General features: G+C 40.6%; 5 protein-coding genes and 1 pseudogene across 6 annotated transcripts; 5 read left to right on the top strand and 1 right to left on the bottom strand.

The window, feature by feature from the left end:
- The first annotated feature begins 3,008 nt into the window (after nt 1-3,008).
- LOC121396185 (B-cell differentiation antigen CD72-like) lies at nt 3,009-22,066 on the top strand. Its single transcript, XM_041570773.1, has 7 exons — nt 3,009-3,218; nt 7,128-7,238; nt 8,933-9,022; nt 9,708-10,031; nt 14,196-14,341; nt 16,729-16,832; nt 21,168-22,066. Exons 1-7 carry the CDS (start codon nt 3,149-3,151, stop codon nt 21,370-21,372), a joined length of 1,050 nt encoding a protein of 349 aa, XP_041426707.1. The 5' UTR covers nt 3,009-3,148; the 3' UTR covers nt 21,373-22,066.
- Nucleotides 22,067-28,608: 6,542 nt separating this feature from the next.
- On the top strand, nt 28,609-43,078 carry LOC121396186 (B-cell differentiation antigen CD72-like). Its single transcript, XM_041570803.1, has 7 exons — nt 28,609-28,756; nt 32,003-32,128; nt 32,584-32,673; nt 33,717-34,010; nt 38,480-38,625; nt 40,527-40,627; nt 42,811-43,078. The coding sequence occupies exons 1-7, from the start codon at nt 28,687-28,689 to the stop codon at nt 42,977-42,979; spliced, it is 996 nt and encodes a 331-aa protein (XP_041426737.1). The 5' UTR covers nt 28,609-28,686; the 3' UTR covers nt 42,980-43,078.
- An 8,710-nt stretch (nt 43,079-51,788) lies between these two features.
- On the top strand, nt 51,789-60,635 carry LOC108695977 (B-cell differentiation antigen CD72). Its single transcript, XM_018224937.2, has 7 exons — nt 51,789-51,871; nt 53,529-53,654; nt 55,761-55,850; nt 55,976-56,320; nt 57,172-57,317; nt 59,081-59,154; nt 59,663-60,635. The coding sequence occupies exons 1-7, from the start codon at nt 51,802-51,804 to the stop codon at nt 59,838-59,840; spliced, it is 1,029 nt and encodes a 342-aa protein (XP_018080426.1). The 5' UTR covers nt 51,789-51,801; the 3' UTR covers nt 59,841-60,635.
- Nucleotides 60,636-68,344: 7,709 nt separating this feature from the next.
- On the top strand, nt 68,345-69,969 carry LOC108719132 (annotated as a pseudogene).
- Nucleotides 69,970-75,371: 5,402 nt separating this feature from the next.
- Nucleotides 75,372-91,178, bottom strand: LOC108719122. 2 transcript variants are annotated; one of them, XM_041570739.1, is made up of 8 exons: nt 90,998-91,178; nt 87,147-87,308; nt 85,041-85,103; nt 80,979-81,237; nt 79,400-79,509; nt 78,983-79,029; nt 77,038-77,133; nt 75,372-75,627 (listed from the first exon to the last, which is right to left on the bottom strand). In XM_041570739.1, the coding sequence occupies exons 1-8, from the start codon at nt 91,035-91,037 to the stop codon at nt 75,511-75,513; spliced, it is 894 nt and encodes a 297-aa protein (XP_041426673.1). In that variant the 5' UTR covers nt 91,038-91,178; the 3' UTR covers nt 75,372-75,510. The 2 variants fall into 2 exon arrangements, with proteins under 2 accessions (XP_041426673.1, XP_018123257.1); XM_018267768.2 differs by lacking the exon at nt 85,041-85,103 and having other exon boundaries at nt 90,998-91,165.
- Nucleotides 91,179-138,571: 47,393 nt separating this feature from the next.
- On the top strand, nt 138,572-140,472 carry LOC121396166 (E3 ubiquitin/ISG15 ligase TRIM25-like). Its single transcript, XM_041570730.1, has one exon. It carries the CDS (start codon nt 138,676-138,678, stop codon nt 140,254-140,256), a length of 1,581 nt encoding a protein of 526 aa, XP_041426664.1. The 5' UTR covers nt 138,572-138,675; the 3' UTR covers nt 140,257-140,472.
- Nucleotides 140,473-142,595: the final 2,123 nt, after the last annotated feature.

Raw genomic sequence — 142,595 nt, 5'->3', positions numbered from 1 at the left:
GGGGAGACTGAATGTTGGTTGTTGCACCCAGCTGTGTACATGCTCTTCTTTACCTTTTATTGTTGGGACCTACAGGATAAATTTGATTTTGAGTGGGATAATTTGGGGCTAGGGGCTTGCTTTCTGAAAAATACACGATTGCCTATTTTGTCTCTTCTCTATTTTCAGAACCATCTCCAGGAACATCTCAGGTACCATCTCCAGTACCATGGACCAAGGAGAACGCCTGCATTGTTTTTGGTCTGACAGTCGTTTTCCTTGTTTTCTTTATTGTGATCATACGACTGACACTGAGCTGTAAGAATCACTTCTCCATTGTAAGCTTGTGAGATCCACAACAGATAGTTTTTCACTTTAAGGCAGTTTATTTACACACAGGGGGATCATTTTAGGACACAAAACACAAATCATAAAAATAAACTCCTGCCCACTGGGCGCTACCCACATATGATGAGTTCTCTCACTAAACTGGGCCCCTTTTGGACTACTTATAAGAAAACACATAAGTTGGGGTCCCCCCTGAACAAACAATACTTCCTTTTTAGGGATTGCTCAGCCTCCTGGCTTTTCTCAATCACTTTAGACTCTCATCACTAGGTTTCAGCTCCCTCTGCTTCTTGCAGTTCCAGGCAGCACCCCAGCCCCTCCGGGAGTTCCTCACATAGACAGGTCACCTTTATTTCTGTGTCCTCCTCAGATGGACCTCCCTAAACCTCTCGCTACAAGTAAATACCTTCCTGTGGAGAGTGAGCTCCAATATGTCAACTGGACCACTGGAATGGATTATCTGGCTTGTCTGTCCCTTCCACAATACTCCAGCTTTCAAGATCTGGCAACTAAAGTCTTTGCACAGAGAAACCATTCTATGCGTATTAACACCTTTTCTGATGCCTACATCACCTATTGGGGAAAAAATAAAGGCAAAACACACGTTTTTTCACATTTCCTTGGTTCCTTGGTACACTATATATATATATATAATCTGTGTCGGATATAGAATGTGCGTAATGAAAGTCATAATTGTAAGAATTTTGTACAAGATCAATGCAATGTTGATAATGAGACAGATAAAGACAAATAAAGATAACGTTTAATGGTGAATGTTCCCGGCACATTGCACTTTATAAAGTTCTCCTTAAAGGTTGTGTTTTGCTAAAAGCGTTTTCACAAAAGTATATGTATATAATAAAAATGTAAAAAAAATAAATAAATAAATTCAGATTGTCAGTGAACTTCTGTTCTTCAGACAGTAATGAGTGTGTGAGGCTTATCCTTTGAGTCTAGATAACTGATAAACAATGAACAATGCTAAGGTTCAGATTTGTGAGGACACTGATGGGATTTACAAAAGTCATTGCACTCACAGATACTTCCATGCACCAATGTGTCCGATTGTTCTCATGAATTACACAGAAGTGCGTGAAGAGAATCAAAGAATTATTGTCTGGCTCGGGAGTCCCAGAGTCCAAACAGAGGGTACTACTGACTGACACCAAGCGAATCAGATGTTAATTGTTGTTATTAATAACATACTTCTTCTTTCTTTTATTTCCTATTTTCTCTGATACAGAGGAAAGTTACAAAACTTCAAAAAAGTTGCTCGGATTAAGTTCATGTCACTGGGACCAGTTGGGATCAGTCGTAGTTTGACTCAAAGGGCCGTATTCTAACAAGGTTCTACTTACTGGGTCTGTAACAGCAGCACATACATCCAATAAACACACACACCCCTAATTTAGATTTTATAATATAAATCATTCCAAGAAGGTACTGGGAGCTGTACAGTCTAGGTCCATATTCCATTATAAGCAAGGACCTTGTTTTTTTGTTTTAATAATATCCTATGCACCTTCATTCGTCTTCATTGATTACTCAGCAAGTCCAGTTGTTTTTAGATTGACCTATACTAGATATACTATGCGCTTGTTAGAAGACAGGGAAACTCCATTCAGATTGAGCACAAGCATTCCAAAAAGATTTTGGTTAGTAAATCTAATTTAAAAAAAACACAAAACTATATGAATTTGTTTCCCAAAACACCTAATATGAAAAGAGATTGAATGGTTACTTCTCCTTTAATATTAAACTTTTATCTTTCAGATCACAATGGACTCAAAAAAAGGAAGTCCCTGCGTAGAATTATTGTGCCACAAGCCTTAAAGCCTCATGTGGGGCCCACGGGGATGTAAAGGGGTCACTGATGTTTCTAAAAAGGCCTTGACATTTGACTCAGAACTGAGAAATACTGAAACTATTCCATGAAAAGCCAAAAGCTGAGAACCCCAAAAACATCCCATTCCACAACCAGTATCTCTGGGAGGGAAACAGACTGTAACTTTTTAGTATGAACTGGAAAATCCTAAAAATCTAGTTGAATAAATAATAAATGAGTTGGAGAAATGTAAACCTCTAGCCATTTTCTCCCACTGAAAACAGCTGCCCCATCATCATTGAGGTGCCCCCATCCCTAGCAAAGAGCCTGTAGCCAAAATCAGCCCAGTTCTCCAAAAACCCAAAACCTCCCTACACCAAGGGGCAGATTTTTCAAGGGTCGAATTTCGACCCTCTAAGTAAAATCCTTCGAATTGGAATATCGAATTCAAAGGATTTACAGCTAATACTTCGATCAAACGATCGGATAAAAATCGTTCGATCGAACGATAAAATTGTTTGAATCGGACAATTCGAACAATTTTAAGCGATCGATCAAAGGATTTTTATTCGACCACAAAAAACTTAGAAAAGTGCTGGGGAAGGTCCCCATAGGCTAACATTGTGATGAAATATGAAGTCAAAGTTTTTTTTAAAGAGACAGTACTTCGACTATCGAATGGTCGTATAGTCGAACGATTTTTGACCTGGGCACCTGTACAGACGACCAATGAGAAACTACAGGGAGCGTTACTCACAATGTGACACTCGGGTTCCCATCACAATGTAACAAGTGTTTTTTTGGGGTTTTGCCTGATTGACTCCACCTGCCGGGGGGTTTCCTCTTCTTCTTCTGATAGTTACTAAAATCACGAGTTTATTAATTCCTTCCTCTTCTGTTATATGTTACACACTCACATCACTAAATCTAACACTCACATCACTCAGTGTAACACTTTTATCACTAGGAGCTGACACTCACACTCACTGCTCAGGAATGAATGAAGCCGTCACTTACGCTGACCTGCAGTTTGGGAACTTACCCCTGAAGGAATGTCAGAAAGCAGGTGAGTGGCTCATAGATGTGTGTGTGTGAGAGAGAGAGAGAGAGAGAGAGAGAGAGAGAGAGAGAGAGAGAGAGAGAGAGAGAGATATGGTCTGTCCCACAATGCTTTGCTCCAATATGGAGAGGAGACAACAATAAAAATTGTGACGTCAGTAAATGAAAACTAGGAGGAAAGTTTATGAAGTTACCAGTGAAGGAATAAGTAGGAGAGGAACTGATGGAGGGTACTGGGGGGCTCATTTTTGGGGTGATACTTTAGATCTTAGACTGGGGCTGACCCAGAGGTACCCGTGTGCTGGTGCCAGAGAGGATACATTGTTGGGTAAGAGATTCTAGTCTACACGTGGTTTCTGTCACTGCTGCTATATGGGAGTTGTACAACCACAAAAAAAAATGAAGACCAATTGCAAATTAGAACACTCCTACCAGCATCATCCATGAAGTGCACTAATAATATGAGATACCAGCTGCAGTGTCAGTATATTTGGATAATTAACCCATAATTATGTTTATTATATTATATATATATATATTATTTCTGAAATGAAATCCACATGAGGGAATGCAGTGTGTGTGTGTTTGGGGGGGGGGGTAAATGGAATAAAAGAGAAATCCCCTGTATAAACCCTGGGTTAGTACCAACCAATCCACTGGCTCCAGCCACTGACACATTACATAGAAAGGCTCGGGGAAGTGCCAGAATGAGAAATAGGGTTCCCACCTTTTCCAGCAACTAAACCCAAACAAAGGGGGTGGGGCTGTGATGTTGGGATGGGCGTGATGATGACAGAGGGGGCACAATGATGTCAGTGGAGTTATGATGTCAGGGGTGGGGTTATTGCACCAACTGGCTGGATTTATGTCCAGTTTTCTCAATGTTCTAAACTGGACAGAAAGTTTTAAAAGGACAGTCCTCAAAAAAAAATCAAAAACAGGACTGTCCAGTTTAAAACTGCATGGGTGGCCACCCTGTCTCTTATCTATATTCTGCCTGATGAGTAAGCCCAATCATTTAATTAAAGGTATACAGAAATCAGTTATACAGAAAGCTCTGAAATTCAACAATAATATTTCAGAAAAAGATCTTCCTATTTTTGATTGATTTTCTTTTTTTTTGTCTCTGTAATTTATTATCTGCACGTGATAAGCCACATTGAGGTGAATATCTTATTCTTTATTTCCTGCCACATATTTATTGACATTGGAAACAAACATCACAGGTGATGTTGCTCATAGCAACCAATGAGATCTTTGCTTTTGTTTTCTAACATGTAGGTGACTGTTCAAACCTAATTGCTGAGGGTAACATCACCAGTGTCCAATGTTAATAAATAAGTCACTTAGAGTAGTTTGGAACCAGGGGGTGACCTATTGGGCCAATGGGGTGACCTGAGATCACCGGGGAAGTATCTGAAAGTGATTAGTAATTAAATAGTAAGTAATACCACCAAATGATGATTTATAAATTATAAAAGGTAATGTAGGGAATTAGAGAAATCTTTCTCCTGTTTTTCTGTCTGTGACATCATCCAGCCCAGTTACAGGCTGGAGAGCCATCTGATTGGCATCCTTGGGAGAGAGGGAGTGCCTGACTTTGGAGCATTTTGTACAGGGTCTCTGACAGAGTTTAACAGGGGTTGTGTGGTGAAAGATCCAGCCAGAACCAAGTCTTATGAGACTGTCCAAGCTGTTGCATCTGTGGAAGTACAGAGAGAGCCCATCCTGTTCCCTGCCAAGCTGCTAGAGACTCAGAAGGAGAAAGGTGCCACTGGTGAGATTGATCCTGCTGCAGAGCTGCCTGTAATCTCAAAGTGTGATGGAGAGCACCCCGGTGAGTGAGCCATCCAAGGGCGGATACTGGCAAGGATACAAGCGTGGGGCCCCAATTTGAAGACAGGTCATGTGCATTTGCTAAGTTCCAAAGGGAAAGGTACTTTTGGGAAAGGTTGCGCTACCTGGGGTATAAGAGCTCTGGGGAAGGACATTCTATTCAAACTGAATTAACCCCTTCCAGAGGATTGAGACTTTGCTAATAAAAAGGACTGTGTTGGAGAAACAGTCATGTCTCTAATAGTGAGTTAGGTAGGTCCCGCATGTCCCCAGTGCAGGAGTGCATTGTGTATTAGATTGCCCGAGTTCTGTCACTACTGTTTATATAAAGTTTATATCTGTTTATTTGCAAACTGTGTGTTTTATTTGTCCTAGTGGAAGTTTCCTGAGGTGTGTTCCTCAGTGTTCCTTAGGTGGAGGCACTGCATTGTAAATCCCAGTTCCCATCGAATTGGCTACTTTGACCTTCGACTACGACTTCGCCATCGAATTTTAAATATTTTATTTTGAAATTTGTCATAGGGCTAGACATATTGTCAGTTTCCCATGTGCCCCCAGTCATGTGACTTGTGCTCTGATAAACTTCAGTCACTCTTTCCTGCTGTACTGCAAGTTGGAGTGACATCACCCTTCCCAGCAGCCTAACAACAGAACAAAAGGCATGTCACCAAATAAGGATTAATTTGCACTGCTAAAGGTGCTCCCTAGTGTTTTCCTGCTTGGGTGCTGTTCTCATGTCTACCACTAGGTCGCATCAACTAGATTGTGGTATGAAACAGTGGGAGGAGAAGAAACAATAAGGGGCAGAATTATCAAAGGTCAAGGTGAATTTTTGAATGAAAAAAATTTGAATTCAGAGCTATTTTTTGTGTACTTCGACTAGGGAATAGTCCAAATTCGATTCAAATTTGAAAAAAAAATGAAAATTCGAATATCGAAACTTATCATCTACTTATCATTCGACTTATTTTCGGTTGGTCTTTTTGAATTGGAATTTTGAAGTTTTTTTCAATTCGAAATTCGACCCTTGATAAATATGCCCCTAACTGTCTGAAAGCAGTTCCATTCTGAAGTGCTAGCTCCTTCTCAAAGCTCAGAAACAGGCACAAAGCATTGAGATTGCTCCTCCACACCAATATTACAGCTAAAAAATACATTTGTTGCTTCAAGAATAAATGTTTAAATGGTAGAGTGAATTATTTGCAATGTAAACAGTGTCATTTAGAAATAAAAAGTAAAACATAAAAATCATGACAGAATCCATTTAAACGAATTATTCTGATTTTTAAAAATGATTTCCCTTTTCTCTGTAATTATAAAACAGAAACCTGTATTTGATGGCAAGTGCGTGAAAACAACCCTATTGAGTTTAATTAAAGGGGAACTATCACAAAAATGAAAATTTAATATAAGCTTCATCATACTAAAATAAGAAACGTTCTAAATACAATCAATTAAATATTCTGTATTGTTTCTGAAATAATCAAGTTTATGTTCACTATTCCTCTCTCAGCATCTGTTTCTCTTCATTCTGTCTTCATGCAGCAGTTGGGTGTCAGTTATTCATTGACAGTTAGATCCAATATATCTTATAGGGGGGCTCCTTTTGCCTAGAAGATGTATTAGAGCTCACTCTATTAAACTCACCAGACATCATGTCTCTCTACATGCAGGATTTGTGCAAACATTAGTAGAAGATGTATTAGAGCTCACTCTATTAAACTCACCAGACATCATGTCTCTCTACATGCAGGATTTCTACAAAAGGCAGTAGAAGATGAATTAGAGCTCACTCTATTAAAATCATCAGACATCATGTCTCTCTACATGCAGGATTTCTACAAAAGGCAGTAGAAGATGTATTAGAGCTCACTCTATTAAAATCATCAGACATCATGTCTCTCTACATGCAGGATTTCTACAAAAGGCAGTAGAAGATGTATTAGAGCTCACTCTATTAAACTCACAAGACATCGTGTCTCTCTACATGCAGAATTTGTGCAAAAGGCAGTTATTTTGTTACATTTTGTTTGTACTGGAATCAGTTATAATATTCATTATTTATCCATTATTTAAAAAGTCTTCAAAGATGATGAAGAGGAGGATCCAGGGGCAACATATGAGAATGTGGAAAGTCTAAATGGCCCCATAAGGAAAGTGGATAATTCAGCCCCAGAACAAGTCTATACAGGTAAAATGAGTATTGTGGCCTGTTGTGTTTTTTATGGACAAGCACATCTTATAGAGATTATACATATACTTATATAATTCTAACAAAGTTACAGATTACTATTATTTAGACTTATTGGAAACACGTTAACATGATATTTTTTTATTTGTTTTATACATTGTAAAGCTCAAACTGCTCAATATGCATAACTAGTAGTGTGCCCAAAAGTTACATATAAACAAACGTGAATATCTACATAAGGAATGCAAAGCCCTGATACATCTTTAATCCTTACAAGGCCAGTGTCAATTAAGGGTTTATTTATTAAAACTTTTTCTGGTGGGGCTTTTTGAAAAACGATTTTTTTTGTGGAAAAAAAACCTAGAATTTTTTAAAGATTTATTATAACCCAGAGGCTGCTAAAAGTCCAAATTGACTCTACCTCAAACCTGCCGAGGTCCTATATAAGTCAATGGCAGAGGTCCCATTTCCAATTTGAAGATATTGCAGTCGCTGCCGTGTTTCATACGATAATCGGAAAAAATCTATTCGGGGCGTCTATTCGAATTGAGGCTCAGATTTTTCTCAATCCGGAATTTTTTTTCGAGTTAAATTATTAATAAATAAGGTAAATTGTGGATGGTAATTTGGTTGAGTTTGATTTATTGAAATAATGAGAAAAATGTGAGTTTTCATAAATAACCACCTTAATTAGTGATGGGCGAATTTATTCTCCAGGCACGAATTCGCGGCGAATTTGCGTGTTTCGCCACCAGCGAATAAATTCACTAAACGCCCGCGAAAATTCGCGGCAAAAATTCCCCGGCGTCAAAAAATTTTTCCGAAAAAACGGACGCCGGCGCCAAAAACGGGCGCCAGCATCAAAAACTGGTGCCGGCGTCGAAAAAACGGTCGCCGGCGTAAAAAACGAGACGCCGTTTTGCGAATTTCGCGAATTTTTCGGCAAATCGAAACGGCGCAAATTCGCCCATCACTAACCTTAATGCCTATTTAGAGAGACCACTGTTTAGAAACCCCCATAGCCCATAAGAAGGCACATATTCAGCTATAGTTCCATTGATAGCGGAGAAATCAGTTCCCTTTTCACCCCAGAGCCCACCCTCATTGGAATTAAGGCTTAACCCTACAATTAATACTACAAGCCTCCCAGGGTCCAGCCACACATTTTGGGGACCGTTGCTATAGGTTGAACATTCATCTAATCTGCTGTCCTATTATATTCTGTAACAAAATATGTATCACCCCCAAAGTTAGCAGGGCAATACGTTTTCCACAGCTCAGGGCATAGACAAACATAATAATGATTGAAAGAATGAGAAGGAAAATGAAGACGTGAGAGGGAAGGACAGATGGAAATTATGACAATAAATGATAGTCAATGGGGCTCATTTATCAACACTGGGCAAATTTGGCCATGGGCAGTTACCCATATTAACCAATCAGTGATTAGCTTTTTAAAGCCAGCTGCAACTAGAACAATGAATGCAACAGTTTGGTTGCCATGGGTTACTGCCCATGGGCAAATTTGCCCAGTGTTGATAAATAACCCCAATAAGTCATTTAATACAGCACTATGGGGTTAATGACTCCTGTAATATTTGCCACAGATACCAGGATAGGACAATTCATTTCAGTATCTTTCTACATCTGGGAATGACAGAACATTCATTATTGACTTTTAAATTCCCACACAGGACTCCAGTCACAGCCAAGTAAACTTCTACTCCTGCTCGTCCTCCTGTTCCTCGGATCCTTCTCTGCCATGGTTGGAATTATCATTAAATGTGAGTGCTGAACTTCATTGGCCAGTTAATAAATGGGCAAGAATAAGTCAATTTGTAAGTAGCTGCATGTCTGTATCAAACATTTATTGCAGAGAAGTGCTATATTAAAGGGGAAGTTCAGCTTTAAATTAGTTTTCACTATGTTGTTGATAGAAATATTCTAAACAACTATTCAGTTGGTCTTCATTATTGAGTTTGTGTGGTAAGGACAGGGTCTCATTGCATCTTCTGCAGACAGTAAGGACATGACTGACCTGCGTCCCCTGATGCTGTACCTTGAGAGGAGCTTTCTTGATAATGATTTCCAGATAATGAATCCCATACCTGTACATATATAGTTCTTTAAAAGTTGCTTTAAAAGAATGTAATAAATGCATCCATTTCTCAATGGAAATTAGGGTTTCAACCTTCCATCTTCTTCTGATCTGGCAGTTGACATCATGAGGGTAGAATAATGAGGTTTAGGGGAGGGAGGACATTTAGGGCCACAATAATGAAGTCAGCTGTTAGGGAAATGATGTGGCAGTGGGGATTGGCCCAAATCCATGACTACAGGCCCCCTTGGGACTGCTTAATGAGACTGTAGGAAGGGTTAGTGGGAGTGAGGCCAAGCTTATGCTCCTAATGCAAATGGATTGTGATGGTTTTGGCCAGTGAGGCTTTCAGCTCTACTTGTCTTCTCCAGATCTCCAGGTCTCCAGAGAGTTAGAGGAAATATCCAGATCTCACCTAGAACTGAACAGCAGCCTCTCCTGGGAAATTCAGAGCAAAGAGGAGACACTAACCCTCACCCACATGAGACTCTCCAACTTACGAACTGAGTTCAACCAACTGGTACAGGACCTGAATAACCTGAATGGATCCCTGCAGCTCTGCGACGGAACAGAAAGGACCACCAGAGAGGACTTGCACCGGATACAAGACCTGCATAGCAAAACAATGGAGGAGAAGGAAACCATGCAAAACAAATTGAACAAAATAGAGGGGCAGCTTCGAGATTCAGATACAGGTAATTTTCATTTTTAGCAGGAATGTGCTGAATCCAGGCCAAATCACAGCACTTTGGGTTAGGTCTAATGCTGTTTGTACAGGATAACACTTTGGGGCTGATTTACTGCAATTTTAAATTCCATGATGATTCCAGAAAGGTTATTTATCAAAATCCAAAAATGTCTCATTATTTTCTGAAATCTACTTCGACCAAATTTGCACAGGTTATCTCTCTTTTTTATCAATACATTTTTCTCAAAAATATCCTGTGCAGGAAAACCATGAAATCTTCGTGCACGAAACCCAGCGCAGATCAGGATTTCATTGGGACTTCTGCCATTGACTTATATACAACCTCGGCATGTCTGAGATTTTTGGATTCTGACTTTTTCCATTCTCTGGGTATAATAAATCCCGAAAAATTCGAATTTTTTGAGTTTTTGGCGTTTGGACTTTAATAAATAAGCCCCTTACAGTTTTGACTTTTCAAGACTGAGATTTCAAGATTCATCAAAAGGAAACAAAATCTCCAAAATATAAAAGAAATTAAATGGCAGCTATAAAATGATGGTCAAGCTGTTTTAGGGGCCGATTCATCAAGGGTCGAATATCGAGGGTTAATTAACCCTCAATATTCGACTAGGAACTAAAATCCTTTGACTTCGAATATCGAAGTTGAAGGATTTAGCGCAGATAGTACGATCGTGCGATCAAAGGATTATTCCTTTGATCGAACGATTAAATCCTTCGAATCGAACGATTCGAAGGATTTAAATCCAACGATCGAAGGAATATCCTTCGATCAAAAAAACGTAGGAAAGCCTATGGGGACCTTCCCCATAGACTAACATTGACTTCGGTAGCTTTTAGATGGCGAACTAGGGGGTCGAAGTTTTTTTTAAAGAGACAGTACTTCGACTATCGAATGGTCGAATAGTCGAACGATTTTTACTTCGAATCCTTCGATAGTCGTAGTCGAAGGTCGAAGTAGCCCATTCGATGGTCGAAGTAGCCCAAAAAAACTTCGAAATTCGAAGCTTTTTACCTTCGAATCCTTCACTCGAAGTTAATGAATCAGCCCCTAAGTGTTTGATTTTTTTTAAAATGTGAGATTTTACAGGCTCATTGAGAATGAATGGAATAATGCACAAATGTTTGTGAATCAGCTTCTTAGGGCCCAGTTTATTAACATTCATACCGTAGATTGGATTCAGCTGAATGTTCTCCTGTTTGCACACAACACAAAAACACACAACACAAAAACACACAACATGAAAGTCCACTGCCTAAAACCTGGAAACCTTTTCATTATTACAAAAAATACTGCTTGAGGCAAAAATCCAATGGATTCACCCCAACTCACCCTATGATGTTCAGTAAATTCGCACTTTAACTGACTTTAAAATGCTGGAAAACCGAATTCGATAATTTGTCCATAGATGATAATTATTTTTGTTTTTTTTATACTAACTGTCAGTCTCTTGTAGGAGATTCAGAGTTTAGCCATAACCATAAATTACAACTTTAATGCATCTCCAATATTAATGCACCAAAATCAAAATACCCAAAACAAGGACATTTCAATTCGGCCACACAGCTGTCACTGACACAACATGAGTATATTTACGGAGGCAGGGGAGATCGTTTCCTTTTATTTGAGGAATTCTAATATCAAATATAAAGGATAGAGGTAGAATTAAATGTGACCCTATGGCTGGGGGAGAGTCCTGTTTTTTTTGTAGAAGCAAAAGATTATTTATGCACTTAGGTAACCACATCTCACTGCTTAATAGTCCCCAAGGGATTATGAGGTTACAGGTGTCCACCAAATATTTAGCAATGGAATTGAAAGACATTCTCCAGGGTCAATGATGGTTCACACTGCTCCACCAAATGGATCACAATAATTTATAAGGGTACTGAAGCTAAACAAACTTCATTCTGTAAATTCAGAGTAACACAGACCAATTACTGTAATTAAAAGCATTATAATACAGAATTATGACAATATTCTTATAAAAGGTGTTTCATTATAATTGACACACAACTTTCTGCCTTCTGTATCCTTATTAGAATAATACAAGTAATCTTAAAGCTGTATAATGCACTCAGCCTGCAGCCTTGTGCCTTTATATGGTCACAGAACAACCCCTCAGTGACTTCTAATATCCTTATCATTTACAGTAGGGGGTACATTATCCCTTATAATACATGAGTGATACTCAGAGTTCCCTGTATAACTCAGCCTGCAGCCTTGTGCCTTTATATGGTCACAGAACAACCCCTCAGTGACTTCTAATATCCTTATCATTTACAGTAGGGGGTACATTATCCCTTATAATACATGAGTGATACTCAGAGTTCCCTGTATAACTCAGCCTGCAGCCTTGTGCCTTTATATGGTCACAGAACAACCCCTCAGTGACTTCTAATATCCTTATCATTTACAGTAGGGGGTACATTATCCCTTATAATACATGAGTGATACTCAGAGTTCCCTGTATAACTCAGCCTGCAGCCTTGTGCCTTTATATGGTCACAGAACAACCCATCAGTGACTTCTAATATCCTTATAATTTACAGTAGGGGGTACATTATCCCTTATAATACATGAGTGATACTCAGAGTTCCCAGTATAACTCAACCTGCAGCCTTGTGTCTTTATATGGTCACAGAACAACCCCTCAGTGACTTCTAATATCCTTATCATTTACAGTAGGGGGTACATTATCCCTTATAATACATGAGTGATACTCAGAGTTCCCTGTATAACTCAGCCTGCAGCCTTGTGTCTTTATATGGTCACAGAACAACCCCTCAGTGACTTCTAATATCCTTATCATTTACAGTAGGGGGTACATTATCCCTTATAATACATGAGTGATACTCAGAGTTCCCTGTATAACTCAGCCTGCAGCCTTGTGTCTTTATATGGTCACAGAACAACCCCTCAGTGACTTCTAATATCCTTATCATTTACAGTAGGGGGTACATTATCCCTTATAATACATGAGTGATACTCAGAGTTCCCTGTATAACTCAGCCTGCAGCCTTGTGCCTTTATATGGTCACAGAACAACCCCTCGGTGACTTCTAATATCCTTATCATTTACAGTAGGGGGTACATTATCCCTTATAATACATGAGTGATACTCAGAGTTCCCTGTATAACTCAGCCTGCAGCCTTGTGCCTTTATATGGTCACAGAGTTCCCTGTAAAACTCAGCCTGTAACCCATTATTCAGAAATCTTAATTAATCTTCCATAGACTCCATAATAAAATTATTACAATTTTTACAATGTATTTCCTTTTTTCCTGTAATAATAAAACAGTACATTGTATTTAATCACAACTAAGATAAAAGAAATCCTTATTAGAGTTAAAATAATCCTATTGGGTTGTTTAGGTTTATTTACTGTTTAAATGATTTTTAAGTAGACATATGGTATTGGGATCCTAATTATGGAAAGGATCCCTTATCCAGAAAACCCCAGGTCCCAAGCATTCTGGGTAACAGGTCTCAAGCCTGAATTAACATTGTAAGAATTTGTGCTTATCTATGTTTAAACAATTTCCATTAAGGCTTCCTCTGCCTCATTTACACTTATTAGTAGGGTCTAATCTTCACTGTGGATTCTGGACTCTTACCCACTCAGACATTCTGTATCTCCACCTCAGGAGTAGTCACCAGGCAACAGAGTCTCATCACATGATTTCACCAAAGTTTGTTTAGGATGTAACACAATACATTGACTTCTTGGATATCTACCTCATGACCAAGGCATAACACCCTCCCAATGGCTCTCCCCTTTGTGGCTCTCCTTGGTGGAGCCTCTGGCTGATTTACTAACTAACATCTAACTACTATCTCTTACTCCTAGATTGAGCTTTTATAGGGTCTAGCCCTCTTATTATCTAGTACTAAAATCTCTTTAGGTCTTGTAGTTGTTTTGAGACAGTAGAAAGACTAAATCCATACGCCTCTACATATATAACTTGTAATTCTCTGACTCCCAGTGCAAGGAGAACTAATCAGCTTGGAGGATGAAATGAAAGCAGTTGCTACCTATTCAATTGCACCCAATACTTTTAGATATTAAGAGAAATCAACAAAAATTTTTATAATTGATCAAGGTTCAGGTTCAATCTATGAAAGTGCACTGACGGTTCCTTGTCTTACAGAATATTGCCCCCCAGAATGGATTCGCTTTGGGATGAGATGTTTGTTCTTCTCCGAAATGGAAGAAACTTGGGAAAATAGCAAATTAAACTGCGAGGAAGAGAAGTCCACTCTCCTGATCCTCAGAGATAATGATAATGAACTGACAGTAAGTACAGGCTGCTTTAGGTTCAGATATAAAATAGCTTTGGTACCATTATCACAATACAGTTTTTAAGCCACAACAAAACAGTACCCAAAGCCTGGGAGGTAGGGTTGCCACCCAGCCGGTATTTTACCGGCATAGCCGGTAAAACACCTGCCAAGGCCAGGGCCGGTATTACAAATTTACCAGTAATGTAGTTGCCAGTAATTTGTAATACCCTTAAGAAAAGCCCTTGGCCTTCGGTGGAAATGTATCTTTTCTTCATCTTCTGGGCATCGCGCAATGTGGCCCGCCCCTTTTTGCGGCATGATCGATCAGCTCCGCCCCTATGTGAGGCACAATCCCTCTGCTACCACTGGCTGGTAAGTTTTTTTTTAAAAGGTGGCAACCCTACTGGGAGGGTCAAGTCATACCTCCCAACTGTGCCGTTTTAAGAGGGACAGTCCCTCTTTTGACAGCTCAACCCGCAGTCCCTCGTTTTTTACTGGAAAGTCCCATTTTTCTCTGCACTGAACTGCCAGAAAAAGATACAGTCTCTAAATTAATTGGCTTTTGCTAGAGAGCCCAGAACAGCCACAAGGTGCAGACAATTTCAAGATAAGCAAATAAGTAATTGTAACAATATAAGATAACAGGTCCCTTAGGAGAAGTGAGACTCACAGCTTAAAGGGCAATTCACCTTCATTAGCAAAACAGTAATAACTGAAAAAAAACAACACAGAAATATGTTCAAACTTTGATAACCGGCCAAATTTTGTAAAATGAACATGGTAATTAGGGGGTGTGGCCACAAAAATGAGCGTGGTCACAACAATTTTGTCCCTCTTTTTGTTTCCAAAATGTTGAGAGGTGTGGTCAAGTCAATGTGGCCACCATTACCCCCTAAAGTAATGGCCCAGTTTCCCGTGTACATTTCCCCTTTCTATGAACGCTATTCTCTGCACTGAATCAGACTCAAACACACCTGGGCCCCCAACTAGCTACACCCAAGGATTTCACTACATCCTTGACTCAACCACAAGCAAATATCTACCAGGTTAGCCTTTATATCAGAACACCACTCATTAATAATAAAAGTCAATTCACAGGTTTATTTAAATATTCACAAGATATTTTCAAGGTGAACAGCACTATTCAGACATTACTATGAAATCCACTTTACCAACCCATTATGTGACAGCATTTCTCTTCAAATAAAGGAAAGAATAAGAACAATTGCACAATCACAGCTTTTACATTGTGGGTTTCCTGCACATATACAGGTATAAGGTGTATTCATAATATTGGGATTCTTTAATTACAAATTATAACTTGTGAATGATACTGTATGTTTTCTTAGCATAGAATTTAGTGTGAGCTGAGCATGATGGGAGATGTAGTCCCATTGATGGGAAATAAAGGGCTAAAGGATAAGTAAACCTTGAGGGGGCTATTCTAAGCACTTTTGCAACGTACACTCGTTATTTATTTTGTTTTGATTCCAAGATATTAAGGGATACATGTGCTGTTAATATGAATGAATTGTGTTACAACAGCGCCACCTGCTGGTCAGTTTCCCACCAGTCTGACCAGCAAGTAGTCAAGGAAGTTGTCAGGAGAAAGAAAGAGGCTGATGTTCTTCTGCTTAGGAAAGATGTGAGAAAGGTTTCTAATTTTATTCCTAAACAGAAGAACATCAGTCTCTTTCTTCCTCCTGACATTGTACAGTGGATTTCATAGTAATGTCTGAATAGTTCTGTTCACCCTGAATATATCTTGTGGATATTTAAATAAACTTGGGAATGGACTTTTATTATAAATGAGATGACATAAAAGAGCGCTAACCTGGTAAATGGCACATTGTATAGTTTGAGTTTGTATATAGAATATATTGAACTCATTAGTGATGAGCAAATCTGTGAAACTGTGGAAAAAAACATGAAATGGTGAAGAAAATTGAAAAACGCATTGAAGTTAATGGGCGTTTTTACGAATGACTTTTTTTTACGCATGCAATCATTTTCTTACTCAAAATGCTTTAAAGTCAATGGTTGTTTTTTTCATATGGATACTTTTGCGTCCAAATTCATCAAAGTCAATGGGCGTTTTTTCTTGGCGAATTCTTCCGCTACGAATTTTCTCCAGAGTTTTGCAAAAAAAATAACACTGTGATATTCGGAGTTTCACATCGAATTCATGTCTGGTGAATAAATCCGCTCATCACTAGAACTCATTAGTATCACTGGGGAGTGTTGTAGTTCATCTAGAACACACTGATTAATTGTATAAACTGTATAAGATTAGGGCAAATTGGGTAAAAATTATAAATCACATATAAATCAGTACCCCTGTACCCCCTTCTGATGACAGTCTGCAATTTTTATATTTCAATATTTGTTTTGATATTTCAGAAGTTTATATCCAACAAACAGCCAGATTACTGGGTTGGAAATGCAGTGGAATGGGACCAAAAGGAAAAGAAATTTCAATGGAAAACATCAAATACCTCTCCAGAGTAAGTTTTATGAATATCTGATTAGGACTCACACAATTACATAGTAACTTAGGTTAAAAAAAACACGTCCATCAAGTTCAATCTTTTGTATCTATGTAAAACATCCCACTGTTGGTTGATCCAGATAAGAGTAAAAAAAAACTATGAAACCTCTGTATTCTGCTTCCCTGGATCAACTTGTACTATGAGCTGCTTCCATATCCCTCTATTCCCTCACTTGCTAAACACCTGCTTAGTCGCTCTTCTCTGTACTTTCTCTATTTCATTACTGTCCATTATATATTTATATATATTGATCATATCCCCTTATATATTTATATATATTGATCATATCCCCTTATATATTTATATATAGTGATCATATCCCCTTATATATTTATATATAGTGATCATATCCCCCTTATATATTTATATATAGTGATCATATCCCCTTATATATTTATATATAGTGATCATATCCCCTTATATATTTATATATAGTGATCATATCCCCTTATATATTTATATATAGTGATCATATCCCCCTTATATATTTATATATAGTGATGATATCCCCTTATATATTTATATATAGTGATCATATCCCCTTATATATTTATATATAGTGATCATATCCCCTTATATATTATATATAGTGATCATATCCCCTTATATATTTATATATAGCGATCATATCCCCTTATATATTTATATATAGTGATCATATCCCCATTATATATTTATATATAGCGATCATATCCCCTTATATATTTATATATAGTGATCATTTCCCCTTATATATTTATATATAGTGATCATATCCCTTATATATTTATATATAGTGATCATATCCCCTTATATATTTATATATAGTGATCATATCCCCTTATATATTTATATATATCGATCATATCCCCTTATATATTTATATATATCGATCATATCCCCTTATATATTTATATATAGCGATCATATCCCCTTATATATTTATATATAATGATCATATCCCCTTATATATTTATATATAGTGATCATATCCCCTTATATATTTATATATATTGATCATATCCCCTTATATATTTATATATAGTGATCATATCCCTTTATATATTTATATATAGTGATCATATCCCCTTATATATTTATATATAGTGATCATATCCCCTTATATATTTATATATATAGTGATCATATCCCCTTATATATTTATATATAGTGATCATATCCCCTTATATATTTATATATAGTGATCATATCCCCTTATATGTGTATATATAGTGATCATATCCCCCTTATATATTTATATATATCGATCATATCCCCCTTATATATTTTATATATAGCCCCCTTATATATTTATATATAGTGATCATATCCCCTTATATATTTATATATAGTGATCATATCCCCTTATATATTTATATATAGTGATCATATCCCCTTATATATGTATATATAGTGATCATGTCCCCCTTATATATTTATATATATAGTGATCATATCCCCTTATATATTTATATATAGTGATCATATCCCCTTATATTTATATATAGTGATCATATCCCCCTTATATATTTATATATAGTGATCATATCCCCTTATATATTTATATATAGTGATCATATCCCCCTTATATATTTATATATAGTGATCATATCCCCTTATATATTTATATATAGTGATCATATCCCCTTATATATTTATATATAGTGATCATATCCCCTTATATATTTATATATAGTGATCATATCCCCTTATATATTTATATATAGTGATCATATCCCCTTATATATTTATATATATCGATCATATCCCCTTATATATTTATATATATCGATCATATCCCTTATATATTTATAGTATAGCGATCATATCCCCTTATATATTTATATATAGTGATCATATCCCCTTATATATGTATATATAGTGATCATATCCCCTTATATATGTTATATATATAGTTGATCATATCCCCCTTATATATTTATATATATAGTGATCATATCCCCTTATATATTATATTAGTGATCATATCCCCTTATATATTTATATATAGTGATCATATCCCCTTATATATTTTATATATAGTGATCATATCCCCTTATATATTTATATATAGTGATCATATCCCCTTATATATTTATAATAGTGATCATATCCCCTTATATATTTATATATAGTGATCATATCCCCTTATATATTATATATAGTGATCATATCCCCTTATATATTTATATATAGTGATCATATCCCCTTATATATTTATATATAGTGATCATATCCCCTTATATATTTATATATAGTGATCATATCCCCTTATATATTTATATATAGTGATCATATCCCCCTTATATATTTATATATAGTGATCATATCCCCTTATATATTATATATAGTGATCATATCCCCTTATATATTTATAATAGTGATCATATCCCCTTATATATTTATATATAGTGATCATATCCCCTTATATATTTATATATAGTGATCATATCCCCCTTATATATTTATATATAGTGATCATATCCCCTTATATATTTATATATAGTGATCATATCCCCTTATATATTTATATATAGTGATCATATCCCCTTAATATATTTATATATAGTGATCATATCCCCTTATATATTATATATAGTGATCATATCCCCTTATATATTATATAAGTGATCATATCCCCTTATATATTTATATATAGTGATCATATCCCCCTTATATATTTATATATAGTGATCATATCCCCTTATATATTTATATATATCGATCATATCCCCTTATATATTTATATATCGATCATATCCCCTTATATATTTATATATAGCGATCATATCCCCTTATATATTTATATATAGTGATCATATCCCCTTATATATTTATATATAGTGATCATATCCCCTTATATATTTATATATAGTGATCATATCCCCTTATATATTTATATATAGTGATCATATCCCCTTATATATTTATATATATTTGATCATATCCCCTTATATATTTATATATATCGATCATATCCCCTTATATATTTATATATAGCGATCATATCCCCTTATATATTTATATATAGTGATCATATCCCCCTTATATATGTATATATAGTGATCATATCCCCCTTATATATTTATATATATAGTGATCATATCCCCTTATATATTTATATATAGTGATCATATCCCCTTATATATTTATATATAGTGATCATATCCCCTTATATATTTATATATAGTGATCATATCCCCTTATATATTTATATATAGTGATCATATCCCCTTATATATTTATATATAGTGATCATATCCCCTTATATTTATATAGTGATCATATCCCCCTTATATATTTATATATAGTGATCATATCCCCTTATATATTTATATATAGTGATCATATCTCCTTATATATTTATATATAGTGATCATATCCCCTTATATATTTATATATAGTGATCATATCCCCCTTATATATTTATATATAGTGATCATATCCCCTTATATATTTATATAGTGATCATATCCCCTTATATATTTATATAGTGATCATATCCCCTTATATATTTATATATAGTGATCATATCCCCTTATATATTTATAAATAGTGATCATATCCCCCTTATATATTTATATATAGTGATCATATCCCCTTATATATTTATATATAGTGATCATATCCCCCTTATATATTTATATATAGTGATCATATCCCCCTTATATATTTATATATAGTGATCATATCCCCTTATAATATCCTTATATTTTACAATAGGGGGTACTTTATTCACTATATAATACTGTTACACACACACACAGCTGATTCCTCAGATTGATAGGAACCCCAATACTGTGTCTGTGTGATATTAAAGGGGAAATATCCCTCCTCCCCTGTGTGACATGAGCTCAGTCAGTTGGGGGGTATGTAGAGTAATGTGAGTAATCATGTATATATGCATGTTTTCTACATACCCCCAACTGACTGAGCTCATGTCACACAGGGGAGGAGGGATATTTCCCCTTTAATATCACACAGACACAGTATTGGGGTTCCTATGAATCTGAGGAATCAGCTGTGTGTGTAACAATAATATATGTATATTTATATCTTTCTCCCCTTTTCTACATACCACGCAACTGACTGAGGTCCTGTCACACAGGGGAGGGATATTTCCCCTTTAAGCCCTTAATTTTCTTTAGTACAGACATTGGTAGAGCTGCCTGGTGCCCACAATGCTAAATGCCTGCCGGAGCTGTGGCACATGCGGGTACCTATATATAATATGACTTCTCATATAGTTACTTTAATTGCCTCTATATCACATTCAGTACCTGCCTGACGCTTATCCCAATTCATTTACAGGTGCTGGAACTATTGTGTAAAAATCAGCAAGATCAATACACAATTTCATTATAAAATGCATAAAAGTTACCGTCACAAATGGATCTGTGAGAAAAAGCTGGTTCTGTTGGACACTGTGAAGGATTTGAATTACAAGTTTAAATACTATTTTAACTTCTCTGGTGACAATGAAAAGTTTAGGTGTGAGAAACTGCGGGAGTATTAGAAGTAGAGACATATGACTGAGCTGACAGACGTCACATATATATTTGCTGTATATACTGTAATGAAATAAAGTGATAGAAATACACTGATACCAACACAAGAACATTCACATTTCTGATTCTATATTGTACAAGGGATCCCCCCATTCTATAATAATTAGTGGTCTCAGTCGGTGTAGGAAGCGATAATTAGCTGTGTAACCCAACAGATTTGTTATATTATTGTTCCCTGGTTAGACCTTATGTTCTTCCCTGTTAGATTCCACTTAAGGGCTCATCCCCCGTCATGTTCTGATTGGTCCAATTCATTTACAATTTATGTTAATTTTCTATTGTAGTGGTTTCAATATTTTAGACTGCTAATGCCTGTATTGACTTAGCATAGTGATGAGCGAATTTGTCCCATTTCGCTTTGCAGCGAAATTCACTAATTTCCTGCAAAATTCGCGAAGCGGACAAAAAATTAGCAAAACATGAATTTTGGCGTCGGAACTGTCCCGGTGTCAAAAAATAAAGGCAAATTGATTGATCAAAATTGATGCAAATTTATTCATCGACGCCAAAACGCGGAAATTCACTGCAAATTCACGCCTGCCGAATAGATTCGCCCATCACTACTTAGCAAGTCTGTCTGTCAGAGAATAAGCAACCCGAGAGTTAAATGAGTTGTTCACCTTTAAATTAACTGAGAGAAATATTCTGAGACAATTTGCAATTGGTTTTCATTTTTTTTTATTATTATTTGTGGTTTTTGAGTTATTTAGCTTTTTATTTAGCAGCTCTCCAGTTTGTAGTTTAATCAATCTGGTTGATAGGGTCCAAATCCCCCTAGCAACTATGCACTGATATGAATAAGAGACTGGAATATAAATAGGAGAGGCCTGAATAGAAAGATGAGGAATAAAAAGTAGCAATGACAATATATTTGTAGCCTTACAGAGCATTTATTTTTTAGATGGGGTCAGTGACCCCTGTTTGAAAGCTGGAAAGTGTCAGAAGAAGAAGGAAAATAATTCACAAAGTATAAGAATAGCTTGGATAGGCATCCAGTCCTGGTCAGATCGCGCACCAATTGGTATACATATAGATACTTACAGGCAAAAAAGCCATTTAAATTGAAGATTAAGGAGTATTTGCAATTTAATCAGACAGCAGAGATAAATCCCCAATCACTATGGTTAGCACATAAAGCCACCCTTAGAGGAGACTTAATTATCAGATGTGATACGTAAACAAAGGGATATTAAGAGAACTGACCGAGAACAAAAAATACAATCAGCAGCAACTGCCTATTACTCCAACCCTACCAACGCACTCTACTCCGAAATTATAAAAGGGAACTAAGTCATCTACTAATGTATAAAACAGAATATAGATTGAAATTACTTCAACAATTTTATTATACCAACAGTAATAAGGCGACGAGACTCCTAGCTACCCAACTTAAAGTAAGACAAGCCAAGTCCAGAATAAGCCATTTAATGGACCATAATATTAAAATCACTGACCCCAAACACATAGCTGACCACTTTGCACAGTACTATACCTCCCTCTATAACTTATCTACGAATACAACAGAAGTAAAACCATCACAAGATCACATAGAGAACTACTTAAACTCTTGTAACTTAAAGAACAAAAAGAAGAGCTAAATGCCCCAATTACCATCTCAGAAGTATTCCAAGCAATCAAGATCCTAAAAATGGGAAAGGCACCAGGGCCGGATGGCTTCACAAATGCTTATTATAAGACATACAAAGACCTACTTGCCCCACATTTAGTAAAGCTTTTCAGAAACATAATTGACAGTTGATCGGCAGGCACACATTTCAACGATACCTAAACCTGGCAAATCACCAGATCTCTGCCAGAATTATAGGCCTATATCACTGCTTAACTCTGACTTAAAACTTTATTCCAAGATATTAGCGTTACGACTTAACAAGATATTGCCCTCCCTCATTAGCACAGATCAGGTAGGTTTTATACAGGGACGCCAAGCAGCAGATAATACTAGGAAACTTCACAATCTATTATACATTATAAAGCAAAATAAAATACCAACAGTTTTGCTGTCTTTGGATGCGGAGAAGGCGTTTGACAGGATTCATTGGGGTTATATGGAAACTGCATTGCGCAAATTCAATTTAGGACCCACATTCCTTAAGGCAAATTCAATGTTGTACACCTCCCCTACAGCTAAGGTTTGCGCATCTGGGATCCTGTCCGACGCCTTCCCCATCAGTAATGGAACTAGGCAGGGGTGCCCCATCTCCCCATTCATTTTTGCACTTCTTGTGGAACCCTTGGCATGTAAAATTAAGTTGAATCAAGACATAACAGGTATCCCTACAAATATAGGCCCTCAAGTAATAAGCCTTTTCGCTCACGACATAATTTTGTCGCTGACGCATTTACACATAGCTATCCCTAACTTATTAAAGGAATTAGACACCTTATACAAGGCATCATGGTACAAGATCAACTCGAGCAAAACACAGGCGCTTGTTATAAGACCAACAATTAGCACTCCTGCATAGTAACAGGCACAATTGAATTTGTTTATATAGGGTGGTAGGAGGTCCCGTATCTCTGCCAAAGTTTTACAACAACCCTCGAGTAATGGAGGTTTGGGATTACCCAACCTGATGCAATACTATAAGGCCTCTCTTTTAGAGACTGCAGTAAGAATGCATAGTCCCCCTGGATGCAAACAATGGCTGGACATTGAGAATGGCACCCTCTCCAATTTATCCGTTTCCCAATTGCTATGGTTGCCAGCTAAGCACAGACCTCGAAATTTAAGTTTACTGCCTACTACTAAATTTATAATTTTTCAGTGGGATTCCCTACACAAAAACACCAAACATGCCATTGTTGAATGTGAAATTTTTGGTACAGGATCTGGATTTGCAAGACTGGGTGCAAAAAGGCATCTTGGTAGTTTCTGATTTGTATTTGATAAATACCTATCGACAATTCGCAGAATTACAGGAAAAATACCAACTATTACAAATATCTCAGACTCACACATTTTCTGAGCATGGCCTCATCAACTTATAAAACCTTACGTCAGAAGACCAGGATTGAATACCTGTGTAAAATTGGGGGTCAGGCCAAAGGAGTTCTGTCAGACTGCTACAAGTTCCTACTTACACTACCACCAGACCATAAACATCCACATATGATTAAACGGGAGCAAGAACTCAATATAGAACTATCCCCTAACCCTCGTCGGTGCTACTAGGTGCACCAACCATATTGAAGCTTATAAAAAGCTGCTTTACAGATGGCACCTTACACCAGTAAAATCAAACAAAATAACGGAGACATACTCTTCTTTGTGCCGGAGGGGATGTGGGCATCAAGGAACATTATTGCACTTGTGGTGGTCCTGTCCATCGGTAGTGGATCTATGGAATGAAGTTTTCACCCTGATCTACATCATGGGGTCCCACACACACCGGATGCAGCTTTGTTGTTAAACCTGCCGGACACAGTCACAAAATTTAAGAAGAAATTTTTGTTTCACATCTTCAATGCGACAACACTTATGATTGATAAAAACTGGAAAACTACTGGTCTAATGGACTTTCAACAAATTTTAATAGCAGTCGATTACAGAGCAAACATGGAGTTGATGGCAGTCAGAAACAAACACAATTACTCGAAATTTGACAAAATATGGTCTTTCCGACACCCGGCCCCACTGTCCCTGAAGTGTTGAGTAAAATTGAGTTGAACTAAATCATAATGTATAATAGGCCGACATACCTGGTGACCTAGTTGATCTAATTGACCTAGTTCACCTAGTTAAACTAGTTGGTCTGCTTGACCTACCTTGACCAATTCTTTCAGTTGTCGCTCTATTTTTAGACACTAATTATACTGTCTTTAAAGGTATTGATTGTACATGTGATATTGCTATATTTTAAGACATTGTGTAATGTGACAAAAAGATTGTAATGTGACATGAATGCCTTTATTTTGTATGGAGATACAACTTGAAATAAAGAGAAGTTTTTTTAAAAAAACTATAAGAATAAATGAAGACCAATTGAAAGGTTGCTTAGAATTGGCCATTCTATAACCTATTAAAAGTTAACTTAAAGGTGAACCAGCCCTTTAACTGATTAGAGAGACAGTGCATAGACAATTAGAGTCTGAACTGTTGAGCTGAAAGGCTGAAATCTAAAACTGCTAATATATTTGAAACCACTAAAAATGGAAAAATAAATGTAAACTGCAAAAGTGCTTAGAGGAGCACCCAGAGTAAGGGGGTTATTTACTAAGCTCCAAATGCCCGAAATTCCCTGAAATCTGAAAAATTCATGATTTTTTTTATAAAATCAGACCTTTACAAAAATCACAAATTTTTCGTGATTTATTAAACACAGAGGGTTAAAAAACCCGAATATAAAACCACGGCATCTCAAACCTGTCGAGGTTGCATAAAAGTCAATGGGAATAGTCCCATTGATTTTTGGTTGTGTCTGGGGTTTCGGGCAATTTCGTAATGTTTTCAGAGCTGTCGGATAAAAATTATGAAAAACTCCGAGATTTCTGAGAAAATTCATGAAAAAATCGTTAAAATCAGAGCTTTTCCCGCAAAGGTAATTTTCGGGAAAATGTAATAATAAATAAGTGTTAAAAACCCAAGCGGGTTTGATCAGAGTTTGTATCACCTGATATTGAGATAAATAACCCCCTAAGTGTGCGTGAATTAATTTTTTGGGGTTTTACATACCCTTTAAGTTAAGGACAGGCAGACTGGAGAATTATTATTATTATTATTATTTGTATAGTGTTCTGGTCATGCAAACAGCAAGTCATATCAGTTGATCTGGTCACTCCTAAACCTCCCAAAAATAAAAATGTAAAGATGGATGAAAAGATCTGCCATGTGAAAATGATTGACTACCCCCATTTTATGGCCACACCCCCCTAATTACCACATCCATTTTACAACATTTGTCAGGTTATGGAAAGTCTGAACACATTTCTGGGGGTTTAGGTACATGTTTTATGTTACAGTTGTATCTCAATGCAGGTGCCCAGTATTCTTTACATCCCAGGTGCATGACTTTACATTTATCAACATTGAATCTCATTTGCCACTTAGCTGCCCAGATTGCCAGTTAGTCAAGATCCTGTTGCAAGTGCCACATCCTGGATGGAATTAATTGGGCTGATAGTTTTGTGTCATCTGCAAACACTGATACATTACTTACAATCCCCTCCCCTAAGTCATTAATGAACAAGTTAAATAAAAGTGGCCCCAATACCGAGCCCTGAGGGACCCCACTAAGAACCTTACTCCAAGTAGAGAATGTCCCATTAACAACCACCCTCTGTACCCGATCCTGTAGCCAGTTTCCTATCCATGTGCAAACGACTTCATTAAGCCCAACAGACCTTAGTTTAGAAAACAGTTGTTTGTGGGGCACAGTATCAAACGCTTTGGCAAAATCCAAATAGATCTACTGCCCCCACTGTCCAGCATCTTACTTACCTCATCATAAAAAGCAATTACATTTGTCTGACATGATCTGTCAATTAATTTTTATTAAAGCTTTATGAATCATATCCTGAGTCAGACACTGACTTGATTGAGCTGAGCCATTAGTGTGGCTATAAAGTGAGCCTGGGAACTCACACTCCTCTATTTGCCTTTTCTGTATCTGTTACAACCTTACTCGTACCGTTATTAATGGAGCAACACTCTCAACAAGCATCTTGAATATACTTTAAATACTTTTTGGGGTTAGTCTTAGCCTCAGCCGCAATGCACTCCGCATTTCATATCTTTGCCTTCCGAATTGCTCATTTACAACATTAATTTTATATTAAAAACATTTTTAAATTAAAAACATTTATATTCATTAAATGCAGCTTCTGTCCCAACAGACTTTTAGTTATCAAGTGCCTTTCTCTTCTTCCCAATTAACTACTTTACTTCTGTATTAAGCCACATAGGATGATTCTTAGAGCTTTTACGTTTACTTCTGAAGGGAATAAATTGAGAACAGTAATGATTTATTATAATTTTAAATGACAACCATTTCTGTTCTGTGTTTTAAGCTGAAAACCTAATGCCCCAATCAATACTCTGTAGGGCAGCCCTCAAGGCACTAAAATTAGCTTTTTCCGAAATTCATGGTTTTTGTTGCCCCAGTATATATTTGTTTTTGCACCAGACATTAAATGATATAACATTATGGTCACTATTACCCAGGGGTTCAATGACTTGCACATTTGCTATAAGTTCTGGCTCATTAGAGATCACTAGATCCACAATAGCATTTTTCTGGTTGGCTCCTCAACAACCTGTGCCATAAAATTGTCATGTAACAGTTTATAAACTTGTTCCCATTAACTGATCTGGCAGTACTGTTGCTCCAGTCAATATCTGGCTAATTAAAATCCCCCATTATCATTACTTTACCCAAACTAGCAGCCTTTTCTATTTGCATCAGGAGCTTTGTCTCTTCCTCGTCACTTACATTAGGGGGTCTATAGCGACTCCTACAATTAATTTGCTGGACTCTTTACAATTGGTGAAGAACTCCACCCATAAGACTTCTGCCCCCTCGTTTTCTAACATAACCTCCTCCTTTATATGAGCTTTTAAATCCTGCCTAACATACAGACATACCCCTCCTCCTTTTCTATTGCCTCTGTCCCTTCTAAACAAAGTATAGCCACTGATATTAACTGCCCAGTCATGTGACTCATTCAGCCATGTTTCAGCCAATCACATCATATTTTCCCTCCAGCACCAATCTCTCAGCCACACATTACTCTCCCGACACTCCCGCTGTCTCCTTAGTGTCGTCCCCAAGGTCTCTTGGGTGAACTGAGACTCACATCTTAAAGGGCAATTTCACCTTCATTAGTAAAACTAAACTTCCCAGAAATACAGAAAAAAAATTTCATATCCCAATTTAAAGTTTGTAAAATGTATGTGGTATTTAAAATAAAATAATCTTCTGTGACCCCTCTACAAAAAGACCTGCCCCCACCCCAGTCTCTGGGCACCTGTAGAGACGACCAATGAGAAACTATAGGGAACGTTACTCACAATGTGACACTCGGGTTCCCATCACAATGTTACAAGTGAGATTTTTGGGGTTTTGCCTGACTGACTCCATCTGCCGGGGGGTTTCCTCTTCTTCTTCTGATAGTTACTAAAAATCACGAGTTTATGAATTCCTTCCTCTTCTGTTATATGTTACACACTCACATCACTAAATCTAATATTCACATCACTCAGTGTAACACTTTTATCACTAGGAGCTGACACTCACTGCTCAGGAATGAATGAAGCCGTCACTTACGCCGACCTGCAGTTTGGGAACTTACCCCTGAAGGAATGTCAGAAAGCAGGTGAGTGGCTGTAGATCATAGACTGGGGCTGACCCAGAGGTACCGTGTGCTGGTGCCAGAGAGGATACATTTTGGGGTTGTGTTTCTAGGGTATATGTGGTGCCTGTCACAGTTGATAAGAAAAAAAATAAAGAGCAATTGCAAACAATCCTGTGGTAATCATCCATGAAGTGCACTAATAATATGAGATACCAGCTGTAGTGTCAGTATATTGGTTATTTGGATAATTAACTCATAATTATGTTTATTATGTTATAAATGTTTCTGAAATGAAATCCACACGAGGGAATGCAGTGTGTGTTTGTGTAAATGGAATAAATGGAATTTATAAACCGAGGGTTAGTACCAACCAATCTGCACAATACATAGCAATGCAAAGCTCAGAGAAGTGTGAGAGTGAGAAACCTTCCCCTAGAGATGTGATACTCACCACATTGTCTGCTTAGCTGGGGTATGGGGGGGAACTATTACTGTAACAGCAGAAGGGACCCCCAAATATAAGCAGATAAAGTTTCCATCTCATATTATGAATGAAAGGGTCACTATACGCTCATTTTTATGTTGTATTCTCCAATGGAAATGCTTGTTTTATCCTCAGTTCTATGAACATGAAACAGCTGGGAAACTGACAATATCAAACAAGGGAAAGTTGTGCTCACCACTAATTTTTAAAACCATTAGGCGGGGGTGCAATGAGGCTGTGACCACAAAATACATATAGTCAAATACAACCCATTATCAATATATTTAAGACAGAGACATTTTGTGCTACTGCTACTGAAAAATGCCTTACCCTTTAAACAACACAGGGATTGTTTGTCCATATATTGCAATATATTTAAGCTGAACAACTACGTCACACTCATCCCATATCTGGCCAGTCCTATGCTCAATTTTCATCTGATTCATTAAGAATTCTATTGCTTCATTATACATTTTACAATGTATAATATATTGATAATGGGTTGAGTGCAGAGGACTCTTGTATTTGTCTATATGTATTTTGTGGTCACAGCCTCATTGCCCCCCCGCCTAATGGTTTTAAAAACTAGTGGTGAGCACAACTTTCCCTTGTTTGTTATAGTTATACAGGAGCAGTGACCAGCTCCATGTTGTAGCTCCCACCCTTCCCAGCTATATTCAGGTGATCCCACTGGTGTCTAATAAAAGGGCAGCCAAGTTTGGGAGTTTTACTTTGAAAGCAGCAAGTGAGTTGCAGGTAAAACTTAGTCCCTGTGTAAAATGTATAATGAAGCAATAGAATTCTTAATGAATCAGATACAATTTGAGAGTAGGACTGGCCAGATATGGGATGACTTTGACGTAGTTGTTCAGCTTAAATATATTGTAATATATGGACAAACAATCCCTGTTTTCTTTAAAGGGTAAGGCATTTTTCAGTAGCAGTAGCACAAAATGTCGCTGTCTTAAATATATTGATAATGGGTTGAGTGCAGAGGACTCTTGTATTTGATGAAACTGACAATATGTCTAGCCCCATGTCAGATTTCAAAATTAAATATAAAAAAATCTGTTTGCTCTTTTGAGAAATGGATTTCAGTGCAGAATTCTGCTATTAACTGATTCATTTTGAAAATGACAGTATCCCTTTAATGCGGCAATTATAAGTATATATGGACAATGCATTTCTTGGCTGCTCATGGACTAGGGGTCGATGGACTAGATGCCTCCACCATTGTGCCCCAGGGCAAGTGCCTCTAATCTCTGCTCTAGTTCCTGCCCAGGATCAAAGTGATCGCCCAGGACTGACTAAGTTAATTTACCAAATACACAGTACGTCATTGCCTTATGGGAACATGGGGCAGATTTATCAACTGTCAAATGAGAGGTCACTGCTTTACAATTCCACCACTTTATATTCATTCCTACGTGATTTTTAGAGGCATATTATAATGAATTCTAACTTTCACCTATTGATAAATACACCTCTGAAAATCCCATAGGAATGAATATAAAGTGGTGGAATCTTACTGTGGAATTTTACACTTTGATAAATCTGAGCCATAGTGCATAGACTATCACTACCCACCAGCAAGTTAATGTAGGAAATCAGATTCTGCCTAAATTCCATTCACAACCACCAGTAACTGAGCCTTAGCTGCCTCTGCCTGTGGCATCGCCCAGTCTGGTTACAGGCAGGGGAGCAATCTGATTAACTAGGAGCTTGCTGAGAACCCTGGGGTAGATCTGGGAAAAGAGGAGGATCCAGAAAAAAACAGGACTGATCCCACTATGGAGACTGGTGCTGCAGGGCTGCCTGGGAACCCAAATATTGGCATGGTAAAAATGTGGAGCCCCTGTGTGAGGACAGGTCTTAGTGTACCTGCTACTGGGAGCAACCACTTTATTCAAAGGGAAAGGTATGTAGGGGCAGGTAACACTACCTGGGGTAATATAAAGAGCTCTGGGGGAAGAGACACATTACATTGAACTGAACTGTGCAATTATTAATTCCATCCAGAGTAAAGTGTGCGCCTGTGATATTTTAAGGCAGTGATCCCCAACCAGTGGCTCATGGGTAACTTGTTACTTCCCAATTCCTTGGATGTTGCTCCTAGTGGCCTCAAATCAGGTGCTTATTTTTCAGCTCCAGGCGTGGAGGTAAGTTTTAGTTCAATAAAAACCATTTGTACTGCTACTTCAGTAGCTGCCAGTCCTCATAGGGGCTACCAATAGCCAATCACTGCCCTTATTTTGTACCCCCAGGAACATTTTTCATGCTTGTGCTACTCCCCAACAAAGAGGTTGGGCACCCCTGTTCTAAGAGTTGTGTTAGTGAGTCAGTCAGAGTGTATTTCTGCCACATACATTTCCACATCTCCCCACGGCCATTCTTTTACATAACATGTTTTTTCTACTCACACACATGATATATAGATACACTGAGGGGGTCGCTGGGGCAGCAGAGATCTTAGTGGATCATTTATAGGAGCACCGTGCAGGGTTTGGTGTAAAACCAGTGACACCTCTCCTGTGTCCATCTTTTCAACAAACTTTATATTAGTTGTAATTGCTGAAATATTCTCTAATTATGGAAAACTCTATCAGTGTTTATTCATTGTGATCTCAGGGGTGTCACTGGGGTGTTGTACCTCTAGTACAAATGTGGGGTGCACGTCAGGGTGGGTGACATCTACCTGATTATTCCCCTAATAGATACATATTGTATACAACATAACTTCAGCATTACTGTATATATTCATTTTTAATTTCTTATTTCAAAAGTCTTCAAAGGTGATGAAGAGGAGGATCCAGGGGCAACATATGAGAATGTGGAAAGTCTAAATGGCCCCATAAGGAAAGTGGATAATTTAGTCCCAGGCTACAGAGGCCGAGCACAAGACTCTGGAGGTAAAATGTTATGAGTTGTTACTGGTTAATGGACAGACAATGGAAATAGTGAGAGATGATAATACAGGAACATTCAGTATTCAACAACTGGGTGGGGAAAGCATTAAACAACCTGTCCCTAATTACTCCATTTACATGGACATTTTTAAATATTAAGGTCATACGATAAAACAATGTCCGTCAGATGGAGAAGCAGCAGCAGTAGAAGAGAAGTACAATAGAGAATTGGGAGGAATGTGGGGATTGTACAAAGCAGAAGTTGGAAACAATAGGGACATTAATCTGCCCCAGGTACAAGTTACAGAACAATATGGGGTGCTGGTAAATGAGAGTGAGTGACCCCTGTATTATTATTATTATTAGCTATCATGGGAGGGGGATTTTAGTGATGCCACAATCGTAATTATTATGAGTAATTATCAGTATTCATTAATTGTTCTTTAATTCCCACACAGGACTCCAGACACAGGCAAATAAACTCTTACTCCTGCTCATCCTCCTGTGCTTTGGATTTTTCTCTGCTATGATTGGAATTATCATTAAATGTAAGTGCTGAACTTCATTGGCCAGTTAGTAACGAGGCAGGAATAAGCCAGTGTGTAATTTCATATTTATATCAAGCTTGAATGGCAAGATCGTATTATTTATGGGCAGCACCATTTAAAAATGAAAAAGTTTATTTCAATAAAATCATTTGTACATCACCTCCTTTTCTCTCACCTCAAAACAGAACCACTTAGTGTCAATTAAACATATTACATTAATACTAAATGTTCAATTCATTAAACCTTAATTTCATCTGGTCAAGTTTTCAAAGGGGAAAACTCAAATTATTAGAGATTTATTATACGACAAAGCTGCTAAAGGTCTAAATCTGAAAATACTCCAGCTAAAACCTGTCGAGGTCATGTAGAAGTCAATGGCAGATGTCCCCTTTACAATTTGAAGATATTGTGATCTGCTCGTGGATGGAAGTTTGGTCGACTTTGTTTCAATAAAGAAAATGAGATAAATTTGAGTTTTAGTAAATAACCCCTTAATGTAAGGATACATCATATTCATTTACAATATATAAGTTTAATTTATTTGTTACAATTTCATATATAGTTACAGTGTTGGATTGGGGGGTCCGGGCCCACTGAAACTGCCAGCGGGGAGGTCAGTTAGTCTCTAAATGGGCCGTGGGGATTGGCTCTGGGCCGTTGGAGAGAAGGGGCAGAGGGAGGTTTCGGCAGGTGTGGTGGGGGCCCGGCAGGAGGTGCGGGCCCCTAATGTGGCAGCTCCAGTGGGCCCGGACCCCCCCCAGTCCAACAATTTAAGTATGTGTCAGTAAATATGAAACCATAACAGATAAAATAAGCTTATACAGTGTAAATGGATATGATGTGTCTTTACATTTAGGGGGTTATTTATTAAGCTCCGAATACCGAAAATCCAAAAAATTCGGATTTTTCAGACCTTAAAAAAAATCCGAATTTTTCGGGATTTGTTAAAGTCCGATGGTATAAAAACTCTGAATCTGAAAAGCCGGTATCTCAAAGTTCTCTGGGTCCTGTATTAGTCAATTAGCTCTACTTGTCTTCTCCAGATCTTCAGGTCTCTAGAGAGTTAGAGGAAACATCCAGATCTCACATTGAACTGAACAGCAGCCTCTCCTGGGAAATTCAGAGCAAAGAGGAGACACTAACCCTCACCCACATGAGACTCTCCAACTTACGAACTGAGTTCAACCAACTGGTACAGCTCTGCAATGGAACCGAAAGGACCACCAGAGAGGACATGCACCGGATACAAGACCTGCATAGCAAAACAATGGAGGAGAAGAAAACAATGGAAAAGAACCTCACAAACATGGAAGCACTGCTCCGAAATGTCAGTATGGGTAGGTTTCATTTTTAACTCGAGGTTCTGAATTCACCATTAACCACACTTTCTGCAGGGTTTAGATATGGCCAATGCCTTACTGTTCAGCCAGCCACTTTCTATTCACAATCATAGGTCAGATCTCAGTGATTCGTTTTGTCTCTCTCTGTCTTTTTTAGTGTTTTTAGTCGACCTCAGTTTCTGTTACTACAATAATTTACAAAGCCACATCTGCCTTAAAGTATAGCTCTTTGTACATTGAAGAAATGGTTAAAGTGTTTCAGAAAGGTTTAGGGTTGGAATGTGGAGTAATCATTAGCCATGCTGTTAGTTACAGTTGGGGGGTTCTACCACAACTGATGTCTGGGGAGACGAGATATCGGGAGCAAGAAAGACACAGTCAAAGTGACAGTTTAAACTTGCTCCAGCTTTATTGTCCCCACACTGGGTTTATATAGTCTTACACAAGCATATGATATTTCAAACATGAACATTTATGGTGTTTGAAACATGGACATATACTGTGACAGAAGTGTAACCAGGAATAGCCTGTTATAATGGTCTATAGATAAAATAACCTTGTGCTTTTCCTAGCTTCTTCTTTTCATTGTAACAGTGCAGCTGTCAGGTTAACCAGTTACAAATATATATATATAACAAATATAACAAAACAAAACATTTATGGCATTTGTATTGGGAAAGTCTGCTTTTAAATTAAACATTTAGTCATATTCTACAAATGCCATGAATTTGTTAGACCACAACATCCACAGCTATTCTAGATCAGACCAAATGTAACTCATCAGATACAGTTCCTACATGATTGTCTTGTGTGCAATACATATTTACAGTGAAGAAAAGGTCCTCAAAAAAAGGGAAAATACTTGACGTCGCACCGTCCAAGATTTGTGAAAACAAGACTATCATGTGTGGGAAAAAAGGGGAAAACACAGCTCAGTTTCCCATTAACCGATACTAAAGGACACATTTATTCTATAGGACTGAGAGGTCTGATGTAAGACTGTGTGGGGTCAAGGATTAATTGCTATATACATTGAGTATCCAGAATATCGTATACCAGGTCATTATACATCAAAGAAGTTTAATTGTTTTTAATTTAATGAATTTTGCCCTTATGAGTTACTTTATAACAGAGCTATTAAATGTTACGTTTGTGGATTGAGAACTGCCTATTACAGATCTGACAGTTTTGGCACTAATAGCACTTTATCATTTTCTTATCTCACTGAATTTTTTACTGACCAATTAATTTTTGTTCACAATGAAAAAAGGATAAAAAAGAACATCAATTTACAACAATAACCTCTTTGGTTTTTTTTAATTAGATTACATTTTTTAACAAGTCACAATGAATTTCACACAACAATGAATTGATCACTCTACTGTTTTCCCCTTTTTTCCCCCACACTTGATAATCTTGTTTTCACCAATCTTGGATGGTGCGACGTCAAGTACTCTTCTTGGTAGTTCCTTTCTTTTAGGATCTTTTCTTCAATTGATTATACAGAGTTGTCAGCACATCCATAAAAGGTTCGACTTATTAACCACTGAGATGTCTTGTTAGGAGGTGCGGATACACACAAACAAATCTATATATTTACAGTGACTTCCAGAATAAACTTAAAGGGCTTAGTTACTCCACCAGCCCCAGCATGGGAAAGTCTCTTGACAATACCCCAGTATAGACCGTACATTGCCCTACATGATTAGAGAACCTCCTTCCCACTGAGCTTCACCTGTTCCTCCCAGTTTGACAATTTCTTACAATCATGGTGCCTGAACACATTCATTGATGAACTGTAAAGAAAAAAGATGGAATAAAAAAAATCTGTTTTTTTTTACCTGCAAAACAGATTTGGGTGTTTTCCCCAATGAAACAGATTCCATGGCAACATTCTACAAAATTTGCCACTGGTGAAACTGAAAATATAAAAGCTTTTGACCCCCACATATCCTACCTACTTGGTGAAACAGAGACGCCTGGCCCACACAGGTGGAGCTCCAGCCGCCTCCCAACAGTATATCCAGTGGCACACAAGTCTAATTAAACACCTTAAGTGTTTATTGCAGAGTGCAGAGTTTCAGGGCGGACCCCTTTGTCTAGCCTATGGAAAATAGAAATGGTGAGCATAAATAAGACAAGCAGTAGTCCAATTAAACATATTAAAAATCATCCACCAATTAGTGAGGTGCAACATTCACAAGGGAGACACCCTTAATTGGGCGCTTAATCATGTTAAACATCCAATAAAAAAACTTTCAGTGTAAACATTTATCAGTGTAAATATTGTCCATCTTCCATCAGGATTCCTTTCATCTCGTAAGATGTCAACAAGATAATATGTGACTAAAGTCCAAAAAATTTAAAAAAAAATTACAAAAAGTGCCATTAACCAATCCAAAAGTTAATACAAAAATTAAATATACTGAAAAGCATACAAACTGTATAACATACACTAGATCAAAGATTTAAATAGTAAATAACATCTTACCTACAAGAGGAGAGTAGAAGCATGTGATAACTATACAAAGAATATACGCGAGGAGAAGGAATGGCGGAGCTCACCCGCACACACAGTGTCTCACCTAATCCGTCGCTGCTATTGCGGGATCTCGGTCACTAGATCCAATGTTTAAACTGCATAAACATTTCTCTTTCCCACTCTCAGCGCTGACAGACTTCTCACCGGGAGACCGTGTGTATAAATCAGAAGCGGCTTTATTGAAGCAATACACAGTGGTGATACACAGGGGTTCTACCACCACTGTGTATTGCTTTAATAAAGCCGCTTCTGATTTATACACACGGTCTCCCGGTGAGAAGTCTGTCAGCGCTGAGAGTGGGAAAGAGAAATGTTTGTGCATGTGATAACTATCCCTGATTAAATAGTAGAACATTGGGCATTCATCTGATTGACAAAGGGGTCCGCCCTGAAACATTGCACTGCACTCTGCAACAAACACTTAGGGGCAAATTCACTAAGATTCGTAGTTGCGCCAGGCGTAACTTCGCCGCACTTCACCACACTTTGCCAGGCGTAGTTTCACCAGCGCTCCGCAAATTCACTAAAATCCGAAGTTGCGCTCAGGGGTAGCGTAAGGTTGCGAAGTTGCGCAAGCGTTGATTCGCTAAGCGAATCGAAGTTACGCTAGCGATGGTTAATTTGCATACGGCGCCAAATTCAAATTTCAATGGAGGAATATGTAGCAACACTACAAGAGCCTGGGAAACCTTCAAAACATCACATAAAATTTTTTTTTTTGCCCTACACATGTGCCCACTGTATAGTTAAGTTGCCATGAGTTAGGAAATATAGGGGGGAAGGAGGGGAGCCCCAAAAAATTTTTCGATCTTTTTCAGCCTATCAACCATAATATAGAAAAAACGCCAGCGTTTTTGAACTTTGAACTTTTTTTGAAGCAATCCCTATCTACTCTATTGCGATTCGCCTGGTCTGAGGTGGCGAAGGAAGTCTGGCGTAAAAGGTAGCGTTCAGTACACTGCGCGCGTTAGTGAATTTGTGTAGTTACGTCGCTAGCGAAAATTCGCCAGGCATAAGGGTGCGAAGTAACACTAGCGAATTTACACCAGCGTTCGTTAGTGAATTTGCGAAGTAACGAAAATGACCAACGTTAGCGAATTGACACTAGCGTTAGGCGCATAGTGAATTTGCCCCTTAAGGTGTTTCAGGTGTGCCACTGGAATTTTTGCTTGAGCAACTAAAAATATGGCCACAAAGCTGTACTGGCAAAACTTTGCTCACCCTATTAATTAGCATTTCATAGTTATTAGTCCCAACATTTCATCCAGGATACTCAATGTTATTGGCCCCAGTGTGTCACTGAACATTGACTCCAGACCAGTTATGACATCAATGATCCTTTACCCTCTAATGCAGAAGGAGATGTCAGATGAGCACTAGGGGGATGATGATAACAATTGTTAAGATAATAAACATATAAGCCAAAAAAATAGCTCATCCATGTCCATGTGCCTCTTACAGGTAGGTCCCCTCACAGATATATGGGTGAGTGTGGTTTTTGGCTTCTATGTTTATCTTTGAACAGAAGTTAAATGAAAGTGTCTCAACCCATTTCCTGCTCTCTGTTACATCAGTTAAGCTATAAACTTAATTATGTAGGACATGTATCTGCTAATTCCAGACTTGTGTGAGGAAATACAGTGTTCATATTGGAGGTATGAGGTTTGCTTGTAAGCAGGGAACTTGCACTTTTCTAAAAGAATATCTTATGAGGAATAAAATGGCTCCTCTATGTGCAATATTTAATTTGTACTTCTCTGCCTCCCAGTGAAAGGAGGGGTAATTAGTTTTGAGGGGATCATCAAATGAAATGAGAAACAGCAAGGGTCCTATTGGCAGTCTCACCCTGTTAGGTACTAAGCCACAATCTGCTGTTAAAGATTCATGCTCATTCTATGAAAGTAAATTGTTTTGTGTCTTACAGAATATTGTCCCCCAGAATGGATTCGCTTTGGTATGAGATGTTTGTTCTTCTCTGAAAAGGAAGACAATTGGGGGAATAGCAAATTAAACTGTGAGGAGAATATGTCCACTCTACTAATCCTCAGAAATAATGATAATGGACTGATGGTATGTACAAAGCAGTTCTAAAGCCACAGTGTCTACAGCTAAATATAGATTAAACCAATATGTACACCCTTAAACACACAGACTCATTTCCATTGTAAGTGGCCACTTTTCATGAATTCTATTATCAACACTGAATCAGGCTTGGTCCCCTCTTTGCTGATGGTCACAATTATTGCTCCAACAGTCTCATTGACATTCTGGACCACATGTGCCTTTAATTTTACCCTTGAGATGTCACCAGTGTCGGACTGTCCCACCAGGATACCAGGAAAACTCCCGATGGGCCCAGGTGTCAGTGGCCCTCCTGCTTCTAACCATTTGGCCAATTTCATGATCATTACTTATTTCTTTATGGGAAAAATGCTTAATGGAAAACTATACCCCCAAAATAAATACTTAAGCAACAGATAGTTTACATCATATAAAGTGGCATATTAAAGCATCTTACCAAACTGGTCTATATATTTAAGTAAATATTGTCCTTTTACATCTCTTGCCTTGAACCCCCATTTCATGATGGTCTGTGTGCTGCCTCAGAGATCACCTGACCAGAAATACTGCAGCTCTAACTGTAACAGGAAGAGATCAGCTGACCAGAAATACTGCAGCTCTAACTGTAACAGAAAGAGATCAGCTGACCAGAAATACTACAGCTCTAACTGTAACAGGAAGAGATCACCTGACCAGAAATACTGCAGCTCTAACTGTAACAGGAAGAAGTGTTGAAGCAAAAGACAGAACTTTGTCTGTTAATTGGCTCATGTGACCTAACAAGTATGGTTTGTTGGTTTGTTTGTATGCACCATGAATCATACGATCCCAGGTGGGCCCTTATTTGTTAAAATGGCAATTTTCTATTTATGATTACCCAATGGCACATACTACTAGAAAAGTATATTATTATAAAAATGGATTATTTACATGAAGCAGGTTTTACATATGAGCTGTTTTATGCAATATCTTTTTATAGAGACCTACATTGTTTGGGGGGGTATAGTTTTCCTTTAATAAAGGAAGAATATAGTAAGTAGATATAAAAATTAGAATAAAGAGGTTGAGTGAGAAGAGGAGGAATAATAGTTTGGAAAGTTGGCCCATGGTCTAAGGTTTTCTGGTGGGCCCCTGCCATCCCAGTCTGACAGTACGATTCGAATTCGGACCTATTCGATCGAAAACTGACCTATCCGAGCAAAAAAACTTCGACTTAATTTTGGTTGGTCTTTTTTGAATTCGAATTTCGAGGTTTTTTTCAATTTGAAATTCGACCCTTGATAAATCTGCCCCTAAGGGGCAGATTTATCAAGTGTCGAATTTAGAATTTTCTAATTTGAAATTTTCAAGTTTTTTTATGGCCAAAAAAAAAAAATCCAATTTGATTTTTGAGATTTATCATAGACTGGCCCTTTAAGAATTTAAATTCTATTTGCCACCTAAAACCTGCCAACTTGCTGTTTTAGCCTATGGAAGACATCCTGGGATCTATTTGGAGTTATTTGCAGCCTTCCTGACATTCCAGTTTTTTTCTAAGAAAAAATTCAAATCGAATTTGAAGAACTTGAATCGTATTCGATTCGAGTTTTCAGGTCCATAGTGTTCAAAGAAATTCGATTGGTCAAATCTTAGATTTCATGGGAGTTTATAACTCAAATTCAACCCTTGATAAATCTGCCTCTATCTATATGTCACAGACAGAACCAAACAACCAATGAAATTCAACCAGCAATAAAATGTAACAACATATTACTACATTGCCCCTCTATGCCCACAGTTACTATGCTCCCTTTCCCTGCAACTCACCTGCCTGGGTGGGATCTCCAGCTCATTGACTAGCCCAGGTGGACAGCCACTTACTTCTATTACCAAGAAAGAGATATTGCTAATTAAAAACATATATTTTTCAGGAGTTCATATCCGGAAAACGGGTAGAATACTGGGTTGGAAATGAAATTGAATATACCAGAAAAAACGGATATATATGGAAAACATCAAATGCAATTCCATGGTAAGGTTTAAGCATATTTGTGCTGCATTTATCTTTCTACTGCCTGATTTATTTCACTGGGGAACCCTATTTCTTATAATCACAAATGAAAGGAGAAGCTCATAAACTTGTGTGGGCAAAAGCCCTGTGGCATTTATCATGGCAAAGAAAGTAGAAGAGCAAACTAGTATCAAGCAATGTAGTTGGGCCATAAGGGTGAACCAGCAGGAAACAAGGTAGAAAGAAAAATCTTACCATTTGATTCATGAATGAATTGCAAGAATGTACAGAAACCAGAATACCTTCTTAATTAACAGTAAATTAGCTATGGGTGAAATGCATGTCTGCCATGACGTTGGTATTGGTATAAACAAGAAATCTAATCTGTAATTGTTGTACCTGCACACTGCTGGATTTGAACCCTAAACTACACCTCACCTTACCTCTAGGTCACAAAAGGTTCATACATCCCTGATGTGTCTACTCTCTGCATTTACTCTCTGTAAAATTCTAATGTAAAAGCGTATATCTACAGCCAAACAGGTTTAATGAGTAGAAAATGAACAAATAACTTCTTGTTTAGGGAAATATAATAATATATAATATTATATACAGTATATACATGACTGTGAAATACACCTATTACCAGCTTTCTAACTGCAAGGAAAGTGCATAAAGTAGGTAAAATCAGCTATGTTTTTTAACTTTGCACCTTGCTCTGCATTATAATGAACTGCCAAATTCTCTGTTTTCCAAAATAAAGTATAAAGACCATGAATATAGTGCTACGTGCATTCAGCAGTGCTGTATTCATGAGTGCACGCTCCCTTGCTTGGCCCATAACTGAAGTGTCAATGAGACCTGCAAGTTAGGGAGCAGTGGCAGGTCCCAATAGGCCCAATGGCAAACAATTAAGTTCACCCACTGAACCTACGCTCTGCACCTCCAGCTATAGATTCACCTAAAAAGGTGGCAAAGTTCATGGTGCATTAATTTTCTCTTCATTACTGCAGTGTTAATTGTTTGGGAATTTAGTGGGCACTCTCAAGGAAACACTCCAAGCCAAGCTTGTAAAATCCAAGTGTAAACATAAAGCTCAGCCTTATAATCAGTTTAATGAATGTGTGGGTCATGTGACTATACCTTCAGTTCCCACTTGTTGATTTCAAAACAGTATACAAAAAAACACAAGAATTGTTGGAGTAATGCTGAACTTATAATACTGACAAAATATATTCCAAGAAGAAAATGTACATTAAAAGTAACTCACCTGTTCATTGGAGGGCCCAGGCCAGTGCACGTTTTGTCAGTACTACATATAAGTGTTCATAGCTGGGATTTACTCCACATGTTCCCCCCTGTGCAATAGCTGAATAACAAACTGTCAAGTTGTATTTTTGTCATGTTATCATAAGTCAGGGAGGGAATGGTTTGTTGCAGATAATCCTTCATTAGCATATTTTGTTCCAGTTGGCTTCTGCATGTGGGACAAATGCCATATACTCAATAATATCATTCACTCTTAAATGTATCAATGTACATACATAGACACCACCCCTAGCTCCCATCATATTCTGTTTCCGTACCCCACTGTCCATCATTAACACCTCCCTACACACCATCAAGGTGCTGTAATATCAGGTACAACTTAGCCTTGAATATAAACCTTAACAAAGGCATCACACTAATATCACAACCCATTAAATTAAATTCTCTGGGTCTGTTCACCCTAAACAAAAACAAGATGCTGTGGGTGTAAGTGGTGCACAATTTGTTTCATAGGGTGAAGACATGGGTGTGTGTGGCGCTTAAATAACCTCTGTCCTTCTGTACATCTGTGTGTTGCTTTTCTGAAAAGATGGATAATGGGTTACTCTTACAAATATTATTCTGGCATAATAGATACACTAATATTGAGATAGAAATATCACAACTTATTGCATCCTTAGAGCACCAAGAGACAGGGTTTCCCACTCTAGTCCGTTCTGCTTCCCCTATTATCCTTCCTTATATTTTTTAAGATAATATTGGCTTATATGTTATAGATTTTTGTATTCCTTCAGTTGTCAGACATATATTTTAGTCCATGATTTAAGTTAGTACAAACAGCCCAGTGCCACCTCTCTTGTCTGTTCTGTAGCACACGTTGGTGCTTGTGTCTCACATTCAGAACCCAACTGATACTGATGTATATTTATTTTCAGGTGCTGGAGAGAAAATTGTGCTAAAATCAGCAGCGGGGACAAACAATCTGAAAATAAATATAACAAACTTAGATGGATCTGTGAGAAAAAGCTGGTTCTGTTAGATGTTGCCTACAGTTTACAATACTTTGTCTATATATCCGGTGAAAATAACAAATTTCAGTGCTAGAACCTTTGACACCATAATTAGTGACACATGGAAGGGTCGGTGGAAAAAAATGGATATATATATATATATATATATATATATATATATATATATATATAGACAAATACAAGAGTCCTCTGCACTCAACCCATTATCAATATATTTAAGACAGAGACATTTTGTGCTACTGCTACTGAAAAATGCCTTACCCTTTAAACAAAACAGGGATTGTTTGTCCATATATTACAATATATTTAAGCTGAACAACTACGTCACACTCATCCCATATCTGGCCAGTCCTACGCTTAATTTTCATCTGATTCATTAAGAATTCTATGGTTTAATTATACATTTTACAAAGGGACTAGGTATTACCTGCAACTTACTTGCTGCTTTCAAAGTAAAACTCCCAAACTTGGCTGCCCTTTTATTAGACACCAGTGGGATCACCTGACTATAGTTGGAGGGGGTGGAGCTACAACATGGAGCTGGTCACTGCTCCTGTATAACTATAACAAACAAGGGAAAGTTGTGCTCACCACTATTTTTTAAAACCATTAGGCGGGGGTGCAATGAGGCTGTGACCACAAAATACATATAGTCAACTACAAGATTCCTCTGCACTCAACCCATTATCAATATATTTAAGACAGAGACATTTTGTGCTACTGCTACTGAAAAATGCCTTACCCTTTAAACAACACAGGGATTGTTTGTCCATATATTGCAATATATTTAAGCTGTCTTATATGTATTTTGTGGTCACAGCCTCATTGCACCCCCGCCTAATGGTTTTAAAAACTAGTGGTGAGCACAACTTTCCCTTGTTTGTTATAAATATATATATATAGTTAGATAAAGTGACATATTCCTTAAAAACTTGCAGTTTTGCTGTGTGATACCAACATGAGAACGTTAATATTTTTTATTTTACATTATCACCTGTTCCTATGGGGCTCAGTCGGGACTTTCTATTTAAGATTTAAACAGTCACCTCATTTCTGTATCTTCTACACCCGGGATAGAAAACAACCCCCGGAACCCATTAACTTGCACTCAGTGCTGAAAAATGACCAAAAGAACATCACAGCTCATCTCTTCATACAGATCTTCCCTAATGGTCACAGTTTTTACCTTTCCACTAGAGACATGGATCATGTCATAAATCTCTTCCAGCTAATTCAAATACGCCAATTCTTGGGAGGGGAGAGGGATTGGAGTGTCCCAAAGTTACTTAGATATTTGGCTTACTAACAGACTGGTGGTTTAATAAGTATTTAGACTGGAAGCTCTTTAGGGCAGAGTCCTCTTTACCTCTTGTATATGTTATTGGCTCTTCTGTATGTAAATCTGTATGTTCAACTTATATCCATTTATTGTACAGTTCTGTGGAATATGTTGGCACTTTATAAATACATGTTAATAATAATAATAATAATAATAATAATAATAATAATAATAATAATAATAATAATAATAATAATAAAGCAACAATTAGAAAAGTATCTTTTATTGTCTGTTATTTTAAACTGAGGGTTGTTTATTTAATTGTTGTGGTTTCATTTCATCCAAGGTGTTAATCTCCCAGGAGCTAAATAATAAAGTTTAGTTTAGTAGACTAGAAGGCTTACAGCAAGTTCGCATGAAGCTGCATTCATTTGCATTAAGATTTCCCTCAGTTTGAGGTAGGTGGAGTTTCATTTGGATGTGGGTGGGGCATCAGTTGAAGTGGGTGGGGTTTAATTAGTTGCACCTGAACAGACTGTATAAATTGAATCCCTGGGACTCCAGTGTAGAAAGCAGCTCTGCGAGTCCAAGAAATCAGTAGCTATGAAGGGGAGTATCTCTGGCAATGGCTGTGATAAACTGCTTGGCTAGCAGGGGGTTAAATGATAATGCTGTGATAGTTCAGGTGAAACAGTCAGACCAGCACAGGAACTTTATACATTTATTAGAACATGACAGGTAACACAGCCCTGCTCCACACTCCAAAACAGGAACAGGAAATTAATCATAAAGTAATGGCAAAACAGCAGGAATGCCCTTAACCAAAATGTCCACAAGTCCAGTCTCTCAGGAGACTTGTGTGCACCTATCAGATACCTCCGTTCACCCTCAAGGGCTGTTTGGACTAGGGTTGCCACCTGGCTGGTATTTTACAGGCCTGGCCGCTAAAAATGATGGCTGAAAAAAGATAAAGGAAGGATGGTATTTTTTCCAGAAAAGGTGGAAACCCTAGTTCGGACTGGGTGAAGTGTTGGCAGCCGGTAATTCCTGTGAGGGTGCTACGGGTACTTGAAAGTCCATTGTAGAAAAAGGAGGAGGTATGGGAGACACACTCTTATCTGGATGATCCACATGAACATAAATGTGGCAGTTACCAATTTGCACAACACAAGTCAGGGGACCCCATCTATGGGGCAAATTTACTTACCTCAGTAGATCCGCCAGCGTTGTCTTCGCCGCACTGTGCCGAACTTCGCCAGGCGTAGATTCGTCAGGACATCGGAAATTCACGAAGATCCGAAGTTCCACACAAGTTACCGGTCGTATCCAAAGTTGCGCTAGCGAAGTTACGATGATCGGTCCGAAGTTGCGCTAGCGAAGGCTAATTTGCATACAGCTCCAAATTTGAATTTCCATGGACGTGTATGCAGCAGCGCAAACAGAACACTACACAAGCGCAGGGAAACTTAGTAAAAGTTTATTTAGGTGTTCTAATGCCCTACACATGTGCCCACAGTATAGTTAAGGTGCCACAAATGTAGGGGGGAAGGTGGGCACCCAAAATTTTTTTTCGATCTTTTTCAGTCTATCACCCAAAAAAACCCCTGCCCTATTCCAGGTAGGAATTCCCTTTTTACCTTCTGATCCTACCAGTCCGGCATACGTCCTATGCCCCTCTGGCCTACTCCAGATAGGAATTTCTTTGCCCCCCCTTTAGGATGTCCGTGACTCCTAACACTGCTGCCCTCGCTGGCAAAGCCTTGGCTCCTAAGCCGCTATCTCCTCGTTGGGGTCTTGACTGCCCATTCTAGTGATCATCTAACTATCTGAAGTACCAAGTACTTACACAACACTATCTATTTCCAGCTGTGTCCATCATCCACCCATGAATGTAGTTTCCCTTTGTATACCTTCCTCAATTAACAATCCCTTAAACATTTACAGTGCATGTGCTGTTCTTACCTTTGTGCATGTGCCTTTCCCTTGGAACCTCATGAAACCTCCTTGACTTACTTGTTTGACACCACTGCCAACTTGTAGCGATTTCTGCACATTACAGCTTCAAATAACCATTTAACATTTTCAATCATTTAAACATTTTACATCATTCAAACATTCACTTAACACATACAATATACACATATTCAGCACACAACCAAATCACCCTGTTACACTCGACACCTTTTAAATCAAGCAGGTCCTCGTGCACACAACCAATCACACATTAAGAAGAAAACCAATCAAAATTTGCAGTGCTAAAATAACAGTTTTTTTTAACAAAATTTAAGGCCATTAAAAGTTTGATTGAGGTAGTAACTTTTATAAGAAAATACACACACATAACCATAACTAGAGGTATTACCACGATTACCCAATGTCCCCTTCCTGAGGTCAATAACTGAACTCCAAACCCACTATGGAACAGTCACAGTGATGGGTCAGCCAGAAAGAAAAAGAATCAGTCCCAGACACCAACAGATTCAGATCATGTGGGCAAACCAGTTTTTGGTGTGCTCAAATGAGATATAATAGCGTGGATGCGGCTTCTCCGCGCTTCCCCCATCTTCCAAGGGCACATCGACACTAAGGTGCCGCTCTGGGGCCCGCCTGGTAACGCTGCGCACATGATGCCACAGTATTGTATGCCCTTGCCACCACAAGGGTACAGCATCTTCTTACTTTTGTTTAGCCTCCTTCCTGGTGGTGCTATCCGGGTGCACCAGGCTATATTCGTCCAGCTTGAAGGATGACAAAATGTCCTGCCGGACCCACCTTTCCAGGTTGTTCTCTACTTCTGTATAAGCATACTCGGGCGCGTAGGGCATATAGAAGCCCCACCACTTACTGACCTCAAGGTTCATTTTCTTTTGCACACGTGAAACCGCACAAAACTCCTTTTGCAGGGCCTTCCCAGGCAATACCCAGAAGGTACTTTCATCGTTCCCCATTAAGGTATGGGGTGAACGTTAGACACTCTCCCGTGAGCTTGCACTAATGGTTAATACGCTCACCAGGGGCGAACGGCACCTCCCCGGTTCCGGCACCACTTCGGTGGACTCCACTACTGTGGGTATAACTGCAACAGGAGTACTGGGTTCCAGTTCCGACTCCTGGTAATCCGCCTCCCAGTCCTCCTCCCAGGGGTTCTTCGCCAATGAGGCGAGTTGAGGCTGTCGCCTCAGGCAGCAGCACCCCACTAGGTACCAAGGGCGGCAAAAATGCTGCTCCTGGTATTTTAAGAGCGAATTTCCAGGGGGGGGGGCAGCAGCAACTGCTGCTGCCTCAGGCAGTGGAGGGGCCAGGATCGCCCCTGCCTCCTCCCATGGGGCCCCTTCCGACACCCCCTCGCTTTGAGGTTCCAACCAGGAGTCTTCTTGAGCAATTACCTCTTGCTCCACCGGAGGCATGGGAACACTAGCCGCAGGACGGGAATTAGTTGTACGCCATGGCTTATGGCTTGTCCTCAGTGCCTTGTGACCCACATCTCACGACAGTATCACTTTGTCACTAGTGACGGTAGCGCAACGGACCTCCCACCCGGTTAGGTGCCGATCAACCTCCTTCACAGCGTCAGATAGTTGAGTATTGATGTAGACAGGGCCTGTAAAGTAGTCCCAGGAACACACGGGACAATGCCCGGAAGCCTGCACCACAGGCCTTATCCCCGCAGTTGCTGCACATAGGCACCATCAAGGTAAAGCCTTGTCGATCAAGTTTTTGTGCGAAAATCCCGGTCCACACAAACCGACGGCCGGTATCTGCCTGGCACCAGACGTCGCCGCACACACGTCCTTCCTGCTGCATCAGTTACAGGCAGCCAAACCAGGAAACAGCGTTAAACAGAGTGTATTAATAGAAGCTTTTTCAATAATGGCTCATGGTAATACTCCGATTAAACCCAATAGCTCATCGCAATACTTTGATAAAGAACTGTATAAAAATATAACACAAAGAACTGTTCTACTATTGAACCCAATGTCGTATGTTGAGCCCAATATAGTGTAAAAAGACAGTTTTATGAATTATAATTGTGTATAACAAAGCTTTGCATCATAGTATACAAGGCGGCCTTATAATCTATAATTCTGTATAATGAAGCTTTGTGCAAGAGAAATCTTGGGAAATAACAACTCAATGACCTAATACTTGTTCATTATTCTCATATGTTTTATGATTTCTGCAGCCCTTATCAGACTTTCCTTTATTGTAGCTGGGGGCACAATATGCTATTCAGCTACAGTTAGCTAAGATAAGATCTCTGCTTCGGATGTGCTTGTTGGGAGTCTGGCCAGATCCTGTTGAGCGCATAAGAAGCAACATCTGTTATTAACCAAATCATTGTATCTTCTTACTAAATTACTATATGAGCTCATTGTTTGCTAAGCCTATATAAACTGGGGGTCTCCATTCGGTCAGTTGAGATTCGCCTGTGGGGATAACGTGTGCCCGCGCAGGGTCTTCTGGAGACTGTTTGAGCCTTGATTTGAGGACTGTTCAGGGATCTCCCAGTTGTACAGGCAGAAAGGGGGGCTTGCATACTGTGCTCACTCGGTAATGTATATCTTCTAAATTCTATGTATGTAATAAACCTTTGCTTATACGTAGCTGGTGTGTTTCAATTACTTCCGGCCTGTTCTGATTACGATTTGTCTCACGCCTTGTACTTCGACTTCGAGTCTCTCGCTAACAGTCGTGCCCCTCTGTCTATCCAGAACCTCTAGCCTTGCACCTCTCGTTTAAGTCCTGGTGGCATCCAAGTAGCTGAGGGCTCCTCCCGAGGCCAAAGGCGGTCACACTACAGGTGAAGCACGAGCCGAGACCAGGGTGCTTGCCATTTGTTCTGGTGTTGACCGTTACAAATAAGGTGGAAAATCCTTGCAGATTCGGTTGGAGTAGTTTTCAGAAAATTATGAGAAATTTTTGGATTTAAATAAATAACCCTCTAAATTTGACCCCTGACCTGCCCAGAATCCCAGGGGATACTTACCTTTTTTCTCTTCCCTGAACCCCCTCTAGGCACCCATGACATCATAGCTGCACCCCTTTCATGTCATGGACTGTCCACTGGCCAGTAAATTCCTTTTAAAAAGGTGGCAACCCTAAAGAAAGTTCTGTGTTACTCATTTATTTAATGAAACTGTTGGGGTTATGTAATAAAGGGTCTTAAGTAGTGATGAGCAAATTTTTTTCACCAGCCAAACCCTAATTCACCACAGAAAAATTTGCAGAGAAAAAATGTCTATAAGAAAAAACACCATTGACTTCAATGCATTTGGACAAAAAGGTCGACATAAGAAAAAACACATGTTTTTATGCTACAATAAAGAGCAATAAAGAGCTACATTCCCTAGAGGAGATGTGTGTGTGTGAGTCCTACCAGAGGGCTATGGTTTGCTTTCCCTCACAGTTGGGGGTCAACACTCTGTGGATAGCAGGAATCCCAACTGGCTACACAACATTAAACACATAGAGCAAAGGTTATCAGTTACACAACATTTGGTGCAACAGTGCAGGAGGTGCTACTGGAATACAGTTAAGCATTGGCATAATAGTACAGACGTCTATCTCCAAGATAAATCAGTTGTTTTGTCACAGAGTCTCCCTGAGATATACAATAAAATAAAGACCTAACAGTGTGTCAGGGAGATGGAGCTCTCCTTAGAGCAAAAAAAAATCGAATGCTTCAAAACTCTGAAAGTTTAATAGATTTGGCATACTCATTATTTTCTGAAAATCACAGAGGGGTCCTGTCTGCACCCCAGAATATTATATTCTCATGGACCAGGACCTGAACAAAAGTTACAGTTTTGTGCCATAAATCAACTGATCCCTCTGGGTTGGAACTCTACGTGCACAACAGGAGCTTACAAAGGTGCAGAGATACAAACAAAGAAGTACAAAGATACTACAAAAATATTTCAAGGCTTCTCATAGATTCCATGAGACTTAGAGGCAATATAATTTATCATCCCAATCATCAATTCCTCCAGATGCCTTGTCCTTGACCTTCTGCACAAAGACTCTTGCTATCCGGTCGTGCCCCTTCGCCAGCCAGAACACCTCGCCTTGTACCCCTCGTTAAGTCCAGGTGGCACCCAATTAAGCTGAGTGCTCCTCCTGAAGCCCAAAGGTGGTCACACTACTGGTGATGCCGAGCCGAGACCAGGGTCCTTGGCACTTGTTCTGGTATTGGGTGCCGGCCGTGACACATGTCCAGCAAAACTGAGAGACAAAGGAGGCCTATGGAATTAGCAGAAAGATGATCATTGGCTTGTTAGGGCTGTGTCAGACAGAAGAAGAATGTATTGGGTCTAATGGGGAGGTGGATGATGGAGTGGGGCAGTAAATGTGTAGGTGCAGTTCCAGTCATTCTGAAGTGGGGAGACTGTTATTAATGCTGGCTGTTTAAGCAGATATAGTACTACTCACTACATGCTTTGTACATCCCTAGGTAGGCTTACTTAATAGCAGTACCAATTTTGTCAAGGTTTGGATCTCCATTTTTTTGCATTTTTTGCATTTTTGGCTTTATTTGATATTTTTAATTTTTATGTTTTCCTACAAGGACAGGCTGAAAGAAGCAGTCTCCTTGACTCTGGACAATTGGACAATTGAACACTATGAAATAATGAACTCACAGTGAAAGTAACGGAAATTCCAGAATTTTGGGTAACACTGTAATTTCCACACTGTCACTTTAAGAGGGGGAGGTGGTTGATCTGGTCTCAGGAAGGTATTTATTCCCACAACGCTTTGTATGTTGTTTACACTTGATAAAGGGCTCCACCCGAAACATGTAGTGTGCCTGCACTGCTGAATAAAACACATTGCAGTTGAAAATTACTGCCTGGAGCTGTATTGATTCTATATTTTTCCTTGAATTATGCACATGGGGTGTAACACAGACACCTACTGAATCTTACAGCAATTAAGTGAAGAAATTGGAGGCTGAATCATACCTACTTTATTGAGACGGGAGACTGGCCAACAAATAGAAAGGGATTTAGGATTAAAAGAGAGGTTTGTGTTAGGGGAGATTTGATGACAGAGCTTTAATAGAGATGGAAATGTGTCATTAACCAGATATAGAGGTGGAAAAGGAGGAATGAAATAAGAGGAACCAGGATGAAGAGAACAAGTGATAACATTGTTTGTGAAACAGCTACACCAGCCCAGTAATCCTCTATGTCATAGATTGTGGCTCTTAGACCTTATTCTGCTTTAAACCGTTGAACACATTAGTAAAAGAGTCACAAAGGCATATTTATGGCCTCTGCCCAACAGATCAATATACTTCATTGTACACATTTACCAACACAGAAGAGTGAATTCTGATTTAATAAAGGATGAATTCTCTGAATATCAAATATCAATTGCCCCTATTTAACAGCTCAGTATCACACTCCCACATATTGTCTAATAATAACAATGTGACAGTTACTGTGATGATGCCTGACTGAGCCCATCTGCTCTGGGTTTCCCCAAAATTATTGTTTGCCTGATATTTCATTATTATGATGATGTGGGCTGAAATGTTTCCTTCCTCTTCTGTAACTCACTCAGTGTAACTCAGTGTAACACTTTTATCACTAGGAGCTGACACTCACTGCTCAGGAATGAATGAAGCCGTCACTTACGCTGACCTGCAGTTTGGGAACTTACCCCTGAAGGAATGTCAAAAAGCAGGTAAGGGGGATGATACACTGTAACACAAAGCTTTGCTCCATCCTAGAGAGGAGACAGAGATATGAATTGTGACGTCATTAAATGGATACAAGAAAGACTGACAGTGACTTGATAAATTAGTATCTGAGTACTAAATCCTCAAAGCATTTTATGTAATACTGTAGTAGTGACATTCTCCATAGAGTTTTATACTAATTGCTCATACCAACAGGGGGAGATTTGGGGTGAGTGCTTATTTGTGCCCTGGGTACCCCTGGAACTATAGCAGGGTGACACCCCAATGTTTCTATATATCTGTAACCTTGTTATGAGCTAAGGGGGCCCAGTCTGAAGGTCAGTTAGGGGGAGATTTGGGGTGAGTGTTTGTTTGTACCCTGGGTACCCCTGGAACTATAGCAGGGTGACTGTTACCCCAATGTTTCTATATATCTGTAACCTTGTTATGAGCTAAGGGGGTCCAGTCTGAAGGTCAGTTAGGGGGAGATTTGGGGTGAGTGCTTATTTGTACCCTGGGTACCCCTGGAACTATAGCAGGGTGACACCCCAATGTTTCTATATATCTGTAACCTTGTTATGAGCTAAGGGGGCCCAGTCTGAATTCAATTAGGGGGAGATTTGGGGTGAGATTTGAGCTAAGTTTATTATTTGTTTATTTGTGCCCTGGGTACCCATGATGTATAACAGTGATACAATAACCCATGATGTATAAATCAAGGGAAAGTTGTGCTCACCACTAGTTTTTAAAACCATTAGGAGGGGGTGCAATGAGGCTGTGACCACAAAATACATATTGACAAATACAAGAGTCCTCTGCACTCAACCCACTGTCTTAAATATATTGATAATGGGTTGAATGCAGAGGAATCTTGTATTTGTCAATATGTATTTTGTGGTCACAGCCTCATTGCACCCCCGCCTAATGGTTTTAAAAAATAGTGGTGAGCACAACTTTCCCTTGTTTGTTATAGTTATACAGGAGCAGTGACCAGCTCCATGTTGTAGCTCCCACCCCCTCCAACTATAGTCAGGTGATCCCACTGGTGTCTAATAAAAGGGCAGCCAAGTTTGGGAGTTTTACTTTGAAAGCAGCAAGTAAGTTGCAGGTAAAACTTAGTCCCTTTGTAAAATGTATAATGAAGCAATAGAATTCTTAATGAATCAGAGGAAAATTGAGCGTAGGACTGGCCAGATATGGGATGACTTTGACGTAGTTGTTCAGCTTAAATATATTGCAATATATGGACAAACAATCCCTGTTTTGTTTAAAGGGTAAGGCATTTTTCAGTAGCAGTAGCACAAAATGTCTCTGTCTTAAATATATTGATAATGGGTTGAGTGCAGAGGACTCTTGTAATTGTATATATATATTTATTTATCTCCTTCCTAGTTGCTAGGGCACATGTTGTCCTACCAAATTAAATTTTAATTGCAAATTGGAAGTACTAAATAAAGACAGGTAGAGTATTAGCTATAAAGCAGAACAGAAGTATAGTTTCTGTAATTCAATACTGTATGTGCCACTGTAACAGCTTAAATCATATTAATTTGCTATTTATTCTGATGTAACTCCAGGACTGTAACTAGTGGTTCTTCATTCATTTAAAGCAGTACAATGGGCTGTACAATAACCTATTCTTTATGCTGAATATTTTGATAGAAGCAGAAGACAATGAAGAGGAGGATGGGGCAATGTATGAGAATGTGAATCCAAACCTGAACATTCCCAGCAGGAGGGCAGAAAACTCAGCCCAGGGCAACAAAGGGCAAGTGGAAGTGACTGGAGGTAAAGTTGACTTTGTCCTTATTACTGCCCCACACTTTGTTCTATTTACTGAAGTCTCTGTGGGTTGGTTCTGTGGTATTTTGATACCAGTTGTGCTGTCACTATATTCCTAGGAAGAAGCTTTATATGACTTGTGTTTTATTCAAAGGGATCCTGTCATCGGAAAACATGTTTTTTTCAAAACACATCAGTTAATAGTGCTACTCCAGCAGAATTCTGCACTGAAATCCATTTCTCAAAACAGAAAACAGATTTTTTTATATTTAATTTTGAAATCTGACATGGGGCTAGACATATTGCCAGTTTCCCAGCTGCCCCTGGTCATGTGACTTGTGCCTGCACTTTAGGAGAGAAATGCTTTCTGGCAGGCTGCTGTTTTTCCTTCTCAATGTAACTGAATGTGTCTCAGTGGGACATGGGTTTTTACTATTAAGTCTTGTTCTTAGATCTACCAGGCAGCTGTTATCTTGTGTTAGGGAGCCGCTATCTGGTTACCTTCCCATTGTTCTGTTGTTTGGCTGCTGGGGGGGGGGGTGATATCACTCCAACTTGCAGTACAGCAGTAAAGAGTGATTGAAGTTTATCAGATTACAAGTCACATGACTGGGGGCAGCTGGGAAATTGACAATATGTCTAGCCCCAGAACTCATTATATAAGGACAGTCAGTGTAGGAAACCCATGTAGGGCAGAACTGTCAAGAGCCGAGGTTCAGCTTTTGTTGGAGAAGTTTTGGAAAACACTTTACTAAGTAGCCTGACCCCTCCCTATCTGGGGCCAGTGAAACAGGATGATGTGGGACAGGACAATGTATCGGAGACTCACAAGCATATTTGGTGCAGCCATATTTTGATAACATGAGTTAACCAAACTGACCTTGCTAACTTTTTTGATGCCAAGTAGAGTGCGCCGGGCCCCGCTGCAACCCAATCTTCAGAGGGGCCAAGCGCACTCTGATCCCCATCCTCCTGCCTCTGCCCACTCCCTGCCTGACCCGCCCACTGCCCACCCTGACTCCACCTACTCCCTGCACCGACCCCAAAACACTTCTCTGCTCTGTGCTGACTTGCAACCCTGCTGCAGGTAAGAGAGCTGCTGGGGAAGGGGGGGGTTCTTGTTGGTAGTGATGGGCGAATAAATTCGCCTGCCACAAATTTGCGGCGAATTTACGAGTTTCGCCGCCGGCAAATAAATTCGCTGGTGAAAATGTGCTGGTGTCAATTTCTGATTTTTTCGTAAAAACGTTCGAATTGCTCAATTTCTTTGTAGAAACTTTGAATTGCTCGATTTTTTTTGAAAACATTCAAATTTCTAGATTTTTTGTGAAAACTTTCGTATTGCTTGATTTTTTTGTGAAAACGTTCAAATTGCACGATTTTTAAAGTGAGAACATTTGAATTGCTCAATTTTTTCATGAAAACGTTCGATTTTCATAATTTTTTCGTGAACTTTCTGAATTTCACTATTTTTCGCATAATTCATCCATCACTACTTGTTAGCTATCTAGGAAACAGACCCAGGTATCAGAGTCTTGTAGGCATATTTGGTGCAGCCATATTTAGATAACATGAATCAACCAAATTGTCGTTCCTGACTGATTTGATGCCGTTCACCCAGTGGTGGGCCCCCCTGCAAAACAATCTTCAGAGGGGTCCAGCGCACTCCTATCCCCATCCTCCTGTCCACTTCCTGCCTCCCCCCACTCTCCGCCCTGACCCACCCACTTCCTGCCTCCCCCCACTCCCCCCCGACCCACCCACTCCTTTACGCCACACACTCCCGTCTCCATCCACTTCTCTGCTCCATGCCGACTTGCACTCGGATACCCCCCACAGGTAAGAGAGCCGTTGTGGAAGGGGGGTTTCTTATTAACTATAGAGGAAACTTACTCTATAGTTACACCACTGTGTTCACCCTAAAATAAACAGGGTACATAATCCATTATGACTTGAATGTATATGAATATGATTTATGTTTTCTTTATTCAGGAATTCCTGCGTTCTTTATTATAGTTGAACACACATTAGATACATTTTGCTTCTACTCTATAGAAAGAGACGTTCCAGCTGATAATGTCCATGTAACATTTCCATGTTATTCATAAATAGGTCCCCTAAAATCCACTTCTAGTCTGACTCTGATTCTCCTACTGTTCTGCCTCATTTCACTCGCCTCCATGATTGGCATGACCATTAAATGTAAGTACTCACATTAAATCAATTCATATAAAGGATTCAGTAGAAGGAAAGTTTTTGCAGTCGGATTATACTGATATTAGAGCCACAGTCTGGGCAATTATACAGATTACTCATTGTTTTTACAGATTTTGAAGTCTCCAGAGAATTACAGAAAATATCCACAATTCACACTGAACTCAACAGCAGCCTGTCCCAGGCAATTCAGGGCAAGGAAGAGGAGCTGACACTCACCCACAGGACCCTCACTACCACCCAACATGAGTTAAAGCAACTGGCAGAGAATCATATGATGCTTAGTAGAACTCTACAGCTCTGCCATGTGACTGAGCAACAGACAAAGGAGAAATTGACAGACATGGGAAGATTACACAGTGAAGCAATGGCAAAAAACCAACAAGTAATGGAGGAGAATCAAGAGATACAAAGAAACCTGGAACAAAAAGACAACGAGCTCAGGCTGCTGAATGAAGGTAACAAGTTCATAGTGTGGTTGTTTCTGGGTCACTATATCTCATTGCAGAGGCTTCATCTTGCAACTCACTCCTGAAAGTGTAAAGGTGAAAAGAGAAGAGAAAGAGAAAGAAGAAAAGAGAATAGAACTGGGAAGAACTGAACAAAACTGGTAAAGAAAGAGCATAAAGGAATAGGGATATAGTGAGAAAAAACCATTTAAAGCATATATAAACCTTTAAAATAAGTAAATGTAAAATAGATTAGGGGGCTATTCTAAGCACTTTTGCAATGTACATTCATTATTTATTTATTTTTAATTCCAAGATATTAAGGGATACATGTACTGTTAATATGAATGAATTTTGTAACAACAGCGCCACCTGCTGGTCAGTTTCCCACCAGTCTGACCAGCAAGTAGTCAAGGAAGTTGTCAGGAGAAAGAAAGAGGCTGATGTTCTTCTGCTTAGGAATAAAATTAGAAACCTTTCTCACATCTTTCCTAAGCAGAAGAACATCAGCCTCTTTCTTTCTCCTGACAACTTCCTTGACTACTTGCTGGTCAGACTGGTGGGAAACTGACCAGCAGGTGGCGCTGTTGGAACACAATTCATTCATATAAACAGTACATGTATCCCTTAATATCTTGGAATTAAATAAAAATAATGAATGTACATTGCAAAAGTGCCTAGAATAGCCCCCTCATCAGTTACTATTCAGCACTACAGTATAAGGCAATATTCTATTTTCTATATACAGATCTGCCTCTAGCTGGGGGTTTATTGCCGGTAGGTAAAAAATATTTAACTATATAAGTTAAATATATAAGGGAAATTATGGGGCAATCAATTCTGTCCTGTTTGTCTCCCAGAAATATGTCCTGAGAAGTGGATCCGCTTTGGCATGAGATGTTTGTATTTCTCTGAAGAAGAAACAAAGTGGGAGAAGAGCAGGGAGTTCTGTGAGAGTAAAATGGCTTCTCTCCTGCTTCTCAGAAATGACGACTACAAACTAAAGGTAACGTTTGCCTTCTAAGTATGAACAGCACAGAAATCTGTATATACAGTAAGGTCAGTTCAACCACAGTAATAATCCAACATAATATTGTCTGTATCAGTATCAGTACTGGGCACAACCACTACCTAAGCAAGTGACCATTAATTGAAGATGTAGGAGACAGATAAAATAGTTTATTCAGACAGTCCCTTGAAGGTTGGCCAACTGAGTGGACCCTAATATAAGTTTAGACAGCTAAGCAGGTCCTTAGCATCACTGGGAAATAGTTTCCCTTTCCTTGGTTAAAGTTTGCTCCTTGTAGGTCAGGAACTGGCCAGTGGGTGTCACTGTTCTATAGAATATAACTTATGTACATAACTGCTCTTAGTCTTTCCTTTCTGGAGTTTCCCCTGGGTGGATAGGTGAAAGTAGACTGAAACCAAGGTGTAGTAGCCAGTGTTATACTCTATCATAGATCACACTAGATGTAACAGAGAGGAGTAGGGCTAGCTAGATGAGTAGCCTGAGCTCCACCATTCAGTTTAGTAAAGTTGAGAATCCTGGGTGCACAAAGAAGGGACCAAGTGTCCAGACTTAGTGACTACTGTAGCTCCCTTAGGTTCCACTTGAGGAGAATCCTGAAAGCCGAGATGATATAATCCATTGCTAGATGACTGACACCCGAGAGGGAATTTGCATTGAATGCTTGAAGTTGTATTTGTGAGATAAGTCTAGCACTTGAATTCTGTTTCTCCTTCTTAATTCTCCAATTTCTACTATGTGGATTCATTAAATAAAGCCTTTATTGTTTAAGACCATGAACCATTGGCACCCAGTCTTACTCTCTATACCTGAAAGATGTAGTTCAGCAACACCCTGCTTCTGACATACAGTTTGCAAAGGCCCACACCTAGAATTAGAGTGACATGAATGGTAAAGCTTACTAGTCCCGGATAAGGTGAGCATCTCCATTTAACTATAGACTTACAAAAAGATATATTAAAGGGGCGGTTAAAGGAGAACTAAAGCATAACTGAAGTACTGTAGTAGGTAGAAATGTTGTACATGAAGTTTTGTGCTTCTGTACCAGCCCAAGGCAACCACAGCCATTTAGCAGTAAATATCTGTGTCTCCAAAGATGCCCCAGTAGCTCCCCATCTTCTTTTCTGCTGATTCACTGATTCACATGCTCTGTGCTGCTGTCACTTACTGAGCTTAGGGAGCCACTCACAATATACAGTACACATAGAATAGAAATGTCACAATATAAGGCTGATTAGTAATTAATACACATAATTACTACATGGCAGCACAGAAACCAGTGCAATTAGCATCAGAATTGAATAATCAGTAAACCTGTAGCATCAGCTTATATTACAGCCAGGGAAGCTCATTTTCTGCTGGATAATTAGTGACGAGCCCTAAGCTTAGCTTCTCAACAGCCAATCAGAGCCCACTGAGCATGTGAGTGTCACAGACACTTTCCAAGATGGTGACCCCCTGTGACAAGTTTGAAGTCCTGGATCATTGCTGCTATTGACAAGCTCAAACTTTAGCCTCGTGCAAGAAGTTCACTATAGAAAATGTGCCGTTTTTTGGATGTAGTTTTCCTTTAACTGTTAAGTTAACTTTTAGCGTGTTATAGAATTGCTGACTCTTTCAATTGGGGGTCATCGACCCCATCTAAAACCCAAATTCTCTGTGAGGCTGCTGCTTTATTGCTATTACTAGCTGTACAGTACAACGACCCCTCTTCCCTTCATTCTCTTCTGATTGTGTTTTAGGAATTTATAGCCGGGAGAAAGACTGATTATTGGATAGGAAATTCTCAATCAGATCCATCAATAGAGTTTCCAAGGTAAATTATGCTGATTTCTTTTTCTTACTGATCCCTGAAATGTCTGTTGTACATTTAGTGCTGTTTCTAGTTGGGGCGGGGGGAGGGGCAGGAGTGTAGAAATGAGCCGTATAATGTGCCATATCCATAGTCTGGGGGTCAGTATGATAATAAGGGTGGGTACACCCAATAGCATTCCCAGTATTGGCTCCTATTAATGTTATCATGGCAGAGACACAGTCATTTGGGTGCATATCAGTCACTCCTGATTACATTGCTGCCCCCCAAGAGCTTCCCCCCCCCAGAGCTTCCCCCCCCCAGTGCTCCCCCCTGCTCCGCTCATCACAGTCTTGTTAATTCCTTGTCTGTTGCCTGAGAACATGGAAGAACTTTCCTTATTGGAGCCTCTTTCTTCTCTTTCTCTGGGGCAATGTCTTGGGGGGGGGGGGTTACACTGCAACACAAAAAACATTTTGTAATCACAGAAGACATTTATACACTGCTTAATTAACTGTTAATTCACTTCCAGGTACTGTTGGAATAACTGTGCTAAATTCACCAATGAGGAGATACGATTTACTAATAAAGACCATTGGAACAGATGGATCTGTGAGAGAAAGCTGGTTCTGCTGGAGGTCACCAAAAAGTCCTACTATAATAATTACTGTTACTCCTCTGAAAAAAAGAATTTTCACTGCAAAAGCTGAGTGGGGACGTACAGACGGCCAGATTGACGGACAGCAGTGATGAGCGAATTTTTGCCAGCCATGGATTATTCTGCAAAATTCCACTTTTGACCATCATAGAAATTGTTTTTCAAACTGTTGCAAAAATTCACCATGGAAAAATTTGCCAACAACAAAATAGTTATCAAGACAAAAATGTTGTAAGAGACAAAAAAGTTGCCATAGAGAACAAACGCCCATTGCCTTTAAGGCATTTGCAGTTGTAAACATTTTTGACGCCCATTGACTTCATCTTTCAGCGGTGGGACAGATTTCATCATCATTAATGGACAGACAGATTTTGTAGATAAAATATAAAATGAGCTTCTCTATAAAATAGTAGAGTAGAGACCTAGAGGTTTAGAGAGGTTTGACTCAGGCAGTTTCCCTTATATTTAGACATTTCAGCTCCTTAGTGAGCCCTGGGTGAATGTTATCAGTAATCTGATATTGGTTATTGTTGCCCAGTAGGGGGCAGTGTGTAAAAGTATAAAAGGGAAAGGAAAAATGGGCCCAGGGCTCTTATCCTGGATGCCACCTTGTGGGGAGGTGGGTACAGGACAGGGTTTTATTTAGTGGCAGAAGTTTGAGTAATAGTCGCTGTAGGAGAGAAAGTTAGAGGCAGTGAATTTAGTGAGCAGCTTTGTGGCTCCAACAAGGAGAGTAAGTTGGACACATCTCCCAACCTTGGCCGTTTTTCACAGGACAGTCCCGATTTTGACAGCTCAACCCGTAGTCCTGGGTTGTCAGTAGGGATGCACCGAATCCAGGATTCGGTTCGGGATTCGGCCAGGATTCGGCCTTTTTCAGCAGGATTCGGATTCGGCCGAATCCTTCTGCCCAGCCGAACCGAATCCGAATCCTAATTTATTTTGTCAGAAAACAAGGAAGTAAAAAATGTTTTCCCCTTCCCACCCCTAATTTGCATATGCAAAGTAGGGTTCGGATTTGGTTGCGGTATTCGGCCGAATCTTTCACGAAGGATTCGTTGGTTCGGCCGAATCCAAAAAAGTGGATTCGGTGCATCCCTAGTTGTTAGTGAAATGTCCAGACTTTCTCTTTAACCTCCTACACTGATGCCAAAAAAAGATACAAAGTTTCTAACTTAATTGGCTTTTGGCAGAGAGCGCAAAATACGTGACAGGTTCACTTCGATACAGTTGTAACAATTTAAGATAAGCAAAGAAACAATTGTAACTAATAAGACAAGCAGGTCTCTTGGGGAAACTGTGACTTGCAGCTTAAAGGGAAATTCACCTTCATTAGCAAAACTGTAATAACACATAAAACCTGACCCTAAATTGTCGGAAATGTCTTCAGACTGTCCATAACCTCCCAAATTTTGTAAAATGGATGTGATATTTAAGGGTGTGGCCATAAAAGGTCAAAAAATGATTGTTGTCCCTCTTTCTATTTTGCAAATGTTAGGCGGTATGGTTGGGGTTAGCACCTTTGTAGTGATCGAGCCCCCAGACAGTGGGTGAGCTGGGGGGAGTCACAAGACTGGCTGCACTACCTCCTAAGAGGGACTGAAAGGATTTCCACTGAATTCCTTGAATGTATCTGAAGATTTGCTGCCTGAGTGCTGTGAAATAGATCTACTGCTATTGTTCATTAAACAAGTTCACTTTTTGAATTCAACTGCAATTCATTCCAACCTTCTTGGGTCGGGTCCAAAAATAACCAGTGATCTACAGGCCTGAGGAGTGGCAACGTAATATTTGACTTCACTGGGAGTTGCAGGGAGTTGCCCATAGCCTAAGGATGCCCGGGAGTACAACAAGATGGCAGAGCTGTAACATGAGTAGGGTGGTACCAGGGGGTGTAAGTGAGACAAGGGGGTATATTTATCAAAGAGTGAAGTTAATAGTGATGTTCCGCCACTAGAGTGAAATTCCGCAGCTCTCCATTCATTTCTATGGGATTTTTATAGGCGTATTTATCAAAGAGTGAACTTTCACTTTCACCCATTAATAAATACGCCTTTCAAAATCCTATAGAAATGAATTGAGAGCTGCGGAATTTCACTCTAGTGGCGGAACATCACTATTAACTTCACTCTTTGATAAATATACCCCATAGTGTCTATAGTCAGCCAAGGGGGTGTCAGTAACATTTTACATTAGTCCAACAGGGAGTCCTTAGATTAATTCTCCAATGTGTCAGGGAAAGGAATTGCAACAATAATGAGTGTCACATAGAGTCATCATCATCATCATCATCAATCATTTATTTATTTATTTATTTAGAGTTACTGGGACAGGACAGAGGAAGAGAATAACCAGGGAAAGGTCAAAGCTGCACAGTCAGTAAGTCCCAGTCCTGAGCCACAACGTTTCAGCAGAGGGAGTGACAATCAGTCTAAATCTTGGCAGTTTGGGGTGAAACCCAAATTATTGTAACTGAGTTGAGACAAGTCTGTGCCAAGACATGAGATGGAAGTGAATTTCCTTTCTGGATTCAGTCGCCAATAATTTAGTTTGAGTTCCCCCCAGTGGCACAGGGCATAGAACCAACCAACAACGGCACCTGCTCTCAGTGGGCAACAAAAATCGAATTCCTCATCTTATCATCATCATCATCATCACTTATTTATATTGCTTATGTCACAAGTCCAACCTACTGACCCCCAGCAAGTGCCTTCACCTCTTTACTGTTCAGTTATACAATGTTATTTATCCGCACCTCCTAACAGACCATCACTGCCAGATTATAAAGGAATTGTATATATCGACTGACAATGGCTGTGCAGACAACTCCATTAGAGAAATTTTACAAAAAGAGAAATATGAGAAGAGTTACAATGCGTCGCACCATCCGTATGCCGTGATAAAGAATTAATTAGAGAAAGTATATTAAGTGAATTGTGTATATACAATGTTGTTTGGTGATTATCACACATTTCATAGTGTTTCAATTGTAATAAATGAGTTGAATTTCATCACGTGTGTCTCATTAATAATCAAGGTGAATAACCAAAGATTGGAAGTTAAATATATCAGTAAATATCTCAGTAAACTCATGTTTCAGCAGCAGCAGTCATGTTTGATAGAGCAGTTAAACCATAACATGTAATTCATCATATTCAAAAAGGAAAAAGAGATCACCTAGTTCATGGGTTAAAAACAATTAAAAAGAAGTAGTGCGTTGATCTGTATTGTTTCGTGGGGGAATCTGCTTAAAGGCTCTTATTGACGAGCGGTTGAAGCTGCGCTCCCCTGCGTTCCGGTTTTCTACGTTCAGCCGCAGGGGAGCGCAGGAATAGACGCATTATGTTTTTTCCAATGGGACTGTACTCACACAGGTGCGTGTAGGCGCCGAACGCAGGAAAAATGCAGCATGTTGTGTCTCAACCTGCGTTCAGTGCCTACATGCGCCTGTGTGAGTACAGCCCCATTGGAAAAAGCTAAATGCGTCTATTCCTGCGTTCCCCTGCGGCTGAACGCAGAAAAACAGAATGCAGGGGAGCGCAGCTTCAACCGCTCGTCAGTAATAGCCCTAATAGTAGCAAAAAATATTGGACCCCCTCAGATCCAAGCACCCGACCATACAACCCTTATACTTTTAAACTTTTTTGCCCAGGGTATAAGCGGCGATGAAGGGGAAAGTGTGACCTTAGTTATAATAGTGCAAATTGGAGCCTGTGCTGTCCAACGTTTAGGACCACCATTACCAGTAAATAAATAAAGCCAGTCCGAGCGATATGCCAAAGGAATTGTGAAGCTACTACTTTGTCCTCTCAGCGGCACCTGAGTGAATTGAGGCCTAATCCCAATTGCTCGTTCCCAGTTAATCGCAGACGCTTGTACAAAATTGTAGCTGGTGGTTGTTGAGCACCTAAAGAGTTAAGATTGTTTCTTCCGGATCGATGCTTTCCAACGAAGTCGAAGACGAAGTCTAACCAATGGCTGTAACCGCGAATATGTAAAGATCGTGAGATTTTGCCTTTGACAAAGCCGTTGGGCGAAACGCGCTTCAGGCGCAGAGCTCTTCGTTTAAAAACTTTTTTCTGCTGCTCGAGGCAGCCGGGGGAGGCGGGTGAATTGAGGAGAAGGGGAGTGTGACGGTTAGAGCTGCTTGGATGCCGTTAGAAAGCATCGATCCGGAAGATGCAATCTTAACTCTTTAGAAGCGCAACAACCAACTACTTTTGTAAGGCCTTTGCCCTGATCTGCTCAGTCCAGGGAGCATCAAATTCACAGATCCCCGGGAACCACACGGCACAGAAAGGAGCAGCTTTGGCTCTTCTATCTAATTTATTGTATAATTACTGCTTATATTTCCCTTTCTCTGGAATTCTAGGAAAAACACTTCATTGTGGGGCAAAACATGACAATCTGTCCAAGTCATGACAGTCTCTGAGTACACAGGGATTATAGACACTTACACCCAATTGTAATAAAAGGCCGACCAATATCTAAGTCTTCTGCCGATATTAGTCGGCTCGTCTCCCACCTTATACACACCGAATATCATTTGAAAACTTGTTTCATACAATATTATCAGTGCGTCTATGGCCGCAACAAAAAAGGGGTAAGCTGTAACCCATAGCAACCAATAAGATGCCTGCTTTCAAACAGGTAAGCAGTAAATGCTACCTGCTCATTGGTTGCTATGGGTTACTGCTCCTGGGCAAACTTAGGGTCATTTATTACATATACCCCATAAAGTATCTGCAGGACCAGCAATTAATTCTCATTGTCATAGAGAATAACATGTCCCGAGTCAGTAGTTAGAAAAACAGTCATATGTCACCACCAAGAGAAGATTTGCTTTAGTGTAACCAGTACTGAATGTGCACAGTCCCCAAAAAACAAGCAAATATATATATATTGGACGGAGAGGAGCCAGAACAAAACATTTGGAGTTTTACCCCTTCTTTGTTGCGGTCATAGACGCACTGATAATATTGTATGAAACAAGTTTTCGAATGATATTCGGTGTGTATAAGGTGGGAGACGAGCCGACTAATATCGGCAGAAGACTTGGATATTGGTCGGCTTGTTGATCGGGCTGGACGGTAAATTTTGAAGGCACCCGAACATCAGCCATTGTTAGTGCTGAACTGTCAGATACAAGTAGAATTCTGTTGTTTCTCCCTCAGCTCTACATTTGTGTATTGAAACGTCTATTCCAGGAAAGATGGTAATTGTATAGTCTATGGCCTCCTTTAGTCTGTGGCATCTTATAAAATAAATCTGGACTTGTGCAGTGCTGCCACCTAGTGTCACTAAGGGACACAACCGCCGCTATAAAATAAAATACTGTAACACATAGAGCAAAATCCAATAACTTTATACAGAACAGTGAACAATGCAAATAACATCTCATACAAGACAAAACCTGCAATAGGGCTAATTGGGGTCAGACTGACAGACTGACGGGCCCATAATGAACTCCAGTCAGACTAAGGTGACCAGAATTTCAGAGAAAAATCTGGGGACAGGGGAGTATATGGCGGAGCACGTAGTGCGATGCGGCAAACTTTTTAGACCACACCCACATTGCAAGACATCCCCCGCCACTAATCACTCTCCATTATACAAATACAACCTCGGTAAATATATTAATGAATGTAGTGGCAATTCTGTGAATAATACCCCCGGAACTCTCCGCAAGATGGCACAAAGGCAATTTCATGTATAATACCCCCACATTGCATGACAGCCCCCACTAATCACTTCACATTTTAAAAATACACCCTCGTTAGAATATATTAATGAATGTAGTGGCAATTCTGTGTATAATAACCCCGGAACTCACTGCAGGATGATAAAGTTGCAGTTTCCTGTATAATATCCCAGAATTCATTGCAAAATGACAAAGTGGCAGTTTCATTTATAATACCCCCAGAACTCATAGCAAAATGATAAACTCCACATGTAATACCCCCAGATTCCCATTGTGATGCACATTTGACTATATAAAATATTATTAGTTACAGAAACTTATCGGAGAAGCAGCAGGTCAGTAAGAAGCAACTGTCAATCGCTACTGTCAGCTGCATTCATTTAATTGCCTGTTCTGAGGGGGGCGGAGGAAGGATTGGGGTACGTGGGAGACACAGGAGCCAGAAGCAATGAGGAAAAAAACCCTCCTTGGCCACAAAGTACTTCAATGTAGAAACTGGCCAATCAGGGGGGAGCTTCAGGTTTTACAGTGAATTAAATGTGCTGCTGCTTAACGCTCCCTAATTGGCCAATTTGCTGAATTCATTCATGCCGAAGGACAGGTGGCCATCTAATAGCCTGACAATTCTGGGGATTCATGGGACCGTATTTTCCAGACGGGGGCTGTCTAGAGGTACAAATTTGCATGGGGACAACAACTCCAAAATGGGGTCAATCCCCTGTGATGGATGGTAACCTTAAGTTAGGCCAACAGGCAGCCCTTCTGTGCTCATCTGGGACTCCCCCTCCATGGGATGTCCAAAAGCAAAAACCACCAGCACTCCCTGACCTCTCGAAGTATATTAGTCCTGTGCTCAGTAAAAAAAAGGGTTCGGCACCCTCAATTACACTTGGGTGCTAGTCTGACAAAGGGGCGTGCCCCCGAAACGTTACTCTGCAAATAAACACGCTGGGCTTGGCCCACTTGCACTAAGTCCTGAGTGCCGGTAATTTTCTTCTTCCCCCTCCATGGGACCCATTAGGAAGCGTTTGAGTTGCACTGAGAAAACCTACAACTTAAGCTAAATGACAGCTTCTTGTGCTGTACAGTAGTTAATAACTAATTAATAAGTGTAAAAACAAAGTTTGGAATAATACAAATTTGCAGCACAACATTATATAGATTATGCATCTTCATTCGACCTGCATCTTTAAACCTGATATGAGTTGGTGAAGCCCTTCAGAGGGCCACATACATTGCCAATAAGCTGCAGACTCTACTTGTCTGTCACTAGCCTTTATCAGTATGTGTATGGCCACCTTAAGGGATCAGAGTGCAAGAAGAATACAGAATTAGAATCAAAAACACTGATGGGTCTCAAAGTGAAAACAGTATAAGGAAGGGGTCCAGGTGCACCGCCCTGAACCTTCAGCTGAGGGAGTGGATAACCGTATGGAGAAATTGAGCAGGCACTTCCAAGAACCAATCTTCCAGGCAGACTTTTCAATTAAAAAGTGTTTATTGAAGCACACTAGAACACAGCCTAACGCATTTCGTGTCAACAGGATACTTAATCATGATACTATGTGTTCTAGTGTGCTTCAATAAACACTTTTTCATTGAAAAGTCTGCCTGGATGATTGGTTTTTGGAAGTGCCTGCTCAATTTCTCCATGCAAGAAGAATACAGTCAACATGCCCCTTTTCTAATAATTCATTGCTCATTGTACCCCAAGTCTGATGTTTGCTCCCAGATTTTTCTCTCATAAATCAAGAAAAAAGATGGTTCTGGCTAAGGGCTCTGAATACAATAAAATTACACGAGCCAAAAACAGGACCTTCTTCTTCTAATCGTTCATCACATCATGTACCTCCAGGTTGATGATTGGGTTTGTTCCCCCATTAATCAGGTGAAAGGCTTTGGGTAAATACTGTTGTCTGTTGCCTTCTAACAGGGGACACTGTATTTTACCCTCAACCCAGCCAGGTGAGCAGCAACTCCCAACAACTCTCCACCAAGCTGACATTACATGTGACTCTTGTGGGACTGTGTAGTATAAGTGGATGTAGGTTATTACAGCTGAACTCTCAGGCTGAATAAATCAATATTTATCTGTTTATTGCTAATATGTCGAGTCTCTGAGGAGGACTAATAAAGATGATACAATACATTTGCTCATCAATTAGCTTTGGCTTCTCTAGCAGTGATTACTTATACAAGGCATTAATTCAACTATGTGGAATAGTACTCACTGATAAGTGTCCCTGAATACAAGACCCTAAAACCTGAAGGATTGACCACTATCTGTCTGTACAATTAAGGCCCTACTCTGCCAGGTGGCACCTACCTCTTACTCATCCTTCTACTCTTCTCATTGAAGCATCAGGCTGCTCACTAGCTAACCTCTTCCAAACTCTAAATCTTGGAGCAAACTAAGACAGATCTATCCTTATACTAGCTTTTCATCTTGAGGCCTATATGCACCCAGGCCATGAAGTGCAAACAAATCCTCCAGCATGGGGGATCTAAAGAGACCCCCATTTTAGTGAACAAGTGAATCCTGACCACCTTGGTCAACTCTAGGACTGCAAGGAAAATATTTGGAATAATCTACTAATCCCAACTGTAAATAAGGACCAACCCATAGCTGACTAAATCTTATGGGGACTGTCTGGGTAAACATGAGCAAGACTTTTACCCCCAACACATGTAATAACTTGATATTCATTTTCAATGAGAGTTTCATGAGTGATGATATAAGAATGGAAACTCAAAGGTTTAACTGGATGCCAATGTCCAAGCAAAAAAAAAAAAAAACAGCACAACCCTGTGAGAAAGGGAGAGATAAAACAAGTCCAACTGGTTATAGAGACAAAGAGTAAAGTTCAGTTTAGTTTCTTGTTCCTGATTTCAGTGATGGCGACTGCTGATCTGAGAGACGAGCTGAGCTGCTCCATCTGCCTGAGCATTTATACTGATCCTGTATCCCTGCCGTGTGGCCATAACTTCTGCCAGGTCTGTATTGGGACAACATGGGACACCCAGGAGGGATCTGGGGCTTATTCCTGCCCTGAATGTAGAGCAGAGTATCAGGAACGTCCTGCCCTGTACAGGAACAGAACTCTACGTAACATAGCAGAGAGATTCCGTCCAACTGAGACAGAGCCGGGGGAGACTGGGATCTTCTGCACCTACTGTGTCCTCTCTCCTGTACCTGCTGCTAAATCCTGTCTCCTGTGTGAGGCTTCTCTGTGTGATACCCACCTGAGGGGGCACAGCAAGTCAGCAGAACATGTACTGACCCAACCCACCGACTCCTTTATGGGGAGAAAATGTTCTGTACATCACAAGGTTCTGGAGTATTATTGCTGTGAGGAGTCTGTCTGTGTCTGTGTGTCCTGCTGTCTGGCTGGGGAGCACAGGGGCCACAGGGTGGAGCTGCTGAGTGAGGCCTCTGAGAAGAAGAAAGAGAAACTGAAGAAAGTTCTGGAGAAACTGGGCCAAAAGAGAAAGAAGACTGAGAGAGGAGCCCAGAGACTGCAGGAGCGCAGGAGAGAAGTGGCAGAAAAAGTAGCCGGTGAGACAGAGTGAGTCACTGCCCTGTTTAGAGACATCAGGGAACAGCTGGAAGCCCTAGAGAGGCGACTCCTGAGTGACATCTCCAGCCAGAAAGAGAAGCTCTCACTCACACTCTCTGATCTGATGGAGCAGCTGGAAATAAAGAAGGACGAGCTGTCCAGGAAGATCCGTCACATTGAGGAGCTGTGCAACATGGCAGATCCACTCACTGTCCTACAGGAACGGGAATCACATGGAGCTGCAGATAATGAGGGGGGCAGAGAGAGACATGATATAAAGGTCCCTGCTGTAGGGGATCTGGATGTGGATCTGATCTCAGAGACATTACTCACAGGCTTAGCTGCCATTGTGACTGGGGTAAAGGGAAGGATCTATGGGCAGGAGGCTACAGACCTGTTACTGGATATAAACACGGCTGGGAATAATGTATCTGTATCAGGGGACAGGAAATCTGCTTCCTTCTCACTCACAGACCAGTGTCACCCACAAACCCCAGAGAGATTTCAGGTTCCTCAGACTTTAAGCAGCAGGAGTTTCCCCTCAGGGTGACATTACTGGGAAGTGGAGGTCAGTGAATCAGGGTACTGGAGGGTAGGGGTGGCCTATCCCAGTATAGAGAGGAGAGGGGATCAGTCCTGGATTGGGTATAATAACAAGTCCTGGTGTTTGTACAGATGGGATGATGATTCCTATTCAGTGAGACATGACAGTGAATGGACAGATTTACCCCACATCCCTTCCTGCAGGAGAATCAGGATCTCATTGGACTATGAGGCCGGACATCTGTCCTTTTATGAGCTGAGTGAGCCAATCAGACACTTACACACCTTCACTGCCACATTCACTGAGCCCCTTCATGCTGCATTCTGGGTAGGGTGGGATGTCTGGGTGAGAATCATTAGTTAAGACACTACCATGGTAAATTATCAGAGAATCTGTATCCAGTCACTAATTTATTTTATAATAGGGGGTACTTTATTCACTATATATATTCAATGTATATAGTAGAATAAGGGTAAGAGTATTTTTTTACCTATTTTTTTACCTTTTCAGGGGTGTTTATAGGCACATAAGAACAGTGGGGTCGGAGAGCTTGAAACTGGACTATTGAGTGTTTGGGTTCTTTTTGCAACAAACCCCCAGCTAGAGGCAAATCTGTATATAGAAATAGACTATTGTCTCACACTGAAGTGCTGAATAGTAAAAACATTATGATTTGTCTTCTGCTTTTTCTGCTCTTTCCCCTTCTCTTTATTTACCTTCCTATTAATGTTCTCCCCCCTCATTATTATCTTTCCTTTCTGTCTCATAATTGTTTTATGTTTCTTCCCTTTTTTCTGTCTATTTTATTCTTTTGAATAAGTGAATGTAAAATTGATAAGGGGGTTATTCTAAGCACTTATGCAATGTACATTCATTATTTATTTAGTTTTTATTCCAAGATATTAAGGGATACATGTACTGTTAATATGAATGAATTGTGTTACAACAGCGCCACCTGCTGGTCAGTTTCCCACCAGTCTGACCAGCAAGTAGTCAAGGAAGTTGTCAGGAGAAAGAAAGAGGCTGATGTTCTTCTGCTTAGGAAAGATGTGAGAAAGGTTTCTAATTTTATTCCTAAGCAGAAGAACATCAGCCTCTTTCTTTCTCCTTAATTTATAACTCAGAGGGGTCTTTTGATGCTTCCTCTTTACCTGCCCCGGGCTTACCCCGTTCACATAACAATGGGTCAGGGGGGGCACATCACTACTGCAGAAAGCACAACTGCACACACGTCACACACACACACGTCACACGCACGTCACACACACACGTCACACACGTCACACACACATGTCACACACACATGTCACACACACATGTCACATACACGTCACACACGTGCCACACACACGTCACACACACATGTCACACACGTCACACACACATCACACATGTCACACACGTCACACACACACACATGTCACACACACGTCACACATACATGTCACACACACACGTCACACACACAATTGTCGCACACATGTCACGTATCAGAAATGACACCACAACTTAAAAAATCACAAATGGGTCTGATTTGTGGCCAAGATACAAACATAACTGTTAAATGAATGCGCATTGGCTGCAATTGTATCAGGTACATCTCCCCCTGGAGACTGCGATTGTGTTTGTGTTATGGGAAAGTCATATCTTACAGTAATAGTGACGTGTAAATATCACAACAAGACTGAGCAGCTGAACTCCATCCATAGAATGGACGACTTACATAACTTTCATATTATGTTGACGTGGAAATTTCTCATATTTCGCCATATGGCCGCCACCAAATGCGGGATAAGCGTCTTTACGACCGACCTTTGCACAGTCGCCCGATCATTCCGATTCCCATCCGATTTGTGTTCATCAGACATGACTGCAGCATGTTGGGTGTGGCGCCGGGTGGGATTGAGGAATACGGACCACTGAACAAAGATGTACTTTTACAAGATCAGTACAAGCCATGCTAAGATCCCTGTGTCTGTGTATATGTATATTACCGGGGGAAGTGCCTTTTGTCCTGGTGTCTTTTGTTTGCCTAGGGCAGTCTACCTTTCCCCCCCTCTTCTATGGACATGTGTCTGTGTGCTGGTTCCACCAATTGATTCATAGCATAACATGCTCATTGATTGGATATATTGTAAGATCACCTTTTGTCTTGGTCTATAATAAACCACTGGCCATTGTAGAAGGAGGCAGAATACTGGACCCCAGCTAAGAACGACTGCTGTGACGTTATTTCCGGGGGATTGCGCAACATCACCACACGATACATCAAGGTTTCCCGATCGATTGTCCATTAAGGCAAAAGATCATTTAATTCTACTACAGCAATGTAGTAGTTGAACTAAAGCTAAACACATTATTAGGAGACGGTTATCCACTAACTGATACACTACTACAGCTAGGAGGAGACTGATTCACCTTTAAGTTAACTTTTAGTATATTATAGAATGGCTAATTCTATACAACTTTCCAATTGGTCTTCCTTCTTTATTTGTTATAGGTTTTGAATTATTTGCCTTTTTCTTCTGACTCTTTCCAGGTTTCAAATGGGGGGTCACGGACCCCATCTAAAAAAACAAATACTCTGTAAGGCTACAAATATATTGTTATTGTTACTTTTTATTCCTCATCTTTCTATTCAGGCCTCTCCTATTCATATTCCAGTCTCTTAAATCAATGCATGGTTGCTAGGGTAATTTGGACCCTAGCAACCAGATGGCTGAACTTGCAAACTGGAGAGCTGCTGAATAAAAAACTAAATAACTCAAAAACCACAAATAATAAAAAATGAAAACCAATTGCAAATTGTCTCAGAATATCCCTCTCTACATCATATTAACATTTCTTTTATAAGTAAACAACCCCATTAATAGTGATGAATCTGTGCCGTTTCACTCCCCCTAAAATGTATGAAACGTGACGAAGCTCAAAATGCATTAAAGTCAAGGGACGTTTTGATGCAACTTTCTCCAAGCGGTGCTTTATTTTTACAATACATTGTAGTGTATGGGAGTATCAGGCTATAGATCAGAATCTTCTGAATTTATACCCTGAAAACTAGACGGTCTTAACTTTCAGCGACATCATTTGTTTTTATCAACGGTAGTTTTACTATGTGAATTCTATTAATGGTAGATCCTAGCAAGAGACATTATAATGCATGTATTTTTAAAGAATTCTGTTTTGGTGGAATATATAAAGGAAATATACTCTTGTTTTATATAACACTAGAATGTATGGTGCAAGTCACACACGGGTATTACTGGAGATTGTTATTAAGATGAATGTCCCGATTTAAATCAACTCATTTTTGCCAGTGTTTATATTCCATCCATATTGCACCTCATTTTACCTTCCTTTACCCAGAACATGCCCCATTCTGCCCAGACTATTATTATTATTATTATTATGTATATAGAGCCAACATATAGGCCTGTGATCCGCAAGGATCGGGTCTTTTTGTCTGAACATTTTTAACGTTACTGGTGCTTTCTGACTATTTCTCTTTAACTCTATGAAAGGGGTAATGTTATATGTGAAATATATGTGAGGGGAGAAACAGCTAAATCCACAGGTGTGCCACAAGCCTTCATGTGTTAATTATAAGGTCATTTAATAACAGAAATAATAGATTCATTTGGATTTATTTTCACTGTCTTTTCATTTATACGTGACCCAAGGAGACAATGGAGCATAAAGGGGTCGTTCACCTTCAAACAATTAGTTGTTTTCAGACAGATCACCAGAAATAACGACTTTTTCCAATTAATTTCTATTTTCAATGTGTCACCATTTTTCTAATATTGAAGTGTAAAGTGTAAATTCTCACCTTCGAAAGCAGTTCTGGGTGGGGGTCGCCGACCCTGTATACTGTTCTAAATTGATACATTAAGTATCTTTGCCCCTGCTGAGCAGAATCCCTGAGTTTCATTCCAGGCAGCTGTTAGACTTGATACAATAGTTACTGATACTCCAGAGATGCTGCTGAGAAATGGATCAACTAAATGTTGTAAAATTGTAACAGAATCTGCACCTGAATTACTGAGCTGTCACTCAAACACCAGAGACACAAACATTACACTTTACACTTAGGGGCCCATTCACTAAGTTCGAGTGAAGGAATAGAGGTTTTTTTGGCTACTTCGACCTTCGACTACGACCTTCGACTTCGAATCGAACGATACGAACGAAAAATCGTTTGAATATTCGACCATTCGATAATCGAAGTACTGTCTCTTTAAAAATTACTTCGACCCCCTAGTTCGCCACCTAAAACCTACTGAGGCCAATGTTAGCCTATGGGGAAGGTCCCCATAGGCTTGCTAACAATTTTCTCATCGAAGGATAATCCTTCGATCAATGGATTAAAATCCTTCGAATCGAACGAATTGCGCATAATCCTTTGACTTCGATATTCGAAGTTGAAGGATTTTAATTCGGCAGTTGAATATCGAGGGTAAATTAACCCTCGATATTTGACCCTTGATACATCTGCCCCTCAGATTTTGAAAAAACAGTAAAAAATTAATCATGGAAATTATTTGAAAAAAGTCTTTATTTCTGGGGAACAATCTAAAAACAACTGAACTGAAAAAAGTGTTTGGAAGGTGAACTTCCCCTTTAAGTCACTGCTCCGGGATAAAATACAGTAATATTCTCTTCTTGGAATGCAGATAAGTAACTTTTATAGATTGTGGGGCTTTAATGAAAAGGGATTTCTTTCTCTCTTGTATCGGGAAATATGTCTATGTAATCTGTATATTTCATGTGCATATTTGTCTATTGTACTGTGCTGGAGAATGTATTTTTACTTGTTACTAATAAAATATGAATTATTGCAAAACTTCACTGTGATTTTTAATCTCCTTATCATTTACAGTAGGGGGTACATTATCCCTTATAATACATGAGTGATACTCGGAGTTCCCTGTATAACTCAGCCTGCAGCCTTGTGCCTTTATATGGTCACAGAACAACCCCTCAGTGACTTCTAATATCCTTATCATTTACAGTAGGGGGTACATTATCCCTTATAATACATGAGTGATACTCAGAGTTCCCTGTATAACTCAGCCTGCAGCCTTGTGCCTTTATATGGTCACAGAACAACCCTCAGTGACTTCTAATATCCTTATCATTTACAGTAGGGGGTACATTATCCCTTATAATACATGAGTGATACTCAGAGTTCCCTGTATAACTCAGCCTGCAGCCTTGTGCCTTTATATGGTCACAGAACAACTCCTCAGTGACTTCTAATATCCTTATCATTTACAGTAGGGGGTACATTATCCCTTATAATACATGAGTGATACTCAGAGTTCCCTGTATAACTCAGCCTGCAGCCTTGTGCCTTTATATGGTCACAGAACAACCCCTCAGTGACTTCTAATATCCTTATCATTTACAGTAGGGGGTACATTATCCCTTATAATACATGAGTGATACTCAGAGTTCCCTGTATAACTCAGCCTGCAGCCTTGTGCCTTTATATGGTCACAGAACAACCCCTCCGTGACTTCTAATATCCTTATCATTTACAGTAGGGGGTACATTATCCCTTATAATACATGAGTGATACTCAGAGTTCCCTGTATAACTCAGCCTGCAGCCTTGTGCCTTTATATGGTCACAGAACAACCCCTCAGTGACTTCTAATATCCTTATCATTTACAGTAGGGGGTACATTATCCCTTATAATACATGAGTGATACTCAGAGTTCCCTGTATAACTCAGCCTGCAGCCTTGTGCCTTTATATGGTCACAGAACAACCCCTCAGTGACTTCTAATATCCTTTTAATATAATATAAATCCATTACATCTTGGGGAAAAAAAAGAGGATTTAGTTGTGCAGATTAGTGAGAATGGAAAAGACATTGCAGTGAGGGTAAGGAGAGGGAGTGACATATTTGTTGCTGTCACAGGGCAGAGAATCCCAACAAACTGTACTGTCCATTCCCAGAATGTTTTTCTCCACCCTCCTGGGACTGGCCTGGAACTGGGAGTCCAACTGTCGCATAACAAGTAGATGTTACCTAGAACAAAGTAAAATGATTTTATTTTGGGTTATTTTACTATTGTTTAAGCTCCACCGTCTGTAATTCCTACAGCTCTACTGTTCCTGCACCAATACTGAGTGATTCATGGCTGATTCCCATACATTCGATACCTACTATACATCCCATATATATTATACACCCCATACATCCCATATATATTATACACCCCATACATACTATACATAATATACACACCATACATATCATACATATTATACATATAATATAGGGATGGGCGAATTTGAGCCGTTTAGTTTCGCCAAAAATTAGCCGCCAGCGAATTGACGCAGACGCCCATTAAAGTCTTGGGGCGTCAAAAAATTTTTGTTGCACAGTGAAATTTGTTTTGACGCGTGTCTTTTTTTTTTGATGCACAATGCCATACAAGTCTATGGGGGTCATTTCCACGGCGAAACAAGGCCCATCCCTAAATACATATCATAGATACTATACACCCCATATACTGTATATTATACACCCCATACTGTACATACTATATATTATATATATACATATTATACATACTGTGGAGAGGGAGGCAGGTAAAATTGCTGGTGGGTTAGTTGTTAGTTTATCTTCTCTATTTTACATGAATCCCCTTGGGAAGGTATAACTGGGGGTCTGTGGTTATTATACACAATTGTCCTTTACTAACAATATTTATGTCTTGTCTGTCCCCTTGACAAAAGTCCAAATTAATTTACCCCACCGCAGGGACTGAAGTAAAGGATAAAACATCCTGCAAACTGCTTCTCTCTCCCTCAATATATATATATATATATATACAATGAAACTCTATGGATAGAAGAGAATCCCAGCTCTGATATAGAACTTCCGTATGTCTGTGTCGGAGCAATACATTCTATACCTTGGGTACAGTCTTCTACCATCATTCCTTGCTGAACTTAAAGGGCAATTCAACCCGAAAACAATAATTAGAATAATAAAAGAAATACAAATCTTAGCAATTTTCCAATACGCATTTGTTAAAAATGTTTCAGTGCTTTTAAAATTTGTAAAAACAATTGTTATTGAAAGTGACATTTGCTGAACTGCTGCTTGTTACTACTGAAACAATGTTGCAAAAGTCTGAATTCCCCGGCAGCAAAGACAGGTCTGTTAATCGGCTGCCTTGTCTTACATTGTATCACCAGTCTGAACCAGCAGTGCAGAGAATAGAAAGGGACTGACACTTAACTTTACACATAACTTAAATATCAAAGAAAATGTGCAATTAATGTAATTTGCAAAGTTGCTTAGAATTCTGTTTTCTTTTGTTAAGCTTTCTAACTCTTAACGTTACTCTTTAAGTCAAGTTTGGGATTTAGTGACAAACCAAATAGTGTTAAGTCATAATAATTGTGTTTCCCAGTGAGTGGAACGTACCAGTGGTAAATTAGGGATTTCCTCATAAAAGTGATCAGGTGCCTGCGGAGCCGTCGCTGTGGTATAAACCGTATTGATCTTCTTTGGGGGATTTGTCTGATCCAAAGTGAGACAGCGCCAGTACATATGGACAAGCAGGAGAAAATATGTAGAAATGTAGAGAAGTATAAAAATAGAGAAATGAAACATCAGTAACCACAGTAATTATCCTGTATGTAGAGATTGGCCACATACATTAGTCTAATATGGTCTAAATAAGATTAATTTCTGGCGCATTGAGTACAAGTTCATGGATTGGTGCAAAGGGATCCCGGGATTCCCGTCAGTCTGGATGGGACTATATTTTCAGGATTGTGGTTCAATAGTCACAATTGATTTGCTCTAAATGCCGTTATGAAACCAAATCCATCCGCAGCGCCAGCGAAAAACTTTTCTACTGCGAAGGGGAGCAGAAGTGCCGGAAGCTGAAGAGTTGCACAGGGAGAAGGTAAGAAACGTTGCAGAGATTTCAATTTCACGCCCATTGTTTCCTGTTGTGAAGGGGATACAGAGAAGATTCTGCTGCTTTTCTCCAATTCCTCTCGCTCCCCCCAACTTTGCAGACAGAGGGAGTGTGTCAAGAACAAGTACTGTTCCTTCAACTGTTGGTGTCTGTCTGGTGTCTGTCATTTACTGCATTCCACCTCCCTTATCACCGTTATCTTGTTGCAGTTTGGATCTTTAGCCTCAGTGTCTCCCTGCTATACGTTCTGGGGGTATTTGTACATACAATTGCCTCTGTGCCCTCCTGCTGTGAGTTCTGGAGTATTTATACATGGAATTGTCTTGTGCCATCCAGCTGTGATTTCTGATGGTATTTATACAAGGAATTACCACTGTGCCATCCTGCTGTGAGTTCTGGGGGGTATTTCTACATGGAACTGCCACTGTGCCATCCATCTGTTTGTTCTGGGGGTAATTATACATGGAATTGGCACTTTCTCATTTTGCTATGAGTTCTGGAGTATTTATACATGAATCTGCCACTGTGCCATCCTGCTGTGAGTTTTGGGGTTATTTATACTTGGAATTGCTGCTGTACCAACCTGCTATGAATTATGGAGTATTTATACAAGGAATTGCCACTGTGCCATCCTGCTGTGAGTTATGGAGTATTTATACATGGAATTGTCTTGTGCCATCCATCTGTTTGTTCTGGGGGTAATTATACATGGAATTGGCACTTTCTCATTTTGCTTTGAGTTCTGGGCAATTATACATGACATGCAATACTGAGATGTTACTTGTGCCCTGAGGTGCTTGAGGTATCAGAACCCGTTGTTGTTCACTGTATATATCTTATTACTGTGCCTTTATCTAGTGCTAGAGATAATGTACCAATTGCTATTTCTCATTGCTCTGACTTTATTAGGTGGTACCTCTGCTCTGGCTCAAACCTCTTAGGATTTAACTTAAAGTCTCCATGGGCTGGGTTGTATCAATCAATGGGGAGTAGCTTGGTGCGGGAATGCCTCCCAAAGTAGACTAGGCCTAAAATGCTGCTACATGTGCCATAATTGTTAGCTCTGTCCACAGACCTCAGCACAAACATCTGGCCAACTTACTGTGGTGCTTTAATTGAATAAAGTTATTGAGTTATTTTGTTTGCAAGGATCCCTTGGCCTCCTTTTTCTATTATTTCACATTTTTGGCAGTACAGTGGTATAGTTCAACAAAACCCTCACATGCTCCTTCCACTTAGTGAAGACTCGTCCTGCTGAAAGTGGGTCCAGTGTAGCCCATACTCTACTCTACTAGTATTAACTGTTTTACACCAAAATAAGGCTACAGAATCTTGGGGGAAATATTGCATTGTGGGTAAAACATTTTTACTTTTCATATGAAAATTGCACTTTACATCATAAGTAGCAGGTGTAAATGACAGTTAGACCATGATATGCCTTACCTGCCCCTCAGAGCTTCCCACAATGATAACATTCTGCTCTTTCCTTTCTGTAACAATAAAATATATGAGTCTGGCAAAACATTGGTGTCAATAAATATATCACTGTAGGGGATTCATTTACCCACCCCTTTCATTCATCTGGATAATATATGTGGCTTCCAGAATGATCATCTTAGGATGGAAAAATGGCACTTGGCTCCCAAATATGGGGGAACACAATTGTCTCTTTATATAGAACTGCCAAATGCCCCAATGGTGCCAACTAAAAATTCAAACTACAATAGAATTAACTGACTGGGGTGTGATTGGCTCTCACATGATCTACCTCCATGGCACCAATGGCTTAGAGTTAGGGGAATATTCATTATATATGAAATTATCTTTCCCTACATCAGAGATATTAACTTCTGGTCTCACCTCGTAGCTTCTGTTTCTTTTTCAATAGAAGGAATGCAGAGGCCAACCCCAGTATCAGCAGGACAATGGCCAGTGAAGACATGGCAATGGCTAAGGAATCCTTTTGGGACCTGTAACAAGCAGAACGCAATGTACAAGCCATGGGAAACAGCTGGGATCATAACAAAACTGTGATTGAGGCAGAATCATCTCCAAAAGCTGTAATTCAAGTGCCAATAAGTGAACCACATCCAACAGAGATGCCTCTTGTCCGAATGAATTATTGCCAAAGTCAATTACTCCCTAAAAAAGACCATTGGCCTTGGAATGACTCTGGAAACACTGCAGAGTCGGTAACTAGAATTGTGTGGCCCTGTGTTTAAACATATTAAAGGGAGACAATGTTCATCCCAATCTCATGGGTTCACCAAAATATTCTCTTTGTAATCAAACTGTCTGATTCTCTTGGCACCTTCAGTGGCACATTAATAACAGAGGAAATGGCTGTGCGCTTTATTCAAGTGGAGAAAATTGGTTTGAGCAGAGACTTTCCTTTGAACAACTGAACAATTTGTATTGAGACATTTGAAATATGAACTTAGATTTCTACCGGAAGATTAATTCTCAATAAATATTGACTTTTGTATTATGAGTTGGATCAAAACATTACTGCCTGGGGAATTTAGTCTCTTCTTTTCTCTTTCTATTTAAAGGAACAGTAACACCAAAAAAGTGTTTTAAAGTAATGAAAATATCATGTAGTGTTGCCCTGCACTGGTAAAACTGATGTGTTTGCTTCAGAAACACTACTATAGTTCATATAAACAAGCTGCTGTGGAGCAATGGCGGAAATTGAAAAACGGCTATATGGCACAGGTTAACGAATGGATAACAGATAACACCATTAGACAGACAGAGCTTATCTGTTATCTGCTGTGTAACCTGAGCATTTTCTCATTTGAATGGCTGCCCCCATGGCTACACAGCAGCTTATTTATATAAACTATAGTAGTACTTATCTGTTATCTACTGTGTATCCTGTGCTTGAATGGCTGCCCCCATGGCTACACAGCAGCTTGTTTATATAAACTATAGTAGTACTTATCTGTTATCTACTGTGTATCCTGTGCTTGAATGGCTGCCCCCATGGCTACACAGCAGCTTGTTTATATAAACTATAGTAGTACTTATCTGTTATCTACTGTGTATCCTGTGCTTGAATGGCTGCCCCCATGGCTACACAGCAGCTTATTTATATAAACTATAGTAGTGTTTCTGAAGCAAACACAGCAGTTTTACCAGTGCAGGGCAACACTGCATTATATTTTCATTACTTTAAAACACTTTTATTTTTTGACATTACTGTTCCTTTAAAGATTTGTATTAGAAGATCAGATGCTGAAATTTGTACAAATAGGTGTCCTATGGTTAATTGTTTGCCTTATTTCATTGGTTACTCCGACTTTGGCTTATCGTTAGTGAGGAAATATTGTTGTACTTCTGGGCCCAATAGAAAATGGTTAATAAGCGAAACACAAGAATATTTAGTATGAAAGAGCCATTGTACCTTATTTCACTGAGTATAATAAATATATCTTACTGATTGGCATCATCACCATCATCACCATCATCACCATCATCACCATCATCACCATCATCACCATCATCAGTCTTCTCCTCAGGAGGGCTTGTTTTGTTGTCTTCTGTAACTGTGGGGGTTTCAGTGGTGCTTGTATGTGCTTTATTAGATGTATATTTGGGGGTGCTTGTGGTGGTGGCTTTAGTACTGGTTGTATCATATTTCTCTTCAGATTTGTCCTTGTCACAATTCTCATCTGAACACTCTCTGGACCCTGAATCTGTGTTGCACAAATGAAAGAGAGGGAGAAATAACATTGAACCAATGAAGTTAAAGTTGGTTGAATTTCCCATTATGCAAATGATTATTATGCACCAGAACTGAGTGGCACTAAGACTGGACTTTGCTGTTTGTTGGTTGGCAGGTGACTTTAGGGGGACACCGCTGTTTTCCATAGAGGGAGACCAGTGCCCCTACATAATGGCAGAATGGAGCAGCCTGAAAAGGGAGTTGAACTGGAAGGAAAGTGGAATAGAGGAACCCACAGTGGTAGTGATGAGTGAATAAATACGCCAGACATGATTTTGCGGCAAATTTCTATTTCTATAATAATTAATTATTGAAATTGTGGCGACAATTCGCCGGCAAAAAATCTGCAGAGACTTTAATGCATTTGGACCAAATAGTTGCACATATAAAAATTGACGATTGCGTCAAAATTGACACACGTCAAAATAATTTTGACGCCCATTGACTTCAATGCGTGAATTTTGCAGTAAATTCAGGAATTTTTCTCTGAAGCAAAACTGCACAGATTCACCCATCACTGCACAGTGGCTTTGGCACTTCAATAACAGACCAACTGCAACAGATAAGTATATGTTTTATACCTCTTCCATGAAAGCCATCGATTAACATTTTCCCCACACACAAGCCTCAACTAGCAGAGACGAATTTCCAGAAATGCAACTTTTAAAGTTACCAGTGATTAGGGTTGGCTTCTTGCAGCCACTGGTAACTGGCCACTAGCTGTCACCTGACACAAGCTTCTCACCTTTCCTCATGGTAGGAGTGGCCCTGCACTGGCACATACAATAATACATGGCCATGCCCCACAACTGATTTAAAGGAGACATTTTATATAACCTTCATATTCAGATATATTACTCATCCTTCCTCAAAACATGTAATGATGCAGAAAAAAAATGTTTTAAAAGCATTTTACCTCCTAAAACTGTCATTATATCAGAGTTGCGGAGAGATCCATTCTACTCTGAGTCTGGGCTGAAATGAAGAGTGGGAGTGTCTCTCACAGGAAGTGGTCACATCACTGACAGGCTGAACTCCCTCCCCTCCCACGCTCTGTCCTATGTGTTCCCAGTCTGCACATAACTGTCTTATGCTGCTGTCTGATCATTCACTTATAAAAATATACCTTAAATGCTCAACATAAAGCAATATATGTGACATTTAATACAAACTGTAAAAAATGTAATAACATTTTCTTTTATTTAAAGTACAACAGTATTGTCCTGTGTTCCACTGCAAATGAACATCAGTCATAAATGTACCTGCCCAACTGCACATAATCTATATCCATAATACATTGATATACACTGTGCAACTCCCTGACTCTATGACATTATACAAGTTATACAAACAGTGTCCATTACTATTTACTGTTATGAAATTACAGAACCGCAGCTGTAGGTTTGATTTTCTGTATATTGATATATGATCGGTTGCAGGGAGTTGCAAGGGAATAAATGCAGGAGTTCTGAGACAATTTATGACCAGGTGCTGGGAGTTACAAGGGAAAATGCAGCTGTTCTGGAAATGGAATTGCAATGGAATAAATACAGCTGTTGTGGAACAGTTGATGGTCAGGCACAGGGAGTTGCAAGGGAATAAATGCAGTTGATATTCTGGAATTGTATAACATATAATCACAGATGCAGGGAGTTAAAAAGGAAAACCCAAAAGATGCTTTTTGTATACTATATAATACTGCGTAGAAAATGACTATGGTATTTACACTAAGGGGCCGATTCACTAAGGGTCGAATTTCGAAGTTAAAAATACTTCGAAATTCGACCCTCGGATTGAAATCCTTCGACTTCGAATATCGAAGTCGAAGGATTTAGCGCTAATCCTGCGATCGATCGATCGAAGGATTTTTCGTTCGATCGAACGATTAAATCGTTCGAATCGAACGATTCGAACGATTTTAATTCAACGATCGAAGGAAAATCCTTCGATCAAAAAATCACAGGCAAGCCTATGGGGACCTTCCCCATAGGCTAACATTGACTTCGGTAGCTTTTAGCTGCCGAAGTAGGGGGTCGAAGTTTTTTTTAAAGGGGAAGTACTTCGACTATCGAATGGTCGAATAGTCGAACGATTTTTCGTTCGATTCGTTCGATTTCGTTCGAATTCGAACGAATTTAACCAATTCGATGGTCGAAGTACCCAAAAAATACTTCGAAATTCGAAGTATTTTTCATTCGAATCCTTCACTCGAGCTTAGTGAATCAGCCCCCTTAACTGTTGATACACATTGCCCCCAGAAAAGAATATGATACTTTAGTAGCAGTTTATATATAAATATAAAAATTAAGAATAGTTAGCCCTTAGTAAATAGTTAGTTTTCTCTTGCCGATCCTTTTCCCGTTTCTCAACTGTACACGAAAATCACACAAAACAAAATCAGCACCTACGGCAATAGAGAAACCAGAAAACAAAACAAAATAGAGTGTTGTACGTTCAGGTTCCTAAAAATGTTGTGAAGAAAAAACTCTCTTGCAAGTTCCCCTTTAAAGATACCTTTCACTTCTCCAAACAGTGAGTAAATGCTTATTCTTCAGCTTTAGCCAAAATGCCTATTTACAAGATTGTAGTTGCATGTACACACCTTTTTCATTAGTAGCAGATTATGTTTTATTTATACAGTAGTTGGCTTTTCTTTTTTTTCCAATTATAACAGGGCAAGGGAGAGAAGGAGGAAAGAAAATGAACAGGGCAGAGAGGGGGTTAAATGAACAGGGCAGAGAGGGAGAGAAGAGAAACAAACACTGCAGGGAGGGGATTACAGGGATTCTGCAATGATTTTATGATGTCGTTTTTATTTCTAAATGACACTGTTTACACTGCAAATAATTGACTGTACAATATAAAATGTCATTCCTGAAGCAGCAAGTGTATTTAGTTGTAATATTGGTGTGTAGGTGCATCTCAGCTCATTTTGCCTGGTCATGTGCTTTCAGAAAGAGCCAGCACTTTAGGATGGAACTGCTTTCTGGCAGGCTGTTGTTTCTCCTACTCAATGTAACTGAATGTGTCTCAGTGGGACCTGGATTTTACTATTGAGTGCTGTTCTTAGATCTACCAGGCAGCTGTTATCTTGTGTTAGGGAGCTGCTATCTGGTTACCTTCCCATTGTTCTGTTGTTAGGCTGCTGGGGGGTGATATCAGTCCAACTTGCAGTACAGCAGTAAAGAATGACTGAAGTTTATCAGAGCACAAGTCACATGACTGAGGGCAGCAGTTTGCTTTTCTTTTTCCCTAATTATATCAGGGCAAGGGAGAGGAACAAGCAGTGAAGGGAGGGGGAGGAGGAAGATAAATGAACAGGGCAGAGAGGGAGAGAAAGGAGCAGTTCAGCAAAGGAAAAACAAGTAGTAGATCCAGAAAAGTCTGCTCTAATCAAGTAAATGTGAAAACAAGTGAATGTAAAAAAGCCTTTGGTTTTACATCTCCAAATCTCTCTTATTTCTGTATCGCAATCTCGCATGTCTCTTCCTCTACCCTTATCTCTGTACTATCTGTCCCAGGACCTTTCTCATGCACATGAGATATTTCTCTCTGCTGCCTGAAATCTCCTTCCTTCTCTCTGTCTCTCACATTCTCTCTCTCCTTCTCTCTATCTCTTACCTTCTCTCTCTCCTTTTCTCTTCTCTCTGTCTCTCACCTTCTCTCTCTCCTTCTCTCTGTCTCTTACCTTCTCTCTCTCCTTCTCTCTTCTCTCTGTCTCTCACCTTTTCTCTCTCCTTCACTTTCTCCTTCTCTCTTCTCTCTGTCTCTTACCTTCTCTCTCTCCTTTTCTCTTCTCTCTGTCTTCCACCTTCTCTATCACCTTCTCTCTTCTCTCTGTCAAATCAAATCAAATCAAATCAAATGAGCTTTATTGGCAGGGCAAATACATTAAGCATTTTCAAAGCAGTTACAGGGGTGAAATGGGTGGGGTTAGAGAGGGAGAGAAAGGAGCAGTTCAGCAAAGGAAAAACAAGTAATAGATCCAGAAAAGTCTGCTCTAATCAAGTAAATGTGAAAACGAGTGAATGTAAAAAAGCCTTTGGTTTTACATCTCCAAATCTCTCTTATTTCTGTATCGCAATCTCGCATGTCTCTTCCTCTACCCTTATCTCTGTACTATCTGTCCCAGGACCTCTCTCATGCACATTTCTCTCTGCTGCCTGAAATCTCCTTCCTTCTCTCTGTCTCTCACCTTCTCTCTCTCCTTCTCTCTCTCTCCTTCTCTCTCTCTCTCTCTCTCCTTCTCTTTGTCTCTTACCTTCTCTCTCTCCTTTTCTCTCTTTCATTCTCTCTCTCTCTCTCTCTCTCTCTCTCTCTCTCTCTCTCTCTCTCTCTCTCCTTCTCTCTGTCTCTCACATTCTCTCTCTCCTTTTATCTTCTCTCTGTCTCTCACATGCTCCCTCTCCTTCTCTCTTTTCTCTGTCTCTCACCTTCTCTCTCTCTCTCCTTCTCTCTTACCTTCTCTCCTTCTCTCTCTCTCCAAGTGAATGTAAAAAAGCCTTTGGTTTTACATCTCCAAATCTCTCTTATTTCTGTATCGCAATCTCGCATGTCTCTTCCTCTACTCTTATCTCTGTACTATCTGTCCCAGGACCTTTCTCATGCACATGAGATATTTCTCTCTGCTGCCTGAAATCTCCTTCCTTCTCTCTGTCTCTCACATTCTCTCTCTCCTTCTCTCTATCTCTTACCTTCTCTCTCTCCTTTTCTCTTCTCTCTGTCTCTCACCTTCTCTCTCTCCTTCTCTCTGTCTCTTACCTTCTCTCTCTCCTTCTCTCTTCTCTCTGTCTCTCACCTTTTCTCTCTCCTTCACTTTCTCCTTCTCTCTTCTCTCTGTCTCTTACCTTCTCTCTCTCTCTCTCTCTCTCTCTCTCTCTCTCTCTCTGTGTCTCTCACCTTCCCTCTCCCCTCTCTTCTCTCTATCTCTCACCTTGTGTCTCTCCTTCTCTCTGTCTCTCACCTTCTCTCACTCCTTCTCACCTTCTCTTTGTCTCTCACCTTGTTTCTCTCCTTCTCTTTGTCTCTCTGTCTCTCACCTTCTCTCTCTCTCCTTCTCCCTGTCTCTCACTTTCGGGTCGGGTCTGAAGGGGGTGAGATGGGATCAGTTTATTAAATCCTTTCTCACCAGTGTCGGACTGGCCTGACGAGACACCGGGAAAAAACCCGGGAGTGCACAGCGTCGCACGGCACACACAGTAGGGGGAGAGGGGGCCTTTAGGGGGGCCCCAGACTGCAGTCCCGGTGAGCCCTGGGCCCCCCAGTCTGACCCTGTTTCTCACCCTCAGCTGGGTTGGACCTGGGTGGATAATAGGGAGGTTTAGGGGCAGGTGCAGATCAGGAAATCCCCCCAGCACTCCCCCAAATCCTATTGGCTATTTTTTCTTTTTATGTCATTAAAATGTTCCCACCAGAGCCCCCTGTGTGACTGGAAATTAAAGACCTAATGTAAATATTGTGGCTTTACCCCCCTTTACTCATTGAACTTCATTCCTATGGTTACAATGAACTTGATCCCAGTGTTATTGTCATTATTAGACTAAGATATTGTGCAGAGATCTATAGAGAAAATACATCATCACTCCTTGTCCTTGTCTAGGGGAGTTTATAGTATAAGGTTCCTGCCAAACACACAACTGTACTCAGCTCCATCTGGTGCCAATTAAAGGGAATCTAAACCCAAAATATGAATTGACAAGATGGACATTTCAATTAGCAAACCCCCCCCACCAAGCTTCTCTGGGAACCTGTGGTTACACCCTCAGAACAGAAAACAAATATCACAGTTATATTAATTAAACAGAATTATAACAAAACTTTTAAAAACATGAATAAAATAACAAAAAGAGCTTTTATGAGAAATGGCAGTGAAACTTGAACCTGTTTTTTTGGGGGGGCACAATTTCTTGCCGTTTCCATTTTGGTTATTGTTATTGCCCCTGTCCTTGCAGCACTCGTCTTGATCCCGTTGCTCATTGGGGCAACACTGAATCCCTTTCCCCCTGCCATTATTGCACTTTTTCTTACCACAGACGCCCAGACCTGAGCAGGAATAAGAGGGACAATGTCAGAGGGAAGTCGTCACATGCCCATTAACCCTTTTATTTCTAACTTTGTATAACATTTCAACTAACCCTGTTTCTTATGGACCTGGGAAATGTTCTCCCCACTGAAGAAATTGCCTTGAAATTTTACTTCCAAACCAACATTTGATAAAGAGGCCACAAAACACAGAAACCCCTAATATTCCCATCACAGTTACCTGTTTCTACAAAAAGTCTGAATAAATGCCATTTTCTATGCTGATATCCAGCTGTTTAACAGTTCTTCTCTTTCTGCATCATTTGAAATCCTGGCAGGGAAGGAGGGACTAAACACTGATGAAGGGCCCCCCTCCGGACCCCCCTATCGTGACACCACACAAAGCTGTACATTCGCACAAAAAGCTGCATGGTGAGCAATGCACTCACGGAGCTGCATGGAGTGAATATGCGCACAGAGCTGCACAGAACTCTGTTCCCAAAATTGTTTTTTCTTTTTAGGACCAGATCAGGAGAGGGGGCCTGGCCTGGCAGGGGCCCATGAGGGCCGGGGCCCACCGGGTTTTCTCACGGTATCCCGCTGGGCCAGTCCAACCCAGCACTGATGTTACAAATTGTAACAACTTCTCCACATCTTACAGACAGCATGCAGGAACTACATAACCCACAATGCATTGCACTGGGATGTTCCTTTCCTTATTGAAATCACATGTGCATAGTCAGACAGCTCAGCAAAGTAGTCAGACAGCTCAGCAAAGTAGTCAGACAGATCAGCAGGAGAGCAGGCGGCTGGGCTTAGGGAACTGTTCCAAACCATTAAAAATCAGGAAAAGTCTGTATATTTTTAATTGATGTAAGTTGTTTGAACTTATGTTTACTTTTCAAAAAGCTTAAATTATATTTGTGTGCTGTTCCCCTAATACTAAAGTGTCAAGTCACTCTTATTGGGCCCCTATAGAAAATGTACCTACTCCATAAATATTCCATTTATAATACCCTAGAACATAATAGGGATCATTTCCAGAATGCCAAATTTAAGAACAAAAATGTCCCTTTAAACCCCAAAGACATAAAGGCTAATTGTAAAATGATTGTAAATGCCAGAATCTACACTACCCCCTACAATGAAAGTTATACCAGGTTAATAATTAAGTGTAACTGTTATTACATCGCTCTGTTTCTCTGGCCATGTATATCCACTACACTGCTGGTTCTGAAAAAAAACTGTTAGAGAACTGATTTCTGTTACATTTTTTAGAAAGTCAGAGCCAGAGAACAGAAAGGTACAGACAGACACAAGGACACTACACAACCCAGTGAGAATGAGGAATGAATGGATATTGGGAAGTTGTATCAGGAGTCAGAAGCAGCAGTGCAGAGAAGAGAAAGGGACAGACACAATGACAGTTACACAGAACTATAAATCCAGTGAGAATGAGGAATGAATGGATATTGGGAAGTTGTATCAGGAGTCAGAGGCAGCAGTGCAGAGAAGAGAAAGGGACAGACACAATGACAGTTACACAGAACTATAAACCCAGTGAGAATGAGGAATGAATGGATATTGGGAAGTTGTATCAGGAGTCAGAAGCAGCAGTGCAGAGAAGAGAAAGGGACAGACACAATGACAGTTACACAGAACTATAAACCCAGTGAGAATGAGGAATGAATGGATATTGGGAAGTTGTATCAGGAGTCAGAAGCAGCAGTGCAGAGAAGAGAAAGGGACAGACACAATGACAGTTACACAGAACTATAAACCCAGTGAGAATGAGGAATGAATGGATATTGGGAAGTTGTATCAGGAGTCAGAGGCAGCAGTGCAGAGAAGAGAAAGGACAGACACAATGACAGTTACACAGAACTATAAACCCAGTGAGAATGAGGAATGAATGGATATTGGGAAGTTGTATCAGGAGTCAGAAGCAGCAGTGCAGAGAAAGGGACAGACACAATGACAGTTACACAGAACTATAAACCCAGTGAGAATGAGGAATGAATGGATATTGGGAAGTTGTATCAGGAGTCAGAAGCAGCAGTGCAGAGAAGAGAAAGGGACAGACACAATGACAGTTACACAGAACTATAAACCCAGTGAGAATGAGGAATGAATGGATATTGGGAAGTTGTATCAGGAGTCAGAGGCAGCAGTGCAGAGAAGAGAAAGGGACAGACACAATGACAGTTACACAGAACTATAAACCCAGTGAGAATGAGGAATGAATGGATATTGGGAAGTTGTATCAGGAGTCAGAAGCAGCAGTGCAGAGAAGAGAAAGGGACAGACACAATGACAGTTACACAGAACTATAAACCCAGTGAGAATGAGGAATGAATGGATATTGGGAAGTTGTATCAGGAGTCAGAAGCAGCAGTGCAGAGAAAGGGACAGACACAATGACAGTTACACAGAACTATAAACCCAGTGAGAATGAGGAATGAATGGATATTGGGAAGTTGTATCAGGAGTCAGAAGCAGCAGTGCAGAGAAGAGAAAGGGACAGACACAATGACCGTTACACAGAACTATAAACCCAGTGAGAATGAGGAATGAATGGATATTGGGAAGTTGTATCAGGAGTCAGAAGCAGCAGTGCAGAGAAAGGGACAGACACAATGACCGTTACACAGAACTATAAACCCAGTGAGAATGAGGAATGAATGGATATTGGGAAGTTGTATCAGGAGTCAGAAGCAGCAGTGCAGAGAAAGGGACAGACACAATGACAGTTACACAGAACTATAAACCCAGTGAGAATGAGGAATGAATGGATATTGGGAAGTTGTATCAGGAGTCAGAAGCAGCAGTGCAGAGAAGAGAAAGGGACAGACACAATGACAGTTACACAGAACTATAAACCCAGTGAGAATGAGGAATGAATGGATATTGGGAAGTTGTATCAGGAGTCAGAGGCAGCAGTGCAGAGAAGAGAAAGGGACAGACACAATGACAGTTACACAGAACTATAAACCCAGTGAGAATGAGGAATGAATGGATATTGGGAAGTTGTATTAGGAGTCAGAAGCAGCAGTGCAGAGAAAGGGACAGACACAATGACAGTTACACAGAACTATAAACCCAGTGAGAATGAGGAATGAATGGATATTGGGAAGTTGTATCAGGAGTCAGAGGCAGCAGTGCAGAGAAGAGAAAGGGACAGACACAATGACAGTTACACAGAACTATAAACCCAGTGAGAATGAGGAATGAATGGATATTGGGAAGTTGTATCAGGAGTCAGAAGCAGCAGTGCAGAGAAGAGAAAGGGACAGACACAATGACAGTTACACAGAACTATAAACCCAGTGAGAATGAGGAATGAATGGATATTGGGAAGTTGTATCAGGAGTCAGAAGCAGCAGTGCAGAGAAGAGAAAGGGACAGACACAATGACAGTTACACAGAACTATAAACCCAGTGAGAATGAGGAAATTAACGGAATTGAGAAGTTGCTTAGTTAATCAATTTCACATATAACAGAAAGCTAAATTGCAGTTGGTTTTAAAGTATCCAATTTATATCAAAACTTTACAAGTTACATTTACATTTAAGTCCTTGTTTCATTAAATGTATTTGTCTATCCACCCACTCCAACAGCTTGAGAAGGGTTGCTGGGAGTTGTAGTTCTGGACTGAGTTACTCCTCACATTCTCCTTCCAGATTGGCCAAGAATAAATTCCCAGACTCACCAGCAAAGAGCAGAAACCCCCAGAGATAGAGAAGCCTCATCCTGCAACCGACTCCACTGCTGCTTGAGGTCCTATTCTATTCTGAGAGACTTCTGACAGATAATCACATGCTCTTCTTATTTCCCAACCAACGAGAGGTCCGTTTCATCATCCTCTTCCTCATCATCACTAGAGGGGGCAAGTAACAAGTGTGTTACCCAATCATTTCGTTTTATATGATTGTTGATATATCTCACCCCAGCACTTCCGCTATCTGCAATTACCCACCAACTATGCACGAAGCTTGTCTTATCTAATGAGCTGATCCAAGTGAGACATGAACAGTCTATAAAGTACCAGCTGCAGACGTGTTAGTGGTTGGAGGATGGATTTTACGTCAGTTCCATGGAGAGATTAATTACTGCCCTAATGGTAAATCCTGTGCCCTGGTTGAAAACTCACGTGAAATGTCAGGAAGTGGTAGTTTACTGAAAGGGTAGTGGGTGCAGGGAAATGACTCCCAGCAAAAGCAGTAGGACTGAAGGTGGCAGCGCTACTTTAGTGGAGGGATAATGGAAATAGTGAGAATATTGATCCATTGAGTGGTATATTGACTTTCTGCACCTGCCCCACTGTTCTGTACTCTGAGCAAATCTACATTCTGCTTTCTCACATCCGTAACTTCTCTGTGGTTGGAGCCACTTCCTCTTGGGAAATTTCTGTGTATTCAAAGCAACATTATTATCTCACTGAGCTTCTTCTTTCTTCTCTGAGGCTGAGGGTTGCAGGGGACGTTGGCAGAATTCACACAAGTCATTTCCTTATGGCAATTTTGTTCTGAAATTCATTGTAAATTATTGGGGGATATGTTGCAACAAAAGAAAATTCTATCCCAGTCCTGTAACCCATGGCAACACTGTTCCCCAGTCTGATACAGATAGTATGACACGGTTAGTCCAGTTCCACCTGGCTGAGAAGAAAATAGGACACATTTTACCTATTTAACTCCATTAAAAAATAAGTAAACCTTTAAATAAGTAAATGTAAAATTGACAAGGGTTTATTCTAAGCATTTTGCAATGTACATTCATTATTTATTTATGTTTAATTCCAAGATATTAAGGGATACATGTGCTGTTAATATGAATGAATTTTGTTACAACAGCGCCACCTGCTGGTCAGTTTCCCACCAGTCTGACCAGCAAGTAGTCAAGGAAGTTGTCAGGAGAAAGAAAGAGGCTGATGTTCTTCTGCTTGGGAAAGATGGAAGAAAGGTTTCTAATTGTTTATACTATACTGGGGGATAGAGATGTCGCGAACTGTTCGCCGGCGAACTTGTTCGCGCGAACATCGGGTGTTCGCGCTCGCCGGAAGTTCGCGAACGTCGCGCGACGTTCGCCATTTTGGGTTCGCCATTGTTGGCGCTTTTTTTTGCCCTCTCACCCCAGACCAGCAGGTACATGGCAGCCAATCAGGAAGCTCTCCCCTGGACCACTCCCCTTCCCTATAAAAACCGAAGCCCTGCAGCGTTTTTTCACTCTGCCTGTGTGTGCTGAAGAGATAGTGTAGGGAGAGAGCTGCTGCCTGTTAGTGATTTCAGGGACAGTTGAAAGTTTGCTGGCTAGTAATCGTTTTGATACTGCTCTGTTATTGGAGGGACAGAAGTCTGCAGGGGTTTGAGGGACATTTAAGCTTAGGTAGCTTTGCTGGCTAGTAATCTACCTTCTACTGCAGTGCTCTGTATGTAGCTGCAGTGGGCAGCTGTCCTGCTTCTGATCTCATCTGCTGACTGCTGCAATAACAGTAGTCCTTGTAAGGACTGCTTTTATTTATTTTTTTGTTGTTTTACTACTACTACTACTACTACTACTATAAGAGCCCAGTGCTATTAGTCTAGCAGTGTTGGGGAGTGGGACTGGTGTGCTAATCTGCTGCTCCTAGTAGTTCAGCAGCACCAACTTTAATTTTTTTTTTTAATATTCATTTTTTTTTATTTTACTTTTTTTATTTTACTACCGCTGTAGTAGTGTATAAGTTGACCTTTTAGGCATTATTTGCCCTGTAGGCATTATTTGCACACTGTTTTCTTCAACCCGCCATCGAGCTGTGTGACCTTGTTCACATTCTGTCTAAATATCCATAATATTACCGTCTCCAGAAAAAACACCGGAGTCACTTTTTTCAAGCAGCCATAATATATTTTACGTAATCCGTATCCACCGCTGTAGTAGTGTATACGTTGGCCTTGTAGGCATTATTTGCACACTGTTTTCTTCAACCCGCCATCGAGCTGTGTGACCTTGTTCACATTCTGTCTAAATATCCATAATATTACCGTCTCCAGAAAAAACACCGGAGTCACTTTTTTCAAGCAGCCATAATATATTTTACGTAATCCGTATCCACCGCTGTAGTAGTGTATACGTTGGCCTTGTAGGCATTATTTGCACACTGTTTTCTTCAACCCGCCATCGAGCTGTGTGACCTTGTTCCCATTCTGTCTAAATATCCATAATATTACCGTCTCCAGAAAAAACACCGGAGTCACTTTTTTCAAGCAGCATTCATATATTTTACGTAATCCGTATCCACCGCTGTAGTAGTGTATACGTTGGCCTTGTAGGCATTATTTGCACACTGTTTTCTTCAACCCGCCATCGAGCTGTGTGACCTTGTTCACATTCTGTCTAAATATCCATAATATTACCGTCTCCAGAAAAAACACCGGAGTCACTTTTTTCAAGCAGCCATAATATATTTTACGTAATCCGTATCCACCGCTGTAGTAGTGTATACGTTGGCCTTGTAGGCATTATTTGCACACTGTTTTCTTCAACCCGCCATCGAGCTGTGTGACCTTGTTCCCATTCTGTCTAAATATCCATAATATTACCGTCTCCAGAAAAAACACCGGAGTCACTTTTTTCAAGCAGCATTCATATATTTTACGTAATCCGTATCCACCGCTGTAGTAGTGTATACGTTGGCCTTGTAGGCATTATTTGCACACTGTTTTCTTCAACCCGCCATCGAGCTGTGTGACCTTGTTCACATTCTGTCTAAATATCCATAATATTACCGTCTCCAGAAAAAACACCGGAGTCACTTTTTTCAAGCAGCATTCATATATTTTACGTAATCCGTATCCACCGCTGTAGTAGTGTATACGTTGGCCTTGTAGGCATTATTTGCACACTGTTTTCTTCAACCCGCCATCGAGCTGTGTGACCTTGTTCACATTCTGTCTAAATATCCATAATATTACCGTCTCCAGAAAAAACACCGGAGTCACTTTTTTCAAGCAGCATTCATATATTTTACGTAATCCGTATCCACCGCTGTAGTAGTGTATACGTTGGCCTTGTAGGCATTATTTGCACACTGTTTTCTTCAACCCGCCATCGAGCTGTGTGACCTTGTTCACATTCTGTCTAAATATCCATAATATTACCGTCTCCAGAAAAAACACCGGAGTCACTTTTTTCAAGCAGCATTCATATATTTTACGTAATCCGTATCCACCGCTGTAGTAGTGTATACGTTGGCCTTGTAGGCATTATTTGCACACTGTTTTCTTCAACCCGCCATCGAGCTGTGTGACCTTGTTCACATTCTGTCTAAATATCCATAATATTACCGTCTCCAGAAAAAACACCGGAGTCACTTTTTTCAAGCAGCATTCATATATTTTACGTAATCCGTATCCACCGCTGTAGTAGTGTATACGTTGACCTTGTAGGCATTATTTGCACAGTGTTTTCTTCAAACCCGCCATCGAGCTGTGTGAGCTTGTTCACATTTTGTCTAAATATTGATAATATTATCGTCTCTAGAAAAACCACTTGAGTTACTTTTTTTCAAGCAGCATTCATATATTTTACGTAATCCGTATCCACCGCTGTAGTAGTGTATACGTTGACCTTGTAGGCATTATTTGCACAGTGTTTTCTTCAACCCGCCATCGAGCTGTGTGAGCTTGTTCACATTTTGTCTAAATATTGATAATATTATCGTCTCTAGAAAAAACCACTTGAGTTACTTTTTTCAAGCAGCATTCATATATTTTACGTAATCCGTATCCACCGCTGTAGTAGTGTATACGTTGACCTTGTAGGCATTATTTGCACACTGTTTTCTTCAACCCGCCATCGAGCTGTGTGAGCTTGTTCACATTTTGTCTAAATATTGATAATATTATCGTCTCTAGAAAAACCACTTGAGTTACTTTTTTTCAAGCAGCATTCATATATTTTACGTAATCCGTATCCACCGCTGTAGTAGTGTATACGTTGACCTTGTAGGCATTATTTGCACAGTGTTTTCTTCAACCCGCCATCGAGCTGTGTGAGCTTGTTCACATTTTGTCTAAATATTGATAATATTATCGTCTCTAGAAAAACCACTTGAGTTACTTTTTTTCAAGCAGCATTCATATATTTTACGTAATCCGTATCCACCGCTGTAGTAGTGTATACGTTGACTTTGTAGGCATTATTTGCACAGTGTTTTCTTCAACCCGCCATCTAGCTGTGTGTATTATCGTTTCCAGAAAAACCAACTGAGTTTTTGTTGTTGTTGTTGTTTTTTTAAAAATAATGCCAGGCAAAGGCAGGCCGCCACGCAGAGGCCGTGCTAGGGGCCGTGCTGCTATGCAATCCTGTGGCCCTAGCAAATTGCCCAGTTTTAAAAAGCCAATGACCCTGAACTCCCAAAATGCTGAAGAGGTAGTTGACTGGCTTACACAGCACACCCCATCCTCTACCGTTTCTAACTTTACCACAACATCCTCCTCATCCTCCACTGCTATGGCCACCCCACGTAACACTTCCTCCACCACCGGTGCCCCTTCTTCACTGGGGTCAGAGGAGTTATTTTCCCATGAGTTTCTTGAACTGAGTAATGCGCAACCATTATTGCCAGAAGAAGATGAAGGAGATGAGGACCTTACACCAGATTTAATTCTGGCAGAGAACACGATAGAGATGGACATAATGAGTGATGAGGAGGAGGTCCCCGCTGCTGCTTCCTTCTGTGATGTGTCAGAAGAAATTGATGCATCTGAGGAGAATGATGATGAGGAGATTGATGTTTTGTGGGTGCCTAGTAGAAGAGAGCAAGAGGAGGGTAGTTCAGATGGAGAGACGGAGAGTCAGAGAGGCAGTAGGAGAATAAGACTTAGAAGAAGCAGGGAGGACAGCCCGCAGGGATCAGTAGGGCAACAACATGTATCGGCACCTGTGTTCAGCCGGCCAACGCACCCGCCATTGCCGCCAATACCGCCAACTCCGCCAACTTCTACTGTTACCGCCAGATCGCACACTTCCAAAAAGTCAGCAGTGTGGGATTTTTTTAATGTGTGTGCCTCTGACAAAAGCATTGTAATTTGCAATGAGTGCAGTCAGAAACTGAGCCTTGGTAAGCCCAACAGCCACATAGGTACAACTTCTATGCGAAGGCACATGAGCGGCAAGCACAAAGCACTTTGGGAGCAACACCTCAAAGGCAACAGGCAAACTAAAAGCCACACTCCTTCTGGTCCAGCATCTTACTGCTCTACCTCTGCTCTCCTTGACCCGTCTGAACCACCCTCCACTCCGCCTTCCACCTTGACCACCTGTTCCCATTCCCAGTCATCTGCCACCAGCCAAGTTTCTGTGAAGGCCATGTTTGAGCGTAAGAAGCCAATGTCTGACTGTCACCCCCTTGCCCGGCGTCTGACAGCTGGCTTGTCTGCACTCTTAGCCCGCCAGCTTTTACCATACCAGCTGGTGGACTCTGAGGCCTTCCGCAAATTTGTAGCAATTGGGACACCGCAGTGGAAGGTACCCAGCCGCAATTTTTTTTCTAAAAAGGGAATACCACACCTGTACCAACATGTGCAGAGCCAAGTTACCGCATCTCTGTCACTTAGTGTTGGGCCAAAGGTCCATATGACTACTGACGCATGGTCCTCCAAGCATGGTCAGGGCAGGTATGTCACCTACACTGCCCACTGGGTGAACTTGGTAATGGCTGGGAAGCAGGGAATGGGTAGCTCAACAACAACAGTGGAGTTGGTGTCACCGCCACGGATTGCACGCGGTTCTGCCACCACCTCTACTCCTCCATCGCTCTCTACCTCGTCTTCTTCTTCTTCTTACTCTGCTGCTGGGTCCTCCTTCTCCTCCTCCACACCTGTGCACCCCCAGCTCCCCCTAGGCTATTCGACGTGCTAGGTACGCCGTTGTCACGCTGTCTTGGGGATGACGTGCCTGGAAAGCAAAAACCATACCGGATCTGTACTCCTGTCATCTCTGCAGTCACAGGCCGATCGGTGGCTGACCCCACACCAACTGCAGATCGGAAAAGTGGTGTGTGACAATGGAAGCAATCTGTTGGCAGCGTTGAGACTAGGCAATTTAACACATGTGCCCTGCATGGCACATGTGTTAAATTTAATAGTCCAACGTTTTGTCTCCAAGTACCCAGGATTCCAGGACGTTCTCACCCAGTCCAGAAAGGTGTCGGCCCATTTCAGACGTTCCTACACAGCCATGGCACGCCTTGCTGACATTCAGCAGCGCTACAACATGCCAGTCAGGCGTTTGATTTCTGACAGCCAGACTCGCTGGAATTCAACGCTCCTTATGTTGGAACGTCTGCTGCAACAACAAAGGGCCGTCAACGAGTACCTTTTTGAACTGGGTGGTAGGACTGGATCTGCACAGCTGGGGATTTTTTTCCCCCGTTACTGGGTGCTTATGCGCGATGCCTGCAGGCTCATGCGACCTTTTGAAGAGGTGACAAATATGGTCAGTCGCACCGAAGGCACCATCAGCGACCTAATACCCTTCGCTTTATTCCTGGAGCGTGCCGTGCGACGAGTGACAGATGAGGCTGTAGACCAGCGTGACGAGGAGCTGGAAGCGCACGATTTCTGGTCGGAATCACCAGAACGAACCCAGGCACATGCTGCAACGCAGGGAGAGGTGCCAGAAGTGGAGTCAGAGGAGGAAGGTGGCTTTGTGGAGGAGGAGGAGGAGGACCAACAGGAGCAGGCTTCCCAGGGGGCTAGTGGTGACCTTTTGGGGACCCCTGGTCTTGTACGTGGCTGGGGGAGGAGACCGTGGATGATGCAGTCCTTGATAATGAGGAAGCGGAGATGGATAGCTCTGCATCCAACCTTGTGAGAATGGGGTCTTTCATGCTGTCATGCCTGTTGAAGGACCCCCGTATCAAGAGGCTTAAGGAGAAGGACCTGTACTGGGTCGCAACGCTACTAGACCCTCGGTACAAGCATAAAGTGTCAGAAATGTTACCAACATACCACAAGTCCGAAAAGATGCGGCATTTACAAACCAGCCTGCAAAACATGTTGTACAATGCTTTTAAGGGTGATGTCACTTCAGGAACTCATCAACATTCCAGGGGCAGAGGTGCCAGTAATCCTGCCACGAGCACACCTGCAAGGACAAAGCCCTTTGGCCAGTCTGTAACGTCAGACATGCAAATGTTTTTCTGTCCAAGGCAGCGCCACAACCCTTCTGGATCCACCCTCAAAGAACGCCTCGACCGGCAGGTAGCGGACTACCTGGCATTAACTGCAGATATCGACACTCTGAGGAGCGATGAACCCCTGGACTACTGGGTGCGCAGGCTTGATCTGTGGCCAGAGCTGTCACAATTTGCCATGAACCTCTTGTCTTGCCCAGCCTCAAGTGTGCTCTCAGAAAGGACCTTCAGTGCAGCAGGAGGGATTGTAACTGAGAAGAGAACTCGCCTAGGTCACAAAAGTGTCGATTACCTGACCTTTATTAAAATGAATGAGGGGTGGATCTCGGAGGGTTACTGCACGCCGGAAGACTTGTTCTGACTTCTATGCAGCTGTCCTTCTCTTCAAGCCTCATGACTCCACACACAGCTGTCCTTTAGCGTCCTCCTCCTCCCTCCGCCACCGTTACAAACTAGGGTGCAAACCCTACTGGTTTAATTTTTTCTGGCCTCTGTGCTTCAGTGGCTGCGACCAAAAAAATGCCTATTTTCTGCATTTATATGACATAATTTTTCTGGCCTCTGTGCTTCAGTGGCTGCAACCAAAAAAATTTATATTTTCAGCATTTATATGGCATAATTTTTCTGTCAACTGTGCTTCAGTGGCTGCGACCAAAAAAATGCATATTTTCTGCATTTATATGGCATAATTTTTCTGGCCTCTGTGCTTCAGTGGCTGCAACCAAAAAAATTTATATTTTCAGCATTTATATGGCATAATTTTTCTGGCAACTGTGCTTCAGTGGCTGCGACCAAAAAAATGACTATTTTCAGCATTTATATGGCATATTTTTTCTGGCCTCTGTGCTTCAGTGGCTGTGGCCAAAAAAACTGGGCAAACAATGCCTACAAGGTCAACGACGTTGACCTTGTAGGCATTGTTTGCCCAGTTTTTTTGGCCACAGCCACTGAAGCACAGAGGCCAGAAAAAATATGCCATATAAATGCTGAAAATAGTCATTTTTTGCCATACGTTGACTCAACGTATATGGCAAAAAATGACTATTTTCAGCATTTATGTGGCATATTTTTTCTGGCAACTGTGCTTCAGTGGCTGCAACCAAAAAAACTGGGCAAACAATGTCTACAAGGTCAACGTATGGCGAAAAATTACTATTTTCAGCATTTATATGGCATATTTTTTCTGGCAACTGTGCTTCAGTGGCTGCGTCCAAAAAAACTGGGCAAACAATGTCTACAAGGTCAACGTATGGCGAAAAATGACTATTTTCAGCATTTATATGGCATATTTTTTCTGGCAACTGTGCTTCAGTGGCTGCGTCCAAAAAAACTGGGCAAACAATGCCTACAAGGTCAACGTATGGCAGTTGTTTAAAGAGAACAGTAGATTACTAGCCAGCAAAGCTACCTAAGCTAAAATGTCCCTCAAATCCCTGCAGACTTCTGTCCCTCCAATACAGAGCAGTATCAAGCAGATTACTAGCCAGCAAACTTACTATCATCTGTCCCTGAAATCACTAACAGCTCTCCCCCTACACTATCTCTTCCAAGCACACACAGGCAGATTTTTCAGATACATTTTTGCCCTTGATCCCCCTCTGGCATGCCACTGTCCAGGTCGTTGCACCCTTTAAACAACTTTAAAATCATTTTTCTGGCCAGAAATGTCTTTTCTAGATGTTAAAGTTCGCCTTCCCATTGAAGTCTATGGGGTTCGCGAACCGTTCGCGAACCGCTCGCATTTTTGCGCAAGTTCGCGAACTTTTTTTCCGACGTTCGCTACATCCCTACTGGGGGAGCTATAGGGTTGACTAGAGAGAAATCATTGCAGGAGTAGGTTTTGAGCAGGTTTGAGCTTTTCCTGTAGGTGCTGTACTCCCCCTGCCTCTATGTTTGGGATATTGAGCTTTAAATATACAACCTGCCACTTTAGCAGTTCATTTGATCTCTGTATAAGAGGTTCTTTGCTCTTCCTTAGGTGCATTTACCTGTGTTGTGTCTTTATAATTTTGTGTACTTTCTACTATAATGAAGTGGTCCCTAGAGTCCCTAACTATACAAGGGTTAAATATTAAACAACGTGTTGCTTTCCTTATGTGAATGTCTGGATACCAAAACTCCTTTATATGATTATGTTTCACCTGAACACATTCTTAAACGGCACCTATCACAGCCAAAATCAAACACATATTAACAATCTGACCAGTACAACACGTTTAATCAAAGTACATATTAAGGGGCCGATTCACTAACTTCGAGTGAAGGATTCGAAGTAAAAAAAACTTTGAATTTTTGTGCTCCTCGACTATCGAATTGGCGTAAATTCGTCTGAGTAGAATGATTCGAATAGATCAAGCGCAAAAACGCTGTGACTATTCGCCATTCGATAGTCAAAGTACTGGATCGAGCGCAAAAACTCTGCGACTATTCGCCCATTCGATAGTCGAAGTACTGTCTCTTTTAAAAATACTTCGACTGCCTACTTCGCCACCTAAAACCTACCGAATTGCTTTAAAAGCCTATGGGAAAGTCCCATAGGCTTGTTTTCCAAGTTTTTGATCAAATAAAAAGGCATTCGATCAAATGAAATTCCTTCGAGCGAATATTCGATCGAGCGCCTATTCGCCTGGCGAATAGTCGCCAATTCGACTATTCACCAGCACGTAAATTCGCCCGAATTGCCTACTCGATTCTATTCGATTCTATTCCCCAGTCGAATTTCGAGGGATTTAACCCCTCGAAATTCGACCCTTGATGAATTTGCCCCATAGTTTTTTGAAAAAGACAATCAGAATATTCCATGTTATTATGTATCCAATGAGATCATGTTAATTTGTAACTTTACTGCAATGGTATTAGGTGTAATTAAAAAATTAAATGCTGCCCATGGAGACTTCAGAGATATTAAATCTCCAGTATTTCCATTCTTCTGTTTGTTACATTAAACCCCATGATGCCCCAAAACCAGAGACAAGTCGCATATGTGAAGAAATCTCATTTATCTCTTTTGCCTTCTGAGCAGGAGTTAGTGTCAGTGGATGGAGAAAGTTTGGGGCATTCACATAATCTTGCAGGCGGCCATCTTGATGATGTAAGTGCAGTAAAACATGGCATCCATGGTGCATCACTTGAACCTACACTAAGAAGAAGGTACTGCAGAAGAATAAATGGGTATTCTGCAAAAAAATTGAAGATTATATCATATTTACTGTGATCTTCCTTTCATGGACAACTCCATGTCATACTTACCAGGATAGCCCCGCCCCAGTGCTCCCATCAGAAAGAACCTCCCCAAAGCTGTAAAACCCAACCCCACCCCCCAATCTGGTGTCTCATAATAAGCTTCAAAAAAGTACCAAAAAGGGGATGGGAACTATGACATGGAGCTGTCCATGAAAGGAAGATCTCCATGTCACACTTACCAGGACTTGGCAAGTTAATATTCCCAATAGGAGGGTAATTTTCCACATAAGAAAAACTGGCCAAGTGTAATCTATACCAGAGAAAACTCAGAAGAATGAAACCTGCAGAGGTGGACCATAATTACCTTGTATAAAACATGTGAACTCTATTTCTTCTGAGGAAAGGGACTGCCAGAGAAAGAAAAAGAAATAACACTCTTTAGAGGCAGAACCCACACCAAAGTAATGATATGGAGTGTGAAGTCAGCATGACAATGCCACATAAAGGAGATAACTAACCACTTAAAGAGAAGTGGATAGAAACCCAGAGTAACACTTCTCCAGAGTCTTACTCCCACTACTTACCAGCACAGCTGTTCCAACAAGGTAACAACCACAAGAGCACTCTTGAAAATAGCTCAAAATCATGGTACCTGCAAAAGATGGTTTACAATGGGGAATGAAAAATCCCCGTCTATGACAATTAATTGGTGTCTGGTGATAGATTCAACCCCTACCAATAAGATAGGTGATTGACTTAAATTAAAGTGCAGTGTGTGCCTATTCTTTTAGTTCATCAACGATAATATATGAAAACCAATCACTTCCTGAATCAATTAATTCCAAGCCAATTCATAAATAAATACATATAAAGTGCAAATTAGTGCATATACCCAATGACTGCTGCCCAGTTAATGGTAATAACCAGCTCATGATTGGACTTGAATAAATTAACCCTTTAAGTGCCAGCAGAATTGACCATTTTGGTTACACGAAATGCCAGACGTTTTTGAAACATTCTGTGCCCTCTCACTTTAGGGGCATTTTCTGAGGGGAAACCTATAGTTCACCTAGGAAAACTATACATTGTTTTTTTCGGGAGAAACTGAGCTTTCTAAATCTGCCTGAGCAAAACCCGAATTGCTACAAATTTTCTGCCATTTTCCAGAATTGCTTTAATTTTTCAGGCTTTTTTCCTGAATCGTTCGAATTTTTCGAGTTTTTGCCCGATACCCCGAAAAAGGCTAAACCCATCATGTATTTCATGTATTTCCACCTCTGCAAAAAGATTTATAGTGCTAAATACAAAAAAAAATGAAAAATTCCTATTTTTCACAATATATGAACTTATACCTGAAAAATATTTCATTTTACGCATGAAAATCCAACTGATTTGGAAAGCCTCATGTCTCTCGAAAGTGCCAATACCAAATATGTATAGTTTTAGGCAGATTTAGGACATCTGTACAGCAAAAACTCCCGGCAGTATATTACCGAATTTTGAAAGCAGAAGGCAGAAAAAGTCATACATTTGATTCCAAGGCCATAAAATCCTGAAACAGTATGTTTACCCCAGAAAACCATATATTTTTGGAAAGTACACATTCTGCTGATTCCAAAATGGGTAACTATGTCTCTCTACTCCTAACTACCAAACATCAAAGCTTGTCTGAACGTAGCGTTTATCAAAATTTATCAAAATTTTGAAAAATCACTTCAAAGGTTTTAATTTGCTGCTCCGCATATCACACACTATATTAGATACCAAGAAAAAGCACCCTGAATATGATTGCCAGGGGTCCACTGAACAGTTTGATCCCCATTGTGCATAGGATTACCAAAGTACCTGGCATTTAGAGACCCCAATATGAAGTTAGCACATGCAAATTGTTCAGGACTTTACTTCAGCTATTGAAAAATCAACACAATGACTGCATTTTTTGTGGGGTAAAAACACAGAAATATACGTTTACCCCCCAAAACCATATATTTTTGGAAAGTACACATTCTACTGAATCTAAAATGGGTACCCATGCCTTTCTGCTCCAAACTACTGAGTCGCAAGGCTTTCCCAAAATTGTCAGTTTTGGTGAAATATCTGAAAATTTCCTAAAAGCTTCACCTTCCCAGCACCATATCACCCATGTATCATTACGTACCAAGAAAAAGCACCCTAAATATGATTGCCAGGGTTCCTCCAAACAGTTTGGTGGCCATTGTTCATAGGTTTACCAAAGTATCTGGCATTTAGAGGTCCCAAAATGAAGTTAGCGCATACAAATAGTCCTGTGGGTAACTTCAGCTAGTAAAAAATAAACACATTGACTGCATTTTTTGTGGGGTAAAAACACAGAAATATACGTTTACACCCCAAAACCATATATTTTTGGAAAGGACCATTGTACCGCATCTAAAATGGGTACCCATGACTTTCTGCTCCAAACTACTGAGTCGCAAGGCCTTCCCAAAATTGTCGGTTTTGGTGAAATATCTGAAAATTGCCTCAAAGCTTCAACTTCCCAGCACCATATCACCCATGTATCATTACGTACCAAGAAAAAGCACCCTAAATATGATTGCCAGGGTTCCTCCAAACAGTTTGGTGGCCATTGTTCATAGGTTTACCAAAGTGTCTGGCATTTAGAGGCCCCAAAATGAAGTTAGCGCATACAAATAGTCCTGTGGGTAACTTCAGCTAATGAAAATTCAACACATTGACTGCATTTTTTGTGGGGTAAAAACACCGAAATATATGTTTACCCCCCAAAACCATATATTTTTGGAAAGGACACATTCTACCGAATCTAAAATGGGTACCCATGCCTTTCTGCTCCAAACTACTGAGTCGCAAGGCCTTCCCAAAATCAATGGTTTTGGTGAAATATCTGAAAATTGCCTCAAAGCTTCAACTTCCCAGCACCATATCACCCCTGTATCATTACATACCAAGAAAAAGCACCCTAAATATGATTGCCAGGGTTCCTCCAAACAGTTTGGTGGCCATTGTTCATAGGTTTACCAAAGTATCTGGCATTTAGAGGCCCCAAAATGAAGTTAGCGCATATAAATAGTCCTGTAGGTAACTTCAGCTAATGAAAAATCAACACATTGACTGCATTTTTTGTGGGGTAAAAACACAGAAATATATGTTTACCCCCGAAAACCATATATTTTTGGAAGGGACACATTCTACCGAATCTAAAATGGGTACCCATGCCTTTCTGCTCCAAACTACTGAGTCGCAAGGCCTTCCCAAAAATGTCGGTTTTGGTGAAATATCTAAAAATTGCCTCAAAGCTTCAAATTCCTAGCACCATATCACCCATGTATCATTATGTACCAAGAAAAAGCACCCTAAATATGATTGCCAGGGTTCCTCCAAACAGTTTTGGTGGCCATTGTTCATAGGATTACCAAAGAATCTGGCATTTAGAGGCCCCAAAATGAAGTTAGTGCATATAAATAGTCCTGTAGGTAACTTCAGCTAATGAAAAATCAACACATTGACTGCATTTTTTGTGCGGTAAAAACACAGAAATATATGTTTACCCCCCAAAACCATATATTTTTGGAAAGTACACATTCTACCGAATCTAAAATGGGTACCCATGCCTTTCTGCTCCAAACTACTGAGTCGCATGGCTTTCCCAAAATTGTCGGTTTTGGTGAAATATCTGAAAATTGCCTCAAAGTTTCAACTTTCCAGCATTGTATCGTCCAAGTATCATTACCAGCATAAAGCATCCTAAATATGAATGCCGGGGGTGTACTAAACAGTTTGATACCCAATAAACATAGATTTACCAAACTATGTGGCATACAGAGACCCCCAAATCCAAATAGGGCATATGAATTTTCAAGTATGACACTGGCTACTACAACAAAAGGACCCAATGAGACCCCCTAACAGTATGGAGACCCTAGAAAACTATATAGTTTCTGAAATTACACATTCAGGCGAATCTAAAGCAGGTAATTACATCTTTCTACTGCAAACTACCAAACCGCAAAGCTATGCTAAACATAAGGCTTTTTATTTAATTTTCTGAAAATAGTCACAAAGCTTGCATTTTACCCCATTATATACCCCACATTTTGTAACATACCAACAAAAGTCATCCTAAATATGAACACCAGGGGTGTACTGAACAGTTTGATGCCTGATATGAAAATATTTACCAAACTAGGTGGCATACAGAGACGCCCAAATTAAAATAGTACATATGAAATTTCACATATGACACTCTGACTGCTACAATACAAGCACCTGATATGTGCATTATGCACCGTAAGACCCCCTAACAGTATGGACATCCTAGAAAACCATATAGTTTCTGAAAGTACATATTCAGACAAATCTAAAGCAGGTAATTACATCTTTCTACTGCAAAATACTAAACCGCAAAGCTATGCTAAACATAAGTCTTTTTTTTAAGTTTCTGAAAATAGTCACAAAGCTTGCATTTTACCCCATTATATACCCCACATTTTGTAACGTACCAGCAAAAGTCATCCTAAATACGAAAGCCAGGAGTGTACTGAACAGTTTGATGCCTGATATGAAAAGATTTACCAAACTAGCTGGCATACAGAGACGCCCAAATTAAAATAGTACATATGAAATTTCACATATGACACTCTGACTGCTACAATACAACACCTGGTATGTGCATTATGCACCATAAAACCCCCTAACAGTATGGAGACCCTAGAAACCCATATATTTTCTGAAAGTACACATTCAGACAAATCTAAAGCAGGTAATTACAATTTTCTACTGCAAACTACCAAACCGCAAAGCTATGCTAAACATAACGCATTTTATGGAAATTCTGAAAATAGTCACAAAGCTTGCATTTTACCCCATTATATACCCCACATTTTGTAACGTACCAGCAAAAGTCATCCTAAATATGAACGCCAGGAGTGTACTGAACAGTTTGATGCCTGATATGAAAAGATTTACCAAACTATTTTGTACACAGAGACCTCCAAATGGTTATATAGCAGACAAAATTTCCAAGGTCAAAATGCAGTAACAAAAATCACTAAAATCCAACAAAACCGCAAAAATCAATGCTTTTTTTTTCCGCCTACTGTAATCAGCAGTCAGAATAAATTTTTGATTATTTTAGCATGGCCAAATAGGTTTTACAGACAGAAAAAGGGGAACAACACCTTTGCAAAGCTGAAAATGTAATAAAATAGCAAAACATGCAATAAAATGTCTAAAAATGCACCAAAATCACCAAAATTGCAGTATATTCACCAAAATAACATACAAAAGGTATTGTGCAGTGCAATTAGCGAATACGCTATTCGTAATGGCAAAAAAACAGTTTTTTCAGCCATAAAAAACAGACGATGCGATAAGGAAGAAAAAAAAGACACAACAGTGTAAGTGTGTATGTGTGTGTACAACTGACCAATTGCATGTTGTGTGTGTGCGCAAGCGTGTGGGGGTGCTGTGAATGTGTATGACCCCCATGATCCCCCAAAAATGTATGTGATTGTGTGTAAGTGTGAATGTAAGTGTGTAATGGGAAAATAAGTGTGTGTTTGTGTGTTTCTGTGTGTGGATGGGCACTAACCTGGGGGAAGCAGGTCCAGATTGTTGTGCAGGGCTGGAGGAAGAAAATGCTGCATCACCCAGGAAGATCCGTTGTGAGGGGGCGGAGCTTCGGCTCAGGAAGTGAAAGCAGCAGCAGGACACGCAGTGTGCACGTGTCTGCCGCTGCATTTGGGGCCCCTGGGCGATCGCGCTTCAGGGGCCACTCGTTCCCGGCCCCTGCACGTTGCCTGGGGGCTGGGGAACGAAGAGGAATGGAGCAAGCGGCTTGAAAAGCCGCTCCTCCGTTCCCTAACCCTGAAATGCTGCAGAACGTAGAATGTTCTGTGGCATTTCAAGTGCCATCCCCACAGAACGTAGATTCGACGTGGGGTGGCACTTAAAGGGTTAAGTTAAAAAATACCAAAATTCATTAGGAAGTACCCAAAGTTTATACACATGTGCTTAATAATAAATTGATGTTTTTTAAAAAAAAAATTCTAGGTAAAGTGCCAGGCATACAATTATCTATTACTAAAAAGATAAGTTGATGAGAAAAGTTTAAATCTAATTGATTATGACCAAGGATTGGGTAAAGGTCAATCAGAGAGCTACGGTCTTGAGGAAAGATAGAAGGATGTAATGAAAAAATAGAGGGTGGAAAAAGGGTCCCAAAACTCACTGCCTGTTCATTTCTAAGACTGGGACACGACAAAGAGGAGGCAGGACAGGGTAACCAGGACTGTGGCCTTGTAAATTAACTTGCCCTGATCTTGTTGGAGACTAAGTTAAACCTGAAAAGCCACAAATCACTGGCCCCTTAGAATGGAAAGAAGATTGCGTAGATAGAAGGTCGACCGTAGCAACAGTGGATGAACCCAGCCCAATTAAATAACCCAAAGATAAAAGTTTGTTAAAAAACAGAGAAATTAGCTTACCATTCTAAGGGGCCAGTGATTTGTGGCTTTTCAGGTTTAACTTAAGGTGGCTATACATGGGCCGATAAAAGCTGCTGACAGACTGTGTCGGCAGCTTATTGGCCCGTGTATGGGGCCCCCCGACGGGCTTCACCGATCGAGATCTGGCCGAAAGTCGGCCAGATCTCGATCGGATGGGACAGAAAATCCCGTTGGATCGGCATATCGGAGGGAGATCCGCTCGTCTGGCGACATTGCCAAACGAGTGGATCTCTCAGTGTATGGGCACCTTTAGTCATACTCAATTAGATCAATTAGATTTAAACTTTTCTCATTAACTTATCTTTTTAGTAATAGATAATTGTATGCCTGGCACTTTACCTAGAAATTTTTTTTAAAAAAAAAACATCAATTTATTATTAAGCACGTGTGTATAAACTTTTGGCACTTCCTAATGAATTTTGGTATTTTTTAACTTCATTTATTCGAGTCCAATCACGAATTGTCAATGAACTAGTTGTTACCATTAACTGGGCAGCAGTCATTGGATATATGCACTAATTTGCACTTTATATTTATTTATTTATGAATTGGCTTGGAATTAATTGATTCAGGATGTGATTGGTTTTCATATATTATCGTTGATGAACTAAAAGAATAGGCACGCACTGCACTTTAATTTAAGTCAATCACCTATCTTATTGGTAGGGGTTGAATCTATCACCAGACACCAATTAATTGTCATAGACGGGGTTTCTTTCTATTCCTTTATTTTTTTTGTGCACTGATTTTCTGACGGTTGTCAGCCCCTGATTGTGACCTTTGAGAATTTGTTACTTATAGTGATTGAAGAGTCCTTTCCTTTTCATTTATGAAAGAAAAATCCCATCAGTAGTATATTACATGCCCCAGCTATGTATAACACTACAGATACATAACATCGCCTAGTGTAGCTCCCCATCTCTTTAATACTAAGGAACTTGTATTTATCCTGGACCATAACCAGTACACCTTATCAATGAAAGGTCTGTAGAATGACTACTGGAGATGGACTGCCGCCACTGTGGACATACCTTACCTGCCCTGTGATGTATCCAGTAGCATGCTGCAGCCTGTACTGGTTGAAATTGTTCTTATAATTAGCTCATGATCCTCCACAAACAAGTCTGGATAGTGTCAAGGATCTGTGTGGCCTATGGAGGGGGTATCGTAACAGAAATGCATGCAGATATGCCTAACCTTACTGTGATACAGTCCTCTTGAGGCTTCACAGATGTGACCTTATCATAACTGAAGTTATTATAACCCATAGATTGGGCCCAGAACCAAAGTCTGTTTGGCATGCTCCCACAAGTCTACCCAATAGGAAGGAATCCTAGGGCTCCAGCCTGGATGGTTCATCGAGACCATTCTTAAAGGGGACCTGTCACCCAAAAAAAATATTCCAAATCCTATTTTAGTAAAGCAAAATAAACTTTAATTACCCTGTATAAAGTATTTGAATCTTGTTTCCATCAGTCTGGGAATTCATAATTATAACAAGCAGGCAGGAGCCATTTTGTGGACACTGTTATTAAGACAAGTCTTGTATCATCTCAGAATCTTGTTTGTGCACCAGAATGGGGGACCTGATGTCCATCCCCATGTCCTGGCTACACAATTAAATGGTGAAGAGGACGGGGGGAACATTGGGAGAGCAGTGACATCTAGTAAGTGCTGAATGGAAAATGAAAGTAATTGTCTGCCCCACCTCTATCCTTTATGAGGATTCCTTTTATATAAAACAACGCGGCACTGCCATGGGCAGTAATGTCGCTCCTACTTATGCGAATCTGTATATGGCCCACCTAGAAGAGATACAAAACGACGACATCCGATGGCACACAGGTCTACAGGAATTCTTCCAAAAATACTTTATTTATGGATTGCAAATGCAACGTTTCGGGGAACAAAAATCCCCTTTGTCAAGCATCCCCTTTGTCAACTGTATGCTTGACAAAGGGGATTTTTGTTCCCCGAAACGTTGCATTTGCAATCCATAAATAAAGTATTTTTGGAAGAATTCCTGTAGACCTGTGTGCCATCGGATGTTGCCGTTTTGTATCCTATTGTGAGGTTGCCGAGCCTCTACCATTGTGCACCAGGCGTCTCTTAATTCCTACAGGGTGTGCGTGGTCCTACACTATTTCCCACCTAGAAGAGACAAGGTATATACACACCCACTGTACCTACAGCATTGTATGTTATACCTCCGCTATATAGATGATCTTTTGGTCATTTGGGATGGTACATTGGAAAGTTTACGTGAATTTCACACATTTCTAAATGGCATGGAGGTAACACTGGAATTTACAAGTGTCTTTGATAAGATATCTCTTATTTTTTTTGGATGTCAAAATCACCAGAAATGGCCCTGTGTTAGACACAAATCTGTTCAGGAAAGAAACAGATAGAAATAACCTCCTACATTATAGTAGTTTCCATCCTGACTCACTCAAGGCTTCCTTGCCTTTAACTCAATATATGAGACTGAAACGGATTGTGAGCAAGGAGGTAGATTACAAAAGAGGTGAGAGTGAGATGACAGACCGATTCAAACAAAGGGACTATCCAGAAGATGTGCTGAGGTCCAACCTGGACAAACTGCAAAACAAAAGCAGGGAGAAATTACTGACTCCTGCTAAAAGGGATAATAGGCAGAATGAAAGATTGGCCTTTGTCAGTAATTATACCCCCGCCAGCAGACAAGTTGGCAATATCATTTGTAAACACTGGCACTTACTACAGTCATGCCATCCAGACATCACAGCTTTCCAAGACAAGCCATTATTATCATACAAACGTGGTAGAAGTTTAAAAGACCAATTGGTTAGGGCAGACATTGGAAGCACAAAGGGCCATAAACAACGGTTCTTACAAAATCCAAAATTTGGCACATTCCCCTGTTTACACTGTGTACAATGCAATTCCGTTATAAAGGGCAACTCATTCTTCCATCCTCACTAAGGTAAAAAATATTTGATAAGGAATTACTACACTTGTGAATTAACATATGTGATTTATTTGTTGAAATGCCCATGTGGTCTGCTTTATGTAGGCGAAACCACACAAAAAATCCGTGACCGCATTTGTAAACACAAATCCACTATCCATAGAGAAATCACGGCACTGCCAGTCCCAGCACACTTTCATGCAGCCAACTTAAATTTCAGATCATTGACTCTGTGGATGAACCAAGAAGGGGTGGAGATAGACTTATGATGCTCAAAAAGCTTGAAATGCAATGGATCCACAAGTTGGACACTATATGGCCTAGGGGTCTTAATAGGGAATACACACCTGCTATGTTTATGTTTCGGTAGGTGACTAAGTCCTTTACATACAGTATGATATGGTGTGGAATTAAGAATCATGTAAAAGATGTATATGTATATTCATATTTTTCTCTTTTTCTTTTCTTTTAAGGTTACTAGTATTAAACACACTGAGTGCTGACATCATTACCAACATACTATCATGTGTCTCAGGAAGGTGCAGTATGTGGAATGGGTCACTCTGGCGTCTCAGGTAAATACTATTTATAACCTTTATGTTGCAAGATTGTTTCAAACATTTTTTCAAAATATGTTTTCAAAATTTTTTCCAATGGACTCTGCATCAATGATTTTAGAATGCTTTTAATGTTTATTAACAAGTTTGAGATTCACTAAGGATTTTTCCCTTTTTTTATATTCACAATGAACTTTGGACTTTGAAGCTTCATGGACTTGGATTACACTTTAAATGGTTTAATACGATCACATGGGTAGTGATGTCACTTATTAGGAAGGGGAGGAGACTTTATCCACACCCCCTCCTCACACTTTAAAGGAAAACTATACCCCCAAAATAGTTTATATCAAATTGAATGACATATTAAAGAATCTTACCAAACTGGAATATATATTTACATAAATATTGCCCTTTTACATCTCTTGCCTTAAACCACCATTTCGTGCCTCTATCTGTGCTGCCGTAGAGATCACCTGACCAGAAATACTGCAGCTCTAACTGTAACAGGAAGAGATCACCTGACCAGAAATACTGCAGCTCTAACTGTAACAGGAAGAGATCACCTGACCAGAAATACTGCAGCTCTAACTGTAACAGGAAGAGATCACCTGACCAGAAATACTGCAGCTCTAACTGTAACAGGAAGAGATCACCTGACCAGAAATACTGCAGCTCTAACTGTAACAGGAAGAGATCACCTGACCAGAAATACTGCAGCTCTAACTGTAACAGGAAGAGATCACCTGACCAGAAATACTGCAGCTCTAACTGTAACAGGAAGAGATCAGCTGACCAGAAATACTGCAGCTCTAACTGTAACAGGAAGAGATCACCTGACCAGAAATACTGCAGCTCTAACTGTAACAGGAAGAGATCACCTGACCAGAAATACTGCAGCTCTAACTGTAACAGGAAGAGATCACCTGACCAGAAATACTGCAGCTCTAACTGTAACAGGAAGAGATCACCTGACCAGAAATACTGCAGCTCTAACTGTAACAGGAAGAAGTGAGGAAGCAAAAGACACAACTCTGTCTGTTAATTGGCTCATGTGACCTTACATGTGGTTTGTATGTGTGCACAGTGAATCTTACGATCTCAGGGGATGGCCCTTATTTTTTAAAATGGCAATTTTCTATTTATGATTACCCAATGGCACATACTACTAAAAAAGTATATTATTATGATAATGGTTCATTTACATGAAGCAGGGTTTTACACATGAGCTGTTTTACTCAGTATCTTTTAATAGAGACCTACATTGTTTGGGGGGTATAGTTTTCCTTTAAAAGGTGGATTACATAATTGTTAGACCAGGCTTGACAAAGGGCCCGAGTGGTCCGAAACGTTGCCTTTTTCTGTATGTAATTGGGTGAATAAATTTAACACTCTTTCAGCATTCAGTGTGCCACTGGAATTCTTTCTAGGCATAGAGGAGGGGCAGACAATATTTGGTTGAAAGCTGAGATTTTTAAACAAGTTTACAACAGCTATGAATGCTTTAATAAAAAAAAGAATTTGGATTTCATGTTTAATTTGAAAAGGACTTTTATTATACAGATTTTTATGTCTGGGTGACAGGTCCATTTTAAATATCCAAGATCAAAATGAATCTAGGTATGGGGATATAATTATCCACCTACTATTCTGGAATGGAACACCCCTGATAACTATAGTAGCATGTCCAAGCCTATAGTTAAGACATGCCATTACCAGGTCCGTGCCAAAAGGCAAACACTGCAGCCTTGGTCCCAAAAGTATAAGCTCAATAAGACAACTTTTCTAAACACCCTGTCGTGACATTAACTTCTAGGATACCAACTCCAAATAGCTGGGCCAGTCTATGGTGGTCTGAAAGGCAAAACACGAAGTAACCTAGACCCCTAGAAACAAATCCAGCATGCCATAATTGCATGCCTCCTGCCCACAATAAGGGTTAACATGACAGAAATAATAACTTGTTATAATGACCCTGTGGATAATATCCTGAATGAAAAGGTTTTTTTTTAAGTCCCTAATGGGTTTGCAATTTCAGCTACAGCGCATTGATGGTGTGAACCTAATTTTACAGCCAGCTCTATATGACACCCATTAATCTAATAGGGCCCATGAGTGTACCCTCAGTGAGCTGACTGGATCCCTATTGTACTTGAGGCAAACTGGATAAGTCTGTGCTATAGTATAGCTCATAGCAAGGCTCTAAAACCATGAGGCAGTAGTGAATCCAGTATATACAAAAGTAACTGAAATTTGCATTGAATGATGTGCCCACTGTCTTCTGGATTGAGGTCAGATAATAAATTGAACCCCAGTAGCCTAAGTAAGAGATCCTGATGAATATCATGGCAGTTTTATAAATAGACTTTGGTTTATCATCAGAATATACAAAACATTTATCTTGTCGTAGGCTCAGGCTGTGGCAATATTAGAATCCTTGTTGAATCAATATCTATTGATATCTATATCTATCTATATATCTATCTATCTATATCTATATATATATCTATATATATATTTATATATATATATATATATATATATATATATATATATATATATATATATATGGCAATATTAGAATCCTTGTTAAATCAATATCTATATATATATATATATATCTATCTATATATATATATATATCTATATATATATCTATCTATTTATATATATATCTATATATATATATATATATATATATATATATATATATATATATATATATATATATATATATATATATATATATATATATAGAATATGTCCAACAATGGTACCTGCACTTCAACCACTTATGCTTTCATGGGTGCTTGGTCAAAAACATATTGTATAATGATCAAAGGATGGACCAGCACTCCAGTTCAAATAAATAACGTGCTTTTATTTATCACCGTGCATCCAACGTTTCGGCCCGCATTGGGGCCTTTATCAAGGATAAAAGTGCTTGTAATGATTTAACAATTTATACCCCCCAGCATGGGTGTCATCATGACATCATCAAGATGTGCCATAAGCATTTAGTGCAATTAAATACACATGATAAAAATACATAAAAAATACATAAAAAATACATAGGCTAACAATATATATTAAAATATTACAGTTACAGTGTATCTGCTGTTTCTGGAATCAACATAAGCAATATGTAACAGTTTTTCATGTTTTGGGTTAAGCACACAGAATTTGTATCATTACAATTTGGTGACGGAAACTGTATCATTACAGTCTGGTGACACCTAATGGCACAATATTATAAAGTATTTTTAAATATGTATTTTTTAATATATATTTTTAGCCTATGTATTTTTTATGTATTTTTATCATGTGTATTTAATTGCACTAAATGCTTATGGCACATCTTGATGATGTCATGATGACACCCATGCTGGGGGGTATTGTGGGTATATAAATTGTTAAATCATTACAAGCACTTTTATCCTTGATAAAGGCCCCAATGCGGGCCGAAACGTTGGATGCACGCTGATAAATAAAAGCACGTTATTTATTTGAACTGGAGTGCTGGTCCATCCTTTGATCATTATATATATATAGATATAGATAGATATAGATAGATAGATATATTCAACCCCAGACCTACCCTATCACAAAAGGCAGGATACAGTATATAACTTATTTTCAAAATAATCAGGCAAAAAAGTCCAATCATAGAACCTTGACTCTAATTAGTGAGTTCCCTATGTCTGATTGCTACTCCTTCACCAGCCTATAGTTTTGAATGTAACAAAAATATTGACCACATATACCCCAGTGGTTGTGGCCTATAATCCAGAGGTTATAATACAGCAATTGTATAATACCTGCTGTTTGACTGATGCATTAGCGCACATATTCAGTATGGCCATATACATTGAAACCAGAATTGACCACGACTCTCACCCCAGTATCTATACATGCCTATATTCACCACCTTTGTGATATGCACTTGTATAATCCTATATACTACATAGCCTTTGTATGAGTCAGAATTGGCCTTAGCCAATCCATTTGGACAAGATATATGTCAACATCAGTGAAAATATTTACTGGATCTATAATTCATATATTAGTTGGGTCATACTTACCGGGGTACAGTCCCCTAAGCCATTATGGACTGCTGTATATAAGAGTATAATACTTATCCCCAGCACAGCTCATGTACTAATTAAGTTCATAATCCATATACCTGACTTGGCTCCTGCCTTTAAAACAGTCTTAGCTGCTACATTAGCAAGTGTATGATACCCAAATGGCTTGTTTGCAAGAGTAATCCATACTTATAACCTGAATCAAATATTATATAAAACAAACATGACTAGAGGATACTGGAGCAGTGACTTGTGTTACCATATACTTACATACAATCCTGAAGGCTGTATAGGCACCATCTGGAAATGTCTAAAACCTTCCCACACTAATCACTGAGCTGTGTAACACCTACCTTTCATTTGGTCGTTATATTAATTGGTGTCCAAACCAGAGAAATGTATAACATGTACATTTATATTTGGTTATTACCTTAATCGGCCCCAAAGCCACTGAAATGTTTCTGCATATACATTCAGTTTGGTTCTAATATTAACCAGTGACAGGACCAAATAAATGTATAACATGTGCATTCATTCATATATGGTTATTATAGCCAGCTCCAGAACCACTGATGTTTCTCCATCTATATACCATTTGGTTAGAATATGAAGCAGTGCCAGGCCCAAGAAAAGTATAACATGTACATTCATATTTGGTTATTAAAGCCAGCTCCAGAATCACTGAAATGTTTCCACATATACATACAGTTTGGTTGTAATATTAAAGGAGAAGTAAACGTTTAAAATAAAAAAAAACTTATTTTTAATCAGAGCAAGCCATAGTACAGTATACATTACACAAATACACAATCTGGCGCTACCTTATATCCTCTTCCAAATCTAGCTCCTATTCAAAATAGCGCGCACCTATTCTAACCATGAGAGTTTCCCACCCTAGACTTACCCAAATGAATGCTGCCATACTGAAAGCCATTGACTCTGGGAGTGTGTGTTGGGGTTCTCTGCTCCTCTGTGCCCTATCCCTTCCCTGTTTATAGCTCTGTGGTGCAATGGGGCAGATTCCATGTTTCTGAAGCAGGACACGATCTTTGTGAAGAAGATTCCTGTTTTCACTCACCCTAGTCTGCATCTCTCTGGGGTAGGGACCGTTCCACAACTGACTGCTGAGCAAAGTTCTATGATTACAGGAGTTTATTTATTTATAGTTTACATACCACAATCCAAATCCTTCCATTTCCTTCAGTTAATAATTTATTCCCACTGTGCCTGCTTTATGGCAGCTGAGATTCTAGCTATCTGTATAACAGAACATTCTGTCCCAGTGGCTGCACAGATCCTATCTGATCCCCATTGTAAGCAGCAGTCCTGTCCTGCTTTATGGCAGCTGAGATTCTAGCTATCTGTATAACAGAACATTCTGTCCCAGTGGCTGCACAGATCCTATCTGATCCCCATTGTAAGCAGCAGTCCTGTCCTGCTTTATGGCAGCTGAGATTCTAGCTATCTGTATAACAGAACATTCTGTCCCAGTGGCTGCACAGATCCTATCTGATCCCCATTGTAAGCAGCAGTCCTGTCCTGCTTTATGGCAGCTGAGATTCTAGCTATCTGTATAACAGAACATTCTGTCCCAGTGGCTGCACAGATCCTATCTGATCCCCATTGTAAGCAGCAGTCCTGTCCTGCTTTATGGCAGCTGAGATTCTAGCTATCTGTATAACAGAACATTCTGTCCCAGTGGCTGCACAGATCCTATCTGATCCCCATTGTAAGCAGCAGTCCTGTCCTGCTTTATGGCAGCTGAGATTCTAGCTATCTGTATAACAGAACATTCTGTCCCAGTGGCTGCACAGATCCTATCTGATCCCCATTGTAAGCAGCAGTCCTGTCCTGCTTTATGGCAGCTGAGATTCTAGCTATCTGTATAACAGAACATTCTGTCCCAGTGGCTGCACAGATCCTATCTGATCCCCATTGTAAGCAGCAGTCCTGTCCTGCTTTATGACAGCTGAGATTCTAGCTATCTGTATAACAGAACATTCTGTCCAGTGGCTGCACAGATCCTATCTGATCCCCATTGTAAGCAGCAGTCCTGTCCTGCTTTATGGCAGCTGAGATTCTAGCTATCTGTATAACAGAACATTCAGTCCCAGTGGCTGCACAGATCCTATCTGATCCCCAATGTAAGCAACAGTCCTGTCCTGCTTTATGGCAGATGAGATTCTAGCTATCTGTATAACAGAACATTCTGTCCCAGTGGCTGCACAGATCCTATCTGATCCCCAGTGGAAGAGGTGGTGTATCAGTAAGCTCTGTTGATGTCTGGAACAAGCCCAGGCCCTGCTAGGGCTGGACAGGCTACCCACAAAACTGAGGCCCAGGCTTTGGGGACTAGCCATGTGGCTGAAATCTCAAGGCCAAGGCTAAGATCCTCATCTGCTGGGACCCCAACAACACCTCGGGGAAAAACCAGCAGTGAGAGTGAGATGGAGGTGGAGAAGTTTGTGGCAGAAACAAGGAGGCAGAAGCAAAGAAGCGCAGCAGCAGCTCGTGCTGAGGAGGTGGAAGGCCGCAGAGGTGCCCCTAAAGGAAAGTTCAATCCCCCTGGAGCAGCAAAGACTAACCCTTCGGTAAAAGGGAAAAAGGATGGCAAGCAATGTAAAGCGATGCAAGGAAAACAAGTGTTGGTGTCTGATGGAGAACGAAATCAGCAGGAACACAAAGGTATGGAAATGCAAACTGTGCCTTTAATTTCTTCTGAGACTGATTATAAGTTACAAGCAGTGAGTGTAGAAATGCCTGAAAAGAAACAGGTTAATGTGATACAGACAAATATAACAGCAAAGCGTAAGGAAACTGTGCAGAATGATTTGAACTTTTGCCAAAACCCCCCCCCCCAGAAGTGTGTGACTGGGGCCTGTGAGCAGCAGGGAATCCAGGGCTGTGCTGAGAAACAAGCAGAGGCTCCACTGTGTGAGCTGGAATCAGTTGGCCAGGCGGGGGAGGAGTCAGGTGCAGCAATTAACCCTCCAGTGTATGTGTTACAGCAGACTTGCCAAGAGACTGTGACCCCAGATACAGCTGCAAGACCTTGCACTGGTGCCCCCACATCTCCAGACCATGGAGCAGACAGCGCCTGTAGCAGTGGAGGGAGGAGAAGTGCAGTTTGCACCATTACACCATTGTATCCCCTGAGCTCAGAAGGCAGCAGCCCTGGTGTGAGCCCTGGTACCAGCATTGATAATAACACCAGTAAAGGAGTTGTATGTAAAGCACAAGAGCCAGTAAAGCAGCATGGTTTATGCAAACTCGGCAAAGCTCATAGACTCTGTGAAGGGGGGTTGACTGAAGAGAAGGTACTGTCTCTTAAAGGTACAGACACAAAAGAACCCAAAATTAAAGGCAAAGTTAAAGAAATGCTAACTGCTGAAAAAGTAGCTGAAGCCTTAAAGGAACTATCCACCTTGCAAAATAAAAAGAAAAAACTGCAGTTGTCAATCAAATCCTTAACAAATCTGTTAGCAGTTTCTGAAGGCAAAATGAAAGAATTAAACACACAGAAGAGAGATGAGTTAAGTGGTGAACTTGCTGACATTGATTTTCAAATAAGTGAGCTGTATAAAGATGTCGGTCCATGGAAAGAGATCTACCAAAATAAACAACGATTTGAAACAATGGGATCTAATGTCCGTGGTTCTGTATCAAAGCCTGTTCTGCAAAAATCCCACCAAGCCAGTACATCCAATAGCCCCGGCTCATCCGAGAGTGAAACGGAGTTTATCAAACCGTTACCCCCAAAAATGCAAAGGGACAGAGGAAAGGTAAACTGGCAAAACATGGCTTTTGATCAGCAAGATGTGGATAATCAGGAAAAGAGCAAATCTGTAATTAAAACCTTTAAAGTAAATAAACCGAAACAAGATCTGCAGATTAAAAGAACTTTTGAGTTATCATCGGATCAAGATTTTCCAGATTTACCAAAGGTTAAAGGCAAACTTAATGTGAAGTCACCATGCGAGTCTGCTTCTGTGAGAAGTGAGAAACAGCGTGAAGGAGTCCTGGAAGCAGGAGAAGAAAGTGGAATGGAAGTTTCAACAAAATCATCTACAAATGTTAAAGAGAGTGGCACAATGGAGAGCAGCACAGTGGAGATCGGTGCAATGGAAAGCGGCACAGTGGAGAGCAGCGCAGTGGAGATCGGCGCAATGGAGATCGGCGCAATGGAGATCGGCGCAATGGAGATCGGCGCAATGGAGATCGGCGCAGTGCAGAGTGGTTTGAATGGTGTGATGGGTGAAGGGGTGCAAGGAAGGAGCTGTGAGAGTGAAAGAGTGGAAGTGCAAGTGAATGGGAATGCAGGTAACCCTTCTACTGGGGAATTAGCAGGTAATAGGAAAGTTCAGGTGGATCAGGCGGAGGCAACTTCTGTAGAAGTAGAATCAATCCAAGTAGGTGGTGATACTGTACAAAGAATCCCTGCATCCTTTTGGGAGAAAAGAAGGTTGTTCCCAGTTCCAGATTTGTCAGACAATGAGCCCTTTAAGAGAAAGAACTGGGTTAAGATAAAGTGGGATGGTACTAAAGAGGATGCCCCCCCCCCAGGCGCTTTATTGTAAGATCCCTCATATTGGATGGAATGGGGTTCTCACCAGATGACTTATCGGCCGTTATGGCACAGACAGAGATTGATTTTGATGTTACATTTAAATTGCCAGAAGCATTAGACCATTTCTGGAAGATATACAATGTACAAAAGAGAGCAGGTCATCAAAACTGGGATGATTTAGTGGTCATACCGATGACCAAACCAGAAACCAAAAATATAACATTAATCATGAAAAATGATGCAATTCCCCAGGAGGACATTTTGGTTTGGTTACGGCGCCAGTGCACTGTTTTGACTCCTTTAGTTAAAATATATGATGAAGTCAATGTCTGGGCAGGTGCTTGGCGCACGCTGGTGAAGTTAGAAGTAGTAGGCAATGTACCAACTCATCTGCCCAATTCTTTCTTCATAGGCAAGGAGAAAGGTACATGCTTTTATGTTGGCCAGCCGCGCCGATGCTTTAAATGTGGGGCTGGAAATCATGTAGCAAGAGCTTGTAAAGTTCTAAAATGTGCACTTTGTAATGCGACAGGCCATGAGGCAGAAAGCTGGGACCGAGTCAGGTGCAATTTGTGCAACAGAATGGACCATTCCCATAGAAGGTGCCCTGAAGCCTACCACAATATTGTCAAACTGTTCCCTGAGATAGATAGGGAAATGAGAAGGGAAATGCAGCCGGTGGGAGGAGAAAGAGAACAGGAACAGGACACAAAAAGCAAAGAGCTAAACAACCTGTAAATAGTCAGAAAAGAGGAAAGAGGCCAGAAAAGGAGATAAGAGGGAAGGAAGTTAAGGCTGCAAGTGAAGAGAATGTGGAAGGAGAAGGTTGGAAAATCTATCAAAAGAAAAAAACACGCCCATCAGCTTGATCCAGGAGAAGGTGGCTCAGAGGTACTTACATTCGCACTGCAGATATTTAAAAAAATCCAGTGGAAAGTTTAGCTGGTGATGCAGATGAGGGTCAGTTTCCCTTTGGGCCCCAGGTAAAAAGATATGGAGACAAGGCTGTTTCTTCAGCAAAAGAAAGAAGGAGTAAAATTTTGTCAAAAGTTCATGGTGGCGTTGTCTCCAATTAGATTTCTTACCTCAAATGTTTGTAGTATTAAAGTCCAGAGGTCTAGGTTTCTGGCTTTTGAAAGTCTGGCAAACTCGAACGCAGAGGTGTTTTCCCTTCAGGAAACCCAACTTACTACTAGGACAGATATAAGAAAGGCAGATATTGACTGGCAAGATGGGTCCTCTTTTTAGTCCATAGCGGAGGAGCCATGTGGAGGAGTAGGGATATTGTTTCGAGATGGTCTCAATATTAAAGTACATAGACTACTTGAGATCCAGGTTGGCCGTTGTTTATTGTTAGATGTAGAAGGGAAAAGAGAGGAAAGAACCTTGTTTTGTGACTGCAAATTGCCTTCAACGGTTAAAAACAACCCTCACCTCTATAGACCATGTGTTAATTCTTTCAGCGACCAAGAGTAGCAACCTTCTATCTTCTACCAAAAATCCACAAACGAATAGAAAATCCCCCCGGGAGACCGATAATTTCAGGGAATGGAAACTTATCAGAAAAAGCTAGCCAATATTTAGATCTAATACTAAAACTCATGGTTGAAACCCTGGGATCATACGCCAGGGACACCATGGATGTATTGTCACAAATAGCGAACATAAGATTAACATCGAACACGAGTCTCCTCATTACACTAGATGTAGAATCATTATATACCTCAATCCAGCATGAATTAGGCATCAAAGCGGTAAGGTATTACCTCACAAAATCCGAAGGCCAGTCAGAGGACCAAATAGACTTCCTTTGTAACCTCTTAAGATTTGTCCTATATCATAATTACTTTACCTTCAACGGACAATTCTTCCTACAAACACAAGGGACCGCTATGGGCACTGCTTGTGCCCCAGCGTATGCCAATTTATTTCTTGGCCAATGGGAAGAGACAGTTGTCTTTGGCAGTCAATTCGCGAAATACCATAAATATATCATAGATACATCGACGATGTACTTATAGTGTGGAAGGGAACCCAAAATGAATTTACGGATTTCCTAAGAGAATTGAACGTCAATGATAGGAATATCAAGTTAACCTCACAAGTGTCGGACCAACAAGTTTCCTTCCTTGACCTCTTGATAAAAAAGGTGAAACTGAGGAACTTATAACTAACAACTTTAGAAAAGAGACAGCTACAAATTCTCTTCTAAGCTGCTCGAGCTTCCATCCTCCCCATGTAAAAAAGGCCCTACCCACAGGAGAATTTCTCAGATTGAGACGCAACTGCACTACACAGGCTCTGTTCAAAATACAAGCTAAGGAATTGAAAAATAGATTGAAAGAAAGAGGATACTCCAATACACAACTTAAAAACGCATATCATAAAGCACTTTGCACAGAAAGACACACTTTACTAAAGAAAAAAGAAAAACAAGAAAAACCTGAAACAGAAACTAACCTAAGATTCATTAGCACCTATAATACAAATAGTAGAGAGATTCGAGATATTCTCAACAAACACTGGGAGGTACTTTTGATGGACGAGACCTTAAAATCCATGTTACCCAAACAAGTACAAGTACAGTTATAAAAAAAGCCCAAACTTGAAGGATATGATGTGCCACAGTCACTTTGGAAATAAAAAGAGCAATCATAAAATTAAGGGGTCATACCCATGTGGTGAATGCAATATGTGCAAACAAATGACAAAAAAAGAGACCTTTTTGGATAGGTTTGATAAAGAACGACATATACAGAACTACCTAAATTGCAGAAGTAGAGGAATAATTTATTGCATTGAATGTCCCTGTAAACTTAAATACGTTGGAATGACATCACAGATGTTAAAACAACGCATACAGAAACACTGTAGCACTATTAGGAATGTAGAAGGAGATCTAAAAAGTGAAAGGATACTCTCCACAGTAGCCAAACATTTCCGAGAAAATCACAATGCTAATCCCAATAAACTTTCTTTTTGGGCAATCGAACAAATCCAGTTGGGTATCAGGGGAGGTGATCTGGAACAACAGCTCCTCAAAAAAGAAAGCTACTGGATTTTTAATTTAAATACTGTTTTCCCCTATGGAATAAATGAAAACAATTTGTTTACTGCCTTTATTTAATGTCAGAATAAATATCAATTATAGCTTATTCACTGTGACCCCCCTTTCCTATCTAGGGCTCCATTCTTTGAAAAACTCTAGTATATATAACTTTAAATGGAACCAAATGATCCGACTAAATCTAATAATTATAAAGAGGGAGGATTGATCGATTTACATATGTGCCCTCCCAGATCGACATTAGGGAGAGGGCGGAAGCGCTGCCGATGATCGGTGGTAAGGGCAAACGTGACGTCAGCCGGGGCGTCTCCACCTGGGAAGTGGCGGTCGGGGTCCGCATACCCTCCTACGCTGGTTGGGATCGAAGACGCACGTAAAGGTGACGTTCGGCGTTAGAAGACGGATATGATGTCAATGTGATGCGACTCAGCCCGAAAGTGAATATGCGGCTATAAAAAACCACCGGAAGAAACTTTCTTCATACTTGCCTTTTGAGAAAGCTGTGGCGAAACACGCGTCAGGGCAAGATTTGACTCTTGATCTTCTTATAATCACTTCACTTCGGTGAACAAAAATTGCACTTTTTAAACAAATAGGAACTCTTCCTTAACTGTTTCTTAAATCTGTTTTCTCTCCATGAACTGAATGGTCTGCGTTTTTTTAGGGTTAAATAGCCTCTCTTTTTAGACAGAAAAGATTAACTAACGAGACCGCAGCCCTTCAGTTTCTGCCTTCTCCAACTTTGTGGTGCTCCTAGGGACTTAGAAAAAATATAACTAGAAATCTTGGGAGCAACTCCACCAACTATCTTTTTTCACAATTCCTCTCTTATCTTCAAGAAGCGGTTGGTTTAATTTGCAACTGAATAGCACTGTTTTAAATCTACTCAATCAACTTTCTTATTAATAGCACCAGTCACTTTTTTATATTTACTACCTCAATTATCACGATACAAATGATGTAAGAGGTCCTCTATCAACTAATGGAGCACAGGCACTTTATAAATTATATCCATGAATTATAATTCTCTCTTTAACATAAATACTAGGAATTTTTTAAATTAATTAGTATCAGAGTTTTTTTAGAATCAACAATTGATAAAATATACAAAGAGTCGGTGTAGCGACAATCAATAATTTATTGGTTGTATCCATCTAAGCACTGCACATTACGTTTATGGTGTAAGTTGAGGAACTTTATATACTTCCACTAACTGAATGGTGAATGAAAAAGTTGGTCGCTGAAAGAATTAATAAACTCAATAATTTCTCCAAGGCATGCTAATAGGTAAAAAAATATATTTTATTCACATCAGTAGTTAAAAGACATGGATAGTATCCCCTCTAACGCCTATAAAATATATTTTTTTACCTATTAGCATGCCTTGGAGAAATTATTGAGTTTATGGTTTTACCTCTGTTTGGTCACTAGAGGTCTCCGGCATGCTTACCAGTAATATTTATTGATTCTGCTCCCAATTTGATTCTAATAGCTGAAAGAATTAACACATGGTCTATAGAGGTGAGGGTTGTTTTTAACCGTTGAAGGCAATTTGCAGTCACAAAACAAGGTTCTTTCCTCTCTTTTCCCTTCTACGATTAATTTTATCCTTGTGTGTACTGTAGTTTTACGAAACAATTTAATAAAGAAAGTTAGTGAAACCCCTTTTAGTTTATTGTTAGATGTCACCTTAAATGGAAGACGATTTTGTCTCATAAACATTTATGGGCCACAGTCTATGTCAGGTAGGAGGGCATTACTGGCTGAGATCAGACCTTTTTTGCACACATCGCTCCCGGTCATTCTGGCTGGTGATTTCAACCAGGTTATTAGACCAGAAGATCGTTCTGGAAGAATGAGGACATCTGAAAGCTATTATTTGAACATGCTTATTCAGCAAGTTGGCCTGGTTGATGTAGCCACCCGGGGTGGCCGGGGGGCGATACATACCTACAGATGTACAGAAAGGAGTAGCCGTCTGGACATGGTTTTTGTTAAGACAGATGAAGAATTCACTGAAGTGAGAGAAGGAGTGGTAGAATACTCTGAGCATCTGACACTTTCTTTTACAGTTGGGACCTCGCATATTCAGGCAAGGTTTAAGGGTCTTTGGTGGCTTAGTGTGGATTCTTTAGAGGGTGAGTCGGTTCAAACATCTTTTGAGGCACTTCTTCAGCATCAATTTGGGAGAGTCGATTTTTATTACACTGTGTCATCATGGTGGGAAAGCGCAAAAAGTTCATTCCGGGCTTTCTTCCGTAAGCTATCTGTACACAGGGAGGGTAGTAAGTATAAAAAGTACTTAACTCTCTTAAAGAAGTTGGAGTCATATATTTCGGATGGGGTGGTGGGGTCAAAAATTGCCCAGCTGAAGGCCCAGATCAGAGAATGTCAGTATAGCCGTTACAAATCTCTTGTGCAGGAAAGGGACTATGGGAGTTTTCACTCGCCGGACCCCTTCGTAAACTGCAAAGAGAATGTTGGGCGGAAGCATGTCACCAGTCTGACTGATCTCAAGGGTGAGTTGCAAACATCAAGGGAGGGCATCCTTGGGATTGTGAAAGACTTTTACACTTCTCTGTTCTGGGCTAAGGCTTTGGATAAGGGGAGGACTTTATCCTTCCTGGAGGCAACCCCAGGGCCTGATGTAACAAATTTGGACTTTGAGCCTTTGACAGCTGAGATCACGGAGGACGAGGTCAAAGCTTCCATCGACTGCCTCTCTAAAAATAAGTCTCCAGGACCGGGCGGCCTTACAGCCGAATTTTATAAGAAATTTAAAGATCAGCTGGCTCCGGTTCTCGTAGAGGTTTTTAGAGACTGCCTGGAAGGGGGTATCTTACCCCCCTCTATGAGAGAATCTTCCTTGATCCTGCTGTCAATAGGCAAGGATCCAAAGCATGTTGAGAATTGGAGGCCAATTGCCCTTCTCAATACTGATAGGAAGCTTCTTGCACGGATATTTTTTACTAGATTGAGTTCATTTTCAGGCACTTTATTATCTCCTGTCCAGTTCTGCACGGTGAAAGGGCGGAGCATCTTTGGGGCGATCCTTACTATTAGGGAAGCCTTGGAGTTATGCAAAGTCCAAAACACTGGGTGTTACTTTCTGTCTCTGGACCAGGCTAAGGCCTTTGATCGAGTGGATCATGAGTATCTGTGGGCCATTTTGACAAAGTATGGCATCCCGGGAACATTCATTAGATGGCTCTCGGCTTTGTACAAAGGGGCATTAAGTTTTCCACTTATCAATGGATGGCGCGGTGAAAGCTTTGAGGCCGGGGCTGGGGTGAGACAGGGGGTCCCTTAAGCCCTCTGCTGTATGTTTTTGCAATCGATCCTTTTCTAAGGCGTTTGCAAGAGAGTGGAATTAGGGGTCTTTCTGTTCCTCGTAGGCAGCCCCTCAGGTCAGTAGCCTATGCGGATGATGTCACGGTAGCAGTCTCTTCTCCGGAAGATGTGAGAGTGCTGTCTGAGACAATCAGAAGTTACTCAGAGGCCTCAGGGTCTCTGGTCAACATGAATAAGTCTCAAGCTTTTTGGTCTTTAAACGAGGAGCCGGCTTTTTCACTCCAGGAATTTTCAACAGCCCCAACTCAGATTAGAATCTTAGGGATCAAATTTGGGAAGGGAGATGATGGTAGGCAAAACTGGGAAGAAAAGTTGGATGCTGGAAATGTTGGAACAGTGTTGGAAGCAGTGGAAGCTGTCCTACAGAGAAAGGATGAAGCTCGTGAAGACTTACCTGGCCCCTATCTTTTTGTTTGTTTCCTACGTGTATCCGCTGCCAGAAGCTCTCTATGCTTGGATCCAAAGCCTGTTCTTCCAGTTAATCTGGGGGAATAGGCTGAATCCAGTAAAAAGGGGTGTCACTTACCTACAGAGGAAAGAGGGAGGGTTGGGCACGTTATGTCCAGTGGCCTTCTTTGGATCCATCTTCCTGAAGTTCAATTTTGGGATCCTGGGCCAAAGAACTGATTCCCTGTGGGAGAGTTGCATCAGGAATTGGGTATTGCCTCTGGTGGGAGATTGGGTACTTGGCGGTAGCGTGAAGAAAGTCCGAGTGTGTGGATGGCATCTCCCACCACATCTTGAGCAGGGAGTGAAACTTTTGAGGAAGTGGAACATAGGAATTGAAGAACTAAGTTCTGTTGCGAGGAAGCAAATTTATCACAGAATCCTGAGAACTTATTTCCTTGTCCCCTTGGCCTTGAGGGACTGTGTGGGGGGCATGCTTTCTCTGAGCCTCCAGTTGCTCAATGACAGAAGGCTGCCTCCCAAATATTTTGATCTGAATTGGCTCACCCTTCAGGGAAGACTTTTTGTCCGGGGCAATTTGCATTACTTAAATATTGCAGAAAAGGTGTGCCCATGGGGTTGTCCTACTGATGAGACCCAAGAACATTTTCTTGTGGGTGGGTCTTGAGACTCCTCAATTGTATATACTAAAGAAAATAAATTTATTGATTTGTCTTTTTTGTATCCTTAATAACTAATAACTAAATTATAAACATTGTTTAATTAGCCACACTCTTGACCCACATCACTTTAGTGTTAATATACGTAAGAAATCTTTTTGGCTTAGTCTCAGCCTTTGCCCCCAACAGTTCCTCATTTTCCATCTTTGCCTTCCAGATAGCTGTTTTACATCTTTTGTTATGTTTTTGTTTTGTCTGTGTAAGGAATCATCCCTCTGCTGGGTTTGAACTGGGGACTAGGGATGGGTGAATTTGACCCATTTCATTTCACCAAAAATTTGCCGCCTACAAACTGTTGCCGACACCCATTAAAGTCTATGGGCGTGAAGAATGTTTTGTCGAGCGGCGAATTTTTTTTGACGCGCACCATATTGTTCTTTTATGCCTACTGGGGACTTTATGTATTGCAGCCTGTTGCTTTGCCTCTTCACTATTCAGGCAGATTAGAGGTATAGGCTTACCCTGTTATGAGGTCCCTATGGTTAGCCCTGGTGCTGCTCATTATTTCAGCTTCTCTGCATTAACTGCCAGGTGCAGCCTATTTCGTAATTAGCTCCCAGCAAAGGGCCCTTATTTAAATCATGAATGAGCTTTCCCCCTGCCAGTTCATAGGTCTCAAAACCTGCTGGACACCAGTTCCAATGTCCCTACATTCCAGTCTGACCCTGTTCCAGAACTCCCTCCCATGCTAATGTTCCCGATTTTTGTTTTCCTTTTTGGCTAAAATGTACCTGTTCTTGGACTTTTGTTTTACTTTGTACACCTGAGCCAGCAAGTTATTTTTTTACTTTATGTTGGCTAATAAACTCTCTGTCTGCAAGCATCCTTGCCAGTCTACTCCCGCTTAGTTATACTTAAAATATTAACCCAGTGGCCCTTCTGGTGATCCCTATGTGGGGTTTGGACCACTGGTCGTGACATTATGAATTGGCCACAACGTTTCTGTGGGAGTGTTCCAGAGACTGGATAAAATGTTGGATGCCATGACATGTTTGGAGTCAAAATCAGATATGCTGCTCTTTCCATACTGGCTTTATTGTGGAAGTTGGAATCAACCTCCCAGTTGGCTTGTCCTGTGCTGGCTTCCCCACAGCAGCTGCTGCCTCCAGCTACTATGTCAACTCCACTCCTGCAGTATGCTTCAGCTCCTATGTTGGCTCCAAGCCTGCAATCAGCTTCAGTTCCTATGTCAGCTCCACGCCTGCAGTCTGCTTTGAAGGGTTACTTTTCTTGTCTCTTGTTCTATTCTGTGTTATGGCCTGCAACTGTTGAGAAACAAGGGAAAGTTGTGCTCACCACTAATTTTTAAAACCATTATTCAGTGCAATGAGGCTGTGACCACAAAATACATATAGACAAATACAAGAGTCCTCTGCACTCAATCCATTATCAATATATTTAAGACAGAGACATTTTGTGCTACTGCTACTGAAAAATGCCTTACCCTTTAAACAAAACAGGGATTGTTTGTCCATATATTGCAATTTATTTAAGCTTAACAACTACGTCAAAGTCATCCCATATCTGGCCAGTCCTACGCTCAATTTTCATCTGATTCATTAAGAATTCTATTGCTTCATTATATATTTTACAAAGGGACTAGGTTTTACCTGCAACTTACTTGCTGCTTTCAAAGTAAAACTCCCAAACTTGGCTGCCCTTTTATTAGACACCAGTGGGATCACCTGACTATAGCTGGGAAGGGTGGGAGCTACAACATGGAGCTGGTCACTGCTCCTGTATAACTATAACAAACAAGGGAAAGTTGTGCTCACCACTAATTTTTACAACCATTAGGCAGGGGTGCAATGAGGCTGTTGAGACAAGAAAAGTAACCCTTCATGCTTCAGCTTCCATATCAGCTCCATGCCTGCAGTCTGCTTCAGCTCTTATGTTGGCTCCATGCCTGCAGTCTGCTACAGTTCCTATGTCAGCTCCATGCCTGCAGTCTGCTTCAGTTCCTATGTTGGCTCCACACCTGCAGTCTGCTTCAGTTCCTATGTTGGCTCCATGCCTGCAGTCTGCTTCAGTTCATATGTCAGCTCCATGCCTGCAGTATGCTTCAGCTCCTATGTTGGCTCCATGCCTGCAGTCTGCTTCAGTTCCTATGTCAGCTCCAAGCCTACAGTCTGCTTCAGCTTCCATATCAGTTCCATGCCTGCATTCTGCTTCAGTTCCTGTGTCAGCTTCAGTGCTGTCTCAGCTCCTGGCAGCTTTAGTGCTGGCTTCCAAGCAGCCTCCACTGCCTACAGCTCAAAAAGGGGTCTTCCCAGCAGCATCCACTGCCTACAGCTCCAGAGGGCCATTTCCTGCAGGATCTGCTGCTCACTGCTCCAGATCTGGCTCCCCAGCAGCTTCCTCCCATGCTGGCTCTCCAATGGAGGCTTCTGCAGAGTCCTGTGCCCCCAGAAGGGGGTCTTCTGCTAGGTGCACCACTGTCTATACCCCAGGCACCCATAAGGGTGCACCCGCGAGGGTGGAGTTGCCTGTACTGCTTCCAAAACTCTGAGAACACTTTAAGGGGGCTCTGCCCATTGTGTTACCTCTTAGTTGGGCACCCAGGAGGGTGGATTTGCCTGTATGGCTGTCAGAGCCCTGGACACCCACAAGATTGGCTCTGCTGTGGCCTCACCTAAAACCCAGGCAACCACAAAAGTGGCTCTGCCAATGGCCCAGCCCAACAAAAACAGGCATCTATCTGTTACCTTTGTCTGTTATGCTGCTGAGCCTCCTCCACTTACATTAGGGGGTCTATAGTGACCCTCCCCGTTAGATGCTAAGGTCCATCTTGTTTCTGAAAATATTTAAGTTGCAAGTTGGTTGAAATGTTTGGGTTTTCCTTTCATAATTGTCAGTTCAGTTAATGCAGTTCAAGTGTCATTCCCTATTATTTAGTGAAGCATTTGTGAGGTTAACAGGAATGTTTTATTCCATAATTGTCTGCTATGGTACCACAACCATGGAAGCAAGTGGGTCTCGCTTGTGTATTTGATGTGATCACTTTCATTGAGGCCTTAGTCATGTCTATGTAGCAGTGCATTGATCATTATTTGAAATAAATTTGAACATACTGCATATAAAAAGAGCATGTGTGTGCATCCTTAATCGAGATTGCCACCTCTCAAAAACAACACTCACCCCCTTGAGCCTGAGTGAGACTTTCTAGAGCTCATCATGCAGATAGGGATATACTCCAGCAGTTATCCAGTATGAAGTGAAGACCAATCTAAAAGATTCCATAGCAAATTATAAATACCTGTCCAAGGAGGATCCCTGCAGGCTCAGCATTAGTAGTCAGGAAAACGTATACTTACAACAGTACCCTCCTGACAGCACAAATGGCGCAGAAACACCTTACCAGATCAGCAGCCAACAGGGGGAGAAGGAGACACCTCTTTTAAGTCTGGACGCCAAGCCTCAGGCACTATTTCACCAAGCGCGTCACTTCCAGGTTTGCGCTCTTGCACATGTGTCAACACACCAGTGCCATCTTGGAGGCTGGCTACTCGGCATCTTATTGCGCATGGTGCCTGAACAGGCTTTTGTGACTTACAATGCCGATGGTACACATGGCCCAAGCCTACACGGCTTTCCCAAGGGCACCCACAAGGAACACCTCGGTCCTGGGACATCAGAAGGGGAGAGGTACCCATCTGGAACTAGTGGGGTGAGTGACAGGAGGAAAAAAGATGGTGGCCAGGGAGCAGAAGCAGGGTTTTTATGTTGTATTTCCTGTCCCATTGCATGGTGGGAGGGGATTAATCCGTTGTTGCCCACTACCACATGAAAGGAAAAGGAAGCCAGGAAGTTGCTGCAAGGAAGTGCTGCAGGCTGTGAGGAAGCCATGGAGAGTCCTGAGGGGACATGCTGTGTGACTATGGGGGTGGCTGAGGAGGTGCTGAGAGAGAAGCCCAATCCTGCTGCTGCTGCAATGGCCCAGGTAGGAGCAATACACCTGTGGGATCATGGGGGAGAGGAAGCTGCTGGAAATGGCACTGGGAAGCCACAGACTGTGAGCTCAGCTGTGCCCAATCACAGCCAAATAATCAGGGACCTGACTAGGGTTGCCACCTTTTCTAGTAAAAAATACAGGTCTTAGCCCCGCCCAAAGCCCCACCCCAATCCCGCTCAAAACCACACCCCCAATCCCACCCAAAGCTGTGCTGTCAGTTTGCCAGGCAGTCCGAGACCACACAGTCCCCTGCTCTACTGCTGCTTATGTCAGCACGATCCCCCTGCAACTGGTAACTCCACCCACAAATTGCTGCACGTGCGGTTGTGATGTCACAACGTCACGTAAGCGCCGCGACATCCCAGGTGCCGCAGCAAGCTTAGCTGGGAATTTTGAGGAGGGAGCAGCGAAGCTGCTATGGCCATTTCTCCCCTCAGAAGTTTACCGGCCTTGTAATTGTCGGTATTTCTTCAATACTGGCACCGGCCTTGAAACCTGTTTTTCCGGCTGGGCCAGTTAAATACCGGCTGGGCAACCCTAGCCCTGACAGACATTAAAGTGTTGGAGGAGAAAAGGAACATTTTGGAGGGGAGAGTTAGTAACATGGTGACTGGACTGAGTGATCTTAAAGGGACTGAGAGATCTAAAGCCATAAGGAAATAGTTTTCATGTTTAATGACTTGGAGGAGATTGGGAATAACATTACCAGGGTTCTGGCAGTTCTACAGCCCTGGAAAGAGGTTTGTGATAATCAAAAGATTCCTGAGGAAATGGAGGAAAATGAACTGAAAAAGTTACTTAAAGACTTTTCCTTTTCTAAAGAGACTGTGATTCCTGGGGGTGACAATGTGGGGTCTTTGTGTGCGGATTCCCAGGTCCCAGAGACTGTTTCACTGCCCGGCACTACTGGCCTATACTAATGGCAATATAAATGCTGTGAGTGTGGCTGCTGTGAGCTTGTCCAGTGAGTGAGTGTGCCCAGTGCCAGTGTGACATGGCTGCAGGGAGTACTAACATGGCTGCAGGGAGTACTAACATGGCTACACCACTGACTAATAAAACTGTATGTGATGCTGCAGTAATAAAGAATGTAACTGGTAAAAGCAGTGTCACAGAGGATTCCCTGCAAATAGTGGAAGTGAAGGAGCACAAGGGAGGAGAGTGTTTGGGAAGAGACTGTTTAGGCAGAATGTCTCTGAGGTGGGTGAGAGTCAGACCAGTAGGAGGAAGAATGAGGTGAAAATTAAGTGGGTGAAGGAGAGGGGTGAGTTCCCGGGGTGCAGGTTTCTAGCCAGGAATCTCATCAAAGAGTCATTGGGCTTTACCCGCAGATGTGTTTGGGCTGGTAACTGTCACAGACACTGAGTTTGATCTGAGCTTCAAACTGTCTCAGGGGCTGGATGAGTTCTGGCGCAAATATGAGGGTAAGAGAGAAGCCCCAGAGTGGGAGGGGTTTAGTGTGATTCCAGTCTCCAAACCTGAGACCAAGACTGTGATAATTATAATTAAGACAGTGTTCCCCCCGGAACATGTGATGGTCTGGCTAAAGAGTCATTGCACTGTCCTGTCCCCCCTTACCCCACTGTATGATGAGTTGGGTTTCTGGATAGGAGGGTAGAAGTTTCAGGTCAAACTGCACATGAATTTCCATGTTCCCAAACACCTTCCCAATTCCTTCTTTATTGATAAGGACAGGGGTGTTTTCTACTATCCCGGCCAACCCAGGGTGTGTTTCAGGTGTGGCTCAAACAGGCACTTTGCAGCTAAATGCCCAGAGGTGAAGTGCCCACAACTCTTGCCCTGATGCCTGGCACAACATTGTTAGAGATTGCCCTAATTTACAGGAGGAGATTGGCCAGAGAATGGAGATTGTGGAGGAGGGTGCCCCAACATCTGAAGTGGTGGGATCAGTGAGGGAGGTTGTACAGCTGGAATCCAGCTCCTCATGCAGTAAGGTGGTGGGTAGGGCAGCAGAGAAGTTACCCAAAGAGAAGGGTGAGCAGAGGGCCAGTCAGGCAAGAAAAGAGAAGTGGAGAGTTGTGGGAAAGAAAACCTCCATTAAAAAGAAAGACACCTCCCCAAAAATAGTGGTAGCAACAGGCAATAGGTTTGTTCTGCCAGAAGGTAAGAGCTGGGGAGATCTGGCTGAGGAAGAGGAGGAGAGGCTGAGGGAGGAGGAAAAGAGAGAGAAGATGAAGGCTGGGGCCTTGGGAAAAAGGAACAGAAAGAGGGAAAAGAGAGGGGGGAGGAGGTTTTGAGTCAAGAGGGGGAATGGGAATCCCTAGAGGAGGAGATTGAGATTGACCAGGAGGGTGAGAAGAGTACCCCAAAATTCCAAGTGAAAAGGAGGGGTGAGGAAAGTAGCAGTGCCAGGCAGAAACAAAACAGGATTTAATGATAAAGGAACTTACTTTCATTAAATGAATATTGGTTAATAATGTGATGTTTTCTGTTTCTGAAATGTTTATATAATTTTTTGTAATGTTTTTACTTTCAATAAAAAACCCTAGTAGATATAAGATATAAGTAGTGGGGGTTGTGTGCTGTAGTTTCCCACTGTAGTTTTGCCAAATTGGGTAAGTGTCAGACGATTCAAATGAAAATCTGAAAGGCCTTTGTGACCAATGATTTAAAAGTCCTGGAGATGTGGGAATGTAATCCAGATCACTAAGGCTTATTACACATGCAGAGAAAGGGAGCAAATCATATTTTCTCTGCTGGTACATAAATCACACTGTGTGTCACTAGCCTATGGATTATATTCTGCAGGTTCTGCTCTACAATTTAATACCAAACACTGTGTAATGAATCCATGAAAAAATATTGCACTTATCCCTGTAATGGCAGAAGCCCAGAGCCTGTGTGTGTGTGTGCTGTAAGCTGTTACCTAGCAACCAGCTGTTCAGTGTTCTCAGTGCAACAGGAAGTGACACAGCAGCTAGTGAGTGGCAGGCAGGAAGAGGAAGTCACAGAGACTGGCAAAAGAAGAAAGCCTGGCATAGAGAGCCGCATGGTGGACAGAGAAAGAGGCCAGAGAACTGAGAGGCTGCACCACATTCATTTGGATCAGACTGGCACAGGGAAGCCACATACTGTGCCTGGAGAGACAGAGAGTGTGAGAGGAATCCAGACTGGAGGAACAACCAGCAGGAGATTCCTATCTGAGCATCCAAAGGGGCTGCTAGTCTCACTGTATGACTGACTGTGCTGGACTCACCTGAAGAGAGCTCTAAAGTATCCAAAGAGAATTTGTGAGTATCCTGGTTAAAGGGACAGTACCCTAAAGAGGCGCTGAAGAATAAAGAGACTATGGAATAAAGGACTTTGCTTTTATTAGTTAGGTAGACAGATTACACTAGCAAGTTAGTGAGGCCCTATTGTCACCAGTTAGGAGTGCTGCATGTACTATTTGGCCAGTTATTTTATATAAACAGTTATTCAGTTTAACTAATACTGTGTGTGTGTTATTACTGTATTCCTAGTGGGGCCACCCGTAGGTGCATTCCCAGATCCCACTAGGTGGGGGCATTGCACTAGTAATTACCAGGTACCCAGTCTCTCCCCATACCACTGCGGAGTGGCTCAGGTTTGTCCCCTGCCATCAGGTAAGCGCCACACGTGGAGTGCAACACCGACAAAGGGGTGTTGAGAGGTTACAACTGTAACTTAAAATAGCACAACCCCATCATATTCTGTATTACCCAAGATTATTTCATAAATACTGTATCATTCTCTCACTATTCCTTCCTATTGCTACTGTTTAATACCTTCATATTCTCTTTTTGTTTCCCCTGTTTTCTTCTTCTCTCCTGATCTCTATAACCTTCTCTGATGCCTCCACCTCTTTTATCTGTTTAACACCACTCTATCGCTTCTCTACTTCTCTCCCAGCAATCTTTTCTCTAATTTTATCCTCTTTATATATAACTATATTATAATTTAACTCTTCATTATTTGCATGCAGAAGTGGAGAGGAGCAAAAGACAGTTCTGGGATTCAGAAGTCTTGTATCCCTGCTGAGGGGATGCTATTTCACAGAAATAAAAAAGTGAAGGGATGGCATCCTTGTGCATCCCTCCCCAATTCCAGCACTGAGCGTGACATTACCCTATTTATAATGGTTTATAAATTAGTTGATAGTGCTGCTGCAGCAGAATTCTGCACTGAAATCCATTTCTCAAAAGAGCAAACAGATTTTTTATATTTAATTTTGAAATCTGACATGGGGCTAGACATATTGTCAGTTTCACAGATGCCCTTCACAAGTTTCATCATCTTCATAGTTTTCATAGTAGCTCAGCATGGTTTTGAAAAACATCCGTGTGCAAGAGCCCTTACTGAAATTTTAACTTGGGAACCTGAACAGCAATTTAGCATTTTTTGTAAACTTATTGGCAGGTTTGGGGTTAATGGAACTCTGAATTCCTCTAATGAACTTACTGGTATGTCTGAGTTATGCAAAGCACTGCACATATTTTTTCAGTCTCATGTTTCACATTTGCGTTAGATCCTACATTTTGGTCAGCTTGCCTTGATACATTTATATGCAAGGTGATTCATTTATAGAGTCGGGCGAATTTGACCGTTTTCGATTCGCCAAAAATTTGCTTTGCAAAAAATTCGTCACCAACGCCCATTAAAGTCTATGGGCGTCAATTTCTTTTTGACGTGGGTCTTTTTTTTCCATTGATTTGTGTGGCAAAACAAGGCAAACCAATTCACCCATCCCTATTAATTTGTGCTAAAATTTCAAATTCAATATTATATGCCATAAAACCTAGTGTCTACTGTTATTTATAACAGTAAAGACTATGTTTTATGGCATATAATATTGAATTTGAAATTTTAGCATAAATGAACCATTTTGCATTTAGAAAAACAGGCATTTTAACCTTTAGGCTACAGAGGCCACAAGGTATCAGAGAGTGGGAAATCTCAGTCCATCACAATCTCAAAGTTTAAGGACCAAGGCCTGAGTGATAAAAACAATTTGCAAATCATCCAGACTGTGACACACAATAGTATTTAAAGTTAGAGGAATAATTTGGCAGGTTTCCCAGATCTAAGTTGATACATTTATATCATTTACTTTTCTACATGAAGCACTTTACGGAAAAGCTCAGTGTACCATGCTCCACCTGGTGTCCATTTACAGTAATGCGGTTGAAGGAAACTAAAGTGCCACACATGGGGTCAGAAGTGCCAGAAAAGCTGTTGATAGGGTTATAAACTGATAGAAACATATGTAAATATTATATTAATTTTACCTCTAAAACCCAAGCCTGATGTTTTGGATTTGTTTCCCCATAAATCAGGCTATAAAACCGCACATATTTCCAGTAGGGATGTCGCGGACTGTTCGCCCGCGAACTAATTCGCGCGAACATCGACCGTTCGCGTCCGCCGAATGTTCGCGAACGTCGCGCGACGTTCGCCAATTTGGGTTCGCCTTAGCTGGCGCTTATTTTTGCCCTCTCACCCCAGACCAGCAGATACATGGCAGCCAATCAGGAAGCTCTCCCTCCTGGACCACCCCCACACCCCCTGGACCACTCCCCTTCCATATATAAACTGAAGCCCTGCAGCGTTTTTTCATTCTGCCTGTGTGTGCTTGGAAGAGCTAGTGTAGGGAGAGAGCTGTTAGTGATTTGAGGGACAGTTGATAATAACTTTGCTGGCTAGTAATCTACTTGATACTGCTCTGTATTGTAGGGACAGAACTCTGCAGGGATTTTAGGGACAGTGAGTTTAGGTTAGTTAGCTTTGCTGACTAGTAATCTACCTTCTACTGCAGTGCTCTGTATGTAGCTGCTGTGGGCACTGCTTCTGATCTCATCTGCTGACTGCTGTAATAACCCAATAGTCCTTGTAAGGACTGCTTTTATTTTCTTTTTTGTTTTTTTACTTTGCTACTATAAGAGCCCAGTGCTATTAGTCTAGCTGTGTTGGGGAGTGGGACTGGTGTGCTGCTCCTCCTAGTAGTTCACCACTACCAGCACCAACCAGAGTCAAAATTGTTACAAAGTATCTTATTTGCACCTGTTAGCTGTTCTGAGCTCTCTGCCAAAAGCTAATTAAGTTAGAAACTGGTTTTTTTCTGGCTGTTCAGTGCAGAGAAAAGAGGGACTTTCCAGTACAAAAGAGGGACAGGGGGTTGAGTGGTCAAAAGAGGGACAGTTGGGAGGTATGCAAGTGCCACCTAGCTGTGTGAGCTTTTTCACATTCTGTCTAAATAACAATAATAATTCCGTGAGTGATGTTTTTACAGCAGCAATAATATATTCCGTATCCACTACTGTATACGTTGCCCTTGCAGGCATTGTTTGCCCAGTCTTTAACCAAGTGCCACCTAGCTGTGTGAGCTTTTTCACATTCCGTGTCCAGAAACATCACCTGAGTGACGTAGTGTGATTTCTGCCCTTTACAGCACAAAACGCAGCGCTGTGTCAACAATGTATTTTTCAGATACATTTTTGCCCTTGATCCCCCTCTGGCATGCCACTGTCCAGGTCGTTGCACCCTTTAAACAACTTTAAAATCATTTTTCTGGCCAGAAATGTCTTTTCTAGCTTTTAAAATTCGCCTTCCCATTGAAGTCTATGGGGTTCGCGACGTTCGCGAACCGTTCGCATTTTTGGACGCATGTTCGCGAACATTTTTTCCACCGTTCGCTACATCCCTAATGTCCAGCAGTTTTTCCTTAAATAAGAATAAAATAATGGTAACTGTAAGAGTTAACAGGAAGCTTTTATCTAAACAATACAATTTGCCCCACCCTGTGTGAGAGGGAGAGATAAAACAAGTTCCACTGGTTATAGAGAGAAAAGAGCTTTCAGTTTTATTTCTTGTTCCTGATTTCAGTGATGGCGACTGCTGATCTGAGAGACGAGCTGAGCTGCTCCATCTGCCGGGACATTTATACTGATCCTGTATCCCTGCCGTGTGGCCATAACTTCTGCCAGGGCTGTATTGGGACAACATGGGACACCCAGGTGGAAACTTTCCTAGAAAATCCTTCTTGCCCTGAATGTAGACAGAGATTTAGTAGGAGACCTGAACTGACAACAGACTGGAAGCTGCGTGACCTGGTGGAGAGATTCCGTCCAACTGAGACAGAGCCGGGGGAGACTGGGATCTTCTGCACCTACTGTGTCCTCTCTCCTGTACCTGCTGCTAAATCCTGTCTCTTGTGTGAGGCTTCTCTGTGTGATACCCACCTGAGGGGGCACAACAAGTCAGCAGAACATGTACTGACCCAACCCACCGACTCCTTTATGGAGAGAAAATGTTCTGTACATCACAAGGTTCTGGAGTATTTCTGCTGTGAGGAGTCTGTCTGTGTCTGTGTGTCCTGCTATCTGGCTGGAGAGCACAGGGGCCACAGGGTGGAGCTGCTGAGTGAGGCCTCTGAGAAGAAGAAAGAGAAACCGAGGAAGGTTCTGGAGAAACTGAGGCCAGAGAGAGAGGAGACTGAGAGAGGAGCCCAGAGACTGCAGGAGCGCAGGAGAGAAGTGGCAGAAAAAGCAGCCGGTGAGACAGAGAGAGTCACTGCCCTGTTTAGAGACATCAGGGAACAGCTGGAAGCCCTAGAGAAGCGACTCCTGAGTGACATCTCCAGGCAGAAAGAGAAGCTCTCACTCCCACTCACTGATCTGATCCACCAGCTGGAAATAAAGAAGGACGAGCTGTCCAGGAAGATCCGTCACATTGAGGAGCTGTGCAACATGGCAGATCCACTCACTGTCCTACAGGAACGGGAATCACATGGAGCTGCAGATAATGAGGGGGGCAGAGAGAGAGAAGATATAAAGGTCCCTGCTGTAGGGGATCTGGATGTGGATCTGATCTCAGAGACATTACTCACAGGCTTAGCTGCCATTGGGACTGGGGTAAAGAGAAGGATCTATGGGCAGGAGGCTACAGACCTGTTACTGGATATAAACACGGCTGGGAATCTTGTATCTGTATCAGGGGACAGGAAATGTGCTTCTTACTCACGTACAGACCAGTGTCACCCACAAACCCCAGAGAGATTTCAGGTTCCTCAGACTTTAAGCAGCAGGAGTTTCCCCTCAGGGCGACATTACTGGGAAGTGGAGGTCAGTGAATCAGGGAGCTGGATGGTAGGGATGGCCTATCCCAGTATAGAGAGGAGAGGGGATCAGTCCTGCATTGGGAATAATAACAAGTCTTGGGGTTTGTACAGATGGTATAATAATAACTATACAGTGACACATGACAGTAAAGACACAGATTTACCCCATGTCTCTTCCTGCAGGAGAATCAGGATCTCACTGGACTATGAGGCCGGACGTCTGTCCTTTTATGAGCTGAGTGAGCCAATCAGACACTTACACACCTTCACTGTCACATTCACTGAGCCCCTTCATGCTGCATTCTGGGTAGGGTGGAATAAGAAAGCCTGGGTGAGAATCATTAGTTAGGACACTACCCAGCAGGAAACCCATTCCTAGAGTTGCCCTTACCCTGTGATATCAGGAAATGAAGGAAGTACAGGAGACATATTTACATTGGGCAGTGCTCTAGACATGACTGAACAGTTATTTTAACTAATACGTTTGGCTAAATTCCATTTCTGTCCCACCAGAATAACATGTATTGCTTTTTACTCATTTAATAAATGTGTTTTCCAGTCCTGACTCCCTCAGTCTCTCCCCAATATCTCTTTCTCTCTCAGCCAATGAGTGATGTCCCCCTACTGTACATGGACCAGTGTCTGTGCAGCTTTTTGCAGTGACTATTTGCCAGTTTGCTCAGTTAGGTATGTGAGTAAGGTGTGGCCACATGGATGTGTGTGTTTTTTTTTAGACATCTTGATATTTAACCTGTAGCATTCAGGTAATTTATTTTTACAATCAGCCCCGTCGAGTTCTTTTACAACCCCAGTCTTACCAAAACACAGCCCCTTTCTGGATTACCTTGTCAGGAGTCTCTCATTTACGTTGGGATTGTTGCAATATCATGCAATGTAAAGAGAAAACAATTATTATTGGACATGAATATGGCTACTAACATTTGTATCCCCCTGGGTCCCAACAGATGGTACATTCCTACTGAGCCTTCTGGTAGAACTCCGGCCCAGTTACTTCTGTATAAAATTAATATTTTATATTATTGGAAGTCTAGATACACAGATATGTAAGCTAATATACAAAAATCAATACATGTAACCAGTGTGATTGTTATTAATGAAAGTACAGGTGCTACATTGGTAACAGTGCTGCTATTTACTGACTAGAAGGGGAGGAATAGGATTGAGGGGAGACTGGTTTTGTTGTACAAACAGGAGGTACAGGACCAAAAATTAAATGAGATCCCCTGTAGTGACTAACATGGAGAACATATATCCCTAAATACAAGGAGGGAGCTGCCCCTGCTGAGCTCAGTCTGGATTTCCAATTGGACAGAGAGATTCCATCTGTTCCCTGCTGAGTTGCTAGATATCCAGGAGGTGACTGGTGCCAATGTAGTAAGTGTCCTAATATCCTTATCATTTATAGTAGGGGGTACATTATCCCTTATAATACATGAGTGATACTCAGAGTTCCCTGTATAACTCAGCCTGCAGCCTTGTGCCTTTATATGGTCACAGAACAACCCCTCAGTGACTTCTAATATCCTTATCATTTACAGTAGGGGGTACATTATCCCTTATAATACATGAGTGATACTCAGAGTTCCCTGTATAACTCAGCCTGTAGCCTTGTGCCTTTATATGGTCACAGAACAACCCCTCAGTGACTTCTAATATCCTTATCATTTACAGTAGGGGGTACATTATCCCTTAAATACATGAGTGATACTGAGAGTTCCCTGTATAACTCAGCCTGCAGCCTTGTGTCTTTATATGGTCACAGAACAACCCCTCAGTGACTTCTAATATCCTTATAATTTACACTAGGGTGTACATTATCCCTTATAATACATGAGTGATACTCAGAGTTCCCTGTATAACTCAGCCTGCAGCCTTGTGCCTTTATATGGTCACAGAACCCCTCAGTGACTTCTAATATCCTTATCATTTACAGTAGGGGGTACATTATCCCTTATAATACATGAGTGATACTCAGAGTTCCCTGTATAACTCAGCCTGCAGCCTTGTGCCTTTATATGGTCACAGAACAACCCCTCAGTGACTTCTAATATCCTTATCATTTACAGTAGGGGGTACATTATCCCTTATAATACATGAGTGATACTCAGAGTTCCCTGTATAACTCAGCCTGCAGCCTTGTGCCTTTATATGGTCACAGAACCCCTCAGTGACTTCTAATATCCTTATCATTTACAGTAGGGGGTACATTATCCCTTATAATACATGAGTGATACTCAGAGTTCCCTGTATAACTCAGCCTGCAGCCTTGTGCCTTTATATGGTCACAGAACAACCCCTCAGTGACTTCTAATATCCTTATCATTTACAGTAGGGGGTACATTATCCCTTATAATACATGAGTGATACTCAGAGTTCCCTGTATAACTCAGCCTGCAGCCTTGTGCCTTTATATGGTCACAGAACAACCCCTCAGTGACTTCTAATATCCTTATCATTTACAGTAGGGGGTACATTCTACCTTACACTTAGAGGTCCCTGTATAACTCTGAGCATAAAATACCCAAAATAATGCAAATAGTACAATAAATCTCCTTTGTATAATGTTCCAGTGTCTCTGTATAATTTTATAGCATTTAATAAATGGAAACTTTTTTCCCTTGCTGACAGACAGGTAGTTGATCAAAGAGATCAGAGAAATAAGAGTAA

This window comes from Xenopus laevis, chromosome 1L, assembly GCF_017654675.1.
Source record: "Xenopus laevis strain J_2021 chromosome 1L, Xenopus_laevis_v10.1, whole genome shotgun sequence".
In the NCBI taxonomy this organism is placed as follows: domain Eukaryota; kingdom Metazoa; phylum Chordata; class Amphibia; order Anura; family Pipidae; genus Xenopus; species Xenopus laevis.
The sequence above is the reverse complement of the archived record's forward strand: the minus strand, read 5'-3'. Positions and strand labels throughout refer to the sequence as shown.

Bases quoted from the DNA above. Each gene is read 5' to 3' on its own strand.
- LOC121396185 (XM_041570773.1), top strand. From the start codon at position 3,149: ATGAATGAAGCCGTCACTTACGCTGACCTGCAGTTTGGGAACTTACCC. The intron at 10,032-14,195 runs GTAATTTTCATT...CTTGTCTTACAG, and splicing joins GCTTCGAGATTCAGATACAG to AATATTGCCCCCCAGAATGG. The intron at 14,342-16,728 runs GTAAGTACAGGC...TTGATATTTCAG, and splicing joins ATAATGATAATGAACTGACA to AAGTTTATATCCAACAAACA.
- LOC121396186 (XM_041570803.1), top strand. From the start codon at position 28,687: ATGAATGAAGCCGTCACTTACGCCGACCTGCAGTTTGGGAACTTACCC. The intron at 28,757-32,002 runs GTGAGTGGCTGT...TTATTTCAAAAG, and splicing joins GAAGGAATGTCAGAAAGCAG to TCTTCAAAGGTGATGAAGAG. The intron at 32,129-32,583 runs GTAAAATGTTAT...ATTCCCACACAG, and splicing joins CCGAGCACAAGACTCTGGAG to GACTCCAGACACAGGCAAAT.
- LOC108695977 (XM_018224937.2), top strand. From the start codon at position 51,802: ATGAATGAAGCCGTCACTTACGCTGACCTGCAGTTTGGGAACTTACCC. The intron at 56,321-57,171 runs GTAACAAGTTCA...TTTGTCTCCCAG, and splicing joins GCTCAGGCTGCTGAATGAAG to AAATATGTCCTGAGAAGTGG. The intron at 59,155-59,662 runs GTAAATTATGCT...ATTCACTTCCAG, and splicing joins CCATCAATAGAGTTTCCAAG to GTACTGTTGGAATAACTGTG.
- LOC108719122 (XM_041570739.1), bottom strand. From the start codon at position 91,037: ATGAGGCTTCTCTATCTCTGGGGGTTTCTGCTCTTTGCTG. The intron at 79,030-79,399 runs GTGAGACCAGAA...TTATTGTTACAG, and splicing joins AAAGAAACAGAAGCTACGAG to AAAGGAAAGAGCAGAATGTT. The intron at 75,628-77,037 runs GTACGTTCCACT...ACTTTGTTCTAG, and splicing joins AAATCCCTAATTTACCACTG to GTAACATCTACTTGTTATGC.
- LOC121396166 (XM_041570730.1), top strand. From the start codon at position 138,676: ATGGCGACTGCTGATCTGAGAGACGAGCTGAGCTGCTCCATCTGCCGG.